The sequence below is a fragment of the Astyanax mexicanus genome, chromosome 11, assembly GCF_023375975.1.
Source record: "Astyanax mexicanus isolate ESR-SI-001 chromosome 11, AstMex3_surface, whole genome shotgun sequence".
Lineage (NCBI taxonomy): Eukaryota > Metazoa > Chordata > Actinopteri > Characiformes > Acestrorhamphidae > Astyanax > Astyanax mexicanus.
Window position 1 is genome coordinate 48,394,767 of NC_064418.1, and position 111,616 is coordinate 48,506,382.

The following is a 111,616-nucleotide window of genomic DNA, read 5'->3' on the forward strand; positions in this document are numbered from 1 at the left end:
CATCGCCGGCGCTGGTTTATGTGTTTTAATTGGCCGTATCGGAGACGGTGCTCACGGTGGAGCAGGGCGACGACGAGGCCTTTATGTTCAAACATCTGAATGTGAGCGACTTTCAGCTTCCCTCCGCACACATTTCCCTCCACCGCCTGTTTTCAGGGGTCTTGCATCATCTCCCGCAGCAGAGCCCTCAGCGCCGCCGGATCCCTCAGCTCAGAGTGACGCTTCAGCTTTACAAAGCCAGAGAGATAAACCTGCCAGCAGATCTGCTCTATCAGAGCCAGGAAACATCCTGCACACTGCACACCAACACTGCCCGGCAGGAGCTGATGGAGCGTGGTGGTAGAGCTGGACGATATATTGATATTTCATCATATCGTGATAAATTTTCTTATTGTATCGACAATAAAAATACTTAAAAAATCACCACTGCGCTTAACCCTTAGAAACCTACAGACGGATTTTCCGTCCAAAATCACACCTTGTGTTCTCAGCTTAATTACTCAGGAATCCCTTCACACATCAACATAATCCATATATGGTTAGAAAGGGCGGAGCTTACTCTTTCTAAAAATAGTGAAGACATCCCAGTGCGGTAAAGCTAAATCTATAAGAAACCCATTGAGAGAAACACCTAAAAAGGTGAAAAAAATCTCCTTCCCCAACCAATATTATTTACCTTTAGTGCTTCAAACATATTTATATGATGTTTCAAACCAAATAATATCAGTAAATAAAGACTCAAAAGTGTCCACAGAAAAAACAGTGTGAAACTACCTGCTTTACTCAAACTAAAGCTAGGTATGGTGTGCGCACTACTTTATATAGTTTTTATTTTACTCGCACATTTTTACTAAGTAGTTTTTTTGCACTAAACATTTTTATTTATTTAGACTAAAAACTTTACATTTTTGTACATAGTTTTCTATACTGAAAGGCATAGGCTGCTCTGAGTGTCAGGTTTTTAGTATCTACATGTATCCTAGAGGTGTGATTATTGATTATCAAGAAAAATAACTCCGCCTGATGCTGTTTCTTCATGTATTTTGTCAAAGTAATAATTAATAAACCATGTAATGAACTTGTTGTTGCACAGGTGATGCATCCATCCTATCAGGGTACCACAGTGCTGGAGTTCACTGAGCTCCTGAGAGCCTGAGACCCATTCTTTCATTACTAATGTTTGTAGAAGCAATCCCAGCATGCCTAGCTGCTGGTTTTATTATTATACACCTCTGGAACCATGCAAGAGATTGAGGAACACCTGAGTTCAGTGATTTGGTTATAAAGCGTACATAGCATCCAGAAATTAACAGAACAAATTAAAACTAAAGTCTGGAAAAGTTGCAGTATTATGAGCTGAACGTTAATGAGGTAAAACAGCTCCACTTTAACATGATAAAGAGCTTCACATCTCGCCTACAGGGACGTCTGACCGGCAGACCGAGAACAGGTCAGCGTCATTAATACAGCAGAGGAAGAAAAGCGCAGAAACAGGAGACGGAGGAAAGACAAAGACGTCCCACCTGGACTGAGTAACTGTTCACTGTCAGAGACGGCAGAACTGAAGAGCTAATGAGTCACTGTGAGTAATTACAACACTGACTACAGGGATGGGTGTGTGTCGTCTGGATTTATAACAAACACACACACACACACACACACACACACAGGGGTTTGATGGAGAACAGCTGGAACATTACAACCACTCCACAAAACAGCACAACAACAGAACAACAGATTACTCAGACGACGCATCGTATATTTCTATCATCGTATATTTCAGCAATAATACACTCTAGGTTTGTGCTATAACATGTCATATTGGCACTGCTGTGATGCGGTCATAAGCCTACGATTATACCACAGTTATTATCACTGTTTATTGAAAGATTTTGAGTTAAACATGACAAGAAAATAGGATCTGTTTGGTTATAAAAACTCCGCCAGTTAAAATAGTTCCATTGCTGTTCTGTTTGTAGCTGTGCTGTAAGCTCTGCATTGTCGGCCATTTTAGTAAAAATTGTGGAAATCTAAGCTTACTGTAAATAAATGTAAGAGCTTTACTCAGCCAAATAAACAGTTTTTAGGAGAGAAATCTGTGTAGATTTAAGTCCAGAGCTCTTTTAACTGAATTAAAAAAAAGTTTTGTTTAGTTTGGCTCCCCCCAACGACAAGATCTGGAGAGTCCACCTTACGATCAGCTTCAAATACCCGGTATAAACTGTGAAATATATACACTTAAGCTTTTATTTTATGTAATAACAAGTCTGAACCTGATATTGGTGGCTGATAATGTGTGTAATAATGAGTATTTTCAAATAGCTGGGCTTATTTATTTATGGGTCTTTGCCTGCACCGCCTATTGGAGACATGTTTTTTGTTTACTGTGCCTATGGGATCCAGTGCCCCATTGGTGTTTAATGACATGGCATTTAGTTTGTATTTGGCTTGTAAGCGCTGCATCGTTGTTAGGTTACCTGTATGTGGCGGAGTAATACATGGAGAGCTTCAGTTACAGTGCATCATCGCCTAATAATGTCACTCATAAACTTATAAACTTATATTCTAGTTTCTTCAAAATAGCCCCCCTTTGCTCTGATTACTGCTTTGCACACTCTTTGAGGCATCATTCTCTCAATGAGCTTCATCAAGAGGTGGCCACCTGAAATGAAAAGTTTTCCAACAGTCTTGAAGGAAGGAAGGAGTTCCCAGAGGTGTTTATTAGCACTTGTTGCTCCTTTGCCTTCTTCACTCTGTGCTCCAGCTCACCCCAAACCTGGATCTGGATTGGGTTCAGGTCCGGCGACTGTGGAGGTTCAGCTCATTTTTTATTAAGTACATAAAACTCCACATGTGTTCATTCATAGTTTGATTCCTTCAGTGAGAATCTACAATGTAAATATTCATGACAATATATATATATATATATCCTGTATTTGTTAAACTATAAAGCAAGTCAGTTTGCTATAAAAGCAACATAACAGCAGAGTTAAGAGAAGACGTAAAATAGTAAAATAGTAAAATAAAAAGACTGACGAGACCAAAGCCATCATTTTTCAGCCTGCAGCAGCGTTAAAAAGTTCAGACCTGACGGAGAAAGTGTTGTAAAAGTTGCACTAAGAGGAAGTGAATAAAAAACTGTGTGTGTGTGTGTGTTTGTGTGTGTGTGTGTGGTGTCTCTGTGTCCCCTGTAGAGTTGAGATGTCTCCGGCGGTCCCAGCTGCAGCTGTTGATGTATCGTCGAGTCCCCCCGTTCTGTCAGTTGCGTATAAAAGCAGATGGAAGCGGCCCCGGGGACGCGGCCCCTGTTAATTCAATTAGACTGAGCTCCAGCCCGAGCCCCGCAGCCGGCCGGCCGGCCGCCCCGAGACTCCCGCAGAACTGCAGATTGATCAGCGCCGGGCCCTGGAGGCAGCGCCGCCGTGATTGATCAGACATTGATCTGATCTAAAGTGAGAGTACAGAGGGCTTTGATGGTGCGGTCTGACCAGGGGCCCGAATCCACCAGCTCTCTCTCTCTTTTTCTCTCTTGGTCTTCCTCCTCCTGTCTTCTTCTCTCAGAGCTGTAAAACCTCCCGTCTGCACCGAAATCACATTTATACAGCAGCCCCCTCATAACCCAGGCGAGCGAGGACATGTGTCGGGTGTAGGAACCCAGCTGGCACACAATTAACCTTCAACAACACTGAAAACTGTGGTTAAAATAATGTTAGCTTTAGATTATTTTTTAATCTTTTTAATCCCCATTTTTTCCTTAATCTGGAAGCCCAACTACCCAACATACTCACGAGTAGGGATGGGAAAAAATATCTATATCTACAGTATATTACAATACAGCTCTGGAAAAAAAAAATAAGATACCACTTAAAAAATTATGAATTTTTTGAACCTCTGGAATATAATCAAGATGAAAATGGATGATCAAAAGCCATCAAACCACCAAACTGAACTGTACTTGAATTTTTGCACCAGGAGTAAAGCAGAATAAAGTTATCCAAAAGCAGTGTGTAAAACTGGTGGAGGAGGAGAACATGATGCCAAGATACATGAAAAAAAATTGTGATTAAAAAACAGGGTTATTCCACCAAATATTGATTTCTGAACTCTTAAAACTACTTTATGAATATGAACTTGTTTTCTTTTTTGCATTATTTGAGGTTTGAAAGCTCTGCATCTTTTTTTTTTTTTTGTTATTTCAGCCATTTCTCATTTTCTGCAAATAAATGCTCTAAATGACAAAATTTTTATTTACCAGGAGATTGAATGTACTAAAATGAAAACCGATATTTTTCCTAGGTTTGACTTTGCATTACTCCAAATTGCTACAGTAAAATCACTTAAAATAAAATAAAATAACATTAAATACATGAGAATGGGATCTTTACAAACTTAGTGGTGCGATATGATAACACTTTGACTTTCATGTTTTATTAGGACTCCAAACTGGTCTATACACAACCAAATACGCACATTTCCTACATTTGACATCCCATTAATTCAAATTCTTACAGTATTATTACTTGAAACACACGTTACATAATTATAATAAGACTTTAACGTATGGTCTATATACATAATGTAATGTTTAAAATAATAAAAGTGGATTTAACTTGAAAACAGACATATTTTATTTTTATTAAGAGAAATTTATGATTTCCAGAATGTTACAGGGATCTACAGATAGTTAGTTTATGGGTTTCTGGTGTATATTTATTGATTAGACCTGTTTAAACTATATTTAATGAGCTGTGAAATTTAATTTCAGTCTCTGCAGGAAATGCATGCGCAGCTTTTGCCCCAGCTCTGCTGTGCAAGCGGGTACCGTAATACACGGTATAGATGTGCATTTAATTTTACATATTTAAAATTATTATGATTACTTTGACTTTATTATGATGATTTTTTTTCACAAACCTGATTGTCTCAACACTGATTGTTGTTTTGTATGAAACTCAGAAGAGCTGTGTAGACTCACTGGTATGTTTGGACAGTAGGTAGATAAAATATAATCAATTTTAGATGAAGACGAAGGTAAATAAGTATTAAATAACTGCAGTATTGTGGTGTATTTCAGATATTCAGTGGCTGTTAGCGTTATCTCTGTCCGATCGTGCGGTAGGTGATGTTCCGTACGTGTCGCTGATGATCCTGATAACCCCGAGTGTCTGATTGAGGCGATGATAAGAAGCTGCAGCAAACTTTCCACACCTCTTCCGACGCTCGCCTGCAGGGATCCGGCTGAGAGGGAGCCAACAGATTTACGGCGCTGCGCTCAGACGATTTACATGCCGTGCAATTCCCTCGCCTTAACTACAGGCCGTAAACGACGAGGAAAGCAGGAGGACGGCGGCTCATCCAGACACTCGGCCGTGTTTATTCACAGCCAACAAACCACCTCCTACAACCAGTTCTTCCTGTACCAGCTGAAGTCTGATAACCCAAAAGGAACATGAAGTGCTAAAACTGGTTTATAAGCCTAACGGCTGTGCGTACAGAAATTACAAACACCCATAATCAGGCTATTGTTTGTGATTTAGTGTAGGTCGTAAAAGTTCCTAAAAAATAACACCTCTAAATAAAGACCCAGAGCTGTTTTTATACACAGGCTTTGTCTCAATATCTACAGAGCACCTCACTGCCTTAATAACCCTTTCAGGCCTGAATTATGATCAAGTGATGAATAAAAAATATAAGAATGCTATTTTCTGCCTGTAATGAACACAAATATTAACTAAATATGTAATAGCTTTTTGTAATGTCCATAGCATTGGAAGCCTGTGCTTAACATTTTAGTTAATATTTCGTATTGATATACCTTTTTATTATTTCGAAAACCTTCCAGAATCATGATAAAAAGTGTTCTAAATCAGATAAAATTAGTAAAAAAAAAAGTACTCTAGTGTTGCAATGCCATAATGCCAGAGTTACGTGTTGATTTTTTTTTCAGTGCAGTGGGTGGGGCCAAGCTACTCTTTAATTGTCTTATAAACGTTTTATTGGCTGGTTGATAGTCTATTCAGATGAACAATATGTCTCAATTAGCTTTATATGCAACAAAACATCTTAAAAAAAGGTATGAAAGAGTTAATAGGCAGCATTTTAATCCAGATATACCCTTGAAATAATTATATATATATTTTTTTCAACAGAAGCTGGGTGAGGACCACATGCTAAACATCTGCACATCTAAACATCTCAGAAAGTGATGAATTCAGTTCGTTCAGGTTCAGGATTTAAAATGCTTTAAAACAGTAGCATTTGCCAATCTCCGATTTTATCTGTTTTTTAGTTGATCCAGCTCACTTTAGCCCTCTTAATTTGTTCCAGTGCAATTTGACTAATTTTATTCAAGTTTTCTTTCTAAAAATGTTAATCTTTTACATTTTTATTGTTTTATAGCACTTTTATACATCTATCCTAGATGCAGAAATCCATTAAATCATTAGAAATTAATGAGTGACAGTTCTATCTATCTATCTATCTATCTATCTATCTATCTATCTATCTATCTATCTATCTATCTATCTATCTATCTATCTATCTATCTATCTATCTATCTATCTATCTATCTATCTATCTATTTATGTGACACACTGGCACAACTGTCTGTGCTTTTTTTAAGTTTCTTAAAACTCCAAAAAAACAAGTTGCCTTAAAATTTTGAGTTTTCTCAACATTCTTATTTTTGACTTTTGACAGATGCAATCGATTAGATAGACGTGAGCCGGGTTCTGTATCGACTTATGAATATTTTAAAGCAGTAATGAACCATTTGATAATAATGCTAATTTATTTTAGCTCCACTATGGTATTCTAATAATATGTTAGCATTAAGCTAACATTAATACATTCAGTTCTACCCCTGAAGTCCTGACTCCCTAGATGTTGGGTTAGGAGTCTTGCCCAAGGACTCTTATTGGTGTAGAGCAGCATAGTCACCCAGATTAGGAATTGAACCCCAGTCTTCCACATAATGTGATAGAAAATTGGAAGTAGTGGTGTTATCCACTGCACAACACCAAACACTATGCAAAGTTTCAGTTATTTTACAGACTCTGCAGTAAATAATCCCTAAAGACAAAACTGGTAAAATTAATAATAGTAAAAATAATAATATTAAAAATAATAATGTTTTAACTAGTGTTAATTAATAATTAGTTGAGCCATTACTTAACAATTTAGCGATGTATATTACTGTCTTAAATTGAATTTAAATATTCAAATGACTTTCATCAGCTATTAAGCTCCATAAAATTAATCCTGTTGAAAAGTTCAAAGAAAGAGTTCAAAGAAAAACATCTTTTTGTTGAATAAAGATGAGTTATTATGATAGTACAAGTAATATATAATATATATTTTTTATTATTTCATACAAACCCTACAAGGCCTTTGTTTCCTGCTGGTGATATAGAATCTCTCCAGATACTGAGACTCTAGACTATAGTAGTGTTTGAACAATATTAGCATATTGCCGCTAACGCTAGCTGGTAAATAAATGTAAAAGAACACAGCTAATGCCCCATAACTCCAAACACGCTGACTGTACATCACTCCTGCATTCACTTCAAAACCTCCCTCTCACCGAACAAAGTGCGCGACTTCTAACGGCGAAAGCTCCCAGCTCTCTCACAACACTCAAAAGGAGCTGCAGTGGCTGTGAATTATGGGAAATCCCACCAGGCGACGGTGGAATAGAAAGACCCCCAGGCTAAAAGTCCCATTCCCTCCGAGTGTGTGCAGACAGGCAGGGCGAGGGCGGTGGCGAGGACGCTCTGGGCTGCAGATGAAGAGAAACCTCTGTTTCTTCTGCCTTTAAACCCCAGATTCTCACGGGAAACGTCTCTCAGTTTCATCCCTCCACAGGTGGAGAAAATGAGTTCAGCTCAAAGCCCTGCTCTCGCTCTCGCTGACTGCAGACAAACAGAGACTGATGCAAACACTGAACCATCACTGACCTCACAGCACCGTCTGCAGCTCCACTCACTGGACACTTTATTGGAAACACCTACTATGCACCTTTTAATAGGCCATTTTATTGGAAACACCTAACCTAAATATCTACTATCCATCTACTTTATTAGAAATACCTATTATATACCTTTTAAAACCACGTACTGGCCTTATTATTGGAAACACCTATTATTTACCTTGTCCTTCCACTCTCTGGCCACTTTATTAGAAATGCCTACTATGCACCTTTTAATACCATGCACTGGCCACTTTATTGGAAACACCTAATAAGGTACCTTGTGTTTCAAGTCTCTGGCCACTTTATTAGAAATGCCTACTATGGACCTTTTAAAATCACTCTCTTGTCACTTTATTGGAAACATCTACTATGAACCTTGTCCTTTCACTCTCTGGCCATTTTATTGGAAACGCCTACTGTGGGCCTTGTCCTTCCAATCTCTGGACACTTTATTGGAAACGCCAATTATGTACCTTCTGCTTCTACACTCTGGCCACTTTATTGGAAACACCTTATAAGGTACCTTGTGTTTCAAGTCACTGGCCACTTTATTGGAAACACCCACTATGCACCTTTTAAAACCACTCACTGGCCACTTTATTGGAAACACCTATTATGAACCTTGTTCTTTCACTCTCTGTCCACTTTATTGGAAACACCTAATAAGGTACCTTGTGCTTTCACTCTCTGGAAACACCTATTATGCACCTTGCATTTCAAGTTACTGGCCAGTTTATTGGAAACACCTACTATGAACCTTGTCCTTCCAATCTCTGGACACTTTATTGGAAACGCCAATTATGTACCTTCTACTTCTACACTCTGGCCACTTTATTGGAAACACCTTATAAGGTACCTTGTGTTTCAAGTCACTGGCCACTTTATTGGAAACACCCACTATGCACCTTTTAAAACCACTCACTGGCCACTTTATTGGAAACACCTATTATGAACCTTGTTCTTTCACTCTCTGTCCACTTTATTGGAAACACCTAATAAGGTACCTTGTGCTTTCACTCTCTGGAAACACCTATTATGCACCTTGCATTTCAAGTTACTGGCCAGTTTATTGGAAACACCTACTATGAACCTTGTCCTTCCAATCTCTGGACACTTTATTGGAAACGCCAATTATGTACCTTCTACTTCTACACTCTGGCCACTTTATTGGAGACACCTAATAAGGTAGCTTGTACTTCAAGTCAATGGCCACTTTATTGGAAACACCCACTATGTACCTTCTGCTTCTACACTCTGGCCACTTTATTGGAAACGCCTACTATGTACCTTGAATTTTAAGTCACTGGCCACTTTATTTGAAACACATATTATGCACCATGTGTTACACTCGATGGCCACTTTATTGGAAACACCTAACCAGAGCGTCTACATTCCAGCCAGCTTATTGGAAATAACTATTATGTACTGTACCTTGTGTTTCAACTCACTGGCCACCTACTACCCAGCAAATCATTTTTGGTTTGTTGAACGTTTTTTGAACACTACAATTAATGTTCTTAACATCTTAACAATGGGTCAAATCGTTTTCTAGATGTTCTTAGAAGGTTTTTATTTAATTAGTTTTTTTTAAATGTTCTGATAACCTCACCACAAAGTTTCTTGCATCAGTGTTTTAATTTTATTTTTAATTGTATATTGTGGAATAATGTTAGTATTCCTCTAGCTGGGAACATTGTGTGACAAATGTTATAATAACATTATAATAACAAATATGTACTCTATACTCATGGAGATCAGCTTAACCAGGCTGTTTTTGACATCAGAGCAGTGACATCATCACAGTAAAACATTACATCATCACTGCAGAAGGTAAACAGGTCTCACACTCCTCACTGGGGTCTTGTGTTTTCCTCTATAATGGGATTCACACCTACAGACGTCCCAGCTCTTAAAACACAGCCAGGATCAGAGCAGCCATGAATAGATCTCCACCCTGTAAAGACACCCTTACACACACACACACACACACACACACTCTCCCACTCACACACCCACCCTTCATTCCTTTCCACGCTCGGCTACCCAGACGCCTGAAAGACGACACCAGAGCTGTCGCCTGAAGGGAAGAGAAAACAAACAGTTATTTTCTTTATTCCACCTCCACAAAAAGAGGAGGGAAAGCAGTGAAACATCGACACCTGTTAACCCACTGGCCACTTTATCAGAAACACCTACAGTACCCCTGTGCATCCACCCACTGGCCACTTTATCTGAAACACCTTCAGTACCTATGTGCATCTACTCAATGGCCACTTTATTGGAAACACCTACTGTCTTGTGCTTCCATTCACTGTGGCCACTTTATTGGAAACACCTACTGTCTTGTGCTTCCATTGACTGGCCACTTTATTGGAAACACCTATTCACTGTGGCCATTTTATTAGAAACACCTACTCTCTTGTGCCTTCATTCACTGGCCACATTATTGGAAACACCTACTGTCTTGTGCTTCCATTCACTGTGGCCACTTTATTGGAAACACCTACTGTCTTGTACTTCTATTCAGTGGCCACTTTATTGGAAACACCTACTATACACATTGTAATATCACTCACTGGCCATTTTATTGGAAACACCTACTCTCTTGTGCTTCCATTGACTGGCCACTTTATTGGAAACACCTACTGTCTTGTGATGTCTTTTGCTGGCCACTTTATTGGAAACACCTACAGTCTTGTGCTTTCATTCACTGGCCACTTTATTGGAAACACCTACTGTCTTGTGCTTTAATTCACTGGCCACTTTATTGGAAACACCTACTGTGTTGTGCTTCCATTTACTGTGGCCACTTAATTAGAAACACCTGCTGTCTTGTGATGTCTTTTGCTGGCCACTTTACTAGAAACACCTATGCACCACTTTATTGGAAACAGCTACTCTCTTGTGCTTTCATTCACTGGCCACTTTATCAGAAACACCTACTGTACCTTCTACTTCTACTCACTGGTCAGTATCAGAGGCGTTTCTAATAAAGTGGCCAGTGTATGAAAGCACAAGGTACTATAGTAGGTGTTTCCAATAAAGCGTCCAATGAAGGGAAGCACAAGTTACTGTAGTAGGTGTTTCCAATAAAGTGGCCAATAAAGGGAACACAAGTTACTAGAGTAGGTGTTTCCAATAAAGTGGCCATAGAATGGAAGCACAAGGTACTGTAGTAGGTGTTTCCAATATAGTGGCCAATGAAGGGAAGCACAAGTTAATAGTAGGTGTTTCCAATATAGTGGCCAATGAAGGGAAGCATAATGTACTATAGGAGGTGTTTCTAATAAAGTGGCCAGCATTTGGAAGCACAAGATACTATGGTAGGTGTTTCTAATAATGTGGCCAGTGACTTGAAGCACATATTACATAGTTGGTGTTTTCAATAAAGTGGCCAATGAAGGGAAGCACAATGTACTATGGTAGCTGTTTACATTAAAGTGGCCAGCATTTGGAAGTACAAAGTAGTAAGTAGGTGTTTCCAATAAATTGGCCATAGAATGGAAGCACAGGGTTCTATTGTAGGTGTTTCTAATAAAGTGGCCAGTGATTTGTATCACAGGGAAACGGAGTCCTGAAGCTCACTTACACCATTAAATGTCAGAAGCCACTAATTAGCATGAGTGTAGCTGCATAATGCTAATAGTTGGCTATTGACCTCCATTCAGCGCTGCAGTAATCAGCTCTTTTGTGTGAGATGTTCTTTCAGATGTTCTTTTTTAAAGCAGACTTTTATTGTGTAAATCTATGCAGCTGTTAGAGTGTGTGATGTTAAAGGCCGGCTGTTTTACTGCGCTCGGTTTTACTGCGGTGTAACAGAGGTTAACACTGCTCTACTCTAACCCAATCATTAACATCCATCACTTACTGTCTAACATCATCTAAACACTCAGAAGTAAGTTAAAATGATATTATTTGATATATTATTTGTATATTTGACATATGATTTGGAAGAAAATTGATATTGAAAAATGTTTAATAACAATCTTTATCTTAGTATAGCACTCTTAATACTGACTGTATATGAATAGCTTATAATCTGTTCATAAAGCTTAATTAATAAGAGTGTTGTAATTAATTGATTGAAAATTAAAGTGCTTCACAATACAAAATAAGCCACATACAATAAAACAGCAAGACAAACAGAAAAGGATATTAGCAAACGTAACATGCAAAAAACACAACAATGAGAATAATATGTAAAATACAAATAATAGTAATTTAATATCAATACAATTAATGTAACAGATGTGTACAAGTAAAACATACAGTATCAAATGTATCTAAAATTAACATTTTTCATTTATTTAAATTACAGTAATGAAATAGATTAAATTCAGGAATCGGGAACTCATTTAAATGCTGTTATACAGCTCTGGGAAAAAAGAGACCATTTAAAAATGGTAAGATGGATGATCACAAGCCATCAAACCAAGCTGAACAGCTTACATTTGTGCATCAGGAGTAAAGCAGCATAAAGTTATCTAAAAGCAGTGTGTAAGACTGGAGGAGGAGAACATGATGCCAAGATGCATGAAAAACTGTGATTAAAAACAAGGGTTATTCCACCAAATGTTGATTATTTCTGAACTCTTAAAACTTTATGAATATGAACTTGTTTTCTTTGCATTATTTGAGGTCTGAAACCTCTATGTCTTTTTTTTTTTTTTTTTCAGCCATTTCTCATTTTCTGTAAATAAATGCTCTAAATGACTCTAATATTTATATTTGGAATTTGGGAGAAATGTTGTCTGTAGTTTATAGAATAAAACAGCAATGTTCATTTTACTCAAACATAAACCTATAAAAAGCAAAATCAGAGAAACTGATTCAGAAACTGAAGTGCTCTCTTCATTTTGTGTAGTCACTTCTGTTCTGCTATTTTATAAATGTGTATTTGACCATTATAAACCTTGATTTTATTAATTAACATTACTGTAATAGCCTTAACATTTAAATAAACTTATATAGAAAGCTCACAGCAGAAGAAGCTGTTTCGTGAAGCAAAAATTTTATACAGAATTGAGCTATAATTAACCACAAGAAGTAAAATTCCTTCAGATCAAAGCAGAATTGGATTAATTCCCATTACATCAGCCCTGAATGCATGCGGGTCAATTCCAATTCTGCTTTGATGCCTATTGTCCCGGGGCTTATCAGTGGTCATCTGGGCCTTTGTGCTGAACATAACGTCAGACTGGGGTCCTTCCCGTCTCTGAGGAGCACCACTCGGCCATATGGGGGGATTTAGAGACGGAGAGAAGGTTGAAAGGGGGTCTTTAGATGGTCTTCTTTCAGACCTTCTGTCGCTCAGCCCTCCCCTGCTCCACACACACAATGACTGAGCTCAGGGGACGCATATCTAACACACGAATGTGGAGCAAAAGAAGTTTATTTTGTAGATTTAAATGAATTACAATGAGAATAATAATCTGTAGAGTGAAAAAACCCATCAGATTTTATATTATTGCAGATCTGGGAGGTTAATGAAGTCTGCTTCTTTTTATAAAAGGCCTGAAATGAGAGAAAAAAATGTAATTTAAGAAGCTTTAAATGTAGTCCATCTTAAGCATGCTCTTCTTTTAATGCACTGGAAGTAATGCGGCTAATGGCGCTTATGAAAACTGCATGCTACAAGGCAGTATGGAGGTCTACAGGGGTTACATGCATGCACAATACAGAATGCACATAGGCTACCAAGAATTGGTAAACTGACGCTCATGCGATAAAGAGCAGCACTTCACGTGAAGTTTCAGTTTCATCTTCTCCAGTGTCACAGAAGCCATCAAGCAGTTCCAGTGTCTGTAGCTGAGCTTATCACAGAAAATGACTTCCAGCTCTCTGTAAAAAGGGCATGCTTCTTTGATTTGCAAGCTTGGATTCTTTAAGCTTTGTTTTTAGGCTTTAAACAATAATCTCCTTAAAATCATTGAGCGATTGCAACTCAAGCCTATTAATTTACAATAGGTGAAACTCTTCCTCACTGCTGTTGCATGGCGTCACATCAATGTCAAAAGTCGGGGACGCAAAACATCAAGTTAAAAAAATAAGCAGCATGTTTTAAGATTTTGCATGTGTAAATTAAGTTTTCGTGAGCGCAAATGTGAAAGGAAAGGAAATTGTCTGTTTTTGCTTGAGTGAGTTTTTTGCCCTCGACTTTTGAAAGGGGCGGTTTTGACAGTTTGGGGGTGGGGCCAGGGTCGCCTCCCACAGCAAACGGTATTGGCTTATATCTCCATGGTCCGTGACAGACCGCCTATACCTCCACGAGCCGTAGGAGGGTGGAGATACAAGGACAGCAGGAGAGTTAGCTAACTAGCTATGCTAACATTGAAACAACCACCTCTCCAGGGCTGTTTTCCCCTGGATTCAGTGCCTGAAACGACCGGCTTTCGTTCAGACTCTTTTTCTCAGTGTCTTCATGAGGGAGAGTCAACCTGAAATAGTTTTCTCTGCGTCTTGAAGGAAGGAGTTCCTGGAGGTGCTGAAAAATAGTTGTGAAGCTCCTGCTCATCCCGATTAAATCACCTCAAATCACCATCTCAGTTCATCAGGTTTAGATCAGAGGATTAATGTGGAGGTTAAACACTTTTTTAAAAACACTGTTTACTACGTAATTCCTTATGTGTCCCTTAATCTATTTTCATGTCTTTAATATTCTACAGTCTACAATGTAGAAAATACATTATTAAATATAGAAATAAAGCATAAAAACACTGAATGAGGAGGTTTCTCCAAACGTATGATTGCTGTTGTACCATGAACAGATTAAGAGGGGATGTTTTTGGTCCATGATCTTAATTGCGTAAACTTTAACCTTTATGTATCTATCATTATCATTCAGACAGAAAGGAGCTGCTGTTTCTCTCCGCATGTGAACCGAAAACAGATCTGAAAAGAAACTCACATGTTGCACCACGAGTTCGAGACTGAGTGGGAGCCCTATCAGAGCCTTCAAAACAGGAAGCTGGCCAAGCTTGATTTGCAACAGCACATCTTTGCCCACAGTGTGTGTATGTATATGTGTGTGTGTGTGTGTGTATGTGTGTGTGTGTGTGATGCACTTTTCAAGCCTGGCATCATAGATAAAGTGTGTTCAGGTCTTTCGCAAGGTGAATAAAGGAAGTGTAATAAGCTGGGATGTAGTAGTAATGGTCAAGGGCAGGGTCACATCAGTCACACGGCAGATGATTGGCTGGAGACTGCATTTTTGAAATTTGGCGGCAAGCCTGAGCAAACCGCAGGCGCTGGTGGTGGACGCCGGGTTCGAGGGGAAGGGTGTTCTCTGCGTTACGATAGCTGCAGTTTTCTTTCCTCCTTTTCTAACGGTTAATCTGTGGCTTGCCTGGCAGTGCCACAGCTGCCCTGAAGAACTGAAGGACCCAACTGTAGAAAGCTTTATAACTCATCAAAGCTCTCAGCAGGCCATCAGCACAGTCATGAAAAATATATGGTTTGGACAGGTCTAGAAAAAATAAAGACCACTTAAAAATGATGAGTTTCTTTGATTTTACCAAATGTAAAACCTCTGGAATATAATCAAGAGGAAGATGGATGATCACAAACCATCAAACCACCAAACTGAACTGCTTGAATTTTTGCACCAGGAGTAAAGCAGCATAAAGTTATCCAAAAGCAGTGTGTAAGACTGGTGGAGGAGAACAAGATGTATGCCAAGGGTTTTCCACCAAATATTGATTTCTGAACTCTTAAAACTTTATGAATATGAATTTGTTTTCTTTGCATTATTTGAGGTCTAAAAGCTCTGCATCTTTTTTTGTTATTTCAGCCATTTTTCATTTTCTGCCAATTAATGCTCTAAATGACAATATTTTTTTGGAATTAGTTTTTTTCGGAAATGTTGTCCATAGTAGAATAAAACAACAATGTTCATTTTACTCAAAAAACATATACCTATAAATACCAATGAGCATGATACCCCTATTTAAGTCATTCTAAACCACGATTTAACACTAGTCTGATAACTTTATCCTCTATAATGCTAACTCTAGCGTTAGTTTTTGCGATTTTAGATGTGCTACTGTACAACTTAGGAGGCTAACTATAGCATCACCTGTTGAGAGTTTAAAGAGAGTTTTAAAGACTATAAAGAATTATGATTTTCTTCTTCTAAGTAGTTCTAAACCTGTGATTTAATCTGATAACTTTATTCTGTAAAATGCCTACAAGTTTCATTTTAAAATGGTAAGATCTTTTATTTATCTTTAAAAAGCTAACTTTAGCATTAACCTTTGAGATTTCAGGCTATATTACATGACTATTCCCATCTAAGTAGTTCTAAAACATAATTTAACACTAATCTGATGACTTTATTCTCAACAATACTATTTTTTTTTCCTGCTAGCATCCTGAGACCCTCTATTAACCCTGACCTAACCCTAATTAGACAACTTTCCCTGCTGTAATCCTGTTGTATAACCAAGCATGCTAACTCTAACATTACCCTTTGAGACTTGACACTATAAACTTTGGGCCTAAAGTAGTTCTTTAGCACTAATCTGACAAATACCAACACGTTTCCTGCTAGCATGCTGAGATCTTCCATTTATCTCTAAAATGGCTTAACCCTAATTATACAACTTTCCATTGCTACAGTGCTAGTGTGTAACCTAGCATGCTAACTCCAGCAATTAGCCTTTGAGATTTTTAGAATGAAACGCATGCCTACTTAAGCCATTCTATATTACGATTTAAAACTAGTCTGATAACTTCATCCTCTTGAGAGTTTAAAATGACTTTTAAAGATTACACACAGTGATTATCTTTTTCTAAGTAGTTCTAAACCTGTGATTTAACACTAATCTGATCACTTTATTCTGTAAAATGCCGACAAGTTCCGTTCTAACATACTAAGATCTTTTATTTAGCTTTAAAAAGCTAACTCTAGCATTAGCATTGAGATGTCAGACTGTATAGCATTATTATCCCCTCTTAAATCATTCTAAACCATAATTTACCACTAGTGTGATAACTTTATTCTCTTGCTAGCATAATGAGACCCTCTATTCAGCTCTAAAAAGTGACCTAACCCTCAGTAAACCACTTTCCCTGCTATAATCCTATTGTATAACCAAGCATGCTAACTCTAACATTAGCCTTTGAGACTTGACACTATAAACTTTGGGCCCAAGTAGTTCTTTAGCTCTAAGCTGATACGTTCTTTCTCTAAAATACCAACACGTTTCCTGCTAGCATGCTGAGATCTTCCATTTATCTCCAAAATGGCTTAACCCTAATTATACAACTTTCCATTGCTACAGTGCTAGTGTGTAACCTAGCATGCTAACTCCAGCAATTAGCCTGTAAGATGTCAGATTATAAACCCAGACTATACTCTGTTAATTAGCTGTAAACAGAGCTTTAGCTCTAATCTGATCACTTCCTTCACTAACAGGAAGGACTTTCACTCCGGCTGAAAAAAGACATGCTGTGTTTTAGTAGCGTTCGCACCGAGGGCCTCACCGCAGGAGGGGTCAGGAGGTCGACGGGTGATCGACCCTTTAAAGAGCTCTGTAAGACCCCAATCCAACCGCGAATCCAACCACCTCCAGTACGTAACGAGCAGAGATACACAATAACTAACTCTACTCTCTGAGTTCTGTATTTCACAAGCTTAAATTACACTGCATTTGTTTAGTATATTACTTTTCTTAAGCTTTTTTATGTATCATTCAACTCTCATTAATTTCTTTAGTTATAAATGTACTAAACCAATTATATTAAAGCAGTTTATTATTTATCATTCATAGTTATATCACATTTTAACCCACTTTTTAATCATCTGTATAAAGCACTTTAATTCCTAACTACATAACTGACATACAGCATAGACACAATAGTTACATAATTCACAATAGATACCAAATGATTCATACTGCATATCCAAATCCTGTAATACATGCAATGTTATATATATATATATATATATATATATATATATATATATACAGTATATGCAACTTTACTGTGGGTACTAAAAAAATCATAGTGGATAGTGAACGATTCATAAAGGTTACTGAAAATGTTATTGTCGATATCAAATGATTCATAATGGTTACTGAAAACTTCATAGTGGATACTGAACAATTCATAATGGTTACTGAAAAATGTATTGTGGACACTGAATGATTTATAATGGATACTGAACGATTCATAATAATTACTGTAAAATGTATTGTGGGTGCTGAACAATACGTAATGGTTACAGAAAAATTGATACTAGATACAGAACAATTCATAATGGTAACTGAAAGACTCATTGTGGGTACTGAAAAATTCATAATGGTTCCCAAAAAATTACTTGTGCATACTAAACAATTCATAATGGTTACTGGAAAATTCATTGTGGATACTAAATGACTCATAATGGTTACTAAGAAATTAATTGTGGATACTGTATAATTCATAATGGTTACTGAAAAATTCACTGTGGATACTGAATAAATTATTGCACTCACTGAATGAGTCATATCAGAAACTGAATAATTCGTAGTGGATACTTAACAATTCATAATGGTTATTGCATAGGTCATAGTGGATACTAAATAACTCACAATGGATAGTAAGTAATTCATCAAAGTTACTGATGAATCATAGTGGATACAGAACACTTTGTAGTGGTCACTCAGTAATGCTTAGTGGTTACTGAGTGGTTATGATAATTACTGAATAATTCATAGTGGATATTAAACAATACATAATGGTTATTGCATAGGTCATAGTGGATACTGAATACCTTATAATGGATAGTGAGTAATTTATCAGAGTTACTGATAAATCATTGTGGATACAGAACACTTTGTAGTCGTTACTCAGTAATTCTTAGTGGTTACTGAGTGGTTATGATAATTACTGAATAATTCATAGTGGATACAATGAAGTAAATACTGATTGTAGTCGTCTGCATTTGGAGTAATTCTGAACTAAACTTTTTTAGTAAAAGTTGTTCTAGTGTTTTGTTTTTACTGTAGTTGTGCTGCTGGTTTTTGAGTATAGTGTGAGTATAGTGTGAGTATATTGTGAGTATAGGTTGCTGTGGTGATGAATATCAGTGTGTTAGAGTTTATAATGCAGGGGGAGAGCAGATTTCCACTCAGTTCACTCTCCCACCCGAGTAGGAAAGGGAGGGGAGAAGGTGCTTCACAGAGATAAGGAAAAGGTTTATCCTGGAAAAAGAGTGATTGTTAAAACCACAAAACGTTCTTCAGTTATTTAAACACACAGAGCAGAGATCCAGCACTTCACTAGACACTAGACAAAATATATAAACACTGAGAAATACATGCTTTTATTAAGCATCAAAATCAAACAAACAAAATAAGTATATTTTTTCTAAAAATAAAAAGCTCATAATCTCATAAAACCTTTAATGTAAGACTTGATTGATTGATTTTATGGCTTAAATTTGGACAGAAGAATCAGAAGAACCTGGCTGGTGACTATTTGTGCTTATTTTGAGTTTAAATGACTTTAATCTGTAATACTGATTAAGTTCTCCAGTTTAAACCCTTGTGTGATCTTCACATTCTGTTTACTCCTCGTGTCCTACGGGTCAAAAATGACCCACCCTACCAAACCCCAAAATAAAGCAACCTAAATAAATTTTGAATCCTCCAAATTTGTTTCTCCAGGATGATTATTTTGGATGGCTGGTGTGATGAACAGGAGAAAGGTGGATGGGATGAAATGTGCTGGACATCACACTGCAAAAAACGAAATCTTAGCACGTGAAATTTTCCTAATTTAAGGCAATAAATCTTATTTTCTTCTCTGATAAGACTTTTTGTCTTACTAAGCATTGTGTGTAAGTGTTAGATTATTTTACTTATTTTAAGGATAATAATCACAATCAAGCAGCAATCAAGTTATTCTGATTCTTGTGTCCAAAAACAGTGACTTTTTTGGCTTGATTTAGGTGTTACTTAACTCCTTTTGAGACTTGGGTTCCTTTTTTAAAGAAATCTTACTAAGAAAATTTTGCTCACCCCATTGGCATTTTTTTTGCTTAATATACATATATTTGTCTTAATTTGCATATATTTTGTCTAGTTTTTGACAGTGGCCAATGCCAATTTTTTTGCAGTGTAGCTGCTGAAAACCCTGGTGGCTCTGGGGTCATCCTTATGATGTTTGATGTTGTGTGTTTTAGAGAGAGTTTGTGTGTTTGGCCTTTATACTTTTTTTCTGGTGTTTAAATGCTTTTAAAATTATTTTTTTATAATTTTATAATTACTTTTTGACCCATAAGACAATCTTTGTACCCTAGTGGTGAACAGCCCACATGGAAACATAAACAAAAACACAGTATCACTCTTTCTAATAATGGGGAGCCTTTAGAAAATATTCATAAAATTTCAAGTTGAAAAAATATAGTTTAAGATATTTTTTTTCTACAGCTAAACATGGTAACGGGTCACTTTTGACCCGCAAGACAACACAAGGGTTAAAATAAGCAACATAGGGGCCCAACAGTCTTATACGTGCAATGCTTGGTAAGACAGAGAAAAAAAAAGAGATTTATTTTCTTGGTTTCAGGCAATTTCACTTGCTAAGTTTTTTGTTTGTTTGTTTTTTTGCAGTTAAGTGCAGTGAAGTGAAGTGAATGTATTTGCTAATGCATCTTAATAAATATACAAATATTTTGGTTATTTTTAAATCTATCTATCTATCTATCTATCTATCTATCTATCTATCTATCTATCTATCGTTTTTACTTCTGTTATTTTTCTGTATATGTTTTCACATGCATCTGTTTATTCTTAAGCCAGCAAAGCAGGGTGAATAGTAGTGATAGTAATAGTAATAGTAGTCTGAGTCCACACACACACACACACACACACACACACACACACACACACACACACACACACAGAGCTGTAAACTGCAGCAGACAAGTTATGAAATCTGCTCTGCAGATCCGTGACTAACATCTCTCTGACTGTTTTTCCTTCCAAAAGCATTTTATTTCCATAAATCAAGTCCTAACAGGGTGAGGTATTTCTGCAGCGCTGAGATCAGCAGCTTCTCCTCACTTAACCCCTTCAGTACCGAGAGAGAGAGAGACAGAGAGAGAGAGAGAGAGAGAGAGAGAGAGAGAGAGACAGAGAGAGACAGAGAGAAAGAAAGAGAGAGAGACAGAGAGGTAATGATCCCAGAAGAGAATATATCTGATAAACCTGGTGATTTTTTTTCACATTCCAGAAGAGGTACAGACTGTGTGTGCATCAGTGAGTCAGTCGTTTAGTTTGTGTTTTTGTGCACAGTACAAATTTACCCATGATGGTGAAATAAAGAAAACAATATTTAAAAAGTACTTTCTGTACTAGTGAAAGATGTGGGCACACCTTCTTATTCAGTGTTTTTCTTTATTTGTTTTCTACATTGTAGATTAATATTACAATATTGCGTGGCTAACCCGGCGATTTGTTGGGTCAATTCTGATTATTTTAACTTTTAAAACAACAATAGACTGTAATAAATTGCACTAATGACTAAGTCACTGGAATAATAGTGGTTCAGCAGTTAAAGCACACGGTTGTAGATGAAAAGGTTAAGGGTTCAATACCCAGATTTGATATGATATTACTGTTGGTCCCCTGATCACTGATCTCTGCTCCCTAATCACTGCAGAACCCACTGCTTCTGGTCCACTGGATTAAAGGTAGAGAGCAAATTCCTTTCTGTCCAATAGAAGCAGTGGATTATGATTATGATGAGAGGGTTGTGGGTTTGATACCCATGTTCCATCAGCTACCAATGTTGGGCTCTTGGGCAAAGGCCTTAACCAGGACCCACTGCTCTGGACCAGTTGGGTTAAAGATATAGGCTTAGTTTCATTCTTGTCCACTAGAAACAGTGTGTTATTTATGAGAGGGTTTTGGGATCAATACCCAGGTTCCATCAGCTGCCAATGTTGAGCTCTTAAACAAGGTTCTTAACCCTTACTGCTCTATGAGCACTGCAGAGTCCATTGCTCTTGATCTGTTTGAGTTAAAGATGGAGGGTAAATTATTCCCTTACCAATAGAAGCAGCGACTTATGTATGAAAGGGTTGTGGGTTCAATGCCCACGTCTGACATGCTATAACTGTATGGCTCTTGATCCTACTGTTCCCTGGGAGCTGCAAGAACCACTGCTTCTGGTTCTTTGGGTTAAGGATGAAGGCCCAATTCCATCCATGTCCACTAGAACCAGTGGGGTATTAATGAGAGTGTTGTGAGTTCAATGCCCACCGTTGACATGCTTTTACTATTATTAACCCTTACTGCTCTATGAGCATTGTAGGGCCCACTGCCATTGACCTGTTGAGTTAAATATGGAGGGTTGTTTGTTCCCTGGCCAAAAGAAGCAGTGAGTAATGTATAAAAGGGTTGTGGGTTCAAAACCCAGGTTTGACACGTTGTTTCTGTTGGGCCCTTAAACATGCTCTGGTCGGTTGGGTTAAAGATGGAAGCCAAATTTTATTTGGGTCCAATAAAAGTAGTTTGATATTGATGAGAGGGTTTTGGGTTCAAAACCCAGGTTTGACACGCTATTTCTGTTGGGTCCTTAAACCCTTAGTGCTCTATGAGCATTGCAGAGCCCACTGCTCTAGACCTGTTAAGTAAAAGATGGAGGCCAAGTTCCATCTGTGTCCACTAGAAGCAGTAAGTTATTGGTTATCGGGAGAGAGTTGTGGGTTCGATACCCAGATCCATACTTACCAATGTTGGGCCTTTGAGCAAGGACCTTGACCATTACTATTGTATGGGTTGCTCTGGACTAAAGGCTCCACTGCTTTAGATTAAATATGGAATGCAATTTTCACCCATGTCCACTAGAACAGTGGGTTATTAATGAGAGGGTTGTGGGTTTAATAACCAAGTTTGATACACTATTTCTGTTAATAATTTTCCCTTAATCCTAACTGCTCTATGGGCATTGAAGGGCCCACTGCTCTGGTCTGTTGGGTTAAAGATGGAGGACAAATTCCATTTGTGTCTAATAAAAGTAGTTTGAAATTGATGAGAGGGTTTTGGGTTCGATACCCAAGTTTGACAAGCTATTTCTGTTGGGTCCTTAAACCCTCTATAGTGCTGTATAAACACTACAGGGCCCACTGATATGGACCTGTTGGATTGAATATCTAGAAACAGTTTATTAATGACGATAGGTTTGTGGATGATAGGTTCAATACCCAAGTTCTTGGGTTGGGTAAGGCCCTTAACCCTTACTGATTCCTGGACACCTTAGTAATCACTGCCCACTGCATTGGCTTTAACAGGTTAAAGATGTGTCCAACATGATTGCACACTGATGAAAATGCACTCTACTTGTCTAGTCCATGTACAGAGAAGCACTGCCAATAGAATAGGACCTTCTAGCTCTATATTTCTGCAGCTGATAAACATCCAAGATCTAGAACAAAGCCTTCCATGGATAGCAGAGACAGTTATTCCAATAAAAGCAGGTTAAACTCACTTTATTACCTCTGATCTGAATACTTTTGTTCATTTATTGTGCCTGTGTTTGAACCTGTAATCATGCCAGCACATCTCTGGCCACTGTCTTCAGGCACGTCACAGTCTAGATTGTGCAATATACCACATGTACCCACATGTGTGTGTGTTTATGTGAATGTGTGTGTATTTTTGTGTGTGTGTGTCTAAAGGGTAAACCACAGTGCTAGGTGCTCTTTCGAGACCTAGAGGTATGGAAGTGTCAGTGGTGTGAAAATCCCCCTTGCAATGTTTACAGAGAGCGTCTTCACTCGGGTCCTGTAGAGCAGACCCTGACCTGTGAATGCAAATGCGTGGGCCGGCTGACGGGTGAGTCAGAGTGGCGTCTAATGAGGCCCATTATCTGCGCCCACTCGCATGGAAACGACGCCCCTTTGTTATGCTGTACGATGGCGTGGTTGTAACGTGTCGACAGGATCAAACTGCACTGAGTGGAGCTCATCTGCAAGCAGGGTTTCCCAAAACACTGCAGCTCATTTACATACACACACACACACACACACACACACACTGACAGATAACCAGACATCACATCACAGATCAAAGGGAAGAGATGGCATAGTCCTCAAATCAAATAGGGCATCAACAGTAAGCACAGTGGCAAGGTAATGGCAGGGTAATGGCGGGGTAATTGGAGGGAATGACTAAAGTTCTGGACTTTTCCTGATAAATTATGGATGAAGATGTTAAACAGCAGCAAACAGTAGAATTCAGAACTTATTAAACACTGTGAACATTGAAAATTTTAGCACCACCTTAAATAAAACAAGGCTTCTTAGTAAAGTGTTTATAAAGAGTTTATAAAGGAGTTTATTAATAGTTATTAATAACGTTGTAAATACTTTTAAAATACATTAATAAGCATTTACACCACATACATGGAAAGGGCAACAGTGATTCCACATTAATTTTACTGTTTACTGCTAAGTTGTTGCTAGGGGGTTGCTATGGTATTTTAACTTGGTTGTTTATGTTTTTTTTTAAGATATTCCAAGTGGTTGCTATGCTTTTGCTAAGTGGTTTCTACTGGGTTGCTGTAGTATTTTAACGTTGTTGTTGTAGGAATTTTAAGATATTTCAAGTTGTTGCTAGGGGGTTACTATGGTATTTCTGAGATTTTGAGATATTTTAGGTAGTTGCTATGGTTTTGCTAAGTAGATGCTGAAGGGTTGCAATGGTGTTCCTAAGTGGTTGATATGTGGATTTTAATGTGTTTGATGTTGTTTTGCTAAGTGGTTGTTAGAGGGTTGCTATGGTGTTTTTTACGGAATTGTTGTAGGAATTTTTTAAGGTATTCCAATTGGTTGCTATAGTTTTTCCATGTGTGGTGCTGTGGTATTTCATGTAGTTGGGGATTTTACATGGTTTGGGATTTTAAGTATTTTATATGGTATTGTTTTGCTTAGTGGTTGCTATGGGGTTGCCATAGTATTTCTAAGTGGTAATTATAGGGTTTTTACTATATTCCAGGTGGTTGCTATGGTTTTGCTAAATGGTTGCTATTTTATTTTTAAGTGGTTGTTATAGGGATTTTACGATAATATGGGTGGTTGCTATGGTTTTGTTAAGTGGTTGCCATTTTATTTTTAAGTGTTTGTTATAGGGATTTTACGATATTCAGGATGGTTGCTATGGTTTTGCTAAGTGGATGCTAAGGGGTTGTAATGGTATTTCTAAGTGATTGTCATGTGTCATGTTTTAAGATATTTTAGGTATTTGATGTTGTTTTGCTAAGTGGTTGCTATGGGGTTGCTATAGTATTTCTAAGTGGTTATTACAGGGATTTTATGATATTCCAGATGGTTGCTATGGTTTTGCTAAGTGGTTGCTAGAGTGTTGCTATAGTATTTCTAAGTTTTTTTTTATAGGGATTTTACAATATTCCAGATGGTTGCTATGTGTTTGCAGGGTGATTACTGTGGTTGTTGTAGGAATTTTTCTATGGTAGGGGGTTGCTAAGGTATTTAACATGGTTGTTATAGGGATTTTAAGAAATCCCAGGTGTTTGATATGCTTAAATGCTTAAATATTTCCATAGTATCTGAAATGGTTGATATTGTATTGCAGAGGGGTTGCTAGGTTGTTGCTATGGTGGTAGCTGGGGTGTTGCTGTGTTTTTGCTAATACTTGAGATGTGTGCATAGACTTTATGGGCCACTAAAAGACAATTAGCAGAAGCTCCTCCATTTGCCCAATGTTTTAAACTTCATTTAAATGTACAATACATTTACAATGCTTCCTACAATTCTGCCAAACGTGGTGGTGGTAGCTCAAAAATAGCTTAAAACCTTAACTTTTTTATGCAAAAAGTTTTCGGACACATTTTAATGCATTTCTATGGGAGTGTTTTGGCCACGCTGACTCTACAAATACTACTGTACTGATCCTGAAGCTGTACACTATGTAACTGGTAACTGGGCTCAGCAGTGGCTGTGGGGGTTCTGGTGGTTCTGGCTGCTCTGTGGAGCCGCCGGTGGGTCCGGCTCTCTGCTGGGTTTCTCTGTAGAGTTCTGTAGCTCATTGTGAACCCATCCTGACACTCTTCACACCTTCCATTCATATTCAAACTAGCGACCCCCCCCCCCCCAGCCCCCCACCATCATCTCATGATCAGCAGACAGCATCGTCACACCAGGAGAGACCCTCTGTATTCTACAGACCCCCATAATGATTCAATTAGCAGGAAACGATTCACTGCAGCTCCAAATCTCGCATTTCACAACGTACTGTAAAAGCAGGAATGCAGGAGCTGCTGATCTGGGTGTGTTTAGAGGCTTCAGCTGAAAATATGACTTTTGCAATAAAAAAACATCATTTTTACGTTGCATGGTTTTATTTAAAGGGTTGATGCATTGAGTGGTTGCTACAGTATTTCTAAATGGTTGCTAAAGGGATTTTACAATATTCCAGGTGGTTGCTAAGGTTTAGATAGATCCCAGAGGGGAAATTCTAGGTTTTGCTAAGTGGTTGCCATAAGGATTGCTGTAGTTAAAGCTGATAACCCTTGCTAAACTGATCATTACATTGTCATTTATCTGTCTAGCAAAAATGTACTTAAACAGTTGAAAAATGAATAAAACAATTTGTTATTAGACAAACATGTAGTAGAATATAGCATCTGCTCCACTGTTTTATGATTGGTGGTTCCTAAACAATGTACTGGGATTAATCACAGTTTATCTGAACCTGGATTAATAAAGAAAAGCAGTTGATTTTGTCAGTTTTTTTATATTTTGTGTGTATTTAACACCATATTTAATGATGCAAAGATTGTGAAAGTGTTGTGATATTCCAGGTGGTTCCTATGGTTTTGCTAAATTGATGCTAAGGGGTTGCAAAGGTACTTCTCAGTGGTTGTTATAGAGATGTGGTGCTGTTTAAAGATTGCCATGGTATCTGATTTGGTTGATATTGTGTTGCTGAGGGGTTGCTAAATTGTTGCTATTAACCTCTATCTATTCTAATCTAATCTATTAAAAGTTTTAGTTACTTGGATTTATTTGCTTTACAGATTTTATAGCAGAATATTAGAATATTCATTTTGGTGCAGTACAGACAGAAAACAGCATTTTTACATTTCATTTAATTTCATTTGATGACACTAAAGTCAATAAATAAAACTTTTTAAACATTTCAGATATAAAAACAGTGTTCTTGGTCTGAAACAACGAGATCATGAAGCATGGTTTGGTTTATCTGCAGCTTAAAAACACTTTTCTAGAAATTTAGATTTATTTTTAGACCAATTAGAGCAGGGGTGTCCAAACTTTTTTTGTTTGGGGCCAGAAGGAGAAATATATTTGAAGTCACGGGCCACAGACTCTATAATAAAACTAATAATGAAATATACCACTTTAAATAATAAATTTTTTCCTGATTATTTCATTTACACACTATTTTACTTCACTTACTATCTTTATCTTTGACAGTGTTGTGTAAACTAAGATTTTTCAAATTGATGTTTAATTTCATGATGTCTCTTAATATTAAACTCTTTAATTACAGCAACTTTTAGACTTCTGCACTAGAAATGCGCACTCTCTCCGCTTTTAGACTCTTTTGCCCAGTTTTTCTGCGCGAGAAATGCGCACTCTCTCCGCTTTTAGACTCTTTTGCCCGTTTTTCTGCACTAGAAATGCATACTCTCTCCGCTTTTAGACTCTTTTGCCCGTTTTTCTGTGCTAGAAATGTGCACTCTCTCCGCTTTTAGACTCTTTTGCCTGTTTTTCTGCGCTAGAAATGCGCACTCTCTCCGCTTTTAGACTCTTTGGCCCGTTTTTCTGCGCTAGAAATGCGCACTCTCTCCGCTATTAGACTCTTTTGCCTGTTTTTCTGCGTTAGAAATGCGCACTCTCTCCGCTTTTAGACTCTTTTGCCCCATTTTTCTGCACGTTTAACAGCGGGCCAACTTTCATTCTATTTCTAAAATACCTCGCGGGCCGCTCCACAAAAGGAAACGGGCCGCAAATGGCCCGCGGGCCGTAGTTTGGACACCCCTGAATTAGAGGGATTTGAAGCAGGCTAGCATCACCCATTAAACAATAGAAGATGAAAAATAACTATTCTCATGCCAAGATCCAACTCCACAGATTATAACAGATTATGCTGGTGATTCTGTATCTTCTGTAACTGTAGATTCGAGGGAATCTACACTCAATAAAAGGCAGAATTCCACACAGAATTCCTGGGTTATACTGCAACCGGCCAGCAGGGGCGCTAGACCTGTGGCAGCTTCCCATTAGATTCAGCAGACAGATAGCGGATCGGTGTACGTGTGAGTATATCTGTTCTGTATTGAGGATGATGTGACAGATGATTTAACCCCGTGATGATCCTCAGTGTGGTAATCAGTGCTGCTGCCGTTGCTTCACTGCTGATGATTTATCTGAGTGTTTGTGAGAGTGAAGGTTCCTCTCGCTGACTCTGAGAAAGGCTGAGAGAGGCAGGAGCTCTGCGTGGGCTGAGGCTGAGAGTCTCTCTGCTGATTGTTTTTCTAAGTTAACGTGAGAAAGTCGGGGTCAGTGTGGGGAGGAAGTGAAGGTGCTGCTTCAGCTGGACTCAACCTAATTGACTCTAATAATGCTTTTAAAAGTGCTGGTTCATGTTTTGAAGGATATAAAATTGCTATAAATAATGGTATAATGGTTAAAAAAACGATAAAGGACATAATAAAGGGGTCACAGAGTGGTCCAGCAAGCTAAGAGCTGCCACTATAAATGGTAGCTAATTGGGAGATTTAAATCCAGGTCATGCAGCTTGCCTTCAGCTGCCGGAGCCCTGAGAGAGCACAGTTGGCCTGGCTCTCTCTGAGTGGGTGGATGGTGCTTGTTTTCCTCACCATGCATGTCATATACAATATGTTTAATATTGTACATAACAATATATGCATTGCAATATATTAAAAAACGATTTATACTCACCATCTGCTTCTCCATTTCAGAAACGTCAGATTCTCTATATTTATAATATTAATATACTTCAAATATGCATTTTATTCATAACATTTTTCCATATGATTGCTTTATTACAAATTCAGAGATCAATGTCAATCAACAATTAATCAATCGATCAATCAATATGCAACTTGTTAGTCAATGATCAATTTTCAATAAGAATTAGTGGGACAAAATTGCAAAAACATTTAATCTTTAACATTATAAAATATGTCTAAAAGATAATTTGCCAAATGTATTGTAGCTGTTTTATTTTTTTATACATACATTTATTGTTTTTTTTTCATTTTGTGTTATTTTATTGTAATTTGAAATTATTTTGCTGAAGGTATGTTTGTTGCCGTATTTTTAATATTAATAAAGTAGAAGCTTTATATACAGTAAGCCCATATCAGGCCTCTACCTGCACTGTATGTTATGCTATGCACTTTTTGTGTTTTTATTTTTTAACAGTGCACAAATAAAATTCCATTTTTTTTTAGTAATGCAAAAAGGCATGTATTAATTATCTTAATTAATTCTGTGTGTGGTTAATTTTAGGCGTAATGTGAATAAAATCCAACTAGTGTGCCACTTGCTCATCATCCCATTTAAGAGTCAGGTGACTCTTAAAGACTTTTGCGCGTTCGTATCTTAACAGTGCGGTGCTTTTTTTGTGCGTCTCAGCAGAGACAGATACTGAGCTGCACGTTCACTCTGTGAAGATACACCTGCAGCTCATTTAAGGGAACAGCAATGTTATTTTATTCTTTATTCTGTTTATTGTTGATGTAAAAGCTGTTGACTGTTGTCTGGGTTTTAATCAGTCAGTGGCGCGCCTGTATTTTTCTAGCTGACAAGATAGAAACACCCTAGATATTTACCTGAACACACCTCACCTCACCATCAGTGTACTGTAGATTTACTTCTAAACTCTGACACTATTTTAATGGCGCATGTGTGCGAAAGGTGTGAAAATAGACGGTTCACAGGGTGTAATATAGCAATGAGCAAACCTTTGGACTATGGTGTTTCTCAGTGGTTGTTATTTTAAAATATAAAAGGTGTTTGATGTGGTGCTAAAGATTGCCATGGTATCTGAATTGGTTGATATTGTGTTCCTGAGGGGTTGTTAAATTGTTGCTATGGTGTTAGCTGGGGTGTTTCTATGTTTTTGCTGAGTTCTGCCTTCTTTTGAGTGCTGGTGAGTCCAGCTGGTGAGTTCTACTAACAGGGATGTAATGAATCAAATTCAATCAAATCAAATCACATTTATTTGTATAGCACTTTTTATAATTGATTTTGTAAAAACTCCCTCAGAGCTGGAGGAGGACGAAACCTTGGGAAGACTAAGACTTACAGTCATATGAAAAAGTTTGGGCACCCCTATTAATCTTAATTGTCTGCAAGCACGCCACAAACATCGCCTGAGGTGTGCTTTTGCTTTTGCTTTTGCATACCTCAGGTGACTCTGTTTGTGGCGTTCTTGCAGAAATGGCTTCTTTCTCATCACTCTCCCATACAGCTTCTCCTTGTGTAAAGTGCGCTGTATTGTTGACCGATGCACAGTGACACCATCTGCAGCAAGATGATGCTGCAGCTCTTTGGAGGTGGTCTGTGGATTGTCCTTGACTGTTCTCACCATTCTTCTTCTCTGCCTTTCTGATATTTTTCTTGGCCTGCCACTTCTGGGCTTAACAAGAACTGTCCCTGTGGTCTTCCATTTCCTTACTATGTTCCTCACAGTGGAAACTGACAGGTTAAATCTCTGAGACAACTTTTTGTATCCTTCCCCTGAACAACTATGTTGAACAATCTTTGTTTTTAGATCATTTGAGAGTTGTTTTGATGAGCCCATGATGCCACTCTTCAGAGGAGATTCAAATAGGAGAACAACTTGCAATTGGCCACCTTACATACCTTTTCTCATGATTGGATACACCTATAAGAGAAGACATATAAGAGGGACTATCCTACCACTAATCAATCACCTTTAAATGAATATTAAAAAGTACCAGTGTACCAGTTAATGAAGCCGCCACTGCTGCGCACCCAGCTCACACCAGCCCTGAATGGAGCCATAAAACAACACCATCTCACGCTTTAAGCCTCTTAATAAACACTCCTCACTCCTCTGTTAGTGAAAGAGTGTGATTTACACTCCCTCTGCACTGGGGAGTGCACTGGGGAGTGTGTGAGTAGTGGGGAGTTATGTGATCTTACACAAGAAACACATAAAAGCACATCAAAATTCCTGCTTGTCGTCGTCTTTCGCCGCACATATACCACGCTCCCGTCTCCCTGAGTCAACAGCAGGGGGTATTCATTACTCCCCCGGGGGGGACGCCGCCGCGGATCACTCTCACACAATGGCCGAGCAGAGCCGCTTCAGAACCGGGACAAATAACCCCGTCTGGGCCTTCGTGTTCCTTCATGTACGCCAGCGTTGAGTTTAGCTGGGAGTGAATGAGAGAATAGCTGTATCAGCTAACACAGCTGACTCACCCCAACGACACCCTATCACATATCAAAGAGCCGCCGCGCCGCCGGCCTCATATCTGTCCTGCTAATCGGTGCTAGCTCTCATACCGGAGATCAGAGGCTCTGCCCAGTCATCACTCACTGATCCTTAAAGTAAGATTTATACGAACACCCCCCCCACTAGCACCACCAACACCACCACCACCCCACACACCTCCTAACTAAAACCTCCAGCTTACTGTATACTGTACCTTCTTCACTTTTACTCCAGAGCTACGAGGCTAATGTAGATAACAAGTAACCACTAATCAAGCTCAAGCTTTACAATGCAAAAGACAATAATTAAAGGAGAACTCCGGTGTAAAATGGACAGAAATTTTAACAGTTTGTCCAACAAACACCCTTCAGACTGGGCGACACAGGGCATAATTTGCCCTGATAAATCGCTTTTTCCATCGTTTTTCAGGCTCAAAGTAGCTCCACACCTCCTTGCTAGAATCCGGAGAGCCCTGACATTTAAAACGAGGCATTAATAACTTTTAAAAAAGTGCACAAGAAGTGTAAGGACAGTGATGGCGATGCTCAGAGCTGAAGCTAGTAGTGTTATAGGATGTAAACAGTGTTTTTAATAAGCTTCTTGTGCACTTTTTAAGTTATTAATGCCTCGTTTTAAATGTCAGGACTCTCCGGATTCTAGCAATGAGGTGTTTTGAGCTACTTTGAGCTGGATAATGGGGGAAAAAGTGATTTATCAGGGCAAATTATGCCCCATATCACCCAGTCTGAAGGGTGTTTGTACAAATTGTTAAAATTTCTGGATCTCAGAACGCTGTGGGAGAACGGAGGTGTGCTATTTATCAAAGATAAGTACTTTTTAATCGTGTTTTACTACAACAAAAGTCCATTTTACACCAGAGTTCTCCTTTGATTTATTTCCTATGGGAGGATGTGATTTGTAGACACAATTTGAAGTGACAGAGGGTCCTATCTTACACCCTGTGCTCATTGCTATCTTCCACCCCATCAACAGGCTGTGCTCCACTGAATGATTTAAACCCTAACAGCAGTCAACAGTCAGACGTTCATTGCTATCTTGGCAACACAGGTGCGTTTGGCAACACATGGACATGCAGCAGTGCACAAACCCAACATTTACATCAATAATAAACAGAATGTAACATAAAGCAACATTGTTTTTCCTGTAAATTACATACTCGTGTGAACGAGCAGGTCAGTGTCCTCTGCTAAAAAGTGTTGGACACCTCCAGGTAGCTGCGCTGTTAAAATAGCAATCCGCCAACATAAGAGTTCACCTGACTCTTAAAAGGGAATGATGAGCATGTTTTTTTTTTGTTTGTTTGTTTTTTCACTTTTTAAACATTTTTAACATTCTTAAAACATTTGGAGACTTGGGAAAAAAAATACAAAACAGCAAAAGAGCAATGTCAACATCCTTTGCATGTGTGTGTGTGTGTGCATGCGTGAGAGTGGGTCTGTGTGTAACTATATACACAGTTCCTCTACGCCTGACTTCTTGTCTTCTCCTGGTATCTATTTGTGAAAAACACATGCAATACATAAAGTAAATATAGCTACCTGTCTCTCTCTATCTATGTATATGGTATATGTCTGTCTGTACGTCTGCCTGTCTGTCTAACTAACTAACTAACTAACTAACTAACTTCACACACAATGCAGGAGCAGAATCACAGCAAAATAAATCTTTATTTCAGAAAAACTAAAACAAATAAAAATAAGTCATTATTTAAAGACAACAGAACAAAGTAACAAAAAAATACATAACTATGTCAAGAAAGCAGGACTTAATAATGAGAAATGTATTCATTATTTTACCAAACTGTACCAAAGTAATGAGAAAATTACTCATTATTTTACCAAACTGTACCAAAGTAATGAGAAAATTACTCATTATTTTACCAAACTGTCCCAAAGTAATGAGAAAATTACTCATTATTTTACCAAACTGTACAAAAGTAATGAGAAAATTACTCATTATTTTACCAAACTGTCCCAAAGTAATGAGAAAATTACTCATTATTTTACCAAACTGTCCCAAAGTAATGAGAAAATTACTCATTATTTTACCAAACTGTACCAAAGTAATGAGAAAATTACTCATTATTTTACCAAACTGTACCAAAGTAATGAGAAAATTACTCATTATTTTATCAAACTGCACCAAAGTAATGAGACAATTACTCATTATTTTACCAAACTGTACAAAAGTAATGAGAAAATTTGTTTTTTCAATTAAATAAAAGCAAAAATAAAACAAAGTCATTAACAACCAATTAATTGTTTTAATAAAATTATCCAAATTCATGTATATATGGCATAATTCCAAGTACGTAAATCACTTTTTCAACAAAAAAAGGCCAAAATCATAAAAAGACTAGAAACAACCAATCATAAAACAATGGAGCAGCAGTTATATTCTATATTCCCTTAATAATCATTATTAATATATATTTTTAAAAAGTTTAAGTACATTTTTGCTAGACTGTTAAGTATATATACATATATAACTGTAGAAAACATGGATGCTGTGCTTTTATTCCTTTGTATCCTATAGAAATAAAGCCAATACGAGTCAGGGTCAGAAGAGTCTGTGCAGAAGAGACCAGAGACAGAACCAAGCATCTCAGACTGCCTTCATTGAGTTTATACAGCATCATATCAAGTAAATAAATCACTATTTCAACAAAACAAACCAAAATCATTAATGTTTTCAATTTTTTTTACCAAAACTGTGTGAAATGATGTCATAATAAATCTTTATTTCAACAAATTGGCCACAATCTGAAGTATTTGAAGTGTTGGACGTTTTATTTGACGTTTTGTCACTCAGTGGTTTTAATCCGGGGCTCATGTGAGATGTGTGTTTCAGCACTGAGACCCCCAGAGACCCCCAGGGTCCAGCGCTGACTGAACCCCATTACAGACTAAACACCACTTACTGAAGTGCTGAGAGACCCAGAGAGAGCCGTGTGATAACACACACATGCTGCTGCTCTAATACACCCAGAAACACTGTTCACACACAAAGCTGATCCCAGATCAGAGTCCTGTATGGTTCTACACTCCTAAACTAAAGGGTTCTCCAAGGGTTGTTCATCAGTCAATGGTTCTGTATAGAGTCGGAAAAAATAAAAAAAATGAAGAGAGTACTTCAGTTTCTGAATCAGTTTCTCTGATTTTGTTATTTATAGGTTTATGTTTGAGTAAAATGAACATTGTTGTTTTATTCTATAAACTACAGACAACATTTCTCCTAAATTCCAAATATAAATATTAGAGTCATTTAGAGCATTTATTTGCTTCCAGACCTCAAATAATGCAAAGAAAACAAGTTCATACTCATAAAGTTTTAATATTGGCATCTTGTTCTCCTCCACCAGTCTTACACACTGCTTTTGGATAACTTTATGCTGCTTTACTCCTGGTGTAAAAATTCAAGCAGTTCAGTTTGGTGGTTTGATGGTTTGTGATCATCCATCTTCCTCTTGATTATATTCCAGAGGTTTTCAATTTGGTAAAATCAAAGAAACTCATCAATTTTAGATGCTCTCTTATTTTTTACAGATCTGTATATTATAGAATTGTTTTCACAATAGAGTATGAATTAGAATAAACTGTGAATAAACAGTGAGAACTGGTGAGGCCTTGTTGAGTTATTGTATTCACATTAGTTTGTTAGTTTGTCTTTGTTTATTCCTTTGTTGTCGTGTTTGGAGCCTCGTTAACACCCTGATAGAGAACAATAGCACGCAGCTAATTACAGTGTAGCATTAGATTATAATGTTTACAGTTTTACACTGAATTATGCATACAGTTTTACACCTACACCATTAAAACAGGGTTCTTATAATGTTCTATGCTGAAAGCAGTGGTTCTGTATAGAACTACAGTATACAGAGAAGTCATTAGTGAGAGAAATACCTTATTTTCTGGTTAAACTACATATATGTAAAGATAAACTTTATTTTTTATTTTTTTAGCTCCAATATCTTTTTAGATATTGAAACTAAAAGTGTGTATTGCATTTAAACAATTAAAAATGGTTATTTAATGGTTCTTAGTACAGTTTAGTACAGCAGTGCATCAGTACAGTAGTTTAAAGTAGTACTTTGCAGTAAAGTGTACATTTTACATAAACTTCTTATATATATATATGACCTTTTAAAGATCTTTTTTTAGAAAGTTCTGTACTATATTCAACAGTACCCGTCTTAGTTTAAGTTTACATAAAGCTTCATTTTTTAGGGTTCTTTAATGATTTTATATAGACATTTTACATAAATGTTTAAAGTAATAGCGTGTCAAATTAACTTCTCTTTTGTTATAACTATCATGGCATTTAGAAGCGATTTAACGAACAATCGACAAATTCAAATTATGTAAAAATTATGTAAAAAATTACTTAAGCATTAAAACCACTTTTTAAAAAAACTATATATACGCTGTACAATATATATATACTCAAAAAATATGGGTTTCTTTGATTTACCAAATTGAAAACCCCTGGAATATAATCAAGAGGAGGATAGATGATCACAAAACATGAAACCCTGAGGCTGAACTGCTTGATTTTTTTTCACCAGGATTAAAGCAGCATAAAGTTATCCAAAAGCAGTGTGTAAGACTGGTGGAGGAGAACATGATGCCAAGATGCATGAAAAAAAAACTGTGATTAAAAACCACGGTTATTCCACCAAATATTGATTTCTGAACTCTTAAAACTTTATAAATATGAACTTGTTTTTTTTTTTTTTGCATTATTTGAGGTCTGAAAGCTCTGCATCTTATTTTGTTATTTCAGCTATTTCTTTTTTTTTTTTTTTTTGCAAATAAATGCTCTAAATGACAATTTTTATTTAGAATTTGGGAGAAATGTTGTCCGTCTTCAGGGCTTCATTCTAATTAAAGAATAAAATATTCTTTAATTTATTATGACATAAGTATGACTGTATAAATATTGATTGTTTTCAGGGCTAATACTATACAGTATGTGTGAGTTGAGGAAATGCACTAGGGGGGGTCCTGCTCAGCATGGCTCCACACGAGACCCACAGCCCCTCCCACATGTGGGCGTGGCCTTGCATACATTAGGCAACCGTTGAAGCCCCTCCCCTTTGTTGTGTGGGCGTGGCCTGCAGCAGCACAGGTTCTGCGCATAAAAGCAGGGGATTTCACCCCACCTCCACATACGAGGACATACGAGGATTATACACACGCGCTCTCACACACACTGATCTCAGGACTGCAGCACCATGGCTTTCTTCGATGTAAGTGGAGCTTATTTACTGTGTTTTACTGATGATTCTGGTACAGCTGTTCTGAGACACTATCTATATAATATTGATTATTATACTGGATTATTCAGTTCTGCTGCTGTTCTGGGGTCAGTTTGGGCTTTTTCAGGATAGTGGAGAACATCTGGATGAAGGAAAACTCTTTAGAATGAGTTTAAATTGCGTAATCTGCAGTTTTTAAGGAGTTTTTTTGTTAAAAGTTGGATTTTTAGCTTTTTTTAGCACTGTCGCGTCTCTGGTCTTTTTTCATGCAGCAGGATTGTTTAGCATTTTTGAGGTCAGCCAACCTGTTTTGGGTGATTTTTTTTAAGTCAGTTCTGGCGCGTTTATGCTTAAAAATGTGCTCTAGAGATAAACAGGGGAGATGCATTGGTTTGCATGAGTTAAAACTTTCTCATTTGTAATGAAACGTTAGTGTTAGAGTATGCATAAAGTATATTTATATATTTATTTAGTGATTAGAAGTATATTTCTATATTTCTACCAGTTCGTAGTGTGTATATAGGAAGAAAGGCTGCACAATATTGGGAAAAATACATATACATGATATTTTTGATACATGTTTTGTTGTTCTGTTTCAAGTATATTGTGATATATATGGTAAATACTGGAATTCCATTTAGAAATCACTAGAAGTGAGAAAGCTTTTGCATGGTGTTTATAGTTTAATTTGGCTTATGTGACTACTCCACATGGTTACACTTGTGATAGCGATGCTGAAACGATATATATTGTCCAGTTCTAAACCTTTCTAAACCCAGTTAAAAGTACAAATCCTTTTTTTTTTTAATTTTCCCATTTTTAATTCAAGAATTCAGCTTTACAACTAAGATTACAGCTCCAGAAATGTTCTAAAACTCAAATGGCTTAAAACTCAAATATGCTCACATTAATGCACGCAAAAAGTAATGTTTTTGGGAATTCCAATTACTTTTTTGATTAATCTTCGTTCTTCGAAATTCTTTCTTTTTTCCTTGTTAAGTTCTGATGTTCGTTGGATCTAACGGTTGTATCTTTCTCTCTTTGTGTCTCGCAGCACATCATTTTCGAAGACGACGGCAACAGCTCAGAAGGTTCTGGGATGATTGACGACATGGTGGGGATGTGCGACATCGCCATCAGCCACAACTTCCAGAAGGTCTTCCTCCCCGCGGTTTACGGGATTATCTTCCTCCTGGGCGTGGTGGGGAACGGGCTGGTGGTGCTGGTGATGGGCTTCCAAAAGAAGTCCACGAACATGACGGACCGGTACCGGCTGCACCTCTCGGTGGCCGACCTGCTCTTCGTCCTGACCCTCCCCTTCTGGGCGGTGGACGCCGCCAGCACGTGGCACTTCGGCAAGTTCCTGTGCGTGGCCGTCAACATGATCTACACGGTGAACCTCTACAGCAGCGTGCTGATCCTGGCCTTCATCAGCCTGGACCGGTACCTGGCCGTGGTTCGGGCCACCAACAGCCAGTCCACTCGCCGGCTGCTGGCGACCAGGGTGATCTACGTTGGCGTTTGGCTCCCGGCGACTCTGCTGACCGTGCCGGACCTGGTGTTCGCAGAGGTTCAGGGCAGAGGAACGAGGGACATCTGCGAGAGGATCTACCCGATGGAGGGCAACATGGCGTGGAAGGCAGCCTTCCGCTTCCAGCACATCCTGGTTGGCTTCGTCCTTCCCGGCCTGATCATCCTGATCTGCTACTGTGTGATCATCTCCAAGCTGTCCAAGGGATCCAAGGGACAGGCGCTGAAACGCAAGGCTCTGAAGACCACCATCATCCTCATCCTCTGCTTCTTCATCTGCTGGCTGCCGTACTGCGCCGGCATCCTGGTGGACACTCTGATGATGCTCAACGTGATCTCACACAGCTGCTACCTGGAGCAGAGCCTGGAGAAGTGGATCTTCGTCACGGAGGCGTTGGCCTACTTCCACTGCTGCCTCAACCCCATCCTGTACGCCTTCCTGGGGGTCAAGTTCAGCAGATCCGCCCGCAACACGCTGACCGGCAGCAGCAGGTCCAGCCACAAGATCTTGACCAAGAAACGAGGGGTCATCTCCTCGGTGTCGACGGAGTCCGAGTCTTCCAGCGTCCTTTCCAGCTAACAACTGGAACGCTGTGATTATATATACTGTTATATATACTGTACTCTTTATTGAAGAACAAAGGAACAAAGGAACCAGGAGGACTAAGCTTTTTTTTTTATTGAAAAGGACTTTCAACTACACATTGTATATAGTTTGTAAACACTTTATATCTATCTATATATATAGTATATGTATGCGTACACAAGTTTTAACACCTTTTCTTCGAGAGTAGCAAGAGTGCAGAGTTCACTTTTTTTTTTTTAAATCAGGAAGCCTCAGGATGTAAATTATTTGTATTATTTGTACATAAACACCTTTTTTTTTACTTTTGTACATTTTGAATATTGTGTGAATATGTGTGTGTGTGTGTGTGTGCGGGCACTTAAAAAACAAAAGACGACAAAGGCTTTTTTTATTTATTAGTAGTTATTAGTAGGAAAATAGGTGGAGTGGTAGCTCACACTGAATGCTCATTGTCTGTTTGCTGATTTTTGATTTTGATTTTTTTGCATTTCCGCTCTAATAAAAAAGGCCTGAGGTCACTCTTTCTTATCTGACTGATGTCTGAATTAGTGTCATCCTTCAACTCACACAAAGCTGCTGGCCATGTAACACCACTATCACCACCTCTATCACCCCTATCACCACCCCCTCCCCCAGTGCCAATCAACACACCAACTGCTGGCTTGGGGGGAGGGGGGGATGGGGGTCTTCTGTTGTGAAGGTCTCCAACACAAAAGCTCCACCTGATGTGACAGCTCTAGCTATAGTGAGCAGCACGGCTGAGGAGGAGAGGCTGTAATTTAAGAACATCTGTGCTGTTTAACATCCTCACAGACAGACAGGCAGATACAGGACACCCTAAACTTACAGACGGACAGAAGGTCCGGACCCACGTCCCCGAGGACCCCCGCCTCCAGTCTTACATTACAGACCTGCTCTAACTTCAAAGCTCAGATCCGTTCAGGTCTAAAATTGGACATAAACTCAATTATTCAAAAACGAATTCTTTACTTGAGTGCTCATCCTGTTCCAGAGTGGTTCTTTGGGATGTTTGTGGTTCCCTTAAGCTATTATTCTTAATAGGAAGATCAGGTAACAATAAAAGAAAGGCTTTAATGAATAAAAAGAATCTTAAAAAAAAAAAAAAAAAAACTTCCGTGACATTTTTATTGCATTAAAAATAGCGTAAAATAAAAATTTGCTTATAAAACATAGATCCTTGTTGGTTTTCTAGACCCTTACTTGGAAAACCATGCCTTTACACCAACTAAAAAGCAAAATTGGACCCCATTAGGTGCATACATAACCATTTAAGGAATTAAAAGGCTGTTAAAAAATCATTTGTTGCACGTTTAATGAAATAAAAATAGTGCTAAATGAAATTATGAACTCTTTACTGATATACCATGGACCCCCTGTTGGTTTCTCAGACCCTTACTTTGAGATCCATGGTTTTAAGCTCTAACTAAAAAGGTTTTTAGGCTTGTAACAAAACTGGAACCCATTTGGTGCCACATAGAACCATCTGCAAAAAGGGTTTCTAGGAATTTGACTACACTGAAGAAATTGTAGTCCCACTATCTAAGTTTCAAGTTGGTTTTATTCAAAGCCATGGCTTAAAGGAATAAAAAACAACTCAAAAAACTTTTGTGACATTTTTATTGTATTAAAAATAATGTAAAATAAAATTTTGCTTATATATCATTGACCCTTGTTGGTTTTCTAGACCTTTACTTAGAGAACCATGGCTTTACACCAACCAAAAAGCAAAACTGATACTCATTAAGTGCCATATAGAGCCATTTGAGAACCCATTTGAAGCATTAAGGAATGAAAAGTCTGTTAAAAGATAATTTTTTGCACTTTTAATGAAATAAAAATAGTCCTAAATGAAATTAAGAACTCTTTACTGATATACCATGGACCCCAGTTGGTTTCTCAGACCCTTATTTTTGAGATCCATGGTTTTATGCTCTTAACTAAAAAGGTTTTTATGCTTGTAACAAAACTGGAACCCATTTGTTGCCATATTGAACCATCTGTAAAAGGTTTTCCATAAATTTGATGACACTGAAGAAATTGCAGACCCCCTATCTAAGTTTTAATTTGGTTTCATTGAAAGCCATGGCTTTCAGGAATGAAAAGTGTGTCAAAAATCATTTGTGGCACTTTTGATTAATTAAAAATAGTATACAGTTACACCATGGACCCCTGTTTTTTCCCAGACCCTTATTTTGAGATCAATGATTTTACATTCTAACTAAAAAGGTATTTTAGACCCATTTGTTGCCATATAGAACCATCTGCAAAAAGGTTTTCCAACTATTTGAAGACACAAAGGGGGTTGTGGTTCCCACAAACCATAGTTGTTAATTGAAAGCTTAGGTAACAATAGATTTTTTACATTTAAAAAACATGGCTTTGAGGAATGAAAAACATCTCAAAAACACCTTTTTTGACATTTGTATTGCATTAAAAATAGTGCATAATTAGTGCAAATTTTATGCTTATATATTATTGACCCTTTTGGTTTCCCAGACCCTTACTTCAGCTTCATAGTTTAACAATCTAACCAAAAAACTAGGACCCATTTGGCTCCATATAATAAAGCCATTTGGAAACCCATTTAAGGCTTTGAGGAATAAACAGTGTTTTAGAAATCATTTGTGGAACTTTTAATGAATTAAAAATAGTGCTAAATGAAATTATGAACTCTCTACAGATATATCATGGACCCCTGGTGTTTCCCAGACCCTTACTTTGAGATCCATGGTTTTACACTTTAACTTAAAAGGTATTTTGGGCTTGTAACTAAACTGGAACCCATTTGGTGCCATATAAAACCAACTGCAAAAGGTTTTCCATAAAGTCACTATTAGGCAACAATAGTTTTTCATTTGAGCATAATGGCTTTAAGGAATAAAAAGCATCTTAAAAAAACCTTTTGTGACATTTTTATTAAATTATAAAAACAGCGTAAAAATGAAAATACATACAATAAATGAAGTTCCATGGCTTTACCTTCTAAATAAGAAGCTCTATTTGACTTTTAACAAACCTGGAACCTATATATATGTTGCCATATAGAACCATTTGCAAAAGGTTTTCCAACAATTTAAAGACGCAAAGGTGTTTGTGGTTCCATAAAGTCTTATAAATGTTTTTTTAATAGACACATTAGGCAATAACATGACTGGCTCTTTTAACGAATTAAAAAACTAAAATAATGCAAAACGTTTAAGAGTTCAGAAATCAATATTTGGTGGAATAACTCTGGTTGGTTTTTAATCACAGTTGTTTTCATGCATCTTGGCATCATGTTCTCCTCCACCAGTCTTACACACTGCTTTTGGACAACTTTATGCTACTTTACTCCTGGTGCAAAAATTCAGCTTGATCATCCATCTTCCTCTTAATTATATTCCAGAGGTTTTCAATTTGGTAAAATCAAAGAAACTCACCATTTTTAAATGAGCTCTTAATGTTTTGGAGCTGTATATAAGCATAGGGTACACATTTTTAATATACAAAATAATAGAAAATTATTTTTAATGGTTTTATACAGCACTATAGCACTAATATTACTCTACATGCAGGAAAATTAATTGCAGATCCTCTCAGCTAACTCTTTAGTTGGTTTCTTTGAGAAAAATGACTTAATGAAGCCAAAATATGTCACAAAAATTGCCATTTTTTTGCAGTGTATCTTTCTTTTAGTCAAAGACTTGCATGCAACAGATAATATTACTCTAAAGGTCTCAATGGGCTCAGAATGGGTTTTGGGAAAGCACCAGTGCTTCCATGATGTAGATTTGACCCAGAATAATCTTTTGCACAATTTTTAATATAACAAAATTGATTATTTGAGTCTCTTTTAACTCCCTATAGCCATAGTTCTCAAAGTAGAAGCCTAGGAGAAGCCAGAACCAATGTAGACATTGATTTGAACCTAAAAGAAAGAGGATCTGGAAATTGCCAATCTGCCATTTCACCAAAATCAACTAAATACACCATAAACTAAACGTGGCAACAACGTGGTTACTACACCACTTCTGCTTTCATGTATAACTGGGTCAGTAGGCTGTGATGTACTCTCTGATTTCTCACAATGACCTGGTTCAAGGTTCTAGGAAACAAGAATGAATGAATCCAGACACGCTATAAGAATGAGTAGACTGGAAAAAAAATAAGTTAAAAAAAGTTTAACCCCTACATATCATGAGAAAAAAAACTACAGGGCTCTTAAAGTGTTGTATAGTGAAGACAATAGCTCTATATATAGATCCAAGCCAGTTCTTCAATGGCTCTTTGTCTGGTTGAACCTCCTGTTTTGTTCAACTGTATGAGAGCAGTAAAAAATTCCCAGATCAAACTGATATATATATATATACACGTAAAACGTTTTTTTATATATACAGAAAAAATGCAGAAAAAATGTAATTAAGTAAAAGTACCTTTACTTTGCTAAAATTCTACTCAAGTAAAAGTAAAAGTACCCATCTAAAAATCTACTTGAGTAAAAGTAAAAAAAATACTCAATTAAAAATTACTTTGAGTAAAAGTTACATAGTTACTTTTAATTATTTGATGTAAAAAAGTCAAACAAATTAATAAATTAAATTGTTTTTAATGAACTATTATTCCACATAATAATTTGAACTTTTCAGGCAGTATTTGTTCAGACCCCCCCATAAATTATTTCAAGAACAAGTGGTATAGGTTCCTATGATCCATTATTCTTCTTTACTTTTAAAAAGTTATGGTCATATAGGCGACTATAAACTGTATTTTTATAGTTTTACAGTTTATTATTAGTTTTTAACTCGCCATTGCTGTGCTTTAACTGCTATTTACATGTTTTTTTTAACATTCAAGCAGATAGTTTATGTTAAAAATATTTACCACCACAAGTTTTCTCAGGTTTGATGTGGAAGTTTTGAAAGCTAAAAGCTCTGTCCTGCGGGGACAGTTTGTTTTGCATGAGAAAGTTATTGCCTCGTTATTCCACGCTTGAGCATTCGTACTCCAACGCATCCGCGCCAATATATATATATTTTTTTATTCAGACAATTGTGTTTTTCTCAGCATTTTATTTTTTACTCAGTAACGAGGAGTTTTCCAATGTAGCAAAGTAAATTATTAGTGTCAAAATGTACTTGAGTAAAAGTAAAATTACCTATTTTAAAAACTACTTTTAAAAATTACAAATTACTCATAAAATCTACTCAATTACAGTAACTTGAGTAAATGTAATTCATTACTTTCCACCTCTGACCAGGAGTAAAAGCATAAAGTTATCCAAAAGCAGTGTGTAAGACTGGTGGAGGACTGGTAAAAAACAGGGTTCATTCACCAAATATTGATTATTTCTGAACTCTTAAAACTTTATGAATATGAACTTGTTTTCTTTGCATTATTTGAGGTCTGAAAGCTCTGCATCTTTTTTGTTATTTAAGCCATTTCTCATTTTCTACAAGTAAATGCTCTAAATGACTATTTTTTTTGGAACATATACCTATAAATAGCAAAATCAGAGAAACTGAAGTGATCTCTTATTTTTTTTTCCAGATCTGTATATTAGACTAAATTGGATATTTCTACCATTTGAAACCCTTTAATACACTTTTGCTGTTGGCTGGATATTTCTGGTTGGTGGAATATTCTCAGTTTAGAAGACACTGAAGTGTTTAAAAACTCCAGCAGCCCTGCTGCTATATGGGATACACTCATACCTTCAGCCCAACACACACTAACACCGCATACACCACCTCCACCATGCCAATCAGTGCTAATCATATCTGCTCTGTGGTGGTTTTCTATCCTGTGGTTCCTTGAAGAACAGGGTGAAGGTGCATTGCATATATAAGAAGGCAGAAATGCCTCTAAAATGCTTATAAATATATATATTTAGTTATTTTTAAGAACTTTAGCATAACAGAAGGGTTAAACGCTTCTCCAGGTTGGTGTAAAACCTTTTGCTGATGATTCTACTGTGTACACAACCTTAAAAACCACCAGTTTTAACACACTACCAACCAAAAGGGGTTTCAGGGTGGGATTGAGGTGTGTGTTGATGTTTGGATGATCTGCGCTTGGTAAAGCAGGCTGTAAAGAAGTGTAAAGCACCACCATCAGCTGCAGAGGTTATGGATGATCTCCTGACCCCCTTCCGGAGTGGTTTTCAGGTGGAAATGCTCTGGAACGGTTGGGCCGTTGGTCTGAAAGCTTCTCTTAGGCTCTGCTTCACACTCGACTGAGCTCAGCTGTGTTTGTCTCGTGTCGGTTTCTTAAGCACCGGTCTGGAAAACAGCGTCACCAAATGGGGTTTCCGAGCGGGGCGAGTGGAAATACCCCAGTGCTCCCCTTATACCACCATCACCACTCGAGCAGACCAGCCCCCAACATCTGCTGAAGATGTTAAATGCTGAAGAAAACACACAGTCAGTAAATACTGACCATTTGAATAAAGTATGGGTTTCGTTTTACTCAGTAATGCCATACAAATGCTTGGCTCTGCATGGTCAACATATGGACTGTTACACAGTTTACACAGTATTCCTACTGTCTGTATATCAATAAACTCTATATACAGCATCTTATTGTAGATCTGCAAATCAATCCTGGTTAAAATTTAATGATGGATCATATTTTTTCATCAAATTAAACAAGAATACATCTTTTAATCCATTATTTCCAATAAAAGATTCTAATTTATCATTAAAAAACAGAAAGACACATTATTATTCTCCATAACTGTACATAAACACAGAAAGCTTCACTGTAACCAAATTTTACCTAAATTTTACCCAGCTAATGGATGTGTCTGGATTACTGGATTGTTGTCCATGCTGATGCAAAATTATGCATTTAAAAAGGATTAAAAAATATTATTACTGCAAAATGAGTTATAAAAGTGGTAGTTTTTATTATTATAATGTTTTCAGTCCTTTGGAGAAAGAAAATACCATTACTGGTTCAGATCACTATAACTTCTAACCAGTTAATGGCAGCAGTTTATGATTTTGTATGATGATTGTAAACACATTATAGCACAATGTAGAGCTGCCAAAACACTTCATCCATATAAACTGTTCATTTTATATGTCTGAAAATAAAAAAATAAAATAGAAAATCTGAAAAGCGCCTAAAAATGTTCCTGGTTTTTACCATATTTTGGCCATTACATGTTCAATTGAATAATTAAAGTGTCTTAAATGAATTGTGTAAAGGCTTCTAAGTAATATTTATTCATAAAATTGACTGTGAATTATTTATTATTGGAGTGATATGCCTTCAAATGTGAGTATGTAATTTCAGGTGGAAATTGGTCAAAATAGGCTTGGAGCTTAAGAGGTTAAAATATACAATTTAAAAAATATAATTAAATATAATTAATATAATTATATTGAATATAATGAAATATAATTAAATTCTCTTTTTTATAATGTTTTATTTCTTAACATCCTGATTATATTTTTTAGAGTGTATATAGACTGTAAAACATAACATATAGAATCCACTCAATACATTTAAAACATTTAAAATCTACGCTCACTTTGATTGGCTAGAGTTTACTCCATAAAGCTATTACCTAAGTGAAACAGCTAAGACACACTAAAATTGGTTTTGAATGTTACATAAAAAATAAAATCTTTCCTATTGGCCCATGACATCCTTTATTTGCATAATAGAAGTGTCCTCTCATCACCAACTCACCATCAGTGTGTAGTCGTGCACCCTACCTGGGCTTTAATGCTTGGCTGCTTGGCTACAGTGTTGTAGGTCATTAGAGCAAATTGCCATTTTATTTACTGCAGGGGTGTCCAAACTTTTTTTGTTGGGGGCCAGAAGGAGAAATATATTTGAAGTCACGGGCCACAGACTCTGTAATAAAACAAATAATGAAATATACCACTTTAAATAATACTTTTTTCCGGATTATTTCATTTACACACCATTTTACTTGACTTATTATCTTTATCTATCTTTGACAGTGTTGTGTAAACTAAGATTTTCAAACTGATGTTTAATTTCATGATGTCTCTTAATATTAAACTTCTTAATTACAACAACTTTTAGACTCTTTGGCCCGTTTTTCTGCGCTACAACTGAACACTCTCTCCACTTTTAGACCCTTTGGTCCATTTTTCTGCGCTGAAATTGTGCACCCTCTCCTCTTTTAGACTCTTTGGCCCATTTTTCTGCACTAAAACCAACTTTTATTTCTATTTCCTCCAAAAAAGGAAATGGGCCGCAAATGACCCTTGGGCCGTAGTTTGGACTCCCCTGATTTACTGCAAAGTGTGATGGTCTCCCCTGGACTGTAGAAGCAGGATAAGCTTCTGTTGGATTTTTAATATTCTTAATTTAAGAAGAAACAATAAATAAGCAGGTGTCCCAATACTTTTGTCCTTGCTGTGTACAGTAGGATCTCTGGAGTGTGATTACTGACCTCCTGTTTGTGTTATGCTGTAATACAGTGTGAGCATTTTCTCGTGATAGAGTGAGTGCTGTTGAAATGCTGTGTGAAGTAATGCTGAGTCTTTTGCACATTAACAGGAAATAAAGGAAACAGGCCGTTACTGAGCTCCATTCAGCTATTGTCCTTATTCATCCCCACCTTTAACCCCTAACCTGAGAGAGTAAAGCCTCTCCTCCGATGCTCAGATGGAGTTAAGGTGGAGCACATTAAATATCTCATTCCATTGTGTTTTCATTCATTTTAAAATGTGTAGTTGTATGAATGAATGCCATGTGAGCTATTATAAAAAAACTGGTGATCCGGTATAACACTGTTTTAGTCCTGTGAATAAGTGGGCAGGGGAGAAAAGATCCAGCTCTTGCTCATGAATATTCATACATGCAAAAATATCGCCTCTGATTGCCGATACCAGGATGCAGCAAGAAGAACTATCTAACAACAGTTAGAAACATTTTAAAATAAAGACATTTTTACACTAATAACAGTATTTACAATATCATATGTTACTTTACAACATGTGTAATAATGACCTGCTAAGTGCAGTTCAGCCCCTGACCTAGTTTTATAGTCTCTGTAAAACAGCAAATCCACTGGAGATCCTATGTAAACCCAGTAGAGTTACACACAGAGGTGGGTAGCCTAGGTCCAGAAAGTAAAAATTCACCCAGGTGATTTTTTTTTTACTTTTAACTAGTGTAAACAAAACTGTTCTAAACACACACCTACCTATCTCAATTGTACTTGGCTGGTGGTGTTTTTCATCCGTAGACTAATTCTAATCATTTGTTTCTTAGCTCTGAATTACTGGGTAAAGTATATAAACACTGATGTGTTATTCGCACAAATAACACAGGAATGAACTGCATGCTGTTCCTAGCACAGTTATTTAGCTCCTATCTGATGAGATGGGGTCACTGCCCGGTTTCAGCTCTGCCTGTGGGCGGTTGCGAGCCGAGGTGGGCGGGGCCATGAATACTAATTCACGGGTTGATGTAGACGCGGTGCTTTTCCAGATCGACTTGTTTTTCTGAATCATTTATTTTAGAAGCTGCTGCAGACAATGGAGATTTAGGAAGAGTTTCATGTGCAGCATTCATATGGTGCATTTTCAACAATTTACAATATAATAATTTCCCTTAATATTTCTCGTATTGTCCACATACATGCAGTACCAGTCAAAAGTATGGACACAGCTTCTTATTCAGTGTTTTTTTTCCACCTTTTTTTCCTACATTGTAAATAATGAATAGTAAAGAAATGCAGACTATGAAGGAACACATATAAAGAATCATGTAGTAACTTAAACATGTCAAACAAACCAAAATACTCTGTGAAGCATTTATATAAGGCTGCCAACCCTTATATACTGTATAACATGACTAAATACACACGGGAAGGTAGCCTTGGAGGGGACTTTTACACACTGTGGTGGGGGGGGGGGGGGGGGCACAGGAACCAACAGGAAATATTCATGGGTTAATATGGTGCTACATTGTTATATCTACTTAAAACCGACTATGATAAAGCAAGTGAAATATACTTCATCAAATAAACTCCAATGAGATTCAGTGTTACAAAGTAAAAAGTATTATATAAAACTTTTATTAAAGATGTTCAAAAGTTCTTTTTTCAAGTCTATATTTTAAGCTGTCCACTCTTTTGTGGTAAAATCTCACATAGATTAAAATAATTTTATATTAGACAGAACTAGGTCACTGTGGACAATTTAACATGTCTGCAGCTTTAGCTCAACCAGGTTTTTATTAAATAAAATTGCCAATTTTCACCCAAAAATGTATGCATCTTGACATAACAGGATGATTAAATGCATGCATGACAAAACATTAAAAGTAAAGTGAAAATCGAAAGCAAATAAGATGGAAAATATGATTTTTCTGTAATCTCCTATAAAAATGTCCTATAAATACGATGGATATGCACAAAAAGGCACACTATTCAGATAATGACTCACATACTAAAGCCTTAACAACCACCTAAAGGTCCAGTAACCTGCCCGAGTCTAAGATTTGCCCTCAGCTGATGATCATGGTGGATAAGGAGCTGGTTAATAATGCAGTAACGTCACTAAACAGTTCAGTGGGCATTAGCTCAGAGTGACCTGACCGATCACAGTTTATGGTCCACCGGCCGCAGCAGCTGCATTATGGGACACTTTACTGGACCTTTAGGACTTCTCTCAGTCCACTGACCTCAGCGTTTCCTTCCTCCCTCACTTTAATTTCCAGCTAAACAGAGCGAGAGTGGAGAAAAGCTGAGGCTCGGTTAACCTGTCAAACCCTATAGGGGTCATGTTTAGTCATCAGTATAAATCATTCAGTATTGTTACTTATTCCGAAAAAAAAATAAGAACGCACTTAAAAATTATGAGTTTCTTTAATTTTACCTAATTGAAAAGCTGATGATGGATGATCACAAGCCATCAAACCAAACTGAACTGCTTGAATTTTTGCACCAGGAGTAAAGCAGCATAAAGTTATCCAAAAGCAGTGTGTAAGACTGGTGGAGGAGAACATGATGCCAAGATGCATGAAAAATCTCTGGTTAAAAAACAGGGTTATTCCACCAAATATTGATCACCAAATATTGATTTTTTGCATTATTTGAGGTCTAAGAGCTCTGCATCTTTTTTTTCTTGTTATTTCTCATTTTCTGCAAATAAATGCTCTAAATGACAATTTATTAATTTTTATTAGGAATTTGGGAGAAATGTTGTCTGTAGTTTATAGAATAAAACAACAATATTTATTTTACTCAAACATAAACCTATAAATAGCAAAATCAGAGAAATTATGCATTACTAGGCAATGGTGTTCCAGATGGTTGTTAGGATGTTGGTAGCGTGTAGTTATAACAGGGTTAGATAACAGGTTATATGCTTTATATAATATGTCAGGTGGTTGCTGATGTTTCTGGGTGGTTGCTGAGATGTTAGTGATATATTTAGGGAATTGGTGTGGTATACAAAACTGAGCTAAATTAAACAGTTAATTTTACACTGTAATAAAAAAGGCTGTAATTCAGCCTCCATCTGATCTATAGAGAAACTGACACAAATCAGCTGTTCATGCGATATAAAGAAGACTGTGGATGAAAGAGTTAAGCTAAAGGATGCTCATGGGACTGTCTCAGCTTAATGAAAAATAAAACACATTATTTAATCCAATTCCAAATCCACTAGACGTCCCCAGTGTCCCCCGGCCGTCCCAGTCTGGAGGAAAGGAGGAGAGCTGTCTGGGGTCAGAGCCATTAGAGCAGAGTGGACGTTTTCTCAGGGGAGACGTTTTCATCCCATTACTGCCCCATATAATAATTAGTCCAGCATGTTCTATAGATTACAGATAAGAACGTTGTTAGTGTAAAACAAAGCGTCCTATATGTGTACAGAGACTGTTCACATTACCACTCAGGGTTTCTGCTCTCAGCCAAAAGTAAAAACAGTATATACACATAGTATTTTAAAGTTTTAGAACACCCCTATAGTTTAGTAGTCCAGTAGCTGCAGTGCTGTATGATCCAGACAATCTGCTTTTTTTATTTTAACTTTATCTTATAAATTGATTTTATTACTGCACTTCTTAACCTGTCAGACTAACTCTAATTCTAATTCTTCTCTTCTCTGCTGAAACTGAAACTCAGTCCTTAATCATGTTAATCTGAGCTAAAGGCTAAAGCTGCTGTTTCCATGTGGTTCAGCCAGACGTCTTCCTGTTGCAGTTTTTTTTTTCCAGTTTCCAAGACTCTTTTTAAGGTGTTGTGTTGCTAGCTGGTTGCTATATTGTTACTAAGGCGTTTCTAGCTTTTTGTTTGTGTTGCTAAGGGGTTGCTTGCTGGTTTCTATTGTGTTGCTAGCTGATTGCTATATTGTTGCTAATGGGTTGTCAAAATTATGTATTACCTTTATAATAATTAATAATAATTATTTACTCTCAAGGATTAAGCAAAATAGCTAAGAATAATAAAGTTGCCCACATTTAAATATAAATAAATAAATAAATAAATAAATAAATAAATAAATAAAACCAAAACCAAATCTAAAAAATTAATTACGTAAACAGATATATAAAACGTAAATAAAATACAGTGGGAGAAGTAGCATGACCTTGAGTTGTTAGCTGTTATAATTTATTTTTAATGATTTATTTATTTGTAAGAATTCAGCAAAAATGCTAAGAATATTAAAAGTTTCCTTTCTTCTTCATTCCTATTTATAAATAAGTAAGTAAAAGTATACGTAAAAACCTAAAATAAAACGATCAAACGTAAAAAAAAAAGAAAAAGAACAAAAAACGTAAAAAAATAAATAAATAATAATAAACTAAATTAAATACAGTGACCGGAGCAGCGGAACCTTTAGTTGTTAGCTGGCCGTTTCCGCCCGGACCGTCCTTTTTCCGCATGCTTCCAGCGCTGTTAGCTGTTAGCCTTTAGCAGCGGCGCGTTTCTGAGAGTATTACAGCAGATTTACAGACCCAAACAGAACCGAACCGGGTCAGAACAGAGCAGCCATGACTAAGGACACGGTTACCGGGTGAGTTCTGCACTTTTACCGCTTTATAGAGCCGCTCCGGGTCTGTTTGTGCGGAGGATTGACACTGTATTGCATCAGCTGGAGACTCACACACTCATATACAGTCAGTGAGAGTAATGTTACACTAGTTTTTAATCACACTGTGGGTCTAAAAGTGTTCAGAAAGTCTGTTTAATCAGTTCCTCCAGCTGCTTTAAAGTCCCTGCATTACTGACACACAGGTCCTGCATGCTAAGCCTGGACTAGACTGGTTTAAAGACCACCAACAGTACCTTTAGGATGAGCCTGAGTGTCAGATTTAATCATCCAGCATCAGCATCTGTAGCAACTTTACCCCCAACTAATGCTCTCTGGAGTCTGGAGGCAACAAAATCCTCCTTACTGCAATGTACTAACACCTACTGTAAGGCTTTTTTTCAATATAGAGCGCACACATCACATTTCTGCCAATATTTCATGTCTGAATAGCTGATAACACAAGTAACACAGTACCACACACACCTTCCCATTTAATGCTTTTATTTTTTCCTACATTGTAAATGAAATGTAAAATGATCCAAATTATGAAGGAACACATAAATAAATAAAATAATTGTATAGTAAATCACAAAATGCTTGCGGTTTCTGAGGCAAGTAACTTTGAGTAACTCTTACTCTTCCTTTTCATTCCTGGGACTTTCCTGATGAGTGCCAGTTCCATCATTGTAACATATTTTTAATGGTCTTTGCGTGCAATTGCGCTTGATGATACTTTCAAAGTTCTTAAAAAAAAAAAAAAAAACTCTCATTCTTTCTTAAAGTATTTTTTTCTTTATTTAGTTGAGTAGTTCTTGCTTCTCACAATCTGGATTAGAACATTACTCAAATATTCACTATTCACTGTATACCTGTAACTCTACCTCTTCACTACTTTACTTTAACTGATGCTCTCAAACACTTTATTAAGAGGCAAGAAATTCAAGTAATTAACTCTTGATGAGTTCAGCACAGCTGTTAACTGACAGCCTGAATTCCAGGTGACCCTACCTCATAAAGCTGACTGAGAAAATATAAAAGAATCTAAGCAAGAATCTAAAATATAAAACATATTTTGGCTTGGTTCTGTTTTGTTTGGCTCTGAACGTTTCCAATGATTTTATTAATTGTATTTTATGAATGATGGTTAAAGACATTAAGTCAGTTTAGTGTTTTTAGTTTCAGCTTATCTTGGCTAAATCACCCTAAACAAATGGACAGTCTATACTCCATAGTCCAGACATACCTCAGGGCCGTGTTTGGTACAGCTGGAGTGTGTGGACGGTCAGTGGAGATCAGGATCAGGTTACAGCAGCTGCAGTTCAGAAAGAGCTGGATGAGCGCTCGACTAATCAGGTACTCGGTTTACTCTGTTCCAGCTGTCAGTACTCAAATACTCAATTAACTATTCGTACCAGAACCTACACACACACCAGCTGATCAGTGAAGTGCCATGTAGTTTTAGCAGCTCTGTAAAGGAAGTCAGCTAGTACGTTTGGCAGTGTGGGCAGTGTGCCAAGTCCTGCTGGAAAATAAAATCCACAAAGAGTATTTAAATAGTTAAAATATTTTTTTTAAAGAATTTCCCACACGATTAATACTGTGTATATACACTACACACATACTATCATTTAAATTCTGTAATCTAATATTTTCATTATATGTTGATTTATTGCAATTATTTCTAGAACAGTATATCATCCATAAAGATTTTTAAAAGATTCATTGTTACAGCTTCTGAGATGGGATTTTCTACAACCTTTTTGTACATTTATTGTTCCTTAAGTTTGACTCTCAGTAGCAATAAATAAGCAATAAATCATAAGCCACCAATTCTGATGAAAGTGTGTGTAAAAGAAATAAAGGACCTTTATATCCTTTTAATTAAGCCAACAATATGCATATTTTGTAGAAATATTACACACCCTGGTATAACTTTAGAAGCAAATATAACATGTATACTCTTTATGTTTTCAACCAGCTGTATACAAACAATAAAATAAAAGATTTAGTTTTAAGTTTTTGGTTTTACATATATTTTTACATAGACTGCTCAGTTTTAAACCATCTTTATTAAATAAACAGGTTAAATAAAACAGTAGATATTTGAAATCTAATAAAAATAAGTAGGAAAGGAGCTTAATTCAATGTTTGTTGAAGTTGAGTGGCTAATGCAAGGTTTAAAATATTTAGACAATGGCCCTAATTTTAATCAAGAAATAAAAAAAATAATTATTTTTATTAAGTTTGGGTACCCCAGAAGACTTTTTAAAACTGTATTAAACTTTTAATTTCCGTTTAAATAAATTGAGGTATATAAACTATGTTTCCGTTTGTTATGTGAGGTTCTGAATAACCCGATTTCCGGACCGATTGCTCGTTAGCATGCACGTCCCGCTCTGTTGGTGCCAGGCTTTCTCTGGTTCCTGCGTCCTGCAGCCAGACGCTGGGATTAGTCAGAGGGACGCTCGGTTCCTGCATTCAGATGAAGCTCTGCTGGCTGAAGCGCTGCTGCCGGGTCGGCCCGTTTCCTCGGGTCGTATTATTCTGTGCTAATGAATAAAGGAGAGGGATGCGCCGCCCGGGCAGCAGTGAAGCTGAAGGTGCCAGTGCTGGAATTCAGTTTACGGGTTTGGTAAATATCCAGTCCCTCTTTAGGACGGTGGACAGCACTGGCAGTTCCTGAATTATTGTTCATTTCTCATCCACTGAGCGTCCTTCTCTTTTCTCAGTTAATCAGATTTGTTTATGGCCTTGTTATTGATTGATTGAGGTAATTGTCAGTATTGAGAATTGGAGTATTATTAGTTTTCTACAAGCTTTTGGATATTTACTGTTACTTAATTTTGACTCTCAGTAGCAATAAATAAGCAATAAATCATAAGCAATACATTCTCATTAGAGTGTGTGTAAAAGAGGACCCCTATATAATCTTCTTTAAGCCAAACACATAAGTATATATAATTTGTAGAGTGATTAGACCCTCGGCGTAATTTAGAAACAAAGGTAACATTTATTTATCTTACATTTTAGCTTTCAACCCACTCTATACAAACAAAAAATGAAAGTTTTCTTCGCAGAAATTAGTTTTCACATTTTCTGACATAGACTGCTCACATCTTCAAACTCTCTTTATTAAATGAACAGGTTAATAAATACAACAATATATTTACTAATACTACTGTTCAGCATACAGTAAATACATCAGCAGGTATCTGTTTAAAATATCTAGACTTCGGCTGTACTGATATAATGCCAGTTTCTTTGTGCATACCTAAATTTAAGCAATAAATGTGAATTAAATTCTGAAAAAATAAAACAATGCATGAAGCAAAAGTTCGGGTATGCCAGGAGATTTTTTAAACTATATTAAAGTACTGATTTCCATCAGATTAAACAAAGGCTCCCTGGCCAGTTTATTTAAACACTGCTCCTATGATAACCTCTTTAGAAATCGCAATATATATCACCTTGCTTACAGTATAACAAAATATTGTGATACTTTTCACAGCTTTTGATTAAATATATCTCCATGTATTACTTTGTAGGTAGAGGTTTAATAAAATACTTCTTCTGTAAAAGTTGGGGAAAAGTATCAACTCAGGCTTTTTACTCTTTAAGTAAAAGTGTTTAAAAAAAGTACTGGTTTCAAAACTACTTAAAGTACAAAGTTAAAGTAATGTAGAGGGGAAACAATGAAGCCAATAGAAAAACAAAAGCTTAGGCCACGCCCACAGAGTCCCATAGTGCAATATATTTAGATAATTTTGTGAAAATGTAAAATATTGCTCCATTAACGTATAGATAACCTACATTAGTCTACTTTAGTACTGTAATAAAGTGTTTGTATTTTATTGCTTGACACCTGATTATTGCTGATTATGATATGTATCTATTATATATCTGTGTATTGCCAATACACATCCCTAATGAACAGTTAAAGCTGATCTGTGATCAGTGGTAGTCAGTGGTTGTTGGTGTAAAGGATGAGAGCTCTGTTCAGGTTTAGTATTCCCCCCGGCGGAGGGAGACCACCTGTTCTGACTCTTCCAGATTAAACAGAGCGGTTCTCCTGACCCTGTCATTTCCCCCGATGCTCGGCCGGCCCTGTGGTTAATAATCCCGCTGTAATGGCCCCGTGTGAACAGCTGTGCAGCAGCCACACTGCGGACAGTGTTAATACACCAGCTCCAGGAAATTGAAGCCATTGTGCTTCACTCAACCTTTAACCTGCGACGGCAGTGTGGAGAACCCGCCCTCTGGCGCTGTGGTGATGCGGCTGTGCCAGCGGGTCGCTCGCACTGTTAAAGGCTTTGATCTGAAACTGAGTAACCCGGCTCGCTGAATTAGGATCTATCAGAGTCCTGATCAGGAACTTCTCTGGTTAATAGAAAACCTCCTGACCTGCTTCAGTAAGCACATTCCTCTCACTGCGGGACGCCCCAGCTCACATCCGGACACTAGATCATAGATACAGTACCGATCAAAAGTTTGCACACGTTAAATTCAGTGTTTTTTCATTATTTTAAAATGTTCTGTATTGTAGATTAATACAAAAGTCATCCAAACTATAAAGAGAAACCTACCTATTGCTACCTAGTGACAGCTTTGCAGCTTTAGCGTTCAGTTAACAGCTGTGCTGAACTCGTCAAGAGTTAATTACTTGAATTTCCTGCCTCTTAAAGTAAAGTAGTGAAGAGGTAGAGTTACAGGTATACAGTGAGTAGTGAATGTTTAATGTTTAATGTTCTAATCCATATAATAAGAAGCAACAATTACTCAATAGGGGTTGGCGATATGGCCCTAAAATAATATCACAATACCTAAAATATTTATTTAAGAACATACTACTGTAACAAAATAAGAATTACATTTTATTATCACATATAATATGATATGATATATGGAATATTTTAAAAAATTCAATAATTTTAACAGATTTGTAACAGAATGTCATGATAATAGTAGTGCACTCCAAATATATCCATATATCCAGGATTATAGTAAAATAAATGATACTAGATAGATATAATCTGCCTCTAGTAGATATATAATGGGAAATGAGAACAGTGTGAATTTTTCTTTTGCTCAAAACCCTGATGTGATAATTAGGAATTATGATATGGCACCATATTTCAAGGTATTATAAAGTTCCTGATATGCGCAATTGTTGATGATGTTGCGTATGACGTATGACATTTTAAAATCAGTGTTTGTTTTTCATTCTTTTTAAATGTTCTGCATTGTAAATTAATAAAAAAAAACATATATGGAATTATCCGTCGTCTCGCTTTGCCAAACACTCACACAAAGCAATCCAGACTGTTCTCATACAGAGTTCCCCAATGGTGGAACAAACTACCTTCCACTACCAGATCAGGAGAATCTCTCACTATCTTTAATAAACTCCTGAAGACTGAGCTCTTCAAAGAGCACTTACTCTCCTAACACCTCTAACTAACTACCTTCTACTACCAGATCAGGAGAATCTCTCACTATCTTTAATAAACTCCTGAAGACAGAGCTCTTCAAAGAGCACTTACTCTCCTAACACCTCTAATTAACTACCTTCTACTACCAGATCAGGAGAATCCCTCACTATCTTTAATAAACATCTGAAGACAGAGCTCTTCAAAGAGGACTTACTCTCCTAACACCTCTAACACACTAACTACTTCTAACCTCATTTCCTTCTTCCCCTCCTTCACTTCTCTATCCCATTATTTCTCTTCGACCTCCTTTAAGCCCTGTCTAAAAATGGTTTATCTTAATTCCTATTATTTTTGTACTTGACTATTGTAAGTCGCTTTGGACAAAAGCGTCTGCCAAATGTAATGTAATGTAATGTAATGTAATGTAATGTAATTTAGTGAACAAAAAAAGTGTTACACAAACCAGAATATGTTTTATATTTAAGATTCGACAAAGTACCACCTCTTGCTTTGATTTCTGCTGGATTTTCTCTGTCAGTTTTATGAAGTAGAGTCACCTGCAGTTCAGGCTTTCAGTTAACAGCTGTGCTGAACTCATCAAGAGTTAATTACTTGAATTTCTTGTCTCTTAATAAAGTGTTTGAGAGCATCAGTTAAAGTAAAGTAGTGAAGAGGTAGAGTTACAGGTATACAGTGAATAGTGAATATTTGAGTAATGTTTTAATCCAGATTAGGGCAAGAACTACTCAACTCAAGTAAAGAAAATAAAAAATTTAGGGACATTTATGTACATTTTTATGCTTTCAATCAGCTGTATACAAACAATAAAAAATTCACTACTTTAAATCCTATTTTATTAAATTAACTGGTTGAATAAAATAATAGATCTGTTGCTGCTGTATTGGGGTTTTGCACACAGCCTGGTCGAGACTGTCCTCTTCCTCAGTTTCTCTGTGAACAATGTTAACTCTCAGACCCATTTAGTAAAATCTCCCACTTATCTCCGCTCCCGCATTCCCAGCCTGCTGCTGTTGTGTTGAGTTAGTGTGGAAACAATCCCATAAGCAGGTTGTTGAGTTAAAAATCAAGGGGCATAATGGAGCGGCGGAGCGAGGGCGGGGTGCCGAAAGCCTTTCCGGGAGGAAATGGGCAGAAAGAAAGACGGAGGGAGCCGGACGGGCTGTCGCGTTTGAGGTTTTTTTAACGTGAGCTTTTTCCTGTTTCAGAGCGGCCGAGGAGGACCAGCAGGCCCAGTCCAAGAAAGCGCTGAAGAAACAGCAGAAGGAAGCAGAGAAAGCGGCGAAGAAGGCCGAGAAACAGGCCAAGCTGGTGAGACTGCCCCGACTGAGCGTGACGCTGGCACAGCCCGTGCCATTGTCCCCAAATTCCTGCACTTGTTTCTCTGTTTACACTCAGCCCAACAAAACAGCGTCTAATATAATTCAGTTTTATATTGGCCAATCAGATTTACTGCACTGTACTACACTGTGCAGTATAGAGGCGGGACAAAATATTGTATCTATATCGTTTTATAATCAAATACATTTATTGATGCATATGTTGACGTAATATTGCACTAAACAAATGAATAGGACAAATTCTGTTAATTTATAATCTATTATCAATAATCTTGCTATTTAGGATTGACAATATCTAGTTACACCCACCACCCAAACCAGCCAGTCTGGGTCCTGGGGTCTAAAGTGGTCTGAATGGTCCTGCAGTCTAAAGGGTCCTAAAAGGTCCTGGGGTCTGTACAAGAGTCCTGGGGTCTGTACAAGAGTCCTGGGGTCTGTACAAGAGTCCTGGGGTCTGTACAAGAGTCCTGGGGTCTGTACAAGAGTCCTGGGGTCTGTACAAGAGTCCTGGGGTCTGTACAAGAGTCCTGGGGTCTGTACAAGAGTCCTGGGGTCTGTACAAGAGTCCTGGGGTCTGTACAAGAGTCCTGGGGTCTGTACAAGAGTCCTGGGGTCTGTACAAGAGTCCTGGGGTCTGTACAAGAGTCCTGGGGTCTGTACAAGAGTCCTGGGGTCTGTACAAGAGTCCTGGGGTCTGTACAAGAGTCCTGGGGTCTGTACAAGAGTCCTGGGGTCTGTACAAGAGTCCTGGGGTCTGTACAAGAGTCCTGGGGTCTGTACAAGAGTCCTGGGGTCTGTACAAGAGTCCTGGGGTCTGAAGGGGTCTGAAGGATCCTGCAGTCTTAAGGGTCCTTGTGTCTGTAAAGTGTCCTGGAGGCTCTGAAAGGTCCTGGAGTCTAAAGGGTCCTAAAAGGTCCTGGAGGCTCTGAAAGGTCCTGGAGTCTAAAGGGTCCTAAAAGGTCCTGGGTTCTCTACAAGAGTCCTGGGTTCTCTACAAGAGTCCTGGGGTCTGTAGAGTGTTGTGGAGTCTGTAAAGGGTCCTGGAGTTTGTAAAGGGTTCTGGAGTCTAAAGGCTCTTTTAGATTAAAGGCTCTTGCCGTTTAGAGTGTCGTGGAGGCCGTAGAGTGTCGTGGAGGCCGTAGAGTGTCGTGGAGGCCGTAGAGTGTCGTGGAGGCCGTAGAGTGTCGTGGAGGCCGTAGAGTGTCGTGGAGGCCGTAGAGTGTCGTGGAGGCCGTAGAGTGTCGTGGAGGCCGTAGAGTGTCGTGGAGGCCGTAGAGTGTCGTGGAGGCCGTAGAGTGTCGTGGAGGCCGTAGAGTGTCGTGGAGGCCGTAGAGTGTCGTGGAGGCCGTAGAGTGTCGTGGAGGCCGTAGAGTGTCGTGGAGGCCGTAGAGTGTCGTGGAGGCCGTAGAGTGTCGTGGAGGCCGTAGAGTGTCGTGGAGGCCGTAGAGTGTCGTGGAGGCCGTAGAGTGTCGTGGAGGCCGTAGAGTGTCGTGGAGGCCGTAGAGTGTCGTGGAGGCCGTAGAGTGTCGTGGAGGCCGTAGAGTGTCGTGGAGGCCGTAGAGTGTCGTGGAGGCCGTAGAGTGTCGTGGAGGCCGTAGAGTGTCGTGGAGGCCGTAGAGTGTCGTGGAGGCCGTAGAGTGTCGTGGAGGCCGTAGAGTGTCGTGGAGGCCGTAGAGTGTCGTGGAGGCCGTAGAGTGTCGTGGAGGCCGTAGAGTGTCGTGGAGGCCGTAGAGTGTCGTGGAGGCCGTAGAGTGTCGTGGAGGCCGTAGAGTGTCGTGGAGGCCGTAGAGTGTCGTGGAGGCCGTAGAGTGTCGTGGAGGCCGTAGAGTGTCGTGGAGGCCGTAGAGTGTCCTGGGGCCTGTAGAGTGTCCTGGGGCCTGTAGAGTGTCCTGTAGTCTGCAGAGTGTCAGGGACTCTAAAGGGTCTTGTAGTTCTTAAAAACTAAAAAAATCTCATTTTAATGTATTTACAGAGCTGGTTTTATTATTATGGCTGTTCTGTGTTTGATCTGCCTAAGAAAATATATTGTGCAAAGTATATAATTTAAAGTTCCACATTTTATTAGACTTTGTAAAGCTTTATACACACACACAGTATTATAAGTCGATTCAGAATCGTCCGAATTGAGATGCTTCTAAGAATCTAAAATTTCCCCCAACCCTAATAAAGAGACAATGTAAAGAAAAGCTGCCAGATCACTGTTAGAGATGGAAGATTGTTGAAGATTGTAGCATTAGCTTCTTAATGTTTGTGTTGTAAACGCTTCCATATCATCATATCTTTCCTTGATCTTTCATCACTAATAATCAGACTTTACCTGAGTTTACCCAAATTATCCCTCCGTTTAACTTTAAGCTTTGAAGTGGTGGATTTTGAGTAGGTACTAACTCTCTCTATCTCTCTCTATCTCTTTCTCTTTCTTTCTCTCTGTTTACAGGCGGCTGAGCAGCAGACATCTGATGAGGATGTGAGTTTCCTGCCAACTCACTTTAAAGGAAGCTTAAACTGAAAACATTGCACTGATATCTACCATCCAACACACATCACTCAATAACATCCCTACATTACATAAACATAAAGCCAGTGAGGGTGCCTACCTGTAATTAAATCTATATAACATTAGAATAAAACCAAATAATCATAGTCAGTGGTCTATGAGTGTCTAGCTCTAATTAACTATATGGTATTGGAATAAACCAAAATAAACATAAATCTGGTGGTCAGTGAGAGTGTCTACCTGTAATTAACTCTATATAACCTTAGAATACTAAACCCAAATAAACTTAGTCAGTGGTCTATGAGTGTCCAACTCTAATTAACTGTATAGTATTGGAATAAACCCAAATAAACATAAATCTGGTGGTCAGTGAGAGTGTCTACCTGTAATTAACTCTATGTAACATTAGAATACTAAACCCAAATAAACAGTCACTGGTCTATGAGGGTGTCTACCTGTTAGTAACTCTATATAACATTGTTTATTTGAGTTTAGTATTCTAATGTTAAGTTTAATCACAGGTTGGCTCATTCACTGGCGGCTGATTTCAGAATAAACCTGAATAAACAGAGTGTGTTGCCTGCAAAATTTAGAGTGTATATCTGTAAAACTCTATATAACATTAAAATGATATTAAATAAATAAAAGTTTTAGAAGTGTTAAAGTATTTCTCCCCCTCAGGACTTTGCGAAGGACCGGTACGGAGTGTCTGCGATGGTGCAGTCTCAGGAGAAACTGGGTGAGTATCTTCACCTTGCTGTCAGTTTACCACACACTTACCTCACCTCTTCAGCAGCTCAGTGTGTGAAGAGAGGCACTTCAGAGTGTAAATCACACCAGTAAACGGGGTAATAAGAGAGTTGGCCCACCCTACAGCCCACACACACACACACACACACACACACACACACACTCAGAAGTGTCCGGCCTTGCTTCAGGAGATCTAACGTGATGCAGTGGATCCAGTACAACACTATTAGCTCTGAAAATTACATTTAATTTTTTTTTTCTATATTCTTATTAAAATTAAATGTTAGACTTTTATTCAAATTTAAATTAGTTGGACGCTGTTTGTAGGTGGAGTTCTCAGCTGTAGTCTTGTAGAACAGGGACCGGCCTGCATTCTGAAGGGTCCGTAAGTCTTGGGCTCCTGGAGTCTGAAGGGTCCTGAAGTCTAATTTGGGCACCTGTTGTCTAAAGGGTCCTGCAGTCTGTAGGGTCCTGCATTCTAAACGTTCCTGCATATTCTAAAGGGGTCTTGGAGTCTTAGAGGGTTCTTGGAGTCTTAGGGGGTTCTTGGAGTCTTAGGGGGTTCTTGGAGTCTTAGGGGGTTCTTGGAGTCTTAGGGGGTCTTGGAGTCTTAGAGGGTTCTTGGAGTCTTAGAGGGTTCTTGGAGTCTTAGAGGGTTCTTGGAGTCTTAGAGGGTTCTTGGAGTCTTAGGGGGTCTTGGAGTCTTAGGGGGTATTGGAGCCTTAGAGATCCTGCATTCTAAAGGGTCCATAAGTTTTGGGAACTTGTTGTCTTGGGGGTCCTGCAGTCTTGGGGGTCCTGCAGTCTTGGGCACCTGTTGTCTAAAGGGGTTCTCCTGTCTGAGGGTTCTGCTTTCTAAAGAGACCAGCCAAGTTAGGGTCCTGTAGTCTTCTGTAGGTTCTGTTGTCTGAGGGTCCTCCTAATGTCTTGCATTCTGAAGTGTCCAGCTGTCCATTGGGACTTACTGTCTAAATAGGACCTCCTGTCTGAGGGTCATATTAAAGATACAAGCTCTACGAGCGTCCTGTTGCCTTATGGTCTTGCTGTTTAAAATGAGTCCTTCTTATTTAAGAAGCCTGTTGTCTAAAGGTGTCCTATTATAGGGTGATCCTGCTTTCTAAAGGACCAGCGGTCTTAGGGTCCTGTAATCTTGGGATCTTGCTGTCTGAAGAGTCCAGCAGTTTGGGGGAAGTCTTAAACTGCAGGACCCTGCAGTTTAAAAGGTCCTGTCTTAATCCTTCTGTCTAAAGGCTCTCGACCCAGACCTGAACTCTGGAGAGTGAAGTCTGTATTGTCCTGCAGTCTAAATGGTCTTGTAGCCTGGGGGTTCCGCAGTCTGGGGCTCTTGTTGTCTGGTGGTCCTGCTGTCAGAAGGTCTTGTTATGTTTCGTATTGATGATCATCTTCTCCGCTGCTGCCTTTGTAATCTGAGTGTGGGTTACTGTGGTGGAGAGGGGGGCGCTCAGGTGGGCGTGGGGTCTTTTGATGTGTTTTTTAGTGAGTGATGACACACACTTTCTTACCACACACACACACACACACACACACACACACACACACAAACACACACTTACCCCTCCACCTAACAGGAATGAGATGGTATGCCCTCTTTGTTTCAGAACAGTGACTTTATATTATAGGTTTATATTTAAACATTAAGTTTAAATTAAACAATTAAAAGTTTATTGCTCTTTGTTTATCACAATAATGTTTTAAGCAAAACTTTGGACATGTCTCTCTTCATTCACTTTTTTTTCTTTCTTTTTATGATTTTTTATATTGTAAATGTATGTTTATTTATATCAAAGCCTATATTAAAGCTCTACTGGAACACATGCAGAATTATTCTGTAAACAAAAAGTGTTAATCAAACCAGGATATGTTTTATTATACTTTAGATTCTTCTAAATAAGCATCACATTTATCGTTGAGGACAAATCTGCAGACTCTTGTATTGTATTTTAATCTCCGTGTCTTCATGAGGGAGAGTCACCTGGAATAGTTTTCTCAGCGTCTTGAAGGAAGGAGTTCCTGGAGGTGCTGAAAACAATAGCTGCTGCTTTTCCTTCACTTTGCTGTGAAGCTCCAGCTCATCCCAAATAAATCACCTCAAATCACCATCTCAGTTCATCAGGTTTAGATCAGGGGATTAATATGAAGGAATAACACTTTTTTTTTAAACACTGTTTACTAGGTAATTCTATGTGTCCCTTAATCGTTTTCACGTCTTTAATATTAATCTACAATGGAGAAAATACATGAAATAAAAAAATGAAGAAAAACATTGTTTTTTTTTATTGTGTATTCTAAATCTCTCTCTCTCTCTCTATCTCTCTCTCTCTCTCTCTCTCTCTCTCTCTCTCTCTCTCTCTCTCTCTCTCTCTCTCTGTGAGTCAGACAGGACGTTGGTGCGAGTTCAGGACCTCACCACTCAGAAAGCCGGTCAGCTGGTCTGGGTTCGTGCCAGAATTCACACCAGCCGAGCCAAAGGTAATCTCTCCGTCTGCCCCGGCACAGTCCTGTGGTACACTTTACTGACCTGTGGAATGTGTGTATGGGGGTCTCTTGAATTGAATTAAGTTTTTTTTATTTGTTGATGTGGACAATTCTAGCCAGACACCACCGATCACCATCATTACCACCCACTGCACTGTTTACTGTACAAAGTAATGTCCTCTATAAAGTACACTGCATATCAATGAATGTTAAATGCATTTATATATATCAGTGGCGTGCGGTGAATATAGTGGGTACCCCTTCTGTATTTACCTCAGCACCCCCCCCACCCCCCACCCCGCCGCCTACGACCGACACATAGATAAATATTACAATAACTACATATTCTCTGTCTTGACTTAGTTATATTAACTTAATACACATCAACAGCCCACAAATACAACAGCTAAAAACTACAAAAGTATACAATAGACCCAACAATAAATGCTTATTTTTTTCTATAAGTACAGCCATTCAACAAAGATCACTCATTTGTATGTCTACAGTACACCAGGGCAGCCAAAATATTAAGTACACACAGAAACTCACCAGGCAGATGGGCTATTACTGTGAATTAGTTTAATATTTAATATAAGGATAGCCTTTAAAAGGCTTTTTATTGTAATATGACACAATATTTGTCTGATTTGCAGCCGCGATTCCATAATAGTTCGCTAACTATTGAATTAATCCAGCAACATGAGCTCCCTTTTACGCTAAGCAATGCGTAGCACCTTCACCACAGCTCTGCTGAGAAGGGGTTAGACAGCCATGTCTCCGCCCCCGTCGGGAAAATCATGAATCTGATTGGTTAGATTGTCCTTCGACTTTGCTAATAGACTCATTACTACACTCTTTTCAAAATCAGGAGAATGGTCACGCAGTCACGCGGGCAGAAGCCATTTTAAAAAGCTTTGATTGGTTAAATCCGCTGTCACTCAGATAAGAGTCGTGTAGCAGCTAAAAAACACAGAGTAATGCTTTGAATAAGTTGCTGTTTTTTATTTTAGGTAATTTATTAAAAAATTGTTACAATAGCTATGATCTATATTTCCTGATTAAAAATGTGGTAATTATTTACATGCATTTATTGTCACCCCTTCTCTGAAGGGTTAGACTCACTGCACACCGCTGATATATATATATATATATATACAAACAGGGTCTCTGTAAATGTGAATTTTGTGGCATTATTTAAAATAATAATAAAAAAAAAGTGCATATGATAATGGTGGGGCAAAATATCATATATATATATATATATATATATATATATATATATATATATATATTTTTTTTTTTTTGTGATACATCATTATTGTCACAAACATTTTTTTTTTTTAATGAAACATAAATTCATAAATTGTCCCAGGATTTATTGCGATATATGATGCTTGCAAAGCGGTTTTGACTTGCATTAATAAAACAGGAGAAAAGTATCTGCTTAAGTATACACAAATAAACACAATGGCACCATATTTAAGAGTATTTTATGCTCTTCAGTAATAACACAGATGCTGTGAAGTATTGTAGAGATTGTATATGCCTTGTGATTCTCACCATCTGGGAATTGAACCCCACTCTGTTTAAGTTTGTCTGTGTGTGTATGTATATTGAAATATGTTAAAACATTCATATTAATATAAAAATCACTCTATTTGCCTTCCTCTTCACCTCATCACATCAGGTCTGTACGTTCAGTCTCCAGCGGTTGATCTGTTCTTCAGGACTGAGGGGTTTCCAGTATTTAATGCAAATATAAGATTGTTTATGGTACCTGCGGTACAGCACATATAACCTGTGTATTCATAGAAGTGCAGTCAGAGCTGGGTATAGAATAATCCCTATTGTCTTTATTTATAAAAACACACCTGCAGATTTAACGCCTGGCGCCTCTGAAAAACCCACTGGATTCCTGTCATACCTGGCTGGTGTGAGTAATGGGGGGTATGGGGGATATGGGCACCCTGCTCTGGGCTCTACCTGTGCTGAACGCTGGTGCCTGAAAGATTTAATCACAGGTGTTGATCGAATGCTGGACCTTTAGGTCGGGGTTTAGAGTGAAAATTTGGCCACAAACCAAAAGTTGTACAGTTTTTATCAAACGTTATACCAAACGTGCTCGATCAGCCTGGACATGCCTGGGGTCTGAAGTTTGCTTTATTTTTTTACGTCCGCTATTATGCTAAGCTAATATGGCTAATATAGCTAACGAATATTGGAAACCTATTTTTGTGGCATTGCTGTAAATGTTTTAATTGGTTTAAACTGGTTACAGTGTGAAAAATTCTGAATAAAAAGAAAAAGAGTAATACAGATCACAGAAGAGTATGTATCATTGCTTAATCCTAATAATTCATAATAAAATATTTAGTTAGCGTATTTTTATATAAGAACTATAAATCACACTTAAAATCCTTTAATTTTCCAAAAAGTTAATTCCTGAAAGTGCGGCTTATAATCCGGTGGCTAAAGTGCAGCGTTATAAGTGAGTTTTTAGTAAAGTTTCTCCAGCACCAAGGCTGGATGCAGCAGCATTAGCGTTAAGCGCTAACCGTAGCATATCTGCTGTATCTAACTGTATCCCTGTTTGTTCAGAAGTGAGTCAGTCTAGCGCTATCAGGTGACATTTACATCCTGCTACTGCTGCAGTTAGCGGCTAATGCTAATGCTAATGCTGCTCCCAGCCTTAGTGCTGGAGAAAATTGGTGCACTGACAACTTACACTTAGACAAAATATTGGGAATCTAAGCTTACTATAAATAAATGGAAGTGCTTTGCTCACCCAAATAAACTGTTTTTTTTAGAAGAGAAATCTGTTTTGATCTGTAGATTAAAATCCATCACTTGTTTGACTTTGAAAGAAAATCTATATTTTTTAAGAATTACATTTTTCTTTTTTACTCAGGTCCTTTACCTTTGCTCCTTACTAGTGTCACTTAAAATACGTCTTATAATCCAGTGCACTTTATAGTCCAAAAAATATAGTACACATACTCTTTCTTTTTTTTCTCTCCTTCTTTCTGTGGGGGTGTTGAGTGTTCTGTTAGCACTGCTGTAAATGTTTTAATTGCATTCAGTGACAAGCTTCTTTTGCACATCTGTGTCATAGGGGTGGGCGATATGGCTCTAAAATAATATCACAATATTTCAGGGTATTTTTGCGATAACGATATACTTGGCGATACAGGAAAACTAAAATATTTCACTCATTTCAGGAATATAGTATAATAGTATAACAGTATAATCATAATGTGGCAAAATAAATAATATAGCATAAAATAATATAATGCAGCAAATAATATTGCAGTATATTTAGTGCATCCATATAAACTGCAAACTACAACAATTATACAATAAATACACCTAAAGCTTCACAGTAAATAATAGATTACTTTTAAGACAGAACAGCCCTATTATCACGATATGGATTTTTAATAAAACAATATTTTTGTGTCACGATATATTGTATACGATATAATATTGCCCACCCCTACTGTGTCAGCAATGGGTGCAATTTAAAGTAGCTGAATGCATTATTGATTTTATGTGTTTATGTATTGCATAGTAAATCCGTAATGCATTTATTGTAACTGGCCTAATAATAATAATAATAATCCTACCGTGAGATGAGTTACACTGTGAAAAAATCGTTTTTAAAAGAAAGAGTAATACAGATCACAGAACAATATGTATCGTTGCTTAATGCTCATTCATAATAAAATAATTAGAGTATTTTTATATAAGAACTATAAGTCACACTTAAAATCATTTAATTTTCCCAAAATCCACTGTGAGCCTTATGTATGAATTCTACTGGTCAGGTATTAAGGAGCAGTAAAGCCACTCCACTGAAGTACAGAGTTATAAGGCTAAGTTTTTAGTAACGTTTTTCCAGCACTAAGGCTGGGTGCAGCAGCATTAGCATTAGCCGCTAACTGCAGCATATTGCTAGCTATATCGCCATTTGTTCAGAGATAAGTATGTAGGACTGCGTGTTTACTGTGTTAAAACAAACTACTTCGGATGAACCGCTAGCTTATAGCAAGCGCCCTGGGTTCCTCAGTCTAGCGCTGCGTTAGCTGCTAATGCTAATGCTAATGCTGCTACTGCACCCAGCCTTAGTGCTGGAGAAACTTCACTGAAAACTCACCCTTAGATAAAATATTGGGGATCTGAGCTTACTGTAATTAAACTGAGGCGCTTTCCTCACCCAAATAAACCGGTTTAAGGAGAGAAACTGTGTAGATTAACATCCAGCACTCGTTTAACTTTAAATTATTATTATTTTTAATAATTACAGGTTAAGTTTACTTAGGCGCTTCCCCATTAGAAGGGAAACATAGCGACTCCCTTGCTCACTTCGACTAGTAAGTCCTCCATGCTAGTGTTGCTTAAAGTACGCCTTATAATCCAGCGCACTTTATAGTCTGAAAAATACGATACTTATGCCCTCTCTCTTTCTCTTTCTGTGGGGGTGTTGAGCGATCTCTAATAGGCTTGTTTATGATTTCTGACAGCCTATAGCTACAAAGATAGTTAACAGGCCGTTAAAGCCTCTGGGTAAGTGTGTTGGCGCTGATCCAGGCTGATCCAGGCCCGCAGGTCCAGCACGTACGCGGCAGGGTCGAGAGCGCGGAGCTGATGGAGCTGATTTAGCTGCAGTTTACAGATCCTATCTCTGCCGTTTCCTTCCAGAACTACTTCCACGTCGCGACCCCTTTACCCCCCAGCTCTATTCACAGCCGTGTCCTTCAGAGCTCCGCAGCTTCCTGTTCTGATCGAGGACGGTGCTGACCAGCTCAGCTGGCCGTCCAAAAACACCGCAGCACATCAAAGCAGCCGCTGGCCTCTGATCTCCACCTGACCGCGTGAGGAAACGAGGGGGCGGAGTCAGGCCGGGGGGCAGGAGTTTGCTCAGGCTGTAAGGTGTCTGATTGGCAGTTTGGTGACAAGTCTGGATCTGAAGCGCAGTGTGATGTACGGACGGCTGATTGGAGTCCGGCGCTGGTGTTTATGGAGGAGACGTGACTCTGAGATCTCTCTGGCTTTTTGAGGTTATCTCATGATGATGACTCCTGAAGCTCTGCAGCACTTCTAGAGTTTAAAATCTAGAGTCTGATTTAACACAGTTTCTGAACAGTCCAGGGACATGTCTAATAGAGCTTAGATCGAGCTCATAACTGTCATTATGAGCTCGAACCCGATTTAAACCCCACATTTTTTTTTTATAGTAAGTAGAGCGTTAAAGCTGAAAATTTTAAAAAACATTGTCAAGCTGTTTAATTAAGTGAAATCTGTTCAGAATGATGTAAATTAACATTGCAACACTGAAGAAGCATAGACCTATTATTTAATGACAGTTTATTAAGAACAGATTAAAACACGAACAATGCCAACAATGATCTACAGGCCTAAACATTGGTAAATTAGGATACAAGAATGATGTCTGCTTGACTTTACTCTAATCTAACATAATTTAGCATGGTTTAAGAATATAAAGCACTTTCTAAATAAAATATCAATTATAGCCTATGTCCAAAAACACAAAAAAAAACAATAAGGCTATGCACTGCAAGCCAAGTGCGTAATGCAGACGTGTGCACACTGCACGGACCAGAGTTGTGTTATTATAACATAACTATCTAACTGGTGCAACTTTTTTTTTTTTAAACATTTGTTAATTTGCTATTTTATGATGATCACACCATAGCTTTATTTAAAATAAAAATAGCTTTAAAAAAACGCCTACGTCACAGACTTATTTTCTTGTGCACGACCCAACCTGACCATGAACACTGAACTTGTGTTTTGTTGGCTCAGACAAAATTGTGTCAAAATTAATATAAATTTGTGTAGTCTGATCCGGGTGTAAGTCTTTTACAGTGAGCAGTACTTTGAAAACACTTGTATGTTTTACTAAGGGCGTAAGCAACAATCTCTTTTTCATTATCCACCATCCTGGGTACTATAAAATTGCACACCAGATGAGATTAAATGCTTCCAGGAATGGAAAATGTGTGTAATGAATTCAGTTACAAGCTTCAAGTATATAAGGAGACAAAGAGGAGGGTCAACATGGCAATAGTTTTTTGTGCAGCGTCATGTCAGTCAACTGTGGAGCTTTGAAAGTGCCAGCGGTGATCAGGTGAAACCGCACTTCTTGCTGGTTAATGGCAGAACTGAGGTTTGTAGAACACAGACTGAAGGCAGGTTAGAACAGTAGTAATGTAATCAGAATCCAGGCTAGCAGAGCTGACCTTCACTATTATATTTCACTACTGTTACTGCAGTACAGTTTTTAAAGAGTTTCACTTCAGCTTTTTTGGATGACGCACATCTTACACCACCTGATGAATCACATGAAGTCCTTTTCCTCGAGATGGAAAAGCTTCTTCCATCAGAGGAAATCATCCACTGTAAAAAGCCAGTTAACCCACTGATTTATGAGTGTGAGAAGCTCTGTTTTTAATAGAGATTTGTGTGCATTTAGTTAAAATTTAGATAAAAGCTTTAGTGTAAGTTTTCAGGAGACCAGTTATTGGTTGCAGTATGACTGTTTTTTTTTTCTATTATTTAGCATATAGTCTTTACAGATAGCTTGCCTACATAGACTTTTGGTATGCCTTCAAGAATACCACTAAAAATCTGGACTTCTTATTTTATTGTGTCAAAAGTGTTTGTGATTTTGTTGCACATAAAACGATTAAAATTTTTTAGAATGTGCCAACTTTATTCTGATTTGGGGTTTCACAACTTTTTCAGATATGAGTGATATGAACTTTAATGGTACTTGTTTGTTTTTCTTGATTAAGTTGATTTTATATGATTAATGTAATAATAGTAAAGCTCTGAATGTTGATGCTGATATATCTCTCTGTGATCAGTGAGCGTGATGTTATCATGATGTTATAGTGATGTTATTGTCATGTTATGATGTTTTTCAGACGTTTTCCTGATGTTATCCTGACGTTATTGTGACGTTATCCTGACTTTATACTGATGTCATCCTGATGTCATCCTGACGTTTTCCTGACGATTTACTGATATCCTGACGTTATCGTGGTGTTATCCTGACGTTATCGTGGTGTTATTGTGGTGTTACCCTGACGTTTTCCTGATGTTATCCTGATGTTATTGTGACGTTATCCTGACGATTTACTGATATCCTGACGTTATCGTGGTGTTATCGTGGTGTTATCGTGGTGTTATCCTGATGTTATCCTGACGTTATCGTGGTGTTATCCTGACGTTATCGTGGTGTTATCCTGATGTTATCCTGATGTTATCCTGATGTTATTGTGGTGTTATCGTGGTGTTATCCTGACGTTAACCTGATGTTATCCTGACGTTATCCTGACGTTATCGTGGTGTTATCCTGACGTTAACCTGATGTTATCCTGATGTTATTGTGACGTTATCCTGATATTATCCTGATGTTTTCGTGGTGTTATCCTGATGTTATCCTGACGTTATCGTGGTGTTATCGTGGTGTTATCCTGACGTTATCCTGACGTTAGCATGATGATATTGTGGTGTTATCCTGATATTATCCTGATGTTTTCGTGGTGTTATCCTGATGTTATCGTATCTCCTGCAGTGCAGCTGTTGGAGCAGAGTGGCGTGGCTGGTCTATGTAAATGAGGCTTTGATGTTTGATGGATGGGGAAGCTGAGGAACCTGTTGGTGTGTTTTTTCCTCTGCAGGAATGTAAAAGCTGACCTGCTGTTTTCTCTCTCTCTCTGTGTTTCTCAGGGAAGCAGTGTTTCTTGGTTCTGCGTCAGCAGCAGTTTAACGTGCAGGCGCTGGTGGCTGTGGGGGATCGGGCCAGCAAGCAGATGGTCAAGTTTGCCGCAAAGTGAGTACGGGGCGGCACTTCCTGTCTAACAATGGTGGGAAAAGCGACCTCCCAGCGTCGGCATCCATTTAACACGTTCGGGGCCGATCGATAGTGTTTCACTACAACACAAAAGCCCGGTTCTCCGTGCCCTCGCTCTCAGCGGTAATGGCTCCCTCTTCTTAAAATAACAAACACAGCAGAGATCAGAGAGACACGCTGGGCTTTAAAAGCCTGTCTGTAATGAATTAGCACCAGCGAGGACAGGTCAGACAGGGGACTTTAAAACCCCCCAGGCCAGAAACTCCCTCAGAACAACAGAGGAGAACCAGTTACTCCATCCTAATGCACTGCCCAGGTTTCATTTAGCCTGTTCACCCCCGACACGCCCATTCTCACATATATCTCACATATATCTGATCTTCTGCACAAACTCTAGTCTCCTGAGAAAACCTGGAGTAGGAGTGGGGCAATAAATCAATATTCCAATATATTGTATCGCTTTAATTGTATTGTATTTTTAGGTCTTTATATATTGATTTTTTTTAAAATAAAGGTGAAAATGGAGGCTTTCATATATAGCCTGATAAGTCGAGGGTGGGACAATATATTGTTATCACGATACATTGTATTGTTTCAATCGTTTCATTAAGTATCGATTAGTAGGGGTGGGGCAATACATCGATTTTGTGATATTGTATTACTTAGATTGTATCGTATCATTGTCTTTTTTTTTTGGAACTTATTATTTATTTATTTTACATAGTACAATATAATTTAATACAAATACAATTCTACACATTTCTTTCTCCAGTATTTTGCATCATTCACATCAATTTTACAGCTGTATAAAAAAGTACAAAGATAACAGAATGATTAAAATAAATGCAATAAGAAAAAAATAAAAGTCCACTTCCGAGTAATTCAGTCATATATGCACTGAGCATTCAAAAATAAATGTACAAATAAATCATTGTGTCTTTTAAATATGGATTTTTTTTTTATATAAGTGGAAATGGAGGCTAAAACGGGCCAAAGACTCTCATGATGTCTCTTAATATTAAACTTCTTAATTACGGCAACTTTTAGACTCATTTGCCCATTTTTCTGCGCTACAACTGCACACCCTCTCCGCTTTTAGACTCTTTGGCCCGTGTTTCTGTGTTAGAAATGTGCACCCTCTCCGCTTTTAGACTCTTTGGCCCGTTTTTTGCACTAGAAATGCGCACCCTCTCCGCTTTTTGACTCTTTGGCCCGTTTTCTGCGCTAGAAATGCGCACCCTCTCCGCTTTTTGACTCTTTGGCCCTTTTGTCTGCGGTACAACTGCGCACTCTCTCCGCTTTTAGACTCTTTGGCCCGTTTTTCTGCGCTAGAAATGCGCACTCTCTCCGCTTTTAGACTCTTTGGCCTGTTTTTTGCACTAGAAATGCGCACCCTCTCCGCTTTTTGACTCTTTGGCCCGTTTTTCTGCGCTAGAAATGCACACACACTCCGCTTTTAGACTCTTTGGCCCGTGTTTCTGTGTTAGAAATGTGCACCCTCTCCGCTTTTAGACTCTTTGGCCCGTTTTTTGCACTAGAAATGCGCACCCTCTCCGCTTTTTGACTCTTTGGCCCGTTTTTCTGCGCTAGAAATGCGCACCCTCTCCGCTTTTTGACTCTTTGGCCCTTTTGTCTGCGGTACAACTGCGCACTCTCTCCGCTTTTAGACTCTTAGGCCCGTTTTTCTGCGCTAGAAATGCGCGCTCTCTCCGCTTTTAGACTCTTTGGCCCGTTTTTCTGCGCTAGAAATGCGCACCCTCTCCGCTTTTAGACTCTTTGGCCCGTTTTTCTGCGCTAGAAATGCACACACACTCCGCTTTTAGACTCTTTGGCCCGTGTTTCTGTGTTAGAAATGCGCACCCTCTCCGCTTTTATACTCTTTGCCCCGTTTTTCTATGCTTCAACTTCACTCTCGCCGCTTTTAGACTCTTTGGCCCGTTTCTGACACCTAGCGTTCAAACTTTGAATCTTACATTATAAAAACCTGCTTAACAGCGGGCCAACTTTCATTCTATTTCTAAAATACCTCGCAGGCCGCTCTAAAAAGGAAACGGGCCGCTAATGGCCCGCGGGCCGTATTTTGGACACCCCTGGCATATAGTATATTAAACTCACAGGAAGCTTGGGGTTTGGACTCTAATAGTGTTAAATGAACTCTGGTGAATGTGTTGTGCACTTGTGATCGTTAGATTGAGTCACGTTACTGGGTTATAGGGAAATCAGCAGCGGCTGGTCAGTGATTTCTGGTTTTTAATGAGAAGTCTGGCTGTAATGTTCTGGTACGCCGCTGGTCACATGACCCTGTGAGAACGCCGTTAGATTAGTATCTCAGCGTAAAGCGATAGTTTCACTGGTTTCAGGTCTGTGGATCAGTGTGAGAGCGCCTGACCTCAGACTCTTTCCACAGCGTTAAACACACTTACACAGCCGTCCTCCACTTTTACTTCCTCCATTCCACCACACTACAACCGCCTGACCTTCACTCGCCTGCTCAAGGTCATACCAGGTCTCTGATCCTCTCTGATCACTTCCTGATTATTAGATTATCAGATGATATAAAGAGTTCATCAAGAGCATGGAGAAAAAAAGCCTGCAGAAATTTCCCTACTGTAACTTTTCAAATGGGTATACTGGAAAATTCATAGTGGATACTGAATAATTTCTAATGGATGTTGAATAATTCATATAGAATAATAATGGATACTGAATACTTATTCAGAAATACTAAATAATTTCTAATAGATATTGAATTATTCGTTGTGAAAACTAAATAATTCCTAGTGGGTACGGAATGCCGTATAAAGAATAATGAATTATTTCTAGTGAATCCTGAATAATTCATAGTGCATACTGAATAATTTCTAGTAAATACTGAATAAGTTATATAGAACAATGAATTATTTACAGTGGATACAGAATATTTTATTATGGGTACTGAATAATTTATACAAAATATTACATTATTCATAGTGGACACTGAACACTTCATAGTGGATACTGAATAATTCATAGTGCATACTGAATAATTTCTGAACTGATGCTGAATAAGTTATTTAGAATTATAGATTACTTTTAGTAGATACTAAATACTTCATAGTAGATACTGTATGACTTGTATAGAATAATGAATAATTCCTAGTGGATACTGAATAGTTCATAGTGGACACTGTATTATTTACTATCCACTAAACAATATTCATAGTGGATACTGCATATTTGATGATAATTAAAAAAAAAATCATTATTTATAGTGTGTACTGTGTTGTGGATACTAAATAATTCATAGTGATTCAAAGTAATTCACAGTGGATACAACATAACCCATGGTAGTTACTAAATAATTAATAATGATTGTTGAATAATGAATTAATTGTTAGTGCTGGATAATTCATGCTAATTACTAAAATTCTATAGTAGATAATGAATAATTTAAAGTGGCCAGTGCAAAATTAGCATGAGAGTGATGCATAAGGATTGATCAATGCTTCATAATGGAGACCAAATAATTCATAGTGGATACTGGATTATTACATTCCTAAGAAAATCTGTGTTTTTTCAATACACAATACAAGTGACTGAGATGGGAGTGGCTGCTCGATTTATGTACTGCCATCACCACTATTATACTTACTGTTCGTATTGGATACTGGATAATACATAGTGGACAGTGCATAATTAATGGTGGATACTGAATCATTTATGTAGAATTCTGAACGATTCATAATGGATAGTGAGTCCTTCATGTTGGATTAGAACAATCCATAATGGCTAGGGAATAATTCATAGTTGATACAGACTAAAATCAGAAGATATTGAACACTTCCTCTGCTCTTCTGCAGTAAAACAACCTGACCTTGACTCCCCTGCTGAAGGTCATCGCAGGTCTCAGATGGTCTGTGTTTTGGGGCTGTTTATTAGATTGCATTAGATTGCAACTGATATATGCAGAAATAATCGAGAGCATGAAAAGAGAAGTAAGACTGCAGTTTATAAGAGAATGAAAGAAACTCTGGGGAATTTTTCTGCTCTGCTGCAGAAAATCCCCTCCAGAACAAACAACAACACAAACACAGCTTTTCTGGTTAAATACAGCTTTATTATCTGGAACACATTGTAGTGTATATTGTTTTTATGGGTGGTTTTGGCAGTGATGATCTTGCAGAAGGTGTATAAAGCAATATGCAGTAATGTGATTACACAACCTGGAGCAAAGGTCATATTCTGTCCCTGTTTGTACTGCAGCTACTTACAGCTGTACTGTCACTTTACTGTAATGACCTCCTTAAAAAGGAACCGTATCACCTTAATGTTAAATATACTTCCTTATTAAAACTAATACATCTAGAGGTCTGTAGATGATGCAAAGTTAAATGGAAATACTGATTAATTTATACGTTGCTGTTAAATTAATGGTGGACATAATTTTTAATCATTTATATTAAATACTGAACAATTCATATAGGATACAAAGTAATTAATAAAAGGTACTGAGTAATCCATTTTAGATACTTCAATAATCCATAGTTATTACTGAATAATTTATAGTAGATAATAAATAGTTCATAGTGGATACTGAAGGATTTGCAGTAGATAATTAATAGTTTATATTGGATATTGAATCATTCATAGTTGATACTGAATAATTTATAGTGCATACTGAATAATTTGTAGGGGATACTGAATAGTTCATAGTATATACTGAATAATTTAGAGTAATTACTGAATAATTCACAGTGGATACTGTGTATTTGATTGTAGATGCTGAATAATCCATAGTTATTACTGAATTATTTATTATGGATACTAAATATTTTGTAGTGGATACTGAGTAATTCATAGTGGATACTGAATAATTCGTAGTAGATACTGAATAATTTATTGTGGATACTGAATAATTCATAGTGGTTACTGAATAATCCATAGTGGATACTGAAGGATTTGCAGTAGATAATTAATAGTTTATATTGGATACTGAATAATCCATAGTTATTACTGAATTATTAATTATGGATACTAAATATTTTGTAGTGGATACTGAATAATTTACAGTAGATTTTGAATAGTTCATAGTGGATACTGAATAATTCGTAGTAGATACTGAATAGTTTTTAGTGGATACTGAATAATTTATAGTAGATACAGAATAATTTATTTTGGATACTGAATAATTCATAGTGGGTACTGAATAATCCATAGTGGATACTGATTAATTTCTAGTGAATATGGAATAATTCACAGTGAATACGGAATAATTAGTAGTGGATACTAAATAATTTATAGTGCATACAGAATAATTCATGGTGTATTCTGAATAATTAATAGTGGATACTGAAAAGTTCATAGTGGGTACTGGCTAATTTATCGTATGTACTGAATATCTCATTGTGGATACTGTGTAATTCATTTACCTACATATTATTCCTGAGTAGTTACAGAATAGGTCATAGAATATACAGAATAATTCATAGTGGATACTGGTAAGTCATAGTGGATACTGAAAACGTGTAGGGACCGACTCTTCATAGACGCTCATAGTTTTGGAATGGGATGTCCAACAATGTCTCATATAGTTAATTTTTGTTGGTACTGATTAGGGTGTATAATATTAGAGTTCTCTGCAGGGTGTTGAGGGTGTTTTGCTGATAGAGTAGTTTAGATCTGTGGAGGGTATGGATGGTGGGTGCTGGGCATCTCCTGCAGCTTCCTCTTCTGTCGTTAGGTAAGAGCTTGTGGTTTAGAGTGGCAGTTGAGCTGATTGCAGTGCCACTGCTAAAGTGTGAAATCTGGAGTGACGAAACCAGAGTCGACTCACCGTAAACAACCTGCCTCCCGTTTTCTCAATGTCTCTCAATGGCCTGAAGTGTTAATATACTGATTTACCCTGCCTATCCAAAGTTCACGGACTCCTAAACTCTTTTAAAGTCCAGTTTTGCTGCACTGTACAGATATTTAAGACTAATTTCCTAAGGAAATTAGTGTTTTATCAATACACTTAGCATAAGTGACTGAGATGGGAGTGGCTACTCGATTTATGTACTGCCATCACCACTTTTATACCAACTGTTTCAATATTATTGGACTTATCCAACAGTTATGTATACAGGACCAAAGAAAAAAGTTTGGACACACCTTCTTAATCAATGTTTTTATTTATATATAGTAAAAAAAAAATACTGAAGTCATCAAGACTATGAGGGAACACATAAGTAGGGAAGCATTTAGGTGCTCTTGTCTGGCGAGCTGTTAACTTGTGGTTTCTGAGGCTGGTAACTCTGATTAACCTGTTCTGTGCAACAGAGGAAACTCTTGCTCTTCCTTTTCTGGGGCGATAATGTCTTGATAAGGGCCAGTTTCATCATTATACTGTTTCAGATTGACTGACCTTCACTTCTTAGTCATTATTTTCTTTACTCTGCTTGACTTCACTTCTTTATTTCTTTTTTCTCTGCTCTCAAACACTTTAAGAGGCAACAAGTTCAAGTAATTAACTCTTGACGAGTTCAGCACAGCTGTTAACTGAAAGCCTGAATTCCAGGTGACTCTACCTCATAAAGCTGACTGAGAAAATCCAGCAGAGATGTGCAAAACTGTTATTATAAGGGTATTTTTATAGGGTTTTTATTGAGTCTTAATTAGCATTTAGCTCAGCTAGCACTGTTTAGCTTTAGTCAAACTGTTTGGTACCCTCAGCCCTCAGTGTGAGTGGAGATATCTGCCAATGGAATTCACCTAAATTACCCTCCAACACTCCCCCTAAACACATAGCAGAAAGCACATCTCATACATCTCACACTGCATCTGCATTCAAATCAGTGACAGGAAATCACCCAAATCACTACGAGAAACCAAGATAACAACACTTTTTTTTTTTCTTTTTCCCCTCTATCTTACACCTATTGCCTCGCTTCTTTATCTGTGTGTCTGTGCACCACAGCAGCAACACCTCTGCAGAGCAGGTGGTAGAGCAGGTATCGCCTTTTCTGAGTTCTCAGAACTGCAGTTCACCTTTTAAGAGGCTTTATTGATCCTAGAGCATGCTGTTTAGTGCTGCTGTGCTCAGTTATATTCTTATTAAAGCCTCAGTTCATAAAGACCTCAGTTATTCTAGTGGGATATTTGAACTATATTGAGCTGCTTTAGGCTATAGGGGTAGGACAAAAAAAATTATATCACAATATATTTGATCATTTTTGGTTATTTACATTATCTATTGGCAGTGGCAAGAGGTCTGTTACCATAATTACATTATCGCCTTATTTTATATATAAAATAAACGGAAATTATCTCAATAATAACTCAATAATACACAAGAGGGAGTGCTATAATGTGTTATATTGGCACTGCTGTCGTGCACCTCAGATGTGTATTACCTCGATTATACTACAGTTCCGTTATCGTTGTTTATTGAAAGATTTTAACGAGTTAAAGAGGAGGAGAAAATAGGATGTGTTTGGTTATTATAAACACTCCTCCAGTTAAAATAGTTCCATTGCTATATATATATATATATACTACTATGCTACGTATTGGTATTGACAGAATGGGAGAATAGAAAGACGAATTGGAATGCAGCATATATATGCCGTCTATATCGATATATAAACTATATTGTTTAATCTATTTTGTATGGAAACATATCGATAATTTAAATTATGTTGTTTAATTCTAGGTACAACAGATTATCCTGATGATTACTGTGTCTACTGTAACTGTAGATTAATTATTAATCCCTCTTTACAAACAAACGTATACCACAGTTATACTTCCAAACCTGCAATGTGATTGGCTGAGAGGCGTTCTATGAGTGCTGTTATCAGCCGGTAATGCACTGTAACCGAAGCTCTCTCCATGTATTACTCTGCCACACACAGGTAACCTAGCAACGCAGCAATGCAGCGCTTACAAGCCAAACTGCGCAGCTACAAACAGAGCAGCAATGGAACTATTTTAACTCGCAGAGTGTTTATAACCAAACAGATTGTGTATTTTCTCCTCCTCTTTAACTCTTTAAAATCTTTCAATAAAAAGCGATAATGGAACTTTGGTATAATAATCGCAATAATACACCAGAGGTTTGTCCTATAACGTACAATATAGTGTCATTATTACACGTTATAGCACTTCCTTTCATATATTAGTGCTTAAATATTGCACATTTCATTAAATTGACCTACATGGATGTTTTTGCTCACATAGGGAGGCATGTTTAAATCAGTTAAAGAAGACACACACTCTAGTATGAATAGTATATGGTGTTTGATAGTGATAGAGTTAATGTAGCGTGTAATACAGTTCAGCATCATGGTGATGTTATTATTGTCGGAGTGTAAATCTCATGTAAAAACTCGTTCTGCATGCATGTGGACGTACAGCTCTTTCACAGCAGTGAAAGTGTGGCATAAGTGTTTATATATGTGTGTGTGTGTGTGTATATATATATATATATATATATATATATATATGTGTGTGTGTGTATGCGTGTGGTTCCTGTTGCCAGCAGTGATCAGTTTGTTTGGCACTGTATATAGAGGAACCACACACAGTCACGTTAACAAAACAACACCTATATACAAAACACGACGAGGTGTTCTTACACAAGTGGGTGATGTCAGGGTTTCCATGGCTTACTTCCTCTCCTAGTGTCAAAACATCTCTCTAAATGTCTCTGAATGTCAGCTGTTAGTGGAACCTGCCGTTATACACTGCTCTATTTCCCCCTTCACTCTAACCCTAACGCACGATTCAGCCTGCAGGAGAGATCTGTACTCTCATTTATTTATCAGTTATTAATTCAGTTAATTCTCTGCAGCGTAGACTTGTGTTTCTCTGTGTAGTATTTATATTAACTTATTAACTCATTTAAGACATTAGTTATACTCTGCCCTGCATCATATTTCTTATATTTGTCCAAATCAGTATACAGATACTACGACAATCTGTATAAAGAGTGTAAATGTGTGTAAAAGGAGAGTATAAAAAGATAAGTGGAGTGTAGAATGAAGTGCATCGAGCGTAGACTGTAGAGCATAGACTGTAGAACATAGACTGTAGAGCAGTGACTAGAGGGTGGACAAAGAGCATAGACTAAAGAGTGTAGAGCGAAGACTAAAAAATGTAGAACAAAAACTGAAGAGCGTAGAGCGAAGACTGAAGAGTGTATATTGTAGAATGAAGAGGGTGTAATGTAGACTGAAGAGCATAGACTCAATAGTGTAGATTGTAAACTGAATAGTATAAAGCGTAGGGCGTAATCTAAAGAGTGTAGAGCGTAGACGGATGAGTGTTGATGGATAAACATAGACTGAAGAGTGTAGAGCGTAGACAGAATAGCATAGACAGAAGAGTGTGGAGTATACACTCTTCAGTTTAAATTGTTTACTGAAGAGGGTATGATGTAGACTGAACAGCATAGAATCTATAGTGTAGATTGTAAACTGAATAGTGTAGAGCGTAGGGCGTAAACTAAAAAGTGTAGAGCATAGACGGACACGTGTAGATGGATAAACATAGACTGAAGAGTGTGGAGTATAAACTGAAGAGTGTAAATTGTTTACTGAAGAGGGTATGATGTAGACTGAAGAGCATGTATGGAAGTAAAACAGTGTCACCAGACTTTGAAATTTAAAAGCACTTGAATTTTTAGCACTGAATTATTTTACATTGAATTATTGCATGTGATTTTTTTTGCCTCTGAATTAAACACTTTAATTTTTCAGTATATCATTTTCACTTATTTTATTTTAATGTAAAAAAAATTCAAAAGTAAAAATTCAAGTTTAAAAAATTCAATTAAAATAAATTCAGGTTGCTCAAATTCGACCTGTCAAATTCGACTGCTAAAATACAACGCTCAAAATTCGCTGTCAACATCCGGGACACACAGGATGAGCAATCGATTCAGTCTTCAATCGAGCCAACAACCAGCCAATCACATCACGCTCCGAAGATCACGTGACAGGTAGCGCCTCAGTACAGCAGAGCTGCTCAACGCAAGTCACAGCCCCCTCCGCTGCTCCTCTCGAGTAGGTGAGTGTAAAACAGCTGAAAACAGGGCATTTACCTCACCACTGTGGCCATGTAATATCACTTAAACGGTGTAGAAATCCTCACTTTAACCAGGGTTTGCTCTGTGGTTTGTAAACATATTAAATTAAGATAGATATCCAGATATACCTTGTTAAACTAACTAACTAAATAAATAAAGCTCCTCTGTTCATTTCAGAAAGAGCTTCAAACACGATTATTTACTATTATTTACTGTTGATATCCTCAGTAAAAGCCTGAGTTGAATTGTTAACAAATGTATAAAATATATATTAAATATAAACATTAAAATTAATATCATAAAATAAATAATGGTCATATCTTAAATTATCTGTTAAATTAGTTAGTAAAGAGACAAAAAGCAATTCTAATAAATCTCCTTTATTTAATGAGAGGACCAGCCTGAGAGGGGTACAGTAAGTGTAATATAGCTAAATATATTTATTTAGACAGTGGCCAGTACACTAAGCAACATACTTTGCAGCAAAGTGTAAATAAGGTATTGCTAAACAAACCGCTAACTAGGTAGTATCTTATCTATAATCGCACAGTCCCACAGCTAACTTGCTAGATAGGTAGCTATAATTTAGCAAACTAAGTTACTATCTCAGATTCTACAGTAGTAATTATCTTCCACACAGTCTGGCTGTATTTATAAATAATTGATCTAGTGTTCGTGTTTGAAGCTCTTTCTGAAATGAACAGAGGAGCTTTATTTATTTAGTTAGTTAGTTTAACAAGGTATATCTGGATATCTATCTTAATTTAATATGTTTACAAACCACAGAGCAAACCCTGGTTAAAGTGAGGATTTCTACACCGTTTAAGTGATTTTACATGGCCACAGTGGTGAGGTAAATGCCCTGTTTTCAGCTGTTTTACACTCACCTTCTCGAGAGGAGCAGCGGAGGGGGCTGTGACTTGCGTTGAGCGGCTCTGAGCCGCGAGGCGCTACCTGTCACGTGATCTTCAGAGCGTGATGTGATTGGCTGGTTGTTGGCTCGATTGAAGACTGAATCGATTGCTCATCCTGTGTGTCCCGGATGTTGACAGCGAATTTTGAGCGTTGTATTTTAGCAGTCGAATTTGACAGGTCGAATTTGAGCAACCTGAATTTATTTTAATTGAATTTTTTAAACTTGAATTTTTTACTTTATTTTTTTTTTACATTCAAATAAAATAAGTGAAAATGATATACTGAAAAATTAAAGTGTTTAATTCAGAGGCAAAAAAAATCGTACGTAGGGGCGTAGACTAAAGAGTGAAGAGCGTAGACAGACAAGCGTAGACTGAAAAGTGTATAGTGTAGAAAATGTTGGTCTATTCAGTGCTAGAAAGTTGATTGATTTTGAGTGTGTGTGTGTGTGTGTGTGCTCTTGTGTGCAGCATCACTAAGGAGAGCATCGTGGACGTGGAGGCGGTGGTGCAGCCGGTGGAGCAGAAGATCGAGAGCTGCTCTCAGCAGGACGTGGAGCTGCACATCGAGAGGGTAACGACCCTGACCCTTCATTTATACATCACATCCTGCTTACCTGAGCCAATCACACGTCTCACCCAATCAGCATAAAGTGGCCAGTAAATCTGTTAAATTCCAGTTCATCAGAAACTGGTGTGTTTCTGATAAAGTAGTCAGTGAATGGAAGCACAAGGTATTAAAGGTGTTTCTAATAAAGTGGCCAACTTTCCTTTCTCTCTCTCTCTCTCTCTCTCTCTCTCTCTCTCTCAGATCTATGTGATCAGTCAGGCGGAGGCCAGGCTGCCTCTGCAGTTGGAGGATGCTGTCCGGCCGGATGCTGATGGAGAGGAGGTGAGTGGTCGTGTGCTGCTATAAACTGTGTTCAATCATTAGCTCCTCCCATTTAAACTGAAGTTATAAAGAGTGTTTCAGTCCAGTGTAGTGTAGTACAGGACAGCCAATCAGTGGAATTCAGGAATCCAGTACTTTTGGATGGGATGCATTTGTCATCCATCATTTTGACCTCACTTAGGCTACTCTTATATTCATGTTTTTTTTTCAAAATAGAACATAAAACACACATCAGATGTTGAAAGTGAGACGTTTTACCATTCTGTAACATTTCGCAATTTTACATTGAGGAACATTTTCAGATATTTTTAGACATAGTTTTTGGCAGACTGTTAAACTTCTACATATCTTTGCTTCTGAGAGTCTTTGCCTCTTCTAAATGCTCTTTTTTACACCCAGTCATACCTAGTTAGTTGCGTATTGCTCCTATTGCAACTGTTTTTATACGTAACACTTACTTCTAAAGGCTTATTTTAAATATGTTGATGTCGTCAAGTCATAATTAAGTTCATATTTTTCATAAAATAGTAAAATGTTTAGTAAACTGCCTTACTTTCAGCATCTGATTTGTGTTCTATGTTCAGTATGATAAAAATGCTGGTTTATGACTGATATTCTGAACCTAAATGACTTTTGACACCCACTTTTTTAGGATTAAAAATATTTCAAGACAGCATATAATATTACTTTCGTGTTTAAAGTTGAGAGATGTAAAATTATTTTCTTTCTCACCATTTCACCATTTGTCACGGTAGATATTAATCAGTGCAGCTGCAGTTTCACTTTCAAAAGATGGAAAACAAGAAACTAAAACCTCAACCTCTCATTTACACTTAACGATATTTACTGAAATTTGCTTTTATTTAACTAAACCTAACTTTTATATTAATGTACTCTTTCACATTTTCACCTCTGTGCTGCACTTTAGGGACCGTAGAGAAAATACCAGACAAAATGAGTAATAAATAACTGTATGTATAACTTTTGTTGTAAAAGTTGTGACGTCAAATCATTGGTACAATACAAAGAAATGTGCAAATACATTTTCTTTCTTATTTTTTTTAAATGTTCTGCATTGTAGAATAATACTAAAGTCATCCAAACTATGAATAAAAACATACAGAATTATTTAGTAACAAGCTCCTCTTGTTTAGATGATCAGTTTTGAACATCTCTGCTGGATTTTCTCAGTCAGTTTTATGAGGTAGAGTCCCCTGGAATTCAGGCTTTCAGTTAACAGCTGTGCTGAACTCATCAAGAGTTAATTACTTGAATTTCTTGTCTCTTAATAAAGTGTTTGAGAGCATCAGTTAAAGTAAAGTAGTGAAGAGGTAGAGTTACAGGTATACAGTGAATAGTGAATATTTGAATGGTGAAACTGGCACTCATCAGGAGCGTTCGAGCGTTCGAGGAGTTACCAGCCTCGGGAGTTGCTAAAGTTAACAGCTTTACATATAAGAGCACCTAAATGCTTCACAGAGTATTTTGGTTTGTTTAACAATTTTTTTAAGTTACTACATAACTCATTATGTGTAAGATAATGATTCTCCATCATAATCATGTTGTTTAGTGATTGGTCTGGTTTTGTCTGATCTGATCTGCAGGAAGGCAGAGCCACGGTTAACCAGGACACCAAGCTCGACAACCGGGTCATTGATCTGAGGGTGAGTCTGGGACTTTTACTTTCTATTTTGGGGTCTTTTAGGGAGTTTTGCCTCAATTACTCTGTGTGTGTGACCACTGCCCACACAGTCCTACCCACACACACACACTTTTACACTTAGTTTCACTGCGGACTTCCTGTTTTGCTACAGTTGTAGATACTGTGTGTGTTTCAGTTTCAATCCACTCTGATCCTGATCCTTCCTCTTTTTCTCTCTCATGCACATAGAAAATCTAGTGAGTGTACAGAGTGTTTAAAAACTCCAGCAGCACTGCTGTGTCTGATCCTTACATTTTAAAAATAGCCTCATTACTCCTATTACATTTCAGCTTCTCATCGTTCAATAAAACCCCTATCCAGATAAATCTCTCCATCCAGATAGAGTGAATCTGATTGTGATTGGATGTAGAGAAGCATAAACATATACCATTCCGACTCCCTATTGGTTTATACTGTGATCCATCACACCTGCACACGTCCCCTGGGTGCTAACATAACTGTTTATTGTGCTCTATAAGAACTAATACAGCCATTATTAATCATTTCCACATAGTAGACCCCTAATTAAGCACCAATAACACTCAAACAGAATAAAGCCTAATAAGTAGTGAAATAATAATTTACAAATGTGTAATTAAGGCTTTATTAAGCAAATAATAAGACATTAATAAGCGCCTAATTTGTGTTACCTTACATTCTACTAAAATACATTCATTTACAATGGGGCATATATGTAGCTGAAACACTAGGGAACAGCCTAGTGCAAAATCCCAAAGTATATTTATCAACATTAACATTTTAATATTTTAACATTATAGTCTTTATGGCTTTTAGAAAAATGTGTTTTTGGGAGGAGATGTTCGTGCACTATAGGACTATTTGTTCTTAATAGCTTTATTTTTTCTCCTTACATTACTTTTACTTTAAGTAGTTTTGAATCCAGTACTTTTTTAAACAGTTTTACTTTTAAAGAGTAAAAAGCTTGAGCTGATACTTTTTCAACTTCTACAGAATTATTTTAAAACTCAAATATCTGTACATAATTTTAGGTCTCTTTTTACATTATTAAAACTTTAATTAAAACCTTATTATGGCTGTTGCTGTTGATCAATTAGAAATTAAAAATGTTGAGGAATTAGAAATTACCAGGTAATGCTTTTTTTTTAAATTGTTGAAATCAAAATAATCTTTATACATATGAGATTGTGAAAACTACGTATATATATATTTATTTATTTATTATTTTTTTTTTATCATTGTAGTTTTAGTTTATTTTTTATTGTCCTTTTATTGTCTGCACTGATGTTTTAAAGATCATATGGTCATAAAAATTGTCTTGAAAACATGATGGAAAAGTCAAGAAAAAAATCATGGAAATTATGTATTTTTTTTTAATAAAACAACAACCTGTCTAGAGACTAAAGATGAAACTGAGCTTTTTAGTTAACTCTGGCACATTTACATTGATATAAAAACTGAACTATTTAATTTGATTAATGTGTATTGTTCCTGTTGAATGAATAAATAAATAAATAAAATAAAAAGCGAATGAACCTTGTAAAAGAAATGTCAGTTTACAGAAATGAAGGGGTGAAATTAAGTTCAGAAATAGTAAGAAAACGTTCCCAAGAGAATTGCTCAGTGTATTGCTGTCTGACTGCAGGAGATTCAGTAGAATCTGGTAAAGGTGGTGCACACTGTTCTGGGCTGTTGTTTGCTGCTACACCTACATGAAATACTTTCATGGAAGACGAGTCTGTAGAAGAATAAAACATTTCCTGGGTTCTCACCGCAAAATTCAGAGTCAGGGGTTTTCAAAGAAACATCTAAAGCCTGATGCAATTTGGAAAAACAACGTCAAAATTATACTTTTTTTGGGTGCAGTGAAAACTTACGTAATGTTATGTGAAGAACACCTCCAACTGTTAAACATGGGGGTGGGTGTGCAGCCAGTGTCACAGGGAACATTATACTGGTAGAGAAGCATAAATACTAGCTAATACTAGAGAATAACAGCATTGAGTGCTGCTTATTAGGGGTGTACCATATCATAACACATCAGAGTACTACTTTTTTTTTTTTTTTTTTTGCTGTTTTTCTTGCTGTTTTTTCAGATTCAAAAATTACACTTATCATTTTCCATTATGTATTTACTCAAGACTATTAGATTATATTTGTCCAGTATCATTTATTTTACTTTAATCCTCGATATATAGAGATATTTAGAGTAAAATATTATTAGTATCATGATGTTCTGGATCATCGAAGTCTGGTACAAATCTGATCAAATTCTTGTATTTTTTTTGTTCTTTTTATAATATCTCAGTTAGGGGTGTGATCATATCATATCATATATATATAATATTTTATACAATAATAAAATTTAGTTTTCATTTTGTTTCAGTTTTTTTTATTCAGTGTTTTGTCATATCACCAAGAATATCGTTATCGTGAAATATCATGATATCATTTTAGGGCCATATCGCCCACGCCTAGTGCTTATGATGCTTTTAGGCTAATGTCTTAGCCATTGGTTGTTGAATTACTGGCTAAAATATTGATGTTTATTCATATGTAAATGAAACATAGTATAGGAAACATAATGGACTATTGATTTTGAGTTATTTAATTTAAAGTAATGTAATTAAGACAAGCCTAATTACTAGTAATTACATTACTCACCTCCTCAACTGAAACTACTTTTGTCCCAATAGGGCTTTACACTGTTACGCATCAGTGCATCACTACTTTGGTGAATTTGAAGGCTGAATACAGTCCTAGAGAACAGACACAATCAGATCTCGAGTGTGTGTGTGCGGTGTGTGTGTGTGTGTGTGTGTATTGTGTGTGCTGGAGATGTAAATGTGGTGGTATTGTACAGTACGTCCTGCAGTGTGCTGCTCACTGAGGAGAAGCCGCAGTGAGTGAAAGCTGAAATCTTTGGGGCCGTGGGTCCAGGGGGGGGGCGCGACTCAGGGAGCCGGCAAACCACAGGTCTCCAGTTTTCTCAGTGTTTTTAACACGTTCCCCTGTAAAAACGACAGTGACGCACTTTCCAGCACTGCTAACTGAGCTGAAAGCGTGAAACACAGCGAGCGAGAGATGGTGAGATCTGTACATACCACCAGGCTCAGAGCGTGTGGAGGAGTTCACTCGTCTGGAACTGTCGAACTGTAACCTGCTGCTGTGGTTTCTGACTCACTATGACTCACTGTTCCACGCTGGAAACAATAAATCAGCCTTGGTTTGGTTGGTTGACCAGCATGACCAACATGGTTTACCAGCACAAAAAAGGTGATACTTGACTAGTATAGCCAAGCTTGTTGACCAGCATGACTGATTTGGTGGTTGACCAGCACAAACTAGGGGGTTCTTGAGTAGTATAGCCATGCTGGTTGACCAGCATGACTGAGTTGGTCGTTGACCAGCATGACCAATGTAGTTTACCAACACAAGCTAGGTCTAGATGGTTCTTGACTAGTATAGCCAAGCTAGTTTACCACCATAACCAAGATGGTTGTTGACCAGCATGATTAGGCTTCCAAGTAAGTTGGCTACCAGCATAAACAAGGTAATTGTTGATTAGTATGATCAGCTTTGTTGACTACATTGTTCATACTGGAAAACCACCGCCTTGGTCAATGTGGTTGTTGACCAGCCCAGCATGACTAAGTTGGTCTTTGAACAGCATGACCAAGGAGTATAATCAAGGTAGTTAACCAGCATGAACTTGGTGGTTCTCGACAACCATAGTGAACCAGCATAAGCAAGGTAGTTGTTGACCAACATGACTGCATTACCAATGTGGTTGGCCAACATGACTGGAAAAACCGTGCTGGTTGACCCAAAGGACCAGGCTTATTGACTAGCATGAGTAAGGTAGTTATTGACCAGTTTGACCTGCTTCCTTGACCAGTTTGACCTGCTTCATTGACCACATTGAAAAGTATTTTTGTAGGCCATCATAGACAAGTTAGTTGACCAGCATGACTGAGTTGGTGGTTGACCAGCACAAACTAGGTGGTTCTTGACTAGAATAGCCAAGCTAGTTGACCAGCATGACCATGACAGTTGTTCTATAGCATGAGCAAAGTGGTTTGGTTGGTGAGCAGCGTGATTGACCAAGGTGGAGGTTGTTCAGCATGAAGAGTGTGGTCATTGACCAGCAGAGCCAAGGTAGTTGACCAGCATGACCATGGTAGTTGTTGACCAGTATGTCCAAGCTGGTTCATGACATTGACCATGTTAGGTATTTGTCCAGCATGACCAAGTTTGCTGATTACCATCATGACCAAGCTGATTAACCAGCATGACCAGTTTGATTGTTGACCAGCATAACCAAGGTGGTGGTTGACCAGCATATTTTCTCACCTGTTTAAACCATCTTGCCAAACTGTTTAACAAGTCTGGTCAAATTGGTCTTGCTGATAGGCCAGCTTGATTATACTGTTTAAATACCTTGGTCCTGCTGGTGAGCTAGCTTTTTAAAGTTGGTTGTGCTGATAGTCCAGTTGGTCCAACTGTCATAAAAATGGAAATCTACACTATGCTGGCCAAGAACAAAGCTCGTCAGCTGGCTTATCTAGCTAGCTTATCAGTATTGGCTATATTTTTATCTTTATGGCCATCTTTTAAACCACATTGACCCTCAAAGACCAGTCTACAGTACTTTTTATAACAGGCTGCTTTTTTAAGTCTGTTTGAGACTGAAAATTGTTGAACATTTCCACACATTTTGTTCACCAAACTGCAGAAGGAATATCAGACAGCAAACAGACTCCCTTGTCTCGTCTGATTGAGTGCATTCGGAGTGAAGAAGGAAAATTATGTAAATAGTTTTATGCTGAGCTGTGACTTTAATTCATGATTGAATGTGGGCCTCAGAATTGCAGATGTAGTTACTTCAGAAAACTGGGTCTAAAATTGAGGAGTCAAGGGGTTTAAATTGGTCTCTTTATGCCTCTGTAATATAATATGTCAGCTAAAAAACCCATTTATAGAGGTAATTGAGGTTTTAATGGGGTTGGAATTAAAGCGGAGGATCTGCTGAGGTTAATTTGGTGCTTTCATTTTGCACTGTCTTCACGCAGACTCCCGTCCCTGTACACGCCGGACACTTCTGAAACGTACTGTTCAGCACTGATGGAGCAGGAGAGCAGGAGGGGAACAGGTCATAGGGTTAGCAGGGGTGTGGGAGAAGGATTATGGGGTTTTGTAGAGTGTGTGGGGTTGTTAGGGTTGTAGGATTTTCTAGTTAGAGTTTAGTATTAACTAGATGGGTTTGTGGATGTGTAGGCTTGGCCGTATCAATGGGATTTGAAGGGTTTGCTGGATATAAACCCTTCTTAAGCTTGCTCACTGTGTTTGTAGGATTTGCAACATAATGGATTTTTGAAAAGGTGTGTGGTTCGTTTAGTTTTACAGGGTTTATTAAATCTTGGGGTTGGGAGGATTTGTAGGGTTCTGCATCATGTGAGTTTGTAGGGTTTACTGAACCACGGGGTTACTTATGTTGCAGAGTAGTGAAGTCGTGTACTTTTCTGGATAATGTGAGTTTATAGGGTTTACTGGATTGTGGGAATTTGTAGTGCTTGTTGGGTTGTTGGGATTTGCTAGAGCTTGGGAATTTTAAGGGTTTGGATTGTTAAATTTGTAGGGTTTGCTGGATTGTGGGGGTTTGTGGGGTTTGCTGGATTGTGGGGGGTTTGTAGTGTTTGTTGGGTTGTTGGGATTTGCTAGAGTTTGGGGATTTTAAGGGTTTGGATTGTGGGAATTTGTAGGGTTTGCTGGATTTTTGGGGACTAGTAGGGTTCTCTGGATTGTGGGGATTTGTAGTGTTTGTTGGGTTGTTGGGATTTGCTAGAGTTTGGGGATTTAAGAGTTTGGATTGTTAGAATTTGTAGGGTTTTCTGGATTGTGCGGATTTGTAGGGTTTGCTGGATTGTTGGAATTTGTAGGGTTTTCTGGATTGTGTGGATTAGTAGAGTTTTCTGGATTGTTGGGATTTGTAGGGTTTACTTGATTGTGGGAATTTGTAGGGTTTGCTGGATTGTTGAATTTTGTATGGTTTGTTGGATAGTACAGACTTATAGATTTTTTTGCTGGATTTAGGGTTTGCTGGATTGTTGGGATTTGTAGGGTTTGTTGGATTTAGGGTTTGCTGGATTGTTGGGGTTTGTAGGGTTTGCTGGATTTAGGGTTTGCTGGATTGTTGGGATTTGTGGGGTTTACTGGATTTAGGGTTTGCTGAATTGTTGGGATTTGTGGGGTTTGCTGGATTTAGGGTTTGCTGGATTGTTGGGATTTGTGGGGTTTGCTGGATTTAGGGTTTGCTGGATTGTTGGGTTTTTAAGTTTTTGCTGGATTTTGAATATTAGTATGGTTTATTGGATTATTGGGATTTGTAGAGTTTCCTGGGTTATGTTTTTTAAGTTTGGCTAGTTAAGCATTTGTTGATTTTGCTGGATCATGTTGGAGTTTTTTTATTGGTTGAAGGGGGTTTTTAGGGGTTGCTAGCTCATGGTTTGTTGTTTTTTATTAGGGTTTATTGGATTGTGTAGGGTTTTGCAGAGTATGGAGAAGATTTTGGGGATTTGTATAGTTTGTTGGTTCATTGGGTTTTGTAGGGTTTATTGGATTGTGGGAATTCATAGGGTTTGCTTTATTTTCAAGATATAGGTAGATGGATGTTGGTATAAAGATAGAAGAAAAGACATTGAAAGTACAGTTCTACACCTGGATTGTGAACAAATTGTAGGGTTTTCTGGATTGTTGATTTGTGAGGTTTGCTGGATTATGGGGATTTGTAGGATTTGCTGTTTTATGTTTTCAGGTTTGCTAGTTAAGGATTTGTTGATTTTTGCTGGATCATGTTGGGGTTTGAAGTTAATTTTTATTAGTTGAAGGGTTTTTTATGGGTTGGTAGCTCATGATTCATTGTTTTTTAAAGTTTATTGAATTGTGGAGCATTTTCAGAGTTGGTTTATTGGTTTTTGTAGGGTTTATTGGCTCGTGGGAATTTATAAGGTTTGCTTTATTTTGGGGATTTGTGGGATTTGCTGGTGTTTTAGAGTTTTTAGATGGATTTTAATATAAATATAGAAGGTAAGACATTGAAAGTACAGTTCTTCACCAGAGTAGTCAGAGAATGACCTTTTAATGGCTTGTTGGTTCACTTTCAGTGCTCTATCCTTAATGTTTCACTTTCCTGTCCTGAATCTGTTCAGAAAACTGTAATATATCTGTCTGAGAGAGCGAGACATCGAGAGAGCGCCGTGCATCTACACCCACTCTGACCTCTGTACGGGCGAGAGACATGTAGTGCTGCCGCCCCTCTTATCTTTCGTTTTAGGGAGGATTGTTTTAATGATTTATATTCAGTCATTAACTGCTTTTGTTGTTTTTTTTTTTTTCTCTCTTTCTCTCGTCCTTCAGACCACGACGAGTCAGGCTATCTTCCGGCTGCAGTCTGGAGTGTGCCAGCTCTTCAGAGACACGCTCATCAACAAGGGCTTTGTGGAGATTCAGACCCCAAAAATCATCTCAGGTGACTTTTAAACCCACACAGCAACATATGACCTTTCAGAGCTTCACTCTCTTCACAAGCCCTCTCTCTCTCTCTCTCTCTCTCTCTCTCTCTCTCCCCAAACTTGATCATCCTCCCGCTTCTGTTGTTTTTTACCCCACCCCCCCTTATTTCTTCTGTTTATCTTTCTTTCTTTCTTGTTCTCCATCTCTCTCACTCTCTCTGCTGATTATTTCTTTTTCTTGCTCTCTCTGTAATTTTTTCTTTCTTCTTTTTGCTCTCTCTCTCTCTCTCTCTCTCTCTCTCTTCACTTACTGTCTCTTGCTCCAGCATTTTCTTTCTCTCTCTCCCTCTTTTACTTACCTCCTTATTCTCTCTTTCTCTGTCCTGTTTTCTCATTCATTATATTTCTCTCTCTCTCTCTCTCTCTCTCCTCTTATCTCTCCTTTTCCTGCTTTCTTTCTCTCTCTTTACCCTGTCTCTTGCTCCCTCATTATCTCTCTCGTTCTCTCTCTCATTCTCTCTCTCTTTTGTCTCTTGCTCTTTCTTGTTTTTCTCTCTCTCCTTATTCTCTTTCTCTGACTTTATTATTTCTCTATCTTTCATTCTTTATCTGTCTCTCCTTCCTTTTCCTCTCTTATTCACTCCATCTCTCTCTCTTTCTCTTGTTGTTTTTCTTTTGTTTTTTTGTGCTCAATCTCTCACGTTCTCCCACTCCCGTCCTCATTCTTTTTGTTTCTTGCACTCTCGTCCCCCACTCTTTGAATCTCTTTCTCTCTCTCTCTCTCTCTCCCTCCCTCTCTCATTTTGTCACACACTCTCTTGCTCACTCATTCATCCAGTATCTCTCTTTATTATTTCTTTCACTCTTTTCCATCTCCCCCATATTTTTTCTTCTCTTTTACGCACTCTCATTCGCTCACACAATGGCTCTCTCTCTCTCTCTCTCTTTCTATCTTGTTCTACTTTTCTTTTGGTCTTTCTCACATGCTCTCTCATTCCCCATCTCATTCTGTTTTTCTCTTGCACTCTCTCTCCCTCTCTCTCTCTCTCTCTCTCTCTCTCTCCCTCCCCTGTTCTTTAAATCTCTCTCTCTCTCTTTGTACCTTACTGTGTGTGTCTGTCTGTGTCTGTCTGTGTGTGTGTGTGTGTGTGTTAACCTCCCACAGAAAAAAGAATGAGTACAGTAATTAGTCCTGCACTAATCAGCACTTGACAGAAACAAGAGTGCCCTTATCCACACACACACACACACACACACACACACACACACACACACACACACACACACACACACACACACACACACACAGCATCTCCTGTGATTTCCAGCTCTTCAGTGCAGGCCGGGTTATCAGTTCCGGGAAAACAATTTCAAGGATAGATGCTTTTTCATCTGCAGAGAGAGAGAGAGAGAGAGAGAGAGAGAGAGAGAGAGAGACAGAGAGAGAGACAGAGAGAGAGACAGAGAGAGAGACAGAGAGAGAGAGAGAGAAAAAGAAAGAGAGAAAAAGAGAGAGAGAGAGAGAAAAAGAGAGAGAGAGAGAGAGAAAAAGAGAGAGAGAGAGAGAAAAAGAGAGAGAGAGAGAGAGAAAAAGAGAGAGAGAGAGAGAAAAAAAGAGAGAAACATTGGCTCAGGAAAAGCGGAGAGAGGTCGTTTATTCTGATCAGAAGGACGTGTTCTGTATCTCTCTGTACACACACTGCTCCGGCCTGATACTCAGCGTGATCTTGACTCAGCTGGAGTTCATGAACAGAGCAGGACAGCTCAGGGTCCAGACCTGCTATATATAGATATATACACTACCGTTCAAAAGTTTGGGGTCACATTGAAACGTCCTTATTTTTGAAGGAAAAGCACTGTACTTTTCAATGAAGATAACTTTAAACTAGTCCTAACTTTAAACAAATACACTCTGTACATTGCTAATGTGGTAAATGACTATTCTAGCTGCAAATGTCTGGTTTTGGTGCAATATCTACATAGGTGTATAGAGGCCCATTTCCAGCAACTATCACTCCAGTGTTCTAATGGTACAATGTGTTTGCTCATTGGCTCAGAAGGCTAATTGATGATTAGAAAACCCTTGTGCAATCATGTTCACACACCTGAAAACAGTCTAGCTCAGTACAGAAGCTACAAAACCGACCTTCCTTTGAGCAGATTGAGTTTCTGGAGCATCACATTTGTGGCGTCAATTAAACGCTCAAAATGGCCAGAAAAAGAGAACTGAAACTCGACAGTCTATTCTTGTTCTTAGAAATGAAGGCTATTCCATGCGAGAAATTGCTAAGAAATTGAAGATTTCCTACAACGGTGTGTACTACTCCCTTCAGAGGACAGCACAAACAGGCTCTAACCAGAGTAGAAAAAGAAGTGGGAGGCCGCGTTGCACAACTAAGCAAGAAGATAAGTACATTAGAGTCTCTAGTTTGAGAAACAGACGCCTCACAGGTCTCCAACTGGCATCTTCATTAAATAGTACCCGCAAAACACCAGTGTCAACATCTACAGTGAAGAGACGGCTGCGGGATTTTGGGCTTCAGGGCAGAGTGGCAAAGAAAAAGCCATATCTGAGACTGGCTAATAAAAGAAAAAGATTAAGATGGGCAAAAGAACACAGACATTGGACAGAGGAAGACTGGAAAAAAGTGTTGTGGACGGATGAATCCAAGTTTGAGGTGTTTGGATCACAAAGAAGAACGTTTGTGAGACGCAGAACAAATGAAAAGATGCTGGAAGAATGCCTGACGCCATCTGTTAAGCATGGTGGAGGTAATGTGATGGTCTGGGGTTGCTTTGGTGCTGGTAAGCTGGGAGATTTGTACAGGGTAAAAGGGATTCTGAATAAGGAAGGCTATCACTCCATTTTGCAACGCCATGCCATACCCAATGGACAGCGCCTGATCGGAGCCAATTTCGTCCTACAACAGGACAATGACCCTAAACACACCTCCAAATTGTGCAAGAACTATTTACAGCAGAAGCAGGCAGCTGGTATTCTATTGGTAATGGAGTGGCCAGCGCAGTCACCAGATCTGAACCCCATTGAGCTGTTGTGGGAGCAGCTTGACCGTATGGTACGCCAGAAGTGCCCATCCAACCAATCCAACTTGTGGGAGCTGCTTCTAGAAGCGTGGGGTGCAATTTCTCCAGCTTACCTCAACAAATTAACAGCTAGAATGCCAAAGGTGTGCAATGCTGTAATTGCTGCAAATGGAGGATTCTTTGATGAAAGCAAAGTTTGATGTAAAAACAATGTTATTTCAAATACAAATCATTATTTCTAACCTTGTCAATGTCTTGACTCTATTTTCTATTCATTTCACAACGTATGGTGGTGAATAAGTGTGACCTTTCATGGAAAACACAAAATTGTTTGAGTGACCCCAAACTTTTGAACGGTAGTGTATATTTAAAAAATATTTAATTATTATTATTATTTTTTTTTTTTTTTTTTTAACACGCACACTGACATGTTTTCTCATGTCATCTCCCCTAGAAGATAAAGAACTGAAAGAGCTAAATGTGTCCTGTGGGCGTTTTCTGCTAGATTCACTTGCTAAGCTTTGGTAGAACAGCTTGTGTGCTTAGGGTCATTGTCCTGCTGCATGACCCACCCACACTCTCTTGAGATTCAGTTCATGGACAGAAATCCTGAAATTTTCCTTTAGAATTCATTAATATAATTCGGAATTCATTGCTCCATAAATTAATGCAAGCAGTGCTGACCCAGATGCAGCAAAACAAGGCCCAAACCATGATACTACCACCACCATGTTTCACTTACACCTTTCTCCAAACTTAAAACTTTAAATTTAAACCAAAATAGTATCATCCCATTTATTAAAAACGTAATTACACTCTAACGTGACCTTCAAATGAACTGCTAATCCTAGAGTTTCACATACTTTTGCCACTCACAAATATGTTTATTTGGATCGTTTTCCTAAATAAATAAATAACAAGTATAGTATTTTAGTCTCATTTATTTAACTGGGTTAGGACTTTTTTCAACTACATTAAAAAAAAAATTAGGTTTAGGTCATATTTATTTAGAAATATAGGTAATTCTAAGGTGTATACAGACTTTCAAGCACCACTGTATACTCAAAATAGTAATTTTGTTTATTGTAGTGTTTTATTGGGTCGATATTTGCATATTTATTTAATCGGTTAACCCCTTAACAGGCCAGGATTTTTGTCAATTGTCTGCCTGACATTGCACCATGAAATCTTAAGGATTTCTATTGAAGCATTACATAAAAAGCTTTTATGTTTGATAAGGAACGTTACTGAAAAGCATAATTGTAATTGTAATAGAAAATATAATAAGTACATGTCAAAATATAATGAATAAAATCATAAAATTTTGACCACAAATCAAACACAAGTTCATTCTGCATGTCCTCCAAGTTGCTCCTTTAGTTTCGTTATGTTTTATGTCTAGTATTTACGTATTTATTTTCAAACCTGCAGAATTTGGGTTGATTCCTAATTGATTTTTACTGATCTGGAATCATTATTAAGTAGAGTAGAGAGAAAACAGAAAGCTTCTAAAGCCCTTAAATATAGTAAGAATGTAGAGAAGTTATTTTACTGCAGAAATAAGTTTTTTTTTTCTGTATCACCTACACTAGGGGTGGGCAATATTATATCGTATACAGTATATCGTGACACAGAAATATCATGATATTATAAATCTATATCATGATAATAGAGATGGTTTGTCTTAAAAGTATACTATTATTTACAGTGAAGCTTTAGGTGTATTTATTGTATAATTGTTTTAGTTTGCAGTTTATATCCATGCACTAAATATACTGCAAATTTTTTTTCTGCATTATATTATTTTATGCTATATTATTTATTTTGCCACATTATGATTATTCTGTTATACTATTATACTATATTCCTGAAATGAATGAATTATTTTATTTTTCTTATATCGCCAAGTATATCGTTATCACAAAAATACCCTGAAATATCGTGATATTATTTTAGAGCCATATCGCCCACCCCTAACCTACACCTGTAGATTGTATATGGACATTTACAATCATTTTAAGGGGTTTATATACAATATTAATACATTTCCCAGGCCTGTAGTTGTATAGTTTGTGTGTACCCTCAGGCTGGTACAGTTATCTCTGCAGGTCTGAGTGAAGTACCGGCTGCACGTCTGCCAGTTTCGGCCGATTTTTCCACGGTGGACCGCAGTTGAGACGTGACTGTGATGTTCTAGCCGCTGTAGTTCCCTCTCTCGCATTCACACACAGCTCTATATATACGCCCCTTTTTTAGCCCAGCCAATCACGGGGTGTGTTGTGTTGCGTGTGTGTGTAGTGTCCTCGGCTGTGCTGCTTGCGTAGTTTGTGGTTTCTCGCTGCTGGGAGACAAAACTAAACGGTCGCTCTCACTTCCCCATCTGCCCGGCCGGCCAATCAGACGCGGGCGCCGTGGCGTGTTCATATTTGAACTTGCCGCTCTTTTTTTGGGCGTACCATCTGCAGAACAACACGCTGTTCTCTCACCGAAACCACATCCGGAATACACACACACACACACACACACACCCTATCGACCATGCTTGCACGCATGTGAGTGTGATTGCGTGTGTGTGTGTATGGGCGTGTGTGTGTGTATGGGTGTGTGTGTGTGTATGGGTGGGAGGGTGCCATGCAGAACAAATTGTACTCGTAGTACACACTCATGCAAATCAAGAAATATCAGCCCATATCAGCCGTGACCACCACAGCCCTGATATAACTATAATACATATGTATATATACTAGTGCATCTCAAAAAATTTGAATATCATTGAAAAGTTAATTTATTTCAGTTATTCAATTCAAAATGTGAAACTCATATATTATATAGATGTATTGTCTATATATAAGCATTTATTTTTGCCTTTCATTGTTGATGATCATGGCTAACAGCCAATGAAAACCCAAAACAAAAAATCCTGCTGGAAAATGAAATCCACATCTCCAGAAAAGTTGTCAGTAGCAGAGGAAAGCATGACATTGTTGATTATGGCTTACAGCCATTGATAACCTTTCTTGTCTCAGAATATTATGATATTATATAATATCAATTGGTACTTTTGGCAGTGTGGGCAGTGTGCCAAATCCTGCTGGAAAACGAAATCCACATCTCCATAAAAGTTGTCAGAAACTGTAAGATATGAAGCTGTAAGATATGAAGTGCTGTAAGATTTTGCGAGAAAACAAAACTGCACTGACTTTAGACTTGATAATAAAACACAGTGGATCAACACCAGCAGATGACAGACATGTCTCTCCAAACAAACCATCACTGATCATCAGTACATTTTACATTTCAGTTGTAAATTAAGGGAGCAGAGTCTGGAGGAAGAGTGGAGAGACACACAGTCCAAACTGCTCGAGGTCTAGAGTGAAGTTTCCACCAATCAGTGATGGTTTTATGGAGATGCAGATTTCATTTTCCAGCAGGACTTGGCACACTTGGTCTTATACTGTATAATATTCTAATTTTCTGAGGCTCTGATTTATGGGTTTCCATTGGCTGTAAGCCATAATTATCAACAATAAAAGAATGAAAGGCTTTAAATAGATCACTGTGTGTGTTTTATACATCTATATAATATATGAACTTCACATTTTGAACTGAATTACTGAAATAAAGTAACTTTTCAATGATATTCAATGGTATCTAATTAAAGTGCATACACTCCTCACATTTCTGCAGATATATATATATATATGTATGTATATATATATATATATATATATATATATATATATATATATAATAGTCCACTATAGCAGTGCAAGGATTATTGCACACTACTGTTAACCAATGCATTGCAATCATGTTAAGCAACCATTCAGGCTAAAAGAGCTCATTATATTACATTCATACAGAAACCGTATACTGAATTATAGTGAATAAATGAGTATAATATCCGGTCTGTTACTGTATTAATAATCAGTAGTGAATGATGAGGTGCTACACTAGTGTTGTACACTGGCCTCAAGCAGATGCACGCTCACGTGCTTATATACGCCCTGTTTTTAAATCTACCAATCACTGTGCACAAGTGAGTGGGTGTGTGTGCACATGTATATATGTGTCTGTATATATATATATGTGTGTTTGTGTGTGTGTTAGCACTTGTGCCCTGCCTATAGAATGACTAATTTTGTGGTTAAAGTGATAAAGGGGACTTTACAAGGCCTTGCAGTTGAATATATATTTCTGTGTGACTGTGTAATGCACGTTATATTTATATATAAATAGTTCTGTTAAAACGGTTAAAACATATATGAGTAATTACACACTCTGTGATTAATTAATCTAGATTAATCACATTTAATCTCATTCATCATTCAAGTATTTTAAACTGCACGATTTCTTGGATTATTTTATCTAAGGAGCAAATTAATGAATGAATAACTGTCATAGACCTAAAACCTCAAATATGTCTTACGTTTATATTTTTACATTAATAGCTGAAATATGTTGCTCTATAATAAATAAATAAATAAATCTACCAGGCCTTTTTAAAACGCTTAAAATGAAATAATGTAAATGTAAATGTTAAGAGAATTTAGATATTTGACCATATTTTGATCAAAAGATTACTTAGTAAAGTCCAAATAAATGAAAATAATCAAAATAAAATACAAAAAAAAGAATGTTCTTTATTGATTTTAATATACATCTTTCCTTTGTATATTAAAAAAAATATATATATTACTTGCCTGTTCTTAAGGGCAGATCTAGCCAGATACCGCCGGTCACGATAACTCATACATACAACTCACAACTTATCCCTACCATTTGTTTAAACTCAAAAAATATATTAGGTCTGTTTTGCTGTTTTCAGCTATTTTGAGTTTCTGACTCTTACCATCAGTGTTTAGTCATTCCCTCCAAAGCAACCTTAGGCTATGTTCACATTACTTAAATCTAATTTGTTGCTCAGTGTGGATCAGATCTGATTTTTTTTATGGCTGTGTGAATGTGTCAAATCTTTTTTTTTTTTTCTTTTTCTTTTCAAATCAGATTTGAGTCACTTTCATATGTGTTCCTAAACTGGATACGTATCCGATCCACGAACATGAGAAATGAGTGTGAACAGTCAAATCTGAATTCATGTGTCTTTTTTTTTAGGCTTTTACGCATTAACATTAACATTAGCATTAGCGTTAGCGCTACGTGCCTCACTCTTGTACACAACACATCTCTTGGTGCATCTGTGTAGCTATAGCTGCAAAAAAACAGCAAAAGCAAACCACCTGTCCTTTTTTTTTCTCCTCCTGGACCTGAGCATGAACTTCAGAGCAGCTGTTTCCTGTTTCTCCACTCCAGCAAAAGATGCTCCACATATGAGCTGCTAACTCATCCATTTCCCTGTATAAAGATACGAGTCTCTCGTCTCTCTAATATGAGGTTTTTGTTGTTGGTGAAGAAGGAGGCGTTTATACAGGTATCAATGTGCAGCATGTGAGACGAATTAGGAACAGATTTACAGTGATTGTGAACCGACAACCCTCAGTGTTGTAGGCTGTAAGAACAAGCATCACTTTCTAAACTGCTTAAACTCTTTATGTGATTGCTTTATTCTTTATTATTCAATCTGTAGCATAATATTTAACAAAGCTACAGATGTAACACAATAGCATCAGTCAAATTAAGTTACAATTTAGCCATTATAATGAAATAATTTAACAAATTACCTCAGATTATGTTAATAAATTCAATTTATTCAGGCTTACCATGGATAATATGTGTTACATTTATTTAAATTGTATTTATTTTTATATTTTGTTTAAAATTTTGTCTTTTTTTTATTTATTAGCTGCCAGTGAGGGAGGAGCCAATGTCTTCACGGTGTCGTACTTCAAAACCAGTGCTTACCTGGCCCAGTCCCCACAGCTCTATAAGCAGATGTGTATCTGTGCTGACTTCGACAAGGTGTTCTGCGTCGGACCAGGTACACCTCACACACACACAGACACACACACACACACACACACACACACACACACAGCTAATAACATGAATTTCAGTTCATAACTTTGGTTTATTAATTCGTATTTGAACCTATTCCAATTTAAAATATACTGCAGTAACTGCAATAAACTGATTTAAAAGCATATAAAGACCAAAGACCATGATATACCTATAAATATGAAATACTCCCATACTCTCGCATGATGTTACAAACCAGCTGATCTCATATATTTATATAGCACTGACATATAGTATCAGTATCTCTGTTTTACTATTTATAGGTATAGGTGCATCTAAGAAAAAAAGAATTACATTGAAAACCACACAAAGTGATCTTTTTTTAAGCATTTATTTCTTTTATTTTATTATCTATTTTGATTATCTATTCTATTTTATTATCTATTTTCTGGCTGAAGCAATAAAATAAAACAAGTCAAACTGCACCACTGACTGACTTATATTTAAATATTTATATACAGGTGCATCTCAAAAAATAGAAATAGAAACAAATATAGATGTTTTACACACAGAGTTTTGATGATTATGGCTTACAGCCAATAAAAACCCAAAATTAGAATATTATATAAGACCAACTGGTACTTTTAGCAGTGTGGGCAGTGTGCCAAGTCCTGCTGGAAAATGAAATCCGCGGTAAGCTTAGGGTCATTTTCTCCATAACTATAACTTATTGTTTTGGGTTGTATGTGGGCACACGGCAGTCTCAGCAGAGAACGACGGGTCAATGATGCCCTCTAGTGGTCAGACCAGATCCTGACATCACAGTACATCTCTCTCTCTCCTTCCCTCTCTTAATCTCTATTTCTCTTGTTCTTTGTCTCTCTCTCTTTCTCTCTCTCTCTCTCTCTTTCTCATTCAATAAAATTCAGTTCAGTTCTATTTATCTATGTATTAAATTTGGTCTGTCCATAGTAAATTAGTGTTGCCAAAGCATTAACTAATTAATTAATAAAAAAAACAAACAATTGATTAGTTAACATTAATGCATACATACAGTTCACTAAGGTTAATTAGGCATTAGTTACCATTGTAAAGAATTAATTCTCTCTTGATTCTAATCAATTCAATTCAAGGTGCTTTACTGGCATGAGTAATACGTTTTACAGTTTTAACAGTAAAGTAAAAGAAAAGTAAACTGTTTCACAGATAGACAATAGAAAAGAACCAATTCTACATTTACATTCTACATTCTCTCTCTCTCTCGCTCAGTGTTCAGGGCTGAGGACTCAAACACCCATCGCCACCTGACGGAGTTTGTGGGGTTGGATATAGAGATGGCCTTCAACTACCACTACCACGAGGTCATCGACTCCATCACCGACACCATGGTGCAGATCTTCAAGGGGCTCAGAGACAAGTGAGACACACACTTACACTAATATTCACACTTAAAGGAGCATCCCTCACTTTAATAAACTCCTGAAGACAGAGCTCTTCAAAGAGCTCTTACTCTCCTAACACCTCTAACTAACTACCTTCTACTACCAGATCAGGAGAATCTCTCACTATCTTTAATAAACTCCTGAAGACTGAGCTCTTCAAAGAGCACTTACTCTCCTAACACCTCTAACTAACTACCTTCTACTACCAGATCAGGAGAATCCCTCACTATCTTTAATAATAAACTCCTGAAGACAGAGCTCTTCAAAGAGCACTTACTCTCCTAACACCTCTAACTAACTACCTTCTACTACCAGATCAGGAGAATCTCTCACTATCTTTAATAAACTCCTGAAGATAAATTATGAATCAGTGATGTATTAAGGAGCAGTAAAGCCACTCTGCTGAAGTACAGCGTTTTACAGGAGTTTCAGTGAAGTTTCTCCAGCACAGAGGCTGGAGCAGTGTTAGCATTAGCTGCTAACCGCTGCGCTAGGTCTTTCACCATTAAGAGGTGAGTATATCGGTCTGTAGTCTGTGTTTATCATCTTTTAAAACAAGCTACGTGGGACGAACTGCTAGCTAATATCACCCTGGCTTACCAGAACACTTAGGGTTCCTCAGTGTAGCGCTAGCGCCACTGCTAACTGTGCTAAAATATTGGAAATCTAATCTTACTGTAAATAAACGGAAGTACTTTAATCACCCAAATAAACAGTTTTCAGGAGAGAAATCTGTGTAGATTTACATTCAGGGCTCGGAAAACATGGCGACACCCCTGTTCCTTACTAGTGTCGCTTAATGTGCCTTATAATTCGGTGCGCTTTACGGTAATTCCATATGTGAATTTAATGTAATGTAATGTAATGTGTGACAGTTTCCAGACGGAGATCCTGACGGTGGGTAAGCAGTACCCCAGCGAGCCATTCAAGTTCCTGGAGCCGACACTGAGGCTGGAGTACCGCGAGGGCGTGGCCATGCTGCGAGCAGCTGGGGTGGAGATGGGGGACGAGGAGGACTTGAGGTACAGAACGCAGTGCACATACAATTTACCTTTCCTTTCTCTCAGTCTGTCTCTAGGGGAAACAGATAACGTTTACGGTAGAACAGTATAAACTGAATCTTGTGTGTATTTAACCTTTACATTTATTTATTCATTTATTTTCAGCACACCTAATGAAAAACTGCTCGGTCGTCTGGTGAAGGAAAAGGTAAATATATTATATTAATTAAACTTATTTATAAAATTCTCTTTACACTCTGTGTTTACAGTATGTTGATTAAATGTCTCTGCTGTTCCGTAGTACGACACTGACTTCTATGTGCTGGATAAATACCCGCTGGCAGTGAGACCCTTCTACACCATGCCGGACCCCAGCAACCCAGTAAGCCTCAGACTCTTCATTCTCAGATACACAGCACTGTAATGCCTGTAATGATACATTTATGTTTATGAAAATGTGTGAAACCAATGTGTACTTTTGCCTGTGTCAGCAGTGTGCCAAGTCCTGCTGGAAAATGAAATCCACATCTCCATCTATAAGATTTTGTGGGAAAACAAAACTGCACTGACTTTAGACTTGATAATAAAACACAGTGGATCAACACCAGCAGATGACAGACATGTCTCTCCAAACCATCACTGATCATCAGTAAATTTTACATTTCATTTAAAGGAAATCAAGGGAGCAGAGTCTGGAGGAAGAGTGGAGAGACACACAGTCCAAGCTGCTCGAGGTCTAGTGTGAAGTCTCCACCAATCAGTGATGGTTTGTTTGGAGAGACATGTCTGTCATCTGCTGGTGTTGATCCACTGTGTTTTATTATCAAGTCCAAAGTCAGTGCAGTTTTGTTTTCCCGCAAAATCTTACAGCACTTCATGCTGCCCTTCTGCAGATTTCATTTTCCAGCAGGATTTGGCACACTGCCAACACTGCCGAAAGTACCAATTAGTCTTGTATAATATTCTAATGAAACTGATTTTTGTGTTTTTATTGGCTGTAAGCCATAATCATCAACAATACAAGAAATAAACTCTTTAAATAGATCACTCTGTGTGTTCAATACATCTATATAATATATGTAGAGTTTCACATTTTGAACTGAATCACTGAAATAATGTTACTTTTCAATGATATTCTATTTTTTGGAGATGCACCTGTATACAAAATACTTAAATATATGTAAAAAAAAACAGTCAGTGGTGCAGTTTGACACATTTTCTTTTTTTCCTCTTTTTTCTGCTATCAGAAATACTCCAACTCGTACGACATGTTTATGAGAGGAGAGGAGATCCTGTCCGGAGCTCAGAGAGTCCACGACGCCCAGCTGCTCACTGAGAGAGCAACACATCACGGCATAGGTACCCACACCAGCAATACCACTTTATAGGTGTTATATACTGCTGTATAAGTACAATACTTCTGTAGTAATGTTAAATTGTTATATTATAATATATTGCATAATGATGTATTTTAATAGTGTGTGTGTGTGTGTGTGTGTGTGTTGTAGATTTGGAGAAGATCAAGGCGTATATCGACTCCTTCCGCTACGGCGCTCCTCCTCATGCTGGTGGAGGAATTGGTAACACTCATATTTCTATTTTTGTGTTTCGCTTTATAATGTCACAGAGTTGTGTACTGCACACATTTTTTTTCTAGTTTTTTTTTCCTGGTTCAAAATTTAATTTTTTATTAAAAATCTATTATATATTTATATAAACCCAAGATCAATCTTTAAAAGTAGGGTATTTTAGAGAAAAGCAAAGCCATAATAATACAAAAAACATTTGTAACTGCTTTAGATGAATTTAGTTAAATTAGGTAGGAGTGTATGTACAATTAAAGCATTAGTTTTCTTGAAATCCCTTTCATATCAATGCAAAATCTGATATAGTAACTATAGTAATATCCGTAAACAAGTCAGTACTTTAATTGAGTACTCCATATAGTGTACAGGAGTTTGATAATGTAATTATTTTAAAAGTACAGCTACATAATATGGTCAAATTTTATAATTTAATTCTGGTCGATACAATACAAATCAGATATCGGCATTAACAAAATAAAAGCTACAGAAAAACTACCCTTTAATAAAAGTCAGTTACTAATAGATGCTGTGACTAGTGTATATTGAAATATGGGAAAAATCATATCACCTTTACAAAAACATTTATTTATCAGGATGTATATTGGTTTTGCATTATTTTTCCAGCCCTACCTAGAGTTTGATGGTTGGTGTGCCGCTGTGGATAACACCACCACTACCTGCTAGTGAGCTGTACCACATAATGTGGGAGACTGGGGTTCAATTCCAGGTCTAGGAGACTGAATGCTGCTCTACACCAATAAGAGTCCTTGGGCTAGACTCCTAACACTAGATTGGTCCACTTCTGTAATAGAACTAACCTTGTAAGTTACTTTGGATAAAAAAAGTGTCAGCTAAATGCTGTAAATGTTAATTTGTATAGTTTAACTATAGTTTTATTAATATTTTGTATTAAAATTGATATTTTCTTGATTTGATCTTGTTTAGATGTGCTGTTGTGAGTTTATTAGAGCCTCAGCTGATATTTTTTTTTGTAGTTCAGTCAGAAGCTGTTGTTTGTAAAGCTGCTGTTTAGCCAGTCTGGTTGAGCTCGGCCTGCTTTGTTCTGCATGTATAGAAACGCTGTGTGTTTGTTTTATTGTTTTATAAATGCTGCTGACCCTCTGACCTGATCTGACCCGCCTGTAACGGATTATAAAGCCCACACAATCATTTCTGTGAACAGAACAGTTACAGATCATTCCAGATTTATACCTTACAGATGTAGAATTTCTTCTTCTGCGTCTTATTCTTGTTCGTATTGTAATATTTTATTTTACTTTTTACAACAATACAAAAAAAACCTTCTTATATTTGTCTTATTCTCAATAATAGGCTTCATATGTTTGCACAACAGGTAAAAAAAAGTTCCAAAATCGGATTTTTTCACCAAATCTGTTATTTATGGTAGGCTGTTTACACAAGGTTTTTTATTATGACCCATTTACGACATCTGTCTGAATGCTTTACACTTTAAAACTGATGATGCACATGCACAAAACAGCAGTGCTTCACATGAAGTTTCGGTTTCATTCTTGTCAGAATCTCAAGAGCTATGAATGGGTTCAGGTTATTATATTTTTTCATTAATATCTGAAATGTGTTTGTTTAAAGTAGTGCTGAGTGGTATGACCAAAAATGTATATGACCGTATTTTTTTTATTTTTATTATTTATATTGTTTTGCATAACTACGCTTTTATATAGGTCTGTGACTTACTGTACTGTTTGTAATCTTTACTGATTACTGTAAATTAGGGCTGATTACTATTGGGTTTATTTTGTCCCACAAAATGACACAATATATGAAGAAATCAGACTGATTAAAGAATAAACCTTAAAAAGAGATACACCAAAAACTTTACCACGGCTTCTTTTACAAAACTAACTCTTTTAAGAAATAGTTCAAGTTCAATGTTAAAAATGCATACTGATTCAAAATCCCTGTACGGTATACCGTATGAACCGGTACTAGCCAGTCCTGCTTAAAAAAAATAAAATAAACCTTTCTTAACTTTTAAAAACTAAAAAAAACTTTTAATTTTTTTTTTGTTAATTTCTGCCTCTGCAGCGCCCTCTCTGGTTCAACTGTGCTTTAGACGAGCATGATGTGTCCGTGTGCAGACACATCACAATATGCAGATTAGTCAATAATCAATAATATACTATCTTACTGCTATCAGAGGCACACTGCTCAGCCCAATCAGATATTCCTCCTACCCCTCCCCTAAACCCATACATCACCCAGTTTTCTTTTTTATATATTTTTTAATTTTTTAAGCCTGCCTTTTTCAAAATTGAGCTGAGGGTGGATTCAGCAAGAATCAGGGGGTTTAGTGCCCTTTTAATGTCCTTGGCTTTAGAAGAAATTATGAATGAGCATTACTGTCCCAATACTTAAATATATATTGAAATATAATATATTTTTTTCTTTTTTACTGATTTTCTCTCTTCCTGCAGGTCTGGAGAGAGTGACCATGCTGTACCTCGGCCTCCACAACGTGCGCCAGACCTCCATGTTCCCCCGTGACCCCAAGCGCTTGACCCCCTGAAAGGTCTCGGCCCTGCTGACCCCTGGAACTCAAGTGCCACCACAATTAACCCACAGCGAATCCAGTCACTTTTTAATGTTTCATACTCGAGGTACGCTGAGAGCGGCTTAGTGCAGAGTGTTAGTCCTCCATGTTTAATAATCTGATGAAGGGAAGAGGTGTTCAGTAACAGTACAGATTACAGAAGGAGGAGGAAAGGGAAATCTTACCTTTATTCTACGGTAAATTCTATGGTTAATTCTATGGTTTATTTTGTGTCTCTTTCTACTGAACCAACTTACTACTACTCGACACTACCGACAGTCCGACTGACCAGCCGACGTATTCTCACAGTTCTACACATTACATTCATGTAATTAGGGGTTTTTAAGTCGTACAGTAATTGGCAGATGGTTATATAATTAATTAATAAATAAATAATAAAAAAAAAAACATAAAACCTCATGTGTCAAAGTAGTCTTTTGTTTGTTTGCTTGTTGTTGCAGATCTGTCAACATACTACTAGTGCATCACTAAAAATGCATTAGACCACCTCAGTTTCTGAATTAGTTTGTCTGATTTTGCTATTTATAGGTTTATGTTTGAGTAAAATGAACATTGTTGTTTTATTCTATAAACTACAGACAACATTTCTCCCAAATTCCAAATAAAAATATTGTCATTTAGAGCATTTATTTACAGAAAATGAGAAATGGCTGAAATAACAAAAAAGATGCAGAGCTTTCAGACCTCAAATAATGCAAAGAAAACAAGTTCATATTCATAAAGTTCAGAAATCAATATTTGGTGGAATAATAACCCTGACTTATAATCACAGTTTTTTTATGCATCATGTTCTCCTTCTCCACCAGTCTTACACACTGCTTTTGGATAACTTTATGCTGCTTTACTCCTGGTGCAAAAATTCAAGCAGTTCAGTTTGATTTGATGGTTTCTTGATTATATTCCAGAGGTTTTCAATTTGGTAAAAATCAAAGAAACTCATCATTTTAAAGTGCTCTCTTATATATTTTTTCCCAGAGCTGTAGATGTATTGCACACAGAGTGATCTATTTTTTAAGCGTTTATTTATTTTATTGTTTATGATTATTGCTTACAGCCAATGAAAAACCCAAAAATTAGTGTCTCTGAAAATTTGAATATTATGTAAGTCCAATTGGTACTGGAGTTTTGGTTGTGTGGGCAGTGTGCCGTGAAATCCATCACTGATCATCAGTAAATTTTACATTTCATTTGTAAACTAAGGGATCAGAGTCTGGAGGAAGAGTGGAGAGACACACAGTCCAAACTGCTCGAGGTCTAGTGTGAAGTTTCCACCAATCAGTGATGGATTGGATTTCATTTTCCAGCAGGAATCCCTCACTTATGGACGTATATATGTGTCCATGTTAATATTTAGTTAGTAATTCGACCTGCTTGATTCCAAAACTGCCATTTAACCTCAAGGCACCAACAGTTTCCACAAACAGGTGAGTAAAGCCGTCAGATTCACTAATGAGCGACCGAAACCGGCCTGGCTCTCATTCCTGAGCTGAACCGGCTCACTCTTCCACACGTGTATCAGATTACAGCAGCGTATCTGTTGATCGTTACTGAATCACGCACTGCTGAAGACTCTTCCAGAAGAGCTGAGGAGCTCAGGGCCTCGGGGGACAGAGCTCTGTGCGGTCGTTTTTGGATTTATCCAGCTTTGACGCAAATCAGCAGCTTGATAATTAGATAATGAGCTGAAACAGCTGTTACAGACGGGACTTCCTGTCAAAACCTGCAGAGCTTAAACTCCTGTAGGCCACTTCATGTTCTCTACAGGCGCCTGCAGTTCTCAAACCGTGGGGTTAAAAACAAGTCATGATTCATTTCAGGTGTTCATATCGTATTCACGTGGGCAAAATAATGGAAACAGGAGTTTTCATAATAACTGTCACAACAGGGTATTACTTTTTTTTCCTGTTTTAACAAAAGAAACATTTTCATGGCTAAATTGGAGCAGCCTGGTGGTCAATCTTCATTAATTGCACATTGCACCAGTAAGAGCAGAGTGTGAAGGTTCAATTAGCAGGGTAAGAGCACAGTTCTGCTCTAAATATTGCAATGCACACAACATTATGGGTGACATACCAGAGTTCAAAAGAGGACAAATTGTTGGTGCACGTCTTGCTGGATCATCTGTGACCAAGACAGCAAGTCTTTGTGATGCATCAAGAGCCACGGTATCCAGGGTAATGTCAGCATACCACCAAGAAGGACCAACCACATCCAACAGGATTAACTGTGGACGCTGTAAGAGGAAGCTGTCTGAAAGGGATGTTCGGGTGCTAACCCGGATTGTATCCAAATAAACATAAACCCACGGCTGATCAAATCACGCGAATTCAATGTGCACCTCAACTCTCCTGTTTCCACTAGAACTGTCCGTCACCACAATCAATTATTGTGCTCTAAAACCAGGTGTTTCAGTTTCATTGTCCAACCCCTGTATTTTATATCTACTACATTTTTACATTAATCCTGGATATGTAGAGATATTTGGAGGAGTGCATTATTAGTATTATTAGTATCATGACATTCTGGATAATTGACCTCTGTTACAAATCTGATGATAAAATTCTTGTATTTTTTTAAAATATCTCAGTTAGGGGTGTGCCATTTCATATCTTAAGCAACAATAAAATGTAATTTTCTTTTGGTTGCAGTAGTGTATTCTTAAAGTATATATATTTACTATATCAATTCAGTGTTTTGTCATATCACCAAGAGTATGGTTATC

General features: G+C 37.6%; 2 protein-coding genes across 2 annotated transcripts; both read left to right on the plus strand.

The window, feature by feature from the left end:
- Positions 1-36,622: 36,622 nt before the first annotated feature.
- Positions 36,623-39,364, plus strand: cxcr4b (chemokine (C-X-C motif), receptor 4b). The gene is made up of 2 exons (XM_007232384.4): positions 36,623-36,706; positions 37,770-39,364. The coding sequence occupies exons 1-2, from the start codon at positions 36,692-36,694 to the stop codon at positions 38,823-38,825; spliced, it is 1,071 nt and encodes a 356-aa protein (XP_007232446.2). The 5' UTR covers positions 36,623-36,691; the 3' UTR covers positions 38,826-39,364.
- Positions 39,365-51,685: 12,321 nt separating this feature from the next.
- Positions 51,686-109,288, plus strand: dars1 (aspartyl-tRNA synthetase 1). The gene is made up of 18 exons (XM_049484988.1): positions 51,686-51,841; positions 58,515-58,617; positions 61,084-61,113; positions 61,825-61,882; positions 64,291-64,383; positions 72,145-72,247; positions 83,699-83,801; positions 84,039-84,119; positions 85,724-85,783; positions 93,217-93,328; positions 102,160-102,294; positions 103,542-103,689; positions 104,590-104,736; positions 104,881-104,923; positions 105,017-105,097; positions 105,963-106,074; positions 106,224-106,295; positions 108,758-109,288. The coding sequence occupies exons 1-18, from the start codon at positions 51,819-51,821 to the stop codon at positions 108,847-108,849; spliced, it is 1,596 nt and encodes a 531-aa protein (XP_049340945.1). The 5' UTR covers positions 51,686-51,818; the 3' UTR covers positions 108,850-109,288.
- Positions 109,289-111,616: the final 2,328 nt, after the last annotated feature.

Bases quoted from the DNA above. Each gene is read 5' to 3' on its own strand.
- dars1 (XM_049484988.1), top strand. From the start codon at position 51,819: ATGACTAAGGACACGGTTACCGG. The intron at 72,248-83,698 runs GTGAGTACGGGG...TCTTGTGTGCAG, and splicing joins ATGGTCAAGTTTGCCGCAAA to CATCACTAAGGAGAGCATCG. The intron at 93,329-102,159 runs GTGACTTTTAAA...TTTATTTATTAG, and splicing joins GACCCCAAAAATCATCTCAG to CTGCCAGTGAGGGAGGAGCC.